The sequence below is a fragment of the Ambystoma mexicanum genome, chromosome 7q (assembly GCF_040938575.1).
Source record: "Ambystoma mexicanum isolate Mex_15411 chromosome 7q, UKY_AmexF1_1, whole genome shotgun sequence".
In the NCBI taxonomy this organism is placed as follows: domain Eukaryota; kingdom Metazoa; phylum Chordata; class Amphibia; order Caudata; family Ambystomatidae; genus Ambystoma; species Ambystoma mexicanum.
Window position 1 is genome coordinate 209,311,677 of NC_090941.1, and position 144,179 is coordinate 209,455,855.

Below are 144,179 nucleotides of genomic sequence, written 5' to 3' on the forward strand. Positions count from 1 at the left end.
AACAGTTTTACGGCAGAGTTTGTGTCCTAATGTTTTAAAAATAGGCTCAGCTTTTACTGGTGTCAATTGAAGAAGGTCTCCGAAAACAATAATGTGTTTTCCTGCAAAGAGCTCTTCATAGTTTGTTTTGAGTACTTCTTGTAATCTGAACTGAATCAAAGCCAACATTACGTTGGACACCATGCTCACTTCATCTATTAGTAGCATTTTCATTTGTTTCAATACTCTGCGTAGTTCCATTGCAGCTTCTGCAGAAAGTTTGTAATAATCTAATTTGTTTTGGTGTTCTACTGGCAGGAGTAGTAATCGGTGTAAAGTGACACCACCTGTGTTGTAGGCAACTAAACCTCTGGGGGCAGTGACAACAGCTGACAGTTTGTTGTTTGTCAATTGTTGAAGGAACTTACTGATGATTTTGATTAGGAATGTTTTGCCAGAACCAGCTTCACCACTGACATACAATATTATAGGTTTGTAATTTTGACAGGTGCATTCTTTGTTTTCATGTTGTACAGCATGTGCAATTTATTTTGTTACTTCTTGAAAAATGTTACGTTGCTCATTGTTTAGCTTTGATTGTAGTATAGTTAAGTCTTCTTTTTCTTCATACTGACACATGGTGTTTTCTACTTCTATCATAGCTAATTCTGCCTGTGACAGAAGGTTGACTACTGTCAGAGTGTCCGTATCTAGTTGGGCCTGGAGTTCTTCTTCGTGTTGCTGTTCATTGTGCAACATTGTTTTGTACTGTGCAAATTTTACATCAGTTATACTGCTTTCATTTGCTTTGAAAGCGTCTTCATATCAGTCATAGTTATCTAGTATTTCTTCTTCTTTTCTCCATGGTTTAAAGAGTTGTAGCAGGGACATGTAATATACTTCTTTATGTTGAGGAGTCTTTAATGATAATTTGATATGATTAATTAAATTTGGTTTGGTGAGTTTTACTAAGCTGCCTTCACAGTTTGTCACAGTGTTGTGCTGAATCCTACAGGACCGCTTTGCCAGAGGAATGTTTGTTTGTTTTTTGGTGATACTTACTTAACCGGCACTGCGATCCGTGCGCGCTCTTGACGCATCTTACTAACGCTTCCTGGAGGAGGCGGGCATTGTCACGATCACCTGACTCATCACGTGACCTATCCACCGGCACTTAAACGAGGCATAACCACCCTTGCGGCATTAAGCCCTGGAGGCAGTAGGGGCTGGAGCCGCTGTTGTGCTGTTAGGCTGTGACCTGTGTACATGTACCGATCCCGTGAGTAATCCAGACGGCGGATTTAAGCTGCTGTGTTACCTACCTTATTATTACCAGTTATCAGGGTAAGGGGTGGAGAGTCGGACTCTGGCAGCTCCACAAGCTGTCGGCCGTTCCCTACCCTGATACTGAGCGTTTCCTCTGGTCCACATGTTTAATGGGAGTGGGACTATTTATTTTTTTCCTTTATGGAACCAATGACATATTTAATATAATATACGGACGTATATTACTTTGATTGTTTGGACAGCGATTCATATCCATTTGTATTTTATCCAAGAGTGCTTTTTAGGCTCTGAATTGCTTTCTATGTCCAGTGCATTTTATAATTTTATGTTTGTTGTATTATAGACTGCGTTTTATGTCATTTGGATAGGATACGATCCTATTCAATTGTGACGGAGGGGTGAATTCCCTCTGAGCAGTTGATTTTTACTCGTATAGTGATCTTGCGCATCTATTTTTGTATTGTGCAGACACTAAGGCCAAGCCCCCAGTGGTTCTAGGGGCACCTTTGTGTGTGTTTTTGCTGCTTACACTGGAGGTGTAACCCTTCAACCCTCTTTTAACATTTTTTGTCTCCGACCTGCCCTGATTGGCCGCGCTTTTTCCCCTAGATAGTGCCTTAGACTGGTGAATAGGGGCACCCGGCCTAAGCACAGTATTGTCTTGCTTGTTTTCACTGCAATATGAAACGTGGTATTAATTCACTTAAAACAGGGATGGGATGCCGTCAATAACCGATATGCACTGTATCAATGCTGCACCCTCTCTTTCTATTATAACGAAAAAACCTCACTTGAGCTCCGCTCCAAGTTCGAGCCTTACAAAACCAAAAATCAAATCTAAACTGATCAATTGTCACGCATGGACATTCGTCCTTTTCTTCATGAAACAAGCTTGGTGGGTAATACAGCCTTGACTAGCGGATTATCTGCTACAACACTTACTTGCAGTGGGGACGCTGCAAAGGTTGCAGGCCCTGATGGTGTCTCACTTGTTCAATGCATTAAGCATGTTGTGGTGGTCGAAGATAAAATTGATCAGATTGTAAAACATGCGCCAGTGTCTTGTGCAATGGTTACGTTTGCAAAGAAAAATGTATCTTTAACGGATAGCTTTATCGTTAATAATGCACTTACTGGGACTGTCGCCCTACCTGTAAATGAATCAGGCACGCCCATTTCTATTTCAAATGAGCCTGAGATTTTGAATGGGCATTTGTTTTCTTCTGTTGGGGACTTGGCGGTCATTGATCTTGACTCAAATGCATCCTGTTTTTCTTCGCACACTATGTCTGATCATTTATCTAAGTCACCTATCTTATTTACAAATTTCAGTGCAGCTTGAAAAATTATAATTTATTGCTCCAACCCCTAGAAAAATGAGGGCTCCTTGCTCTTCGGTCAAAGATTTACCTGATTCTCAAAATGTACATACTGGCATTGCTCTAACATCGATGAGCACTGCAATTTTAGCTTTTTGAGGTTTTAGTTAGCAAGACTGATGTACATTCTAATCATCTTAACCATATTCTATCTGGCCAACTGAATTTGTCTAATAAGCTTGATAGCTTGAGAAATCTAACCTGTCCCTTCATCACTAAAAATTCAGTTGCATCTCAAACCTCTTGTCAAATTGACGCTGCCTCACAGCGCTATCAGTCAATTTCGTTGATTGTTAAACCCATCATTGACTTACCAACTATTGTAAATGTAGTCTCTGACAAACAGCAAAAAAAGCAAAATTATGCACTATTTGGTTGCACAAATGCAAGTGTCCCTGATGTATCAGCTCAATCGAGGCCAAATAAAGGTCTCGCTTCTAAAAATTCAGAAAATATAAAATCTGTTAGTAGACGGGTGGCCAACATTAAGTCTTTTGTAAATAATATATCCATTCCAGCAAGTACTACCGTCATGGCCTCTAAAGCAATAGCAAAAAAATACCTGCTTCAGTCGCAAGCTAAGAAGGCTAAGTCTGCAATTGTAGCTGCTTCTGCTGTCCCAGTTCATAGTCCTTTAAATGACTTAATAAATGTTGCTGCCGATATGTCTCGACAGCATGTAAATAAACAGTTAGATAACAGTTTTTCCTCATCTATTGATACAGGAACATTGACCACCGCAGAGCGGCGCAAAGAAATAAGGCAAGCTGTGGATGAGTACATGGCATCCAAAGCTATACCTAAGAAGTTGTCTTGTGCGCCATCTGAAATGGTCAAAACTTACAAACCAGCTGCTGTCATTGCTCAGCAGGTCCATTTAGCACCTTTACATACTGATACATCTAGTACCTTATCTGAAGGCGTGTCACAGGTTCACTTGCATAATAAGACACATGTGCCAACTTTAGCTCCTGTGGCTGTGATCGACATGGAACAATTAATTCAATCTTCATTATTAAACTTTTTTGCAACTGCTAATTCCGTTCAAGGAAAGGACCACAGTATGAATCACATAATTTCAAAATCATTGCCTCATTCTTCATCCCAAAAACTGCAGATGGCAGTCACCAAACGATCTGCGATACACTCCATGTCTCTTAGTTCTAAGCCTTCTCCAGCAACTCAATATAATTTGAATCGTGCATCCGTTTTGGCCATTTTTAGCGAACTGCCCGAGCTGGATGATATCGGAACCATTGATATTGAGCAGGTAGAATTTCGGGATCACTCAAACCGTTCCTCTGTTATCCTCTGGTTAAACTCGAGGGTAGTGATAAATGCTATTTAGGCGGTTAAGTCCCAGCTTTTTGACCTTGGCTTCATTCTTGCTACTAATACTGATGTCCTTGATCTCCATCTAGAGAAACATCTTGATATACAAACAACGCAATATGTGAATAAAAAACAACCGACTGTTTTATTTCCAGGAAATGGCATTCTTAAACACACTCAAGGCTAGCATACTGGCTCCTTAGCCTTGTCTCTGTCATTTCTTAGTTGGATTTCTAGAGGCCATAGACATCTTTTGAATAACCAAGCCTTGTATTTGTTAGATTTTGATATTATTCTGTTACAGGAATCTTGGCTTACTTCCACGCCATCGTGGGATAACCCCGATCTGGTCCTGTCCCCTGCATTTAAGGGTTTGATGGGGCGCCCCTCTTCCGGATTATTAACTGCTGTTAAACAATCTTCTACCTTAAAGGATAAACCTTGGTTTTCGCCACATCCTTTTCTGCAAATGACTAGAATTGTTGGTCCAAACTTCTCATGTGCTGCTATTAACCTATATTGGAACCCCGTTGGCATTTCTGAGGATAGGTTTCTGGAATCGGTGAACGAAGCCTTTAATATTATAATGTTGGATGGACAGTCAGATGCTGTTATTTTGGCAGGTGATTTGAATCTGCATTGTTTGGGCCCTTTTGGTAAAGCTGAAAATCAGCGACTTGCAAAGTGGACAAGCCTTGTTCATTCTAAAAACATGTTTATGTTAAATGGTTCGTTTGCTCAGGATATTCCTCCGAGATCCACCTGGCATCGTGCTCATAGTCAGGGAGTCATTGATTTCATTTATGTTAACGCAGGCATGTTAAATAAGGTCAAATCATTCCAAGTAATTCACACTGATGTCAGTGATCACAATGCGTTAAATGCCACTTGGTCACTTGATGCTAGCACTCCCCAGATACATCCTTTGAAACTTATGGGCGTATATAAAGTGAATACAGCTAGAAATCATCTCGTTTGGACACAGTCATCCTTAGAAGCTTTTAAATCTTGTTATGTCAACGAGACGAAGTCTACATCTTACTGGGCTCACAATCAAGAGGTAGTGTATTCTGATTTAATGCAGTTATTTCAGCCCTCTTCAATTTTATGTAAACAAAAGCAGCCTCCTCACTTGCACTGCTTTGATCATGAACTTAGAGCTAGGAAAGCTGTGGTACGTGCAGAAAAAAGGGCAGTTGCTCACCTCCCTGATGACATACGATTTGCAGCTCTTATCCGCATTAAAACTAGATATAGGAATTGGGTTAGAGGTAAACAAGCCACATTATATCAAATTGATGGATGTACCATGCTTAAAGCTCTAGCTGACAAAAACTCAGCACAATCTTGGAATATCATCAATCGGGCAGTTGCGGGTACACAGGTTGCAGCTCAACTAAATGATGTATCTGAGGAGGCTTGGGTTCTGTATTATTCTAGGCTTTTTGTCCGTCCGAGCGATCTGGTAAATACACTTGCGCTGGAGCCTCTGCCTAAGTTTCATCTAACTTTTGATAAACATGACATCTTATACTTTATCAACAAGGCAAGTCACTCAAGAGCACCAGGTCTGGATGGGCTTTCAAATGCTCATATGAAGAAATTTCCGGAAATTTGGGCAGACATATTATATCTCCTCTTTCGTAATATCATTGCATCTCAGAAAATTCCTTCATCCTGGAGACAATCCATTTTAATCCCCATTTACAAGAAGGGCGACCGGGCAAATCCAGCTAGTAATAGGCCCATATCGCTACTGGATGTCCCGGGTAAAATCTATTGTCGCCTTATTCTTAGAGAGCTGAATATTTGGTCCAAAAATTGTTTTAAGCACGATCCATTTCAATCTGGTTTTGTCAGTGGCCTTGGGACTCTTCCAAACATCATCACCATCAACATGTTGAAGGCTCAGTATCTTACCCGGAATCAGTCTTTATATTTTGCTTTTATTGATTTCCGGTCAGCTTTTGACTCAATAAACCGTAACCTTCTGTTTCAAAAGCTAATATTGTTAGACTGCCTTCCGTCTTTGCTTGCATTAATTATTCAATTGCATACAGAGACTACCATGCGAGTTAGATTATCCATAGACGGTCTTCTATCTTCTGTAATTTCTACTTTTGTGGGCCTTAAGCAAGGATGCATTGTGGCGTCAATATTGTTTAATTTGTTTATTTTGGATATGGGGTTCTCTTTTTTGAGCATTAAATCTGATGCCCCAGAATTAGGAGGTCAGCGCATACCATGGTTATTATACGCTGATGACTTAGTTCTAATCTCTCAAACTCCCAAGGGCCTTCAAATTCTGTTATCAGCACTCTCGGTATATGTAGAAAAAAAACAGCTTATAGTAAACCTGGAGAAATCACAGATTATGGTATGTAAGCCGCAAAGAATATCTAAATGTATCACTCGCAATTGGTTTATTTGTCAACAATCTATGGAATCTGTGCAAGAATATAAATACTTAGGCCTTCTCTTGCAAGATACTGCCATTGATGGTAAATATGCTGCCACCTTACAACAGAAACTCATGATGCTTATTTCACAGGCTAAATTGCTGCATTATAAATATGGGAAGTTTACATTAAAACATGTCCTATTATTTTATGAGCAGAAAATAATCCTGATTGTTCTATATGGAGCAGAATCCAAACTATATGCTCATGATAAAATGTGGGACAAAATGGAGGCTGCTTTTTGGAAAAAGGTTTTACACCTACCAAATTGTTCATCTATGCCCATTTTACGATTTGAATTAGGACTCACTTTACTATCCAGTAGAGTAAAATGCAGAATGTGCATGTTTTTTCGGAAATGTCTCTGTGGCATTGAAAATAACAATATTTTGAGCATTGTAGCACAGCATTTGTCTTGTGCAAATCATGTTTTCCCATTGAAATGGCGGAACTTAGTTCTTGACACGTTGGTTGAGGCTGACATTCCTTTACAGCTGCTGCTTGAAAACCCAGCTCGTGCCAAGACCAAGTATAATTATTGGGTATGGATACAGAATTACACCTCCTGTTTAAAATATAAAGATTTTGACAGCAATAACTTTGTAAATAGGCATATTGGTCAAGTGGCAGGTTATTTACTGAAATGCCCGTCTCGGAATGTACATAGCCAATTTTTGCGCCTGAGGCTAAATCTATGGGCCACTCGAGAAATTTTGGTGAGGCGCAAAATCATTACTGTTGTTTTTGTAAATTACGTACTGAGAGGGAAACTTTACAGCATTTGATCATATCATGTTCAAATTTGAAGCTAATTCGAGACACATTTTTTAGTGACTTGTTAAATCTGCATGTGGGTCGGGATGAAAATCAGGTATGGAGCATGTTATTCAATAGCTCAAGATTTGCAGTGATTAAGGCTCTTGAGCACTTTTTGGAACTGCTCCTGCCTGCTGATAATAATTAAGGTGCAGGAATAGGTTGCACTAAAGTTCTAGTATGTTTTATGTCTGCATATTTCTATATTGTCTTGGCTCTTTGCTTAGAAATGGAACTATGTTTTACTGCTTATATTATTTTAAAGGTTGACATTTGTAATTATGATTTGTTGGAAAATTTGAAAAGTTGACTTGTTCAGCTATATCAAATTAAATAAATAATAATAAAAAGTGTGTCACTTTGTATTTACGGTTTTGTTCATCAGGTTTTATATTATTTTTGTATGTGTAGTTTTGGGCTATGTGGTATAGACACATGGTTTCCAAAGTGGTACGCCTGTTTGGGTAGTATGTGTCCAATAAATTGTTTTTTAAAATGTCTTGGCTGGTGGGATCATGTTTGGCTATTGTTTCTATATCTTCATATGATTTTAGAACTCTTTTTCTAGATTTAGCTGGACCAAGACTTAGTCATACTATATTTTCAGATTTACCATACAATGCAGTACCAGTTAATCGATCAGCTGCTTCATGGGATCCACATTCTCTATGGGACAGCATTTTTATGCCCAAGCTGTATAATTTCTGAGACACTGTTTTATCTGATGACAGGTCATTCCAGAGGTCTTGGAGCTCTGCTTTTCTGATTTGGTTAAGTATGCTGTGACATATCGTGCAACTGCAGTAGAATTGTCTGCAATGTACTGCACATCTATGTTTGCATTCCATAAGTGGGCAATGATTGCATTATAATCATTGATATATTTTTCTTCTTCTTTTTTCTTTTTATGCAATATGTATTTTTAGGTGACTTACCTTTAACGCTATGTCTAACTGAAGACATGAGGTTGTTCACTTAACCTGTATTTGTAACTGGTCTAGGGAAACCAAATCGGCATTTGGTGTAGTATTTCCCTTTGTTTTTGTATTTGCGATGACAGTATTTGCCACATTTGTGTCTTTGGAATTGTAAAATGTTTATATGAAGATCACTATTTGTGGATTCTGATGGAATTTCACAAGTGACATATTTTTCAATAAACTGTAAAACAGTGGCATCACTGTCTTCACCACATTTAGGAGCATCTTTAATCCATAAAAGCATGTGGACATGTGGTGCTCCTCTGGCTTGGTATTCTTTTCTCCAAAAGAAGTGTTGCACTTCTCCAAGGGGAGGAACAGTTTTATTACAAATAAAATGTAGCATAGCAATGAAGCAAAGGTGAACATATCTTGAAACTTTAACAGGATCCTGAGAACAAAGTTCTCCAGGTGTTAGTGTATCTATGTTTGTTTTGTTTTCGTTTGATATGCATAGGAAAGCATGTACATCTTCACATGCATATTCTGCACAACTTAATGTAACAAACCAAGTGGGTGGGCCAAGGTTTCTGATCATAAAACCTGCATCTCCATGATGTTGAAACCAGTACTCTTTAGTACCACGCATATTTGCTAATTGATTTGTAAGATTTGCTTGTAAAACCTCATCTTTTTGTTGAACTTTTTGTAATAATTGTGTAGCTGTCATATTTTGAAAGTGTGATCCTGATTTTAATATGTGTGCAACTCCGTAACATAAAGTTGCTAGTTCACTTTCAAAGAGTAGGTGGAATATGTATTCCACATTTTGTCGAAATCTGGGATTTTCAGAATACATTCGTAATGAGCGATATTATGATGCTGATATTTGAATAGGTCTATCATCGTATCTTCCTCCTTTGCCAGTAGGAAAGGGTAGAGGAAAAGCACGTGCTTCTATACTTTTTTCCCATATGCTGATTGGTGATCCTTTTGTTTGACGCATTTGGTACGTTTCCAGTGCATCTTATATGGTATCATTAGAGTGCAATGGATGAATTGTATAATGGTCTAAAGTGTTTGATATTGTAGCAGGATCTAGGAGCTCAAATTGACCAGCTTCTTGTGTCTCTTGAATTATTTCAGTTGTATCTTTCACGTTTTCTTCAATATTAATTTCTTTGTAATATTCATTATTCTCTTTAAGATATTGCAGGGCTTCTCTAACTTTATGTAAATCTACCAGTTGTTGCCAAATTTGTTTGTCTTTTGTAGGTACTCCATTTACCAAGATAATCAAAGATTGTTGCATTGGACGTTGCACTCCTAGAGTGTGCACATTTTCTTTTAGATCTAATGGTAAATATACTACTTTTCCACTAATACCTTTCACTAATTCAGAGGGAGGTCATTTTGCAGTTTTTGGTTGAAGGCGTATTATTGCTTGAAACGGGTGCACTGTTTGAATTATGATGCTCTCATATAAATTAAGTTGTTGAAGGGGTTTTGGTAGTGGATATAATTCCAAGTTATTTGTGATAGCACGTGAAGGTGTTTGGTTGTTGTCAAGCTTTGTAGTGCAGTAACTGCAAAGTATTACGGGGTCAGTTATTTCGTATTCTTTTTCTGCTATAAGGTAGAGAGCTAATTCAAACCATTTAGAATCTTCATTGTCTTCTATTTTGTATGATAGGTCTACAGTTTTTGTGTTACTTTTATAAAAAGTTCTGCGGCAACATACACACACGTGGTTTGGTACTTCAGCTGAAGTACTTTCAAATTTTAGTATTTCTTTTTTGTATGTGTGTAGAGAAAGGTTGCCATGTGCAGAATTGTTACGAAGTTGGTTTACAGCTAAATCATCTTGTAAGTGGGTTTCACTTCCAAAAATATTTTGTCTGGATATAGTCGATTTCTTCTAGTAGGTCTTTTGCTGTACCATGTAGAAGAATGTTATTTGAATTGGCTAGTGCTAAAGCAGGACTTATAGCATAGTACAGTTTATAAACTAGATTTCTTATCATTGCTTGATGTGTTGATATCCTTTTGATATCATGGAAGGTTGTTTTGCAAGTAGGTCCTGTAATGCAGGCCAATGAATGTCCTTGTAGTCCTGTGTACTTGCGTACTGGACAAGCATCAATATTTTGCAGTAGTTTAATTTTGATTTGGCTTTGCTTTTCGCATATTGATTGAGGAATTGGCGTAAAGACTTGAACATTTTTTTTGGAATGTTACACATTGACGTGCATGGCCATTTGTACACTAAATGTTCTGATTCAGTTGAATGGAGGGGTAAATCTACGTTTTCAGGGCATATTTTTGTAAGGAGTACTTCTTGTTCCATTATGGTATTATTAACGTTTTCATAACCTCGACCACTGCTATATATGGCAATTGTATTTGTTTGCTTTTGTTTGTACGCTTCTTCATTAAAGTATGGTTCTGTGCTTGTAGTGTGACTCCATTCACCTCCACAGATATTTAAGAAGTTATTTCTGTTGACATTTTGTTTATTGAGAAGTCTTTTTTGTAATTTAGTTATTAGTTTTGTTAGTGGTTTCATTCTGATTAACACTAAAATAAATAACTTTCTTTTGAGAAGAATTGCACTGTCTATCAACGCTTCTAAGATTACTTTCCTACGATCGGTTTGAAGTGTTGAACCTGGTTTCTCTCCTGTTTTTATAAGATTTTGAAGGACTTTGTGACGGAACATTTTGTCTAAAATACTTTTCTTGGTATGCTTACTTTGTACTATATCAATATTTATAGAAGAAGTTTTATTTGTAGTGATAGTTGATTTTCTGTTAATTGTTTTTTGGGTTGTTTTACTTTTTGATAGAGGAGGCAAAGTTTTTGTACTAGAAACGTCTTCTGTTTCACTACATGACTGTATTAGCTGTTGTGTTTCAACTTTTTTTTTACAAATTCTGCTGTAGATGGATGTTTATGTTGAAAAAAAATACAGAAGGTATGGGTTGGGGTGTTCTGCAATGCATGTGTGTTGTGTGCATGAGTGTTTGAGTAAGATGTATGTAATGGTGTGTGATTGTGCATTGGGAAGTACAACTACTAGGGATGGGTATTCTTGAATTAATGTGTTACTAAACTGGGGTTCAGATGACAGAAAAAGGTAAGCCAGTGGTGTGGAGAAGTATATGTAGTATATCTAAAGCTATACAATTAAAACAGTTGTTTGTTCTACAACATCTAAATTCTAGCGGCTGAGTTGGGTAATTTGTGTGTCGAAAAATAGGAATTTGTGGGCCATTCTGCCAGTAAATCACTGTTTAAGATGGGGGATTTTTGGTCAGAATGGTGCAGAATCTCTATTTTTAGGCACAGAAATAGCATGAATTAACCTTACAGTGTGTTTGAGTAATAATTCAAATATTATGGTAACATTCTACTTACTTTTTTTCAAAAATGAACAGTTTGCTTCTTAGTTGTTCTTTGTACTTCAAATTCGGCTGCTTCTTTTCAGGAGAATGCTCTTCACTGCAATTGTAAAAGAAAGAAATGAGTAATTTGGTTTGTATATAGCACTGTTTTTAATTTAGACATAGATTTTTTAAATTGAAATGCTCAGCGCATTCCTCAAAACCATTAAAACTATTTTATGACTAACTGTAGGAAAGAAAATATCTTTACTATGGCTTGTGAAATTCATAATGTACCACTGTATACCACTATTCCTGTAACTAAGCTTTTCCACGTAATAGTGAGTCAATGTCATAGCCTGCTTTTCCATGTAATAGTGAGTCAATGTCATAGCCTGCTTGTCCTATATAAATGTAAGTAATTATATAAATTAAAAAAATAAAACCAATTATTTGTTTGTACAAATATTATTGTTTGAGATGTGATCATAGAGTGTGCATGTAATTTTGTTTGATTATATGTAGTCTATATATTTTATTTCAAAAATGTTAGTTTAACATTATTTGCGTGTGTGTATGAAGAAATTAAACGGTATAAAGGTTTGTAAGTCACAGTTCATTTTAGGACAAAGAAACATGATCGTAGATTCATTTTACAGATTATACAAGGTAAAAGTCGGTTAGAAAATGTGTTCATGTACTGTATAGAAAATATGCATACCTGTACTTTGTGTTCATGCATATGGATATGGACAAAGCTGCAAGTAGAAATCTTGGAGACTTATATAGTATTTCTCGTAGATCGTGCTTGCCAATGGTATGAGACTTGTACTTCGAGAGATTCACCGTACATTTGCAGTGCTGATCTATGATGATGTAGTTACATGTAGAGGTCTTGGATTTGATTGGTGGATGGTCATGTGATTTCTTAGCTTCATCCAATGAGGGAATGGCACAGAGAGTGAAGTGGAAATGGTAGAAGGGCTGTCCATGTTACGATATGTTCACGGACATGGCGGTAGTTCTAGGACACCGCGTATTACATCCGGGGAATTTGGGGTGGGGAGGCATGCAAATGAGATTGAATGTAGCAAGGGATTGGTCAGTAAAGTTTAGTGAGTGTGTTGTGCTAGGAGAGGTTTTCTCAGATATTCTTTTTGCTGAGAGAAGAACAGATAGCTATGGCTGAGTGTTTCAAAAAACAGATTGTGTGGATTTTGGGAGACTCGTGGATACACTGGTTGAAGGTGCATGCAGAAAGCTGTGGAGTATCTATATATCTTGGATTCGCACATGTGGAAGTGCACTGGCATGGAGTGCGTGGAATGAAGTGGTTGGACTTGCTACCTCTCTGTGCAACTTTGAAGATAGAGGAACATCCAGACATAATTGTAATTCATTGTGTAGGGAACAGTTTAGGACATGTGTCTGGAATTTCTTTGCAATTTGCAATGAAAGAAGGTCTTCAGAAGATCATGGACATGTTTCCAAACTCCAAAGTAATTTTTTCACGGATTGTGCAGAGACAAATGTGGCTTTGTTCTTTCTCATGTGGTCCACAAATGGAGAAAGTTTGTGCCTTCCTAAGAGATTTTGGCATGTCCTCTTTTCACAATGAAAATATTATGTTTCGTAGTACATACATTTTTCGCAGAGATGGAGTCCATCTTACTTATACTGGCAATCAGGTTTTTCTGAGAAATGTACAAAATGCATTGCGACCTTTTTTAGAAATACAGCATCCATTTTGAAGTAGGTGTTAAGTATTTATAATATTTGACATAGAAACACCTCCCAAAGGCTCTTTTCAGAGCCACCACTTCCTCCCAGAGAAAAATGCAATGGTTACAATAGGGTAGTACCCCAATTTTATTTTATGTTTGCGAAGTGTTCGCTAGCAAGTTGAGACTGTTCTAAGAACACAAGCGGTGTCCTGAAATGTTCGTAATTAAACGAAAATGGACGTGTCCTAAAGAACACTATACCTGTCCGTACTGTTCGCTAGCAAGTTCAAACTGTTCTAAGAACCCAGTTGGTGTCCTGAAATGTTCGTAATTAAATGAAAATTATTGGAAGACATACTTGAAGGATAAGTCTACAAATATACTACTTTTTCCAATTTTAATTACTGACTGTTACTGAAGAAAACCATGTGGCCTGGATATGTCAGTAAAGGAAAAAAGGGGGAGCCAGACATGTGATGTCATCAGTGATATCATCAATGACATTTGTGAAATCATCTTTGATGTCCTGGGTGTTAGTCTTAGCAGTGCACGGTGGTGGCGCGAGTTATGGTTGCTTAACTTACCATAACTGGGGAATTTCAAGGGTTTTTCGGTTTTACTTGGAACCATAACGTCCCTTTAACAAAGTTCTTTCACTGAATTTCATAGGTTTTTAGTAGCAAAACTTAACCATAATGTCCCTTTAACAAAGTTTTTTCACTGATATATATATAAATGTCAAACGAAATGAAGTTCACACAGCTCAACAAAAAAGAACATCCACAGACAAACACATAACATTGCATAAATGTGCATGTATAGTCAGATGGAAAAACTGAATTAAATATGCCAGCTGACATTGAAATCAAACGCAAACAGCACACCCAAGATCAAATAAGAAAATTAAGCATATACTAAACAAAAGTGTGGGAGCCTTTCTACTGAGAGGGAACATCGTTCAAATACCCTGTTCTATAACATGTCTTGCACTCAGGTGGGTCTACAACCACGTTTTAGTTCACTGCACCCTTCACAGAGAAGAAATATCCATTTGCATATTACCCTGGTCCCACCCGTAAGGGCAGTTCAGCTCCAAATAGCTCAGCAATTCTCCTCTGAACAAGAGTACCATCAGCAACGCAACCCCAGACACATATTTCGGTCCTGTTGGGCCTCCTCATTGAGGTGAAGGTGAGCCTCTCTAAAGCACAGTGAGCAAGTAGACCACATCTGGATTACCTTGGGCTTAGAGAGGCAAAGCTTCACCTCACTGATGAGGCCCAACAAGGGTGAAATAGGTGTCTGGGGTAGCTGTTCGAACTCGTGTTCCGAAGAGAGTTGCCTTGCACTTCAGGACCGGACTTCCCATGTAAGTGGGACCCGGCTGATATACAAATGGATATCTCTTTCCTATGAAAGGTACAGTGAGCCAAAACATGTTTGCAGAACCTGCTCAGTGGGCACCTACCGATAGAAGAGGTTATTTGGCTGCATTCGTTCTCAGTAGAAGGGCTCCCACATCTCCTCTAACATAAGTATATACTGTATACATTAATTGAAAATGGGGGATAATCGGTTGCGCTCAATCACTTATTATGTTTGGTATAGAATTTCAAATGAGAGTGCAAAAATAATTGCCATGAAAAACAGTTTTATTTTAATCAAAGTAAAGGATATCCGACAATTGTTTCAACACTATGGTCGTTCTCAAGGCTGTATGACATGCACAACATGTTAAAACCATCACAGAAGAACATGCAATCATTGAGCAAGTGTTGTAAATAAATGAGATACAAGGAATCAGAAAACAAATATAACCAATGTGATCATAAAATTATCAATAATTGTCAATAAATTCATTGGTGAACCAGAACAGTAAGGTTGGGAAATCCCCACAAACACAGATAATATAAAAAGAACAAAACAACACCAAAAAACAACCATACCAGAGATTTGATTGGAGCACACATTGATTGTGATTCTATTCAGGACAATGTTGCATGAAAAAGAAAGCAATTATTTAGAAAAAAATGATGGTGAAATTATGATACTGCAAAGTCAAGGTCAAATATATGGGTAATCATATCAATCAGAGAGAGGGGTAGAAGATTGCTGAAAGAACACCCTGTTATCCAACAGAGTACACCCAGGTACTGCGAGATGCAACATCGAATTGTGGTAAATTAAGTAACCATAAGGAAGAAGAAAAGATCATGTAAAAAGTTAAAGTATGACACCCAACATGATTAGCAGATTGGAGCTAGTGATGAGCTCAACACATTTAAGTGATGAGGTGATAAAGAAAAAAGAAGGGAAGATAGCTTGTCTTACTATGGCAAGTAATCCCTAGAATGGGGTGATAGACTGGAAGATAATACAAACAGAAATCGGTCATGAGTTATTGTTTAGCTAATATTCTTTCACAAGTAAAAAGAAAACATCCATCATTGTAAGATAAGGAAAGAGAAGTGTATTGACAAGATAGGTACCTGGGTGTTCTGGACTTATACTTGACAAGTAAATTGCTGAATTGCAAAGGGCGAAGTCAACTTATTCCTAAGATCACAGGCAATTCTGTACCGAAAATTTTTAAAATTATAAGACTAGAGTGAGTAGGACTGGTTAGTAAATATGAGAGTAACCCCCAAATATGGAAATGAAAGGTGGATAAAGTATCTTATGCCCTGTGGTGGAGAATGAGGGATTCCCAGAACGGTATTGTAGCAGATTGTTTTCCGTAATGAGCACTGGACTTCAGTTAAATATAGAACAAGTCAATTACCTGAAAGGAAATCGGAATATAAATGGGCCAATCCCCGAAGCCTCATGTGAGAGAATGCTGATTACAGTATTAAGAATTGGGACTTACCCTTAATGGGTTGAAGGAAGTTTCAATGGGGAAAATCCCAGCACCAATAGATGGTCGCAAAACTCGTCCGCGCACAAATAGTACATTTCAGAGGGACCGTGTGTCACAGAAGTGACATTGGTGACGTGATATTGTCATTCGTACTATGAGTAATGCGTCATGTCAACAATGCAGAGTTTATGTTACCGCTGTTGCGATTGAAATAAATGCAATGAACTAAATACTATTGCGTGATGTTAATCCATAATGGCAGACGGAAAGTTAAAAGTACTCATTGTACCAATAATAATAATCCAATAATTCGAATGCACACTGATCAAAATACAGGTCTATGAGAAAGATGCTGCCATAAATAGAAATAGAGTGTGGAACATATTCTATATGTACTTGTATCGTCAAAATAATTACATAAAGAGTGTCCTGAACAAGAAATGCTGAGTGACACAATTGGAATTGCGTTTGTCAAATCCACAATGTCCATTGATTGATATGCTCACCCATATATTTGACCTTGACATTGCAGTATCATAATTTTTCCATAGTTTTTTCTAAATAATTGCTTTCATGCAACATTGTCCTGAATCGAATCACAATCAATTTGTGTTCCAATCAAATCTCTGGTATGGTGGTTTTTTGGTTTTTTGGTGTTGTTTTGTTGTTTTGTTGTTTTTATATTATCTGCATTTGTGGGGATTTCCCCACCTTATTGTTGTGATTCACCAATGAATTTATTGACAATTATTGATATGTTTGATCACATTGGTTGTATTTGTTTTCTGATTCCTTGTATCTCGTTTATTTACAACACTTGCTCAATGATTGCATGTTCTTCTGTGATGGTTTTAACATGTTGTGCATGACATACAGCCTTGAGAATGACAATAGTGTTGAAACACGTGTCGGCTGTCCTTTACTTTGATTAAAAAAAACTGTTTTTCATGGCAATTAATTTTGTACTGTCATTTGAAATTCTATACCAAACATAATAAGTGATTGAAAATGGGGGATGATTTGCTCAATTTACAGTTCCAAATTATCCAACCCAGGTGGATGGGCTGGATTGATTGGTCAGGTCGCTGCCATCAAAAACTTTTTTTAAAAAATTCTTCTGCTATTTCTTTACATACTCATGAATATTTACTAGCGCACATGAACCTATTATCGAATCCACCAATTCTGCCTTCTGTTTTTCATTCGATTCTCTCTGTGCTTGCTGAACATACTCACTTAAGATGACTGATTACATGTCCAACAGAGACAAAGACAGGGCTGCACTTTTTGCCCCCAGGGGTAGCACAGCTCATGCTTTTACAAATAGTTATTCTCCAGCAGAAGCTCTCGAACAAACATGTATAAGATTAGAAAAACTTTCCAAGAAGGAAATTCATAAATATTGGGAGCAAGCCTCCCTCACCAATTATCTCGAAAACAACATTATTCCCAGAGGATTATGTATATTAACATTCCCCAATTTTGAGAATGAAGAAGATGCTGATTTAACGGAATAGTGGGTGAACAACCTCAATCAAAGTTCGAAACATATGTTAGAATTATTAATTCTTCATGTGACTAGGGAACACAAAATAGTAATCACTCAGATCAATGCTCTCAAGAAAGATATCAAGAATATGCCTAATGCCGAAGAAACCAAACAGAAACATTTTGAGAAAATGCATGACATTTTGATTGAGTATCAAGATTAAATCAAAATGCGCAAGCATGGAAAGTTTTTTCTTGATGATAAAGATTATCGACAAGATTGAGTATATACATTTCAGCCTAAATACGACACTATTAATCCCAGATCCAAATCAACTTCCTCCAATACTACTCCAGCTAGTTCAGACCCAGACTCGGGTAGTGATTCAAATGAACATGAAGCTGTAGATACCTCTGATCTAGAACCTCCCAATTCCACAGGCTCTAATTTTTTAGAACAGATTCAACGATACAAGAAGGGCAATATCAGATTTCTAAACACCAAACAGGTGATATTTAAAAAAACTCCAACTGTATTTACTCCAACACAGAACACCACCACACAAGGGGCAGGAGGGGGGGCAAGCGGAAGCAGCAGCGGAAGCTCGGAGGAAGATATCACTTGCCCAGGAATTTTGACTCACTCCAAGAAACGGCTTCACAAATAATTACCTCCAACTTGGTTATTAATCTCTCTAATTGTCATCAGACCAAACTTGTATACTGACTAACAGATTATCTTTTGCTCATAGTATTTGTACTGATTTTGTTAAATTTCTCCGACAACTCAAATTAAAAACATTCTTTGCTACTGCAGTGAAAACGTATACACCCAAGCCCATATTGGACCCTTTGAGTACATACACAATTTGGGATATTACCAATATTTAGACTTTGGTTTCTTTAAACCAGTAGACTGATTCAACTCTAGAGGACATTTCTAAAGATTTAAAAATTAATCCCAGACATCTTGATATTCTTGAACTGAAACCCAGTTCCAAGTTTACACCACAATTAACCACAGATAAGGTCATTGATACCTTCCACAAAGCCCTAACCAATAATCTTTCCAAGAGAGAATCCCTCGCCTTAGAGGATTTAGCTAATGATAGTAACATTATTATCAAAGAAGGTGATAAGAAGGGCAATATTTTGATTCTTAATACAAGAGATTACATCAACATGGGTTTAAAACATCTTAATACCCCAGGATGTTACACAGTAATCAAAACTAATCCCACCAAACATGTAGTGGAAGATCTGCAAATTCTGGTTGATGAATGGTATACCAGGGGCTACTTAACAGATGATGAGAAAATATTTTTACTTCTAACCAAACCAACAATGCCAACTCTATATTTTTTGCCAAAAGTACACAAACCATATTCAGCATTACCAGATGTAAAACCCATCATGAGTGGCATCAATTGGGCAATTGAGGGACTGTCAAAGTATGTGGATGAGGATTTGAAGCCTTTTGTTCTTAAAATGAAATTGTCTATAAGAGATAGTACCCATGTACATCAGTTTCTTAAAACAATATTGTGGCACTCAGACTATCTTTTAGCTACCATTGATGTAGTTTCTTTATACACCAGCATCGACCATGATCTTGCAGTACAGACTTAAGATTACACTTTTCGCAATATGTCAGCCTCCTACTTACAACATGTGGAAATGCTTAAGAGTTTCTTGCGATTTGCTCTTGCCAACAATGTTTGTATTTTCAATGGAGTATACCATCTGCAACTTAAAGGTGGTGGCAATGGGGGCAAAATGTGGCCTGCCATTGGCCAACCTCTTCATGGCTCAATTTGAAGAATCTCATGTATTGGCTTGTGAATTCTCTGTAACACTTTTAATTGCTTGGCTACGCTTCATTTATTATGTGCTCATCATTTGGAAAGGCCCACCTGATTCCATCTCAACATTTTTGGTTCATATTAATCAGAATAATTTTGGAATACAATTAACTGGTAACTCAAATTCTTCCGGGATCGATTTTTTGGATTTACACATCCTTATTCAAGATGGATCCTTACATATTAGAACCTTTTGTAAACCGACGGAAGTGATTTCGGATCTTTCTGCTGAGAGTAGTCATCAACGAGCAACCATCAACAATATTCCTGCTGGGGAAATCCATACGAAGGTAATGTAGTCGCACAATCAACTTCAACATAGAATGTACCATCTTATCATAAAGGTTTCGGGATAGAGGCTATAGAGCAGAAATCATCAATAAAGCGCACGCAAAATTCATCGACAAAAACAAATCGATCTCCTGGCTGATCAAACTAAATCAAAGGATTTACCACAACACATGTCAATCATTACTCAATTTTCCAATGATTCTTCTATGTTATACAAAATGGTACAGAAGCACTGGTACCTTTTAAGGCTGTACAAAGATATTCTACCTTATTTGACTCCAAAACCTAAATTCACTTTCACCAAAGCCCCATCCATTAAACAATGGGTTAGTCCATCTTTGTTAGAGACTGCAGATAAAAATACTAGAACTTCCTGGCTCGCATATCAGAAAAGTTTCTTCAAATGTGGTCACTGTAATTTTTACCAATTTGCACATGCAAATTGTTCCTCATTTACTGATTCTTTTGGTACAATGATTCAAATCCGGGACTTCATCAATTGCAAGACAAGTCATGTTGTTTATGCAGTCATTTGTACCTGTGGTAAACTATATGTTGGAAGCACCATCTGTCAATTGAGGATCAGAATTAGGGAACATCTTGCCAGCCTTAGAATGACCGAGCCCAAATCACCATTGGGTCTCCATTGGCAACTTGAACACTAACTTGATAATAAATCAGACTTACGATTAATTGGGCTTATGAAAGCCTCCAGAGGCACTAGAGGAGGCAATTTGCAATTAAGACTCAGACAAATGGAAGCTAAACTCATATGCCTCCTTCGATGTACAACACAGGGTATCAATACGGATCATGAGATGCATGTGTTTCTTTAATACAAATTTGTGGACATTGCAGATTTGATCACCCTGTTTTCTCACATGGAACAAACGCAATTCCAATTGTGTCACTCGGCATTTCTTGTTCAGGACACTCTTTATGTAATTATTTTGAGGATACAAGTACATATAGATTATGTTCCGCTCTACATTTCTATTTATGGCAGCATCTGCCTGATTACATTCATGAATATCATTCCTTCTATCCATCTCTTAAAGACCTGTATTTCAATCAGTCTGCATTCCAATTATTGGATTATTATTATTGGTACCATGAGTACTTTAACTTTCAGTCTACAAGTATGGCTTCACATCACACAGTATTAATTAGTTTATTGCATTTATTTCAATTGCAACAGCGGTAACATAAACTTTGCATTGTTGACATGACGCGTTACGTGCAGTACGCTTGATGTCATCACGTCACCAACGTCACTTCCTTGATGCACGGTCCATCTGAAATTGACTATTCATGCACGGACGAGTTTGGCGAGCATCTTTTGGTGTTGGGATTTACCCCATTGAAACTTCCTTCACCCCATTAAGGGTATGTCCCAATTCTTAATACTATAATCAGCATCCTCTCACATGAGGCTTCGGGGATTGGCCCATTTACATTCCGATTTCCTTTCAGGTAATCGACTTGTTCTATATTTAACTGAAGTCCAGTGCTCATTACGGAAAACAATCTGCTACTATACCGTTCTGGGAATCCCTCATTCTCCACCACAGGGCATAAGTTACTTCACACATCTTTCATTTTCGTATTCGGGGGTTACTCTCATATTTACTAACTAGTCCTACTCACTCTAGTCTTTTAATTTTTTTATTTTTCGGTACAGAATTGCCTGTGATCTTAGGAATACATTGACTTTGCCCCTTCCAATTCAGCAATTTACTTATCAAGTATACATCCAAAACACCCAGTTACCTATCTGTTCAACACTCTTCTCTTTCCTTATCTTACACTGATGGATTCATGACCGATTTCTTTTTGTATTATCTTCCAGTCTATCACCCCATTCTAGGTATTATTTGCCATGGTAAGACAGGCTATCTTCTCTTCTTTTTTCTTTATCACCCAATCACTAAAATGTGTTGAGCTCATCACTTGCTCCAATCCGCAAATCACGTTGGGCGGCATACTTTAACTTTTTACATGATCTTTTCTTCTTCCTTATGGTTACTTAATTTACCACAATTTGATGTTGCATCTCACAGTACCTGGGTGTACTCTGTGAGATAACAGGGTGTTCTTTTCAGCAATCTTCTACCCATCTATCTGATTGATATGCTCACCCATATATTTGACCTTGACATTGCAGTATCATAATTTTGCCATCATTTTTTCTAAATAATTGCTTTCTTTTTTATGCAACCTTGTCCTGAATCGAATCACAATCAATTTGTGCTCCAATCTAATCTCTGGTATGGCTGTTTTTTGTGTTGTTTTGTTCTTTTTACATTATCTGCATTAGTGGGGATTTCCCCATCTTACTGTTGTGATTGAACAATTAATTTATTGACAATTATTGATAATTTTAGATCACATAGGTTATATTTGTTTTCTGAATCCTTGTATCACGTCTATTTACAACACTTGCTCAATGATTGCATGTTCTTCTGTGATAGTTTTAACATGCTGTGCATGACATACAGCCTTGAGAACGACCATAGTGTCGAAACATGTGTCGGCTGTCCTTTACTTTGATTAAAAAAAACTGTTTTTCATGGTAATTCATTTTGTACTCTCATTTGAAAATCTATACCAAACATAATAAATGATTGAGCACAACCGATCATCCCCTATTTTCAATTTACAGTTCCAAATCATCCAACCCAGGTGGATGGGCTGGAGGGATTGGTCAGGTTGCTGCCATCAAAAACTTTTTGAAAAATGTCTCTGCTATTTCTTTACATACTCATAAATATTTACTAACACACAGGAACCTATTATCGAATCCATCAATTCTGCCTTCTATATACTGTATACTGTTCAACAAGCAAACATCTGACGCTCACCCTACCTGCAATTCATGCTCATGACTGTCAGAGGTACAAAAGGAAATATGGTATATGCCGTAGAGGGTAAACAATCAAACTCAGGATCAAACCCACTACCCCTCTCGCCTCACCATTAGTTAACTTTAAAATGGGCATCAAGCAATGGTCTTAAAGAACATGTTTTGGAGGTATATGTATTAGCAAAATGCACCAAAATTGTAATAAATGATCCAGAAAAATTAAAATCAATGCTCTTTTATTTCGATTGCTTTTTCAGGAAAGATGTGCATTATGGGCGGCATACAGTTTCACTGTAAAGACTGGGAAAAAAGTCAATGCTACAAATGTAGCCCTTTACACAGGTTTTATGTAATGGATGCTGCTCTATGAATTGTGTTATAATTTGAAGAATAGGTTATATCTTTTTAATGTGTTTGTTACCATAACCATTTATTCATAGTGAATTGCATGTTTTCATATGTGGATTCTTGCACTGTTATTTTATATTCTTTGATGATTTTATTGGGATTTGTACCTGAAATAAAGTGTTTCTTTACTTAGCTTGACTTGGGTGCACTTGAATATACTATTGAACAGCAATGTGGAGGATAAGCAGATCAGAAACACCATTGTGTTCAGCTAAACGAGACATCAAATAGACCATTTCATCAGCCCATTTTGCAGCACATTGTTATTGGATCCTGTTGCCAAAATGTTGACCCAGTTTCAATCGTATATTCACCAATGTTCACTGTGCCCGTGGCTACACAAGTATTCAACGATCTGCATATTTTGTGACTTGCCAACAACCTAAAAAACAACACTGCAACACCAAAACATATATGAAGATATCTTTTAAAACCATTTGTGAAGATCAACACCCCAAAACAGGAGTAACTACATATAGCACACTAACACAAAGTTACTTACAAACAAACACACATCTTGACTGCACATTGAAAGTTACCCATAATGTTATGTAAAGTAGTATGCACATCACTGCACTTGCTAAATTAAAGGCAATACATATTACATGTAGCACAAACACAAAGTGTCAACAACTGATGTCTCATTCAGACAGGGGCACTAGAGTAACAATGCACATTTGAGAGCCATAGACACTCCCAAACACATGCTCTTTTGGGCACCTCTTCATGCTCACCAAACTACTGTAAAAAGCTTCAATTGACTCTTGAATGTTACTATGTCATACTAACTACACACTTATTCATTTATTCACACACTATAGACTGGAACACATTAACAACATTTGTTACTGATTTCTCCTTTTCTGTCACACCATGTCTATGACATTGAGGCTGCTCCAAGTTTCCAACTATGACATTCAGACATTATAGGTCAATCAGATAAAGCAAACATCTTTCAAGTAACAAACACGCTCACGATAACAAATGAGCCTGCACCACTATACATTGAAATACACATTCCCTGCCTCATACACAAACATTCCAAATACAAAGCATTTGTTTAAAACCATTTGCAACTCGTCACAAACAAACAATGTGACCCAATATGTTACACCTCTTTCGCTAATGGCAGGGAATCCCCATAACCACCCACAGCACTCTGTCAGGCCCACATCCCTTGCTCACACCCCAGGCAAATACAGCGCATAACCAAATTGCATTCACAAGCATGCAATAATAAACAAAGATATCACAAAGTTGGAGTGGATGGATGGAACGATCAAATCGAGATGGCAGAACGGATGGAGTGGATAGAACAGATGGAGATGGCCAAACAGCTTATGTGGATGAACGATCGAATGATAGAATGAATGGAATGACTAATAAACCAAATAAAGAACCAGGCGAAATGTGAACAGACGAAGCTGATTGAACAGACGAAGTGAATAAAACAGACTGAATAAATGGTTCAGATGCACACTCGATCTCAAGAACCTACTGAAAACCACCATATCACATCACCACCCTTACTCTCTTCTATACACCACCACTCAACTAGAACACAGCGATACTATGACACATTCGGTATAGCTGTTCACATACCAACACCTGCCACATACTCCCCATCATCCTAACTAAACACAGCTGGCTGTACACCCGCCAGCCTAGGCGTTCTCCTAAGGCCTAACACAGCCAGAATCGGTCTGGGTAACACCCTGCCAGAACTAACACATACTCCTGATCTCCCAACTACCACACCTACTGCTAAGAAGCAGCTATCATAGGAATGCTACACCTGCTGCACACATATCCGGTGCTCACACGCACCTTATGACTCTCTCTCTCTCTCTCTCTCTCTCTACTGATTTGAACTTTGGTTCCCGAGGGCATTCAACCTACCAGCGCCTTGAGATCCTACAAATGGTACATAAGGCACTATATAAATGCAAAGTAACATAACATATCATTAAAAGGATAACTCCAAACACTACAGAAAAATCCACACACATTACCTCAGAAGATTAAATGTTAAAAACATCTTACAATGACCCCCTTGAATACTGTACAATCAGCAAACGTCCATCCACAATTTCTTGAAGACATTGTGCACAAGTGTCTTCTATTATACTGTTAGTAAACAACCCGATACATTAAATGGTTGGAACATCTAGAATGTGTATAAATAGTACATTTTAAATATTAATATGTTGCTGGTCTGAAGAAATTGAAACACACCTTCCCGTTTATATATAAAATAAATGTCAATGATTGCAGAAATATTTTCCTAGCCAATATCAATATTTACAGCGTGATTCAAGGAATTATTTGCGTAAAACATGCAGATTTGCGTGCCTTTCTGCCCGAAAATCGCTGTTTGAAGTATGGGGATTTTTCAGGCAGAAAGGTGCGCAAATCTGCATTTTTCACACAAATAATTCCATGAATCAGGCAGTTGAAATATTATTAATATTATTATTATTATTATTATTATTATTATTATTATTATTATTATTATTATTAGTATTATTATCAGTTGTTACAAGTTTATGATTTTTGATACTTATTGTAAAAGTTTAACAGCACTTTACTATTCTTTTAATACTTTGAATTTTACATTATCACTAACCCTTTCAATGTTTTGTTTATTTCAATGCTTTGAAAATGTGTGGTATATATTGAACTCAATTAATTTTTTTCTTGTATGCATGTGATAAAAAAGATGTTGACACATCCATGTTCATCATAGTCTGTTAACTGTTTGTATTCTGGCTGAAGCTACAAAGCTTATGCTATCTGCAAATATTTTTGACTCAATATCTACGAATGCAGTGTCTAAATATAAGCCTTGTGATTTATGTATTTTAAATGCAAATCCTGCTGTTGCTGGAAATTGTTTGCCCAGAACATGATTGCCTTTAAAAAATATATATATACATGAATGTCTTTAACGTTATCAAGCTTTATCCGGATATATTCAATACATGTTGGTGTCATTATGTTTTTTAAAACAATCTAGGTAACCCATTGCTCTACTAACTAATCCTTCAGCAATAGTTATTTCCTTTTAAAAGTATTCTTGTTTTAACACAAATAACTAGCTACGAGCACCCACAATTTATGATATTCTGGAGTTGATTGTCAATGCTGTGGAGTACAAAATGTTAGGTGTAAAAGCAAGGTGTCAGAGATTATGTCTTACTTTTACACTCCAGGACATGTTTGTGTCCTTCCAAAGCATAGGTAGAAGGGGCACAAAGCAGAGTTTGCATCTCTGCTTTGTTTTTTCTCCTCCGTCTTGGAAGAGCACCCGTGTTTACACCTGCACAACATTTTGATGCAGGCATAAAAAAAAGTGTATTTCAATGGAATACTCCTCACATTTGGGGCTGGTATATATCAGGCATATTCCATAGGAATTCATTACAAAACGGAGCCTGCAAAGCATAATTTGCAGACAATGTTTTATTTTTAACAACATTTTGTATAAAAGTGAATAATAATGATCATTTTTGGCTTGATATATTTTTACAATTACACTCTGCTTTGGGAATGATGAAAACTGCATTCAATGGACGCAACAGCACTTAAATGCTAATATTGCTGGGCCAATGCATGCTATGAATACTTCTTTCAAAGTGACCAGGTAAGGAATCAAAGCATAATATTAGCCATGTATGACTTACATTTACACTTCCACATATTTGTGTGCCTTTGCAAGGCAAAATGTGCATTTCTGCTATAATGTCCTCCTCCACAAGAAATCTAAGGTGTCTTCGCTGAGCAGACATGCTTAAATATTTACATCGCTTTCCAATGCATTGCACCAATGCATTAAGCTTAATCTAAACTCATGTAGTATGAAAAGAGAAATGTACATACATTTAACATGATTTTAAAGAATTCAAACCAGTTGTTTTTATTCATTGGGCCTCATTACGACCCTTGCGGTAATCCGCCGTCATTACCGCCATGGCGTAATGAACGTTAACGCCGTGGGACGATGGCGTAAAGTGCGCCACATTAGGACCCATCGCGCACGAGCATTACGCCATGGCGGTAATGTAAACAGCGCCATGGCGGTAATGCCCCCAAAACGGCACCTACCGGCATCGTATGCGGCGCAAGGTGCACCACCGCCACCGCCGTACATAGCGGTGACCGTAGTTAGCGGTCACCGCAATTAGCGGTGACCGTAGATAAGCGGAACCGGAAGTAGCGTCACCGCGGCGGAACGGGAAAGAGCACGGCGGCCATCTTTAAAAACACAATCCATTGCCATCCTCCGAAACCACTGGACATCCGAGCCTGAGACCCCGCCAATACCGTCTTCAACCTACTACCTGCAGGAAGATGCCTAAAGTTTTGAAAAAAGCCTGTGACCGCCAGCGGCAAGACCGCTTCTCCAGAGAGGAGCTTACCATTCTAGCGGAGACCCTCCAGGAGAACGCTGCAGTGGTATTCTCCAACCAACTGACAAGACCGGCCATATCCAAGAAGAAGGCCATATGGGCACTGGTAGCTCAGCGGGTCAGTGCCGTGGGAACAACACCCCGCAATGTCAAACAGTGCCGCAAGCGGTGGGACGATCTCCGGCTCAGAGTCAGGAGCATACTATCAGCCAACATGAACCTGGCAATGGCAACTGGGGGAGGATCGGAGTCCCCTATAAAATTGCAGCCATGGGAGGAAATCTGTGCCTCCACAATCGGAATGCAGAGCATTGAAGGAGTAGGAGGAATGGAGAGAGGAGCCCCGACATCGGGCGATGCAGGTAGGTGGCTCAAATCAAGGCATGCAAATCTCACCTAAGTCCATTCATGTGAAGTACAATGTTGGCCCATAGTGTGAATGCAACACATCAGCAGGAGACTGCCCACAGATACATCCGATCTGCACCCTGTACACATGCAGCACGCACACCCTAACTGCAGGCACCCACATACCTCCATGCTACTTCCACACAAAAGGGAGACAACTTTTTTCCCCTGCATGAAATGTGCCACATGTACTAACTGATGAGATGCCAGTCGCCACAATGCCCGGCCAATGTCCGCAGACCCATCAATAACACTCTCCCTCCTCTGTCCCACCACAGGCTCAAATTCCGACCTTGAGGAAGAGGACACCACAGCCTCCACACCCACCAAGAGGGCCAGGCCAACTGTGCCAACGCCACAACCCTCCACCTCTGTCGTCCCGAGGAAAACACCACAGCAGGCAAAATCCCTGCAAGGGAAACAGGACAGGGCACAGACAGCCACCCCAGCAGGCAGTACAGCAGCAGCAGCAGCAGCAGACATCACACCAATCATGCCCACAGAAGCCACAGCCTCTGCTGCAAGCAGCACAATTGGGGAGAATGCTGCCATTGCTGCCTCCTCCGATAGCGAAGCAGGGATCTTTGAGGAGAGTGATGTCAGAAGCCCCACAGGCCACCCTCATTCCCCCTACCTGTCCCTAAGCAGCCCGCATGCGGATGCCACACAGGGTCAGCCAGAGGATGACGATTGGCCAGCCACTCCATCCCCGCTGCAGGGGCAGATCAGCCCAATGGGAATACCACTGCCATTAGCCATGGGCCAGAATTCCAACCATTCTCTGGAGGCGATTGCCACCCGGCAGCAGCAACTTTCCTCGCTGCTCGAAGAACATGTTGCTGAATGTGGGGGGTCAAGTGCAGCAATGGAGAAATGTGCTGAGACTGTGAAGGCAGCTATAGAGTCGTCCACAAAGGACATCTGCGCGGAACTAGCTGCTGTGCGGCACGCCATCACTGACCTTGTGCAGACAATACGGGCCATGCGTCCAAATGAGCAGGCAGGATCCTCCTCGGTTGCCAGCTCGACACCGAGCAGCCCCATCCGCCGATCGGGGAGGAACCTCCGCAGCACAGGCAGGGGTGCCCCGGGGGCCAGTGGAGGGGGCTGCCAATAGTGGCCGGACAGTGTAGGAATCCTACTACTGACACTGCTGCACAGACCAACTCACACCTTTGTTGGGATTCCAGGGGGGGGGGGAGGGTGGAGGGGGGAGTGGGTGTGTTGGGGTGTGCAGGGGGGTGGCGGGGTGGTGTGTTGGGGAGTTAAGGGGGGAGTTTGGGGGGGTGTGTGTGCAGGGGGGAGGTGGGAGGTGGGAGGGGGTGTGTTGGGGTGTGCAGGGGGGAGGTGGGAGGTGGGAGGGGGTGTGACACGACAGTTCATAGTTCAAATACACTTTTTCGTTTCAAAAAAGGAAATGTGTGGACATTTTCATTGCGTATGTGTGCTTTATTGGTGTCCAGTCCTCAGTGTGCATGCCCCAGAGTCACACAGTGCCCCAAGTGCAGTCTCCATGCGATGAACACCAGCCGTGTGTGCTAGAAGCAGTGGTTGATGATACTTTGGCGCATGGCACGCCCCTCCTGTGCATCGCCTCCTCCATGTGGTGGCGCCCCTTCTGCACCCTCCTCATCCTCATCCTCATCGTCAGGTGGTTGCAGTTCTGCGTCAGGGGGCAGGGGCACATTCCGTCTGACGCACATATTGTGCAGCATGACACATGCCATGACGATCTTTGCCACCTTCTCATGGCCATACAGGAGTGCCCCACCAGACCTGCTGAGGCTTCGGAATCGTGCCTTCAGGAGGCCGAATGTCTGCTCTATGACCACACGAGTACGTGTATGTGCACGGTTGTAGTCCTCCTCGTGCTGGTTCTGCGGGTTCCGGACTGGCGTGAGGAGCCACCTCTTCAGGGGGTAGGCTGCATCACCTGTATGTAGGCGAGAATGTATGTGTCAGTCATGTTGTCTGATCAGGAACATGATGTCCCACCATGGCTGGCATGGAACTGTTACCTTGGCTCACTTCTACATGCACTAATTGATTCACACTATGCAACCAGTATATGCTCATTGCTGCCATGGCCTGTTTTGCATGCCATCACCCTATGTATGCAGAGGGGTTTTGTGCATTGTGAGTGGCCTTCCTCTGTATCCGTTCTCTGTGTTACTCACAGCCAGGTGGAGTATGCATCATCCCCCCCCCCTTTCAGCCAGGTGGAGTATGCATCATCCCCCCCCCCTTTCAGCCAGGTGGAGTATGCATCATCCCCCCCCCCCCTTTCAGCCAGGTGGAGTATGCATCATCCCCCCCCCCCTTTCAGCCAGGTGGAGTATGCATCATCCCCCCCCCCCTTTCAGCCAGGTGGAGTATGCACTGGTACGTCATTCCCATGCCCACTTCCATGACATCGCACTCACCGAGTAGCCAGGATCTTGGGCCTGCATGTCGCTCCATGTAGCGTGGTATTGTGGAGTTCCTCAGGACCATGGAATCATGGGTTGATCCGGGGAATCGGGCACAACAATGTGTGATGATCTTGTTGGAGTCACAGACCATTTGCACGTTGACAGAGTGGAACTGTTTCCGGTTGCGGTACGGTACCTCCATGGCACGTGGAACCACCAATTCCACATGGGTGCAGTCGATGGCACCAATGCAACCGGGTATGCTGGCTAGTGCATGGAAACCCACTTTGGTGTTTGCAATCTCCTGGGCAGTCCGTGGTAATGAGATGTGGTCGTCTGTGTGCTTGAGGAGGGCATCGAGCACTTGGATGAGTGTTCGTGAGAATAATGGTTGTGAAATGCCATGCAGGTGCCCCACTGTGTGCTGGTAGGTGCCTGTGGCCAGGAAGTGGAGTACAGCCACTACCTTCAGTAGGGGGGGGATGGCGGTTGGACTTTCTATCATGCTGACGATGTCGTTGTGTGTCATGTCTACGATGGCGGTGATGGTGTCCCTGTCCAAACGGTACAGGGTGTGGATCTGCTCAGCAGTGAGGTTGTTTGGATTGGCTCTGATGCGTGGGATTGGGGGCTGCCTGCGTGGTGGCACTGGCTGTGCTGGTGGGGCTTGCTGGGCCTGCCTTGCCCTCCTTCTCCTCCTGCGTCTCCTCTGTGCTGCCTGTTGTTGTTGTTGTTGCTGTTGCTGTTGTAGTAGCACATGCATTGCTATCAGGTCCTCCAGCCCCAACATTGCTAGTCGTATTGGCATCATTGTGGAGTGTGACTGGGTGTGGGTAGGGGTGGGGTGTGCTCTTTTTATACTCCCCTGAGTCTGTATTGCCTTCACCTGTGCTGTTTCTGTGCACCTGTGGCAGCTGCATTCACTTGAATTGGCCCTTTACGGTTGGTTCGCGATGGCGTTATTTGCACCATGGCGGTAAGGTACTTAGCGGCCTCATTGATGGCGTTAGGTGCATGTCCGCTTGGGTCGGCATTTGCGTGCCTTTCCGCCATGGCGCTAAGTACGGTGTGGGCGGTCGCGTGCACGCACCCTTAGCGCTGTTTGCGGCAGCGTTAACTACGATGCCGCTATTGGCATCGTAGTTAACGGTCACGGGTCATGATCGTACCTGGCGGAAAACGATGGCGGTAAGCATTTACCGCCATCGTTTTTCGCTTAGCGCCAGGGTCGTAATGAGGCCCAATTGTTTGACAATGCTTTACAATACAAAGTGATAAACTTACATTCATATACAGTTGAAGTAATTCTCAAGCTTATTCCAAAAAAAAGATATGTGAAAATATATTAACAGAAAAAGTAGAGAAAAAAAGAACAGAATGTCTGTGCCTAAAAGCAGCTTACAAACCCCAAATGCATCAAGTGTTTATTGAGTCATAGAAATCATGTGTACAATTTCACCAAGAAAAACGTTTTGTCTGTTCAGAAAACCGTTAACACTCTAAATGGGATAGATTCAAAATGTGTATCAATGCCTTAACTCCCACTTTGACAAGGTTACAGTGCTAAGAGGTAATTGTTCCGTGATTCAGCAACTGAGTCCTAAATATCAATTATTGCACAATAACTCATGGACCAGTCATTTCAAAGCATAAATAACAGTTGTAGCAAACACCTTCCTCAGGATCAAAACATCTGTAGCATGTAGTGCTAGTGGAAAGTGGAGTTTATATGATATCTCATCAGTCACTTTCTTCTTCTTGCTTGTACCAATGGTTTATAATTTTCCATAAATTACTTGCCACTCATCTTCATCTAGTCTGCAACATTTGTAGTGAGGGTTTTGTATTATAATCACACGTTATTACTATATGCACTTGAGAAGTATATTACAGCACCACTTGACTTGGCCACTTACTAATTATGATCGTCCTTTCATTGCAAGGTACTCCTTCCACCAGGAATTGTCATGGTGGTTGTCTTGTTACTTTGTAGACCTTTGATGTATAAAGGCTGTAAGAGTAAAAAGAGTAGGAAGAGGTCCTACTATATGTGATCTTGTTAGTACACATGCATTCAGTCTATTCAATGATCATTTAAATAGTTTTCTGCATCATGAATTGTGTGGGTATAAGCTTTATTATGGTCTGTATCCCGCTGTGTTCAGTCAGGTATGGACTGTGTAGGGCTTTCTTATATGTAAACATAAGAAAGGAGGGCCGATATAGATAATCTTCGGAATGTGTGGAATTCACCTTGTCCCAAATTCTTCTGTCCCTGTAGCTAATGGGTTTATAATATGCGTATTGCGATTTCTCCTTGTCGGGTTCTCTTGCATTATCATAGTTTGGAACACTCATGATGAGGTGTATGTGGTATGCAGTATTGCGTGGTCTTAATCATGAAAATAAAAGACATCTCCCACATCTTGCTGGCAAGTATAACAAAACCTGGTGGCCACCTTAGCCTAGTGTTATATACCAACAAGTCCTTTAGATCTGAAGTTGATAAAACTGCTAAACAGCTAATGTTAGTTTTCTGAGTGAAAAACATCTCTATTAATCAGTCTGTGCATTGTTTCAGGTGACCTAAATCATGTAATCATATCAGACCAGCTTACATATTCATTCAGCCTGTGTTATTGTTGTTCTTTATCATAAGATTGTGTTTGGCATCTTCTACTGTGCTATCTATTCTGACTACTTCGATGGCCCACCACTTAATTTTATTCTCATTGTGACCTTTCTCTATGTATCATGGGACCATATGGGAGTTTATGTTGTGTGTTCTAATTCGGGACCTATGTTCCAAAATCCTCTTCTTAACCAGACAAGCATTTTGGACAACATATGAAGAGCACATGGGCATTTGTCATTTTCGTATTCCAATTTGTAAAAACGCAGACTTCTCAGCTTTAATTAGTTACCATGAAAGATGTGGTAGGTTTAGCAAAGGGGCATGCGGAGCAATTTCCTCAAGGGTAGTGGCCCTTTACCAGTTCCATATTATTTGTACATGGTGGATCCATGGCTTAATGTATGTTCGTGAATTTAGCATGTACCAATTAATCACGTAGATGTCTTCCTCTTTTATATGCAAAAAGTACTTGGTCTATGTGGGGTAACACAAGTTTCACTAAGGCCCATTGTTCCTGGATGAACTTCATGATTTCTATGGTTTCAGTATTGAAAGTAGTTGCACACGCTAATTTAAAGGAAGTTGTTAAGGTCAAGTTTATCACTGATGCCAACAGTGTCTCACAATGGTTGTTTCTCACTCTCTTGTTGGATCCCTGTAACAATTATTTAGGGTACCCTCTCTCTTGTATGTCCATGCAGTTCCTTTGTAGACAGAGGTTTTAACCAAATGGTAAGTGTAAAATTGTGTTTCTGTACAATGGTTTTCTAAAGAGTGAGCATGTTAGTATACCTTATTTATTAGTTATTCATGTGTCAGGAAAATCAATGCTATTGTCAGATACAGTAATAGTGAACTGGATATTAAGGTTGATTGTATTGCACCAAAAGTGACACACACCCCATCTAAATTCCATCACTGGTACTTGGTGCCACCTTGGACCACTGCACCTCGCTCTCACATGCCAATCATGCACAGGGACCAACACCTCTCTCACCCACCAGCACTAAGAGCCATGAACTGGCAACACAACTCACGCTATGCACACCGACCAACACAGGACGGTGTGCATGGACAACCCCACCAGCAATTGAAAATGACAAGCAGCACTAACCTGCAAACATGTTACTATTTCTAAAAATTATATATGGCACCTTACTCAATAGGACCAGCTCATCCCCAAGGGAGACCCCATCCGGTACCACATACCCTAACCCCTCGAATTGGGGTAGGAACCACCAATATACCAAGATCCTAATCCCCAAAAACATAAGGAAATACTGAACTAAAGTGCCTCTGTTGTCTTTTCTCCTCCACTTTTTCCTCCCTATTTGGCACTGTCCTAAACTAATGTAACAATATTAAATGTATATATCATGCACTACCAATTACTGTGTAATTTACACTGCAAATGTAAACTGTGTATGCACAAATGGATGTACAAAATGATTCACCTACTCACGCTCTGCCACACACATGTCATTTATTTCACACCTGTCACCAATATCGAATAATTGCTCGATGTGTGTACTTTTAATGTCAGCCTGATAAAGACCTGGGAGGTCGAAACACGTGTTGACTGACCACCACTAAGACTAAGAGTCTTCACTGAAATAAACATACACCGTATTGTCAGGATTCGACCATGGTGCCTATGGACAAGGTGGCGCCGCCATTGAAAGTGCCGTAACGTTGATAGTTGCGTCCACGTCAGCGGTCTAGTTTATTTCCAAGATGGGCACCACCATATGAAAACATCCTCTGCAGAAGGTTCCGAGCATTGCAACCATGCTCTTTGCCGGAACGCTCGCTCGTGTGTATTTCTCCACTTACCTATCAGGTATTCTTCCTCCGGTTCCTTCTCCTGCTTATGCTTTGTCCCTCGCTTTCCCTCCCTCTTATGTGTTATTCTGCTACTGCCTCCTCGACGTTCTGCATTTCACCAGCATTCTACAAGGCACCGGAGCTGGAGCTCCTGGACCTGATCCCGACCTGCAGGAGCAGCGGGAACCCAGCACCAAGGCTTCTTCCCTAAATGCCGTAATTTAGGTAAGCGCTGAGACCGAGCGCCACCTCGACCGTTTTTTCTTAATTTCTTTCTGCATTTTCATCAGCAGCCGATGCGCTTCATTGCCCAAGCAAGGGCAGGGCAGTCCGCTGCCTATTTACAGCTCCACACTGCCTAAATACGAAATTCGCCATTGAAGTACATGAGGTACTTCTTTACTTAAAAATGGCCGACCGATTCCTGATGCCTGCCTGCATCACCCACTGAGACCTCAGCCAGCCCGCCTGATTGGCTGCCCCTGCCTACTTGTCCTCTGATTGGGCGCCGGCAGGCGAAGCCGGCCCACTTCATCCAAGGCCCACTGCTAACAAGGCCATCTCCTGTTTCCATGCCTGTTACCTGCCTACTCTGCCCTCGGCCAGAAGCTCTGGCTCTCCCACACACGACTGCCAAGGTAACTCTGCTTTACAGCTTACTGTACCACATTGACATTATCTGCTTAGTCCCTGTTACAAATTTACATGAACTTCGCTGCAAATGACTCCTGGCACCAAGCTATCTCAACTCTGCAGTGTACTCTAAACCCACTCATGTACTGCCACCTTTCTGGTGCCCCACCTGAGTACTTCAGCCCACCTTTGTTACCTAAACCTAGATGGGTACCTATGCACTCTAGTCCCACTGTTATACCTTGTGATACTACCTTGTGCCTATTAGCCTAATTGTGCTGCTCTGTGATGCCCTGTGATAATTCAAATCTAGGTGCTGCCATGTGTATTGTAGCCTGCCTCTTGCCTGTATTGTAGATGCCTATACTCAGATGTCGCCTGTGCCCTCCAGCTTAATTGTGCCTTATGACGCCCCTCTGAAGTATATAGACACACTAGCCCTGACTAAAACGGTCAAACCGTGGTGCTAAAGCATCAGCATAATTGTACCTCAGGCCCTACTGGGTCAACCCAATATACTTGTCACTGTGTACTATTACCAAACATGCGTACCATCCAGACTTGCCTTCTATTTACATCCTGGTCCTTAGCCTGGACTATTCTAACCGTCACAACGATAATGGTCCTCACCAACCTCACCCCCTGCAACTTGCAAGAGAGAAACTTGCGACTTAGAGCTAGGCTACCACGACTTTATGACATTAAAAATAAAAGGACTACTCCACCTGTACATACACGCACCTCTACCGCCATTAAGCCCAACCTCCTAGCCTCAGCGATGATAAATCACCCCGAACCACAAGATGATCTATACTACAAACAGAGGAGACCCAACCACCTTAATCCTGGATCTGCTAAAGATACCTTCACTACTCCTACATTATCAGGAGCCCTTATTAATGCTAGGTCTCTTATAGCACACAATACTGAAATAGCTGATATACTGGCTATGGATAACTTAGATATCCTTGCTGTTTCTGAAACCTGGCTCCATGATGCAGCCGGCCCGGCCCTCATGACTGCCATACCGGACAATTACAACATCTTAAGAGTCGACCGGCCTAACACTAGAGGAGGCGGCCTGGCCCTCATAACCAAAACACAGCTAGCTGCTAGACTCACCCCTCACCCAGCAATCACATCGTGCAAACTTCTCTCAGCTAAAATACCCATCTCAAACAATAGCACACTAACAATACTTCTAGTGTACAGACCACCAGGCCCACTAGGCAATTTTGAGGAAGACCTATCTAGTCTCCTCACGAATACCATTAAAGACACCAGCCAGCTCCTCTTACTAGGTGACTTTAACCTGGGCGTTAACGACGTTGAAGACAAACAAGCCCAATCTATCCAATCCATCTTAGTCAATCATGACATTACCCAAAATGTCTTAGCTCCTACACACACAAAAGGTCGCACACTAGACTGGATAGCTAACCATAATTGTGACATTACCATCTCTAATATTCTGCCTCAAATATGGACGGACCACTATCTCATATGTTTTACAGCCAGCATCGAGCCTCCCAAACCCAACAAGAATAAAATAACACCCTCCATTCCAACGAGAAACAAAAAAGAAATCACGGCTGAAAAACTACTCCCACTACTCCTACCAGCTCTCACCGCCAGCTCCATTGAATCCAACCCTAGCGACTTAGTTGAGTCATTTAACATTTCTATGGCCAAAGCGCTAGACCTGATTGCCCCTATCAAACTTCATAAAAGTAAACGTGAAGCTCACCTTAACTCCTGGTTCACTCCCCAACTCAAAAAAATGCGCATTCAAAAACGCAAACTTCAAGCTATCTGGAGACATACCCCTTCTGCTGACAATAAAACTACACTTGCCAACTTTGCCAGAAGCTACAGGAAGGAAATAATTCAAACTAAAAAAGATTCATTTAATGATAGAATCTGTAAAGCCAATTCGAACTCCAAAGAGCTTTTCACTATTCTCCGAGAATTGGAAAATCCAATTGCCCCTACAGATAATGTCCCTAAGGACAAATCCTGGTGCACTAGCATCCAAAATGCCCTAGCAAATAAAATCACAACCCTTCAATCTAAAATTGCTAAGAAAAAAGCCTCCTTGAGCCCCAGCGAAATTCACACCACCCCACGGAAAGAAATACCGAGCACATCCATCCAAACTAACTGTAAACCCTTCAGATTCACTAATATCTCCATATTGGAAACTGAAAAGGTCATTCTATCCCTTAAACCATCGAACTGCCAAGGCGACAGCTGCCCTGCGCAAATCATCAAGGACGCAGTTAGAGATTTAGCACCCTTCATCTCGAAACTTATTAACGCCTCTTTCAATACAAGTACTGTACCTTCCAACCTTAAAGAATCCTGGGTACTGCCCCTACTCAAAAAACAGACACTTGACCCAGCAATACCCACTAATTATAGGCCCATTACTACGGTCCCTTTTCTCCTTAAAATCATCGATAGAGTAGCCTACCTCCAAATCCAAAACTACTTGGAGACAGACCAACTATTAGGCTCACAGCAATCTGGCTTCAGACCACTTCACGGCACTGAAACGGCCCTTATTGACCTCAAGACACAAATCGACGAGTTGAAGGATAAAGGTACTACAGCTATGCTCCTCCTCCTTGACCTATCAGCGGCCTTTGACCTGGTGGATCTTGCAGTATTATGCAACCACTTAGAATCTGCCGCCCATTTCTCAAGTGAAGCTATAGCGTGGGTACAACCACCTCATGCTTGAAACCCCTAGATTTAGACGATCCAAAGCGGACGGAGCCAGCTTCCCGGTCAGAGCTGCCCAGGCGTGGAACGCATTGCCTACTGCACTAAGGGCTAACCTACCCTATACCAACTTCCGATGCAAGGTAAAAAACTGGCTCTGGTCTAACGACAACTAATACGACCATGATACTCCTGAAACCTAGTCCATGACTTTTCTGCACTTACCCTTCTACCTCTTCGTATACTCCGTCAACACTGTAACATGTTAGCTATTCATCTCCAATTGTTTGTATTGACATGTATGTACTGTATTGACATGCTTCTTCTCCCTGTATGCAACCCAAGCTTAAGTAACCTTGTACCTGCTGCGCCCGGCTACCCCTGGGTTTTTTGTGCGCATTATCAAATAATAAACATAAACATTACTACCGCTTCACACTTCCTCCCTCCTCGTAAGATCTACGCCAGTGAATTGTCTCATCAGAAGGCGTTCAGCTTTCTGCCCTACGGTCCTCCTCATACTTACAGCAGCAAACAAGGACTTGAAGCGGTTACAGGGTTTTTTAGCCCAAAAAGCTTTTTTCCCTTACTATAAGGAGGTTGGCTCCCCGGAGTTCCCCCTTTGCCTTCAGTGTTGTATTCACTAAGGCAAGGTGGCCTCCGCGGGAGTCTGTCCATATCTTCACAACCGGAAAGGGAGGAGGAAGAAGACTGCTGAGAAAGGAAAGAAGAAGAACGGGGAGGATCCCTCAGAAGACCCCTCTTCAGATCCAGGTGAGGAGGGGATACAAGAAGGGGATTCGAGTCATAACAGCTTGCAACACCCAAAACCACCCATGGCATCACTTGAGCAATATCAGGAGTTAGTAGCAGCCCTACAGGGATAACTACTGAAGTGCAGGCATTGTGGGCCGAAAATAAAGTACTCAAGCAACAGATGGCAAACCGTGAAGAGAACAGAGGGGAACTCCCCCCTCTGCCATTTACATTTGGCAAATATAGTGGAGAACCACAGAACCTAAAAGAATTCTTGAAAGCCTGTCTCGTGTATTTCACGTTTCGCCCCAAGACTTATGAGACTGATAAGGCAAAGGTTGTTTTTTTGGTTTCGAATCTTGGGGGTAACGCCTTGGCCTCAGCTACCCCTCTAATCGTTCAGGCTGACCCTGCTGTGAATGATTATGAACTCTTTGTCTGGATCCTCAAAGAACCTTTTGAAAGACCTGAAGTAAGCTATTCAGCCTGCGAACCATTGGTGGATATCAACCAAGCACTCAGAACGTACAGTCCTATGCAGCCACTTTCACCAGGCTGGCCGTAGAGGCCGGATGGCCTGACTCGGCATAACGAACATTGTTCAGAAGAGGTCTTCACGAAGACCTTAAGGATGAGCTTGCCAGAGTAGCGAGGCCCACAACATTCCAGGAACTGGTAATCTTGTCCTTACAATTAGAGTACCGAATATCCGAGAGACGACAGGAAAAGCACAGGAATCAAACACTACCACCTTCTACGATGCCTACTCCTTCCGTTTCTAAGAAGGAAGCATTGGATGAACCTATGCAGATCGAAACTGCGCGGGGTCCTCTGACTATTGCAGAAAGAAATCGACGTTGAGAACTAGGATTGTGTATGTATTGTGGCTCATCCTCTCATCTTTTACGCCATTGCCCTGAAGTCCCTCCACGTCAGAAGTGAACAAACCACCCCGGCCTTAATCATGGACAGGGTCGGGGTACAGAATAGAAATCCCTGCATTCAGACTCAGCCAACCAAGACATCTTGGGATTGTCGACTATGGTATTGAGTATTAAGATCCAGACCGGCGCTTCACCTTCCATAGAGACACTTGCCATGGTGGATTGCGGAGCAGCAGGTAATTTTATAGATGAGACCTGGACCAAGGAAAAAGGCATACCCATGCTCTCAAAATCTGATCCCATTCCAGTGGAAGGGGTTGACGGGACCCCTTTGTCTTCAGGACCCATTGTATTGGAAACCTGCCCACTTGTGGTCTCATTCTTTCAACATCAGGAAATGATGTGTTTTGATCTAATAAAGGCAGATCATTTTCCAATAATACTGGGAATTCCCTGGCTACAACAGCATAACCCCTGGATTGATTGGACCCAGAATACCATCAACTTCCAGTTGGCATACTGCTTACAGAACTGTGTCTCATCTCAGACTGATACACCAACGGAAGTGGGTAACCCCATTGCAGTTTCGGTAGTCCAGCCCATTCCCAGTCCATATCAAGAATATGCGGATGTGTTTGAAGAGATCACTCCCCGATTGTTACCACCACACAAAACGGAGGACTTTGCAATCGATCTGCTACCTGGAGCCCACATACCAGTGGGTAGGATGTTCCCTTTGTCCTTACCTGAAAAAGACGCACTGAGAGAGTATTTGGACATCAATCTCGCAAATGGTTTGATACAAGAACCAAGGTCCCCTTTGGGAGTTTCTTTGTTCTTCATACCAAAGAAAGGGACAAGTGAATTACGACCATGTATTGACTATCGCAGCCTAAATAGCCAGACAATCAGGGATCGCTATCCCATGCCTCTTATCAAGGACATGTTAGAGGCAGTAAGAGGAGCACAAGTGTTCACGAAACATGACCTGAGGGGAGCTTACCATTTGCTGCGAATTAAGGCGGGAGATGAATGGAAAACATCCTTCAGTACCCCGCTAGGGCATTTCGAGTACAAGGTAATGCCTTTTGGTTTAGTGAACGTGCCCTCCATATTTCAGCGATTTGTGGACGAAGTATTCACTGAGCTCCTATTTACCTCAGTAGTGGTCCATTTGGATGACATCCTTGTATTCTCACCCAGTCTTGAGACCCACCGGCAACATGTTCATGAAGTGCTAAGAAGATTAAGACAACACATATTGTCAGCAAAACCTGAGAAGTGCATTTTCGAGGCATCATCCGTTTCCTATCTGGGATTTATCCTGTCACCAGGAGGCATACACATGGATCCAGCAATTCTTGGGCTTGTCCAACTTTTATTGGAGATTTATTGCACATTTCTCAGAGGTAGTGTTGCCCATTACAGCCCTATTAAAGAAAGGAGTCAAGTTTGAATGGAACAAACAAGCAGACCACGCCTTTCACACCCTTAATGAACTGTTTGTGACTGCTCCCATTCTGGCTCAACCCAACCAAGCAAGACGGTTCATTGTTGAGACCGATGCTTCTGGAGGAGCCCTAGGGGCTGCCCTCTTACAGGAGGGACCAGATGGCAAGGAACATCCGTTGGCCTATTACTCTCAGACACTAACGTCCAGTGAAAGGAACTGTGCCATCATAGAGCTAGAACTTTTAGCGATTAAACAAGCATGTGAAGAATGGCGCCATCTCCTGCAAGACGCTGCTTTCCCCTTCCTAATCAGAACAGATCATCGCAACCTCAAAGTACTTCGCCAAATGGAGTGCAGGAATTCCAGACACGCCAGATGGGCATACTTTTTTGCCCAGTACGACTTTGAGATCTCACATATTCCAGGCAAAGAAAACATCCTTGCCGATGCACTTTCGCGTAGCCTTGAAGACGAGCATGCCGTACCCACTAATCCAGAAACGTTACTTGCCGGGAAGTGGATTCTGGGAACTGTAAGAGTCTTTCTCCAACAAGTACAAGAGGCCTCAGTACCTCCGGCCATTCCACGGCTTCCCAGTCATCCCCTATGTGAAAAGGAGCCAGGAATGTATTACCATGGACAAACTCTGTTTGTACCTACCAAGGAGCTACAAACCAAAGCCATGTCCTGGTGTCATGAAGGACCCACAGCCGGACATAAGGGAGTCAACTAGAAACAAGGACATAAATACATACGTGACCACATGCCCTGTCTGTGCCAGCAACAAATACACTACCTCCAAACCTACAGGTTTACTGCAGCAGGATTCAACACCTCTAGGGCCATGGCAGCATCTATCCATGGACTTTGTGGTGGATCTACCTCCCTCCATGAATAAGACAACCATCATGGTGTTTTTAGACTCTTTCAGTAAACTAGCTCACTTCATCGCTATGAAAGGACCTCCTTCCGCCCCAGCGACCGCTAAAGCTTTTCTAAAGTAAGTTGTCCGACTGCATGGTGTGCCTTTAACTATAGTGTCTGACAGAGGCACCCAGTTCACTTCAACGTTTTGGACCACTTTGTGCAAGGGACTGGGTGTACACCGAGCCCCATCATCAGGGTATCATCCACAAAGCAATGGTCAAAACTAACGTTTAAACACCAATCTCGAACAATACATTAGATGCTTTTGTAATCAGAAACAAGATGATTGGGTAAACCTGTTACCACTGGCTGAATTCACATACAATAACACCAAGCACTCCTCTTTGGGAATGAGTCCTTTTTTTTTGCACATATGGGTACCACCTAAGACACCATCCTGATAAGAGCATAACACCTTAAAAGATACCATCAGTGGACAGACTTCTCGAGATCCTAAAGGATACCCACAAAGAAGCAGCGAAGAATCTAGATTTCAGCAAAGAAACAAGCAAAAGGTATGTGGATCGGAGGAGAAACCCAAATCCTTCCTATAGTAAGGGAACCAAGGTATGGCTCTCTACACGTTTTCTTCCTAGATGGGCACATGCGGGCAAGTTCGCTGCGAGATATATCAGACAATATCCCATTGAAGCTCGCATTAACCCAGTTGCTTTTCGCTTGAAGTTGTCTTATGCTTTAAGAAGAATACATCCTGTGTTCCACACATCTTTACTAAAAGAATACCTGCCAGACCCATACAAGCGGAACCAAAAAAGACAAGCCTTACCTGAGGATACTGCACCTGATGAATACGAAGTGTCACGGTTGATCGACTCCCGCTACAGAAAAGGCACATTACAGTATCTACTTCATTGGAAAGGATATACTGCAGCGGAGAGAACATGGGAACCAGTCAAGAATATACATGCACCCCTTTTGATTCAACAATTCCATCGACTACATCCAAATAAACCTGGGGGAACCCCGATGAGACGGGTCATACTGTCAGGATTTGACTGTGGTGCCTACGGACAAGGTAGCGATGCCATTGAAAGTGCCGTAACGTTCATAGTTACGTCCACGTCGGTGGTCTAGTTTATTTCCAAGATGGCTGCCGCCCTATGAAAACATCCTCTGCAGAAGGTTCCGAGCGTTGCAACTGTGCTCTCTGCCGGAACGCTCGCTTGTGTGTATTTCTCTGCTTTCCTATCAGGTATTCCTCCTCTGGTTCCTTCTCCTGCTTATGCTTTGTTCCTCGCTTTCCCTCCCTCTTATGTGTTATTCTGCTACTGCCTCCTTGACGTTCTGCATTTCACCAGCATTACTACCGCTTCAGACTTCCTCCCTCCTCATACGATCGACACCAGTGAATTGTCTCATCAGAAGGCATTAAGCTTTCTGCCCTATGGTCCTCCTCATACTTACAGCAGCAAACAAGGAATTGAAGCGGTTACAGGGTGTTTTAGCCCACAATACTTTTTTCCCTGACTATAAGGAGGCTGGCTCCCCGGAGTTCCCCCTTTGCCTTCAGTGTTGTATTCACTAAGGCAGGGTGGCCTCCGGGGGAGTCCGTCCATATCTTCACGACCGGAAAGGGAGGAAGAAGAAGACTGCTGAGAAAGGAAAGAAGAAGAACTGGTAGGATCCCTCAGAAGACACCTCTTCAGATCCAGGTGAGGAGGGGATACATGAAGGGGATTCGAGTCATAACACATATTAACCACAATGAGCGCGGAACTTAATTTCATCCAAAAATACCAGTGCAAGGTAGTCAGGATTCTCTCTCCCCCCTTATAGTAGGGGTATGGGCTTCACCTCCACCAACTTGTGACCTTGCATAGATAACTACGAGAATACCAAGAACTTGGAGTTTAGCGCAGGAGGTTCGGAAACTAGGGCACGCTCCTTTTCCCTCAAATTAATAGATGAGTAAGTATCTTTCAAATAGGAGGAGGTTACACTACTCAGCGGTTGTAAAAATGTGTTGATACATTTACACACAAGTTCCAAAATGGAGCCACATCCCAATACAATGGGACATCGGGGGGGGGGCTTAAAAGTCCTTTAATTTTGGGCAATACATGCCATTGTGGGATATGCAGATTTGTATAATTCAAAAATGTGTGTTCATGTTGTGAGATTCAACCTCATTCTAGGGCTACCATGGTTGTATCATGTAGCAAGAGTCCAATTTCTTTAATTGTTTCCCTTCATATGGAGTGATAGTGATCTCGTTCATACAGTAGGTCAAAAACCATAGTTTGGTATTTTTCAGAAGATATTAAAACAATACCTACGGCCTCGTCCACATTTGTATGACATGGTTGTGGTCCCTCTGTGGGTTTTATATGGCTTGACATTTCATTCTGCCCATGTTCACACAAGGGATATTTTACTCCTCCCTATTGGAAGAGGACATGGGTTTATGCCTGACAAAGATTTTCACACAGGTGTACAAACAGTGGATTCCTTTGGAATATGCCTCACATTTGAATCTGGTAAATAGAAGGTGATGAAAATTCCATGCAGGTAACTCAAACGCACATAAGTGTTAACATTAGCAGTCCCCAGTATGCAATTTGCATTTCTTTTAAACTTACCACCCTAATATTTTATATAATTCTGTTGTTTTTACTTTATCTCCTTTCAACAACCTAATTAGCCTTTTAGTGGTGACATTGCCAATTCATATTTCTTGAAGTATGTTAGCGTAATGAAATCTTAAGTTTGGGCCTGATTCACAGAATCCTTTCATAATTGTGCAATCCATTGACAAACTATGTGAATCAGGCCCTCTGTCTAATATTTCAAGTTAATTCCAAGCATGAGTAATACATCTATTAATGTATATTACCAATGCTTCGTAATGTTTTTACACAATATTGTGTTCTAAAAACTGGGTTGCCATTAACTGGTGTTAATTGATATATATATATATATATTGACAAATACAACAATGTACTTACCACCTAAAATGTCATTATCATAACATTTTAAAGTGTCTTGCATTTGAAGACACTCTATTTGATGGTAAGGTTTTAATTCTTTACATTTTTTTTTGGAGTATCCTTGAATCATTTTCTTTTTATCTTGGGATGGCAAGGGTAGTGCTATCTGCAGAACAGAGGGTACATGAGTGATGTTTTCACGATATGCTTTTGTTTAGATAGGTGGGTGCCAGGTTATGGATGCAGCGATGTGCTAGAGTCAAAGTTTTATACACAATGCAGGCTTTAATGGGAAGCCAGTGGGCCTCTCACCTGGCAGCCGAGATAGGATCCGAGCAACGCAGCCCTAGGGCCGAACAAAGAGTTTTGTACTGGAGGAGTTGCAACTTAGATAGGTTGGCAGCTAATGTGCCCATGATGGGAATATTGCAATAGTCAAGTTTGCTGATGATGTTGGCTCTAGCTAGGGAAAGATAGTTTGAGGTGGTGAGGAATTGTCTATTCAGGGAGAGGAGTCTTGAGGTGTAGGCCGTAGATGAGGCCAGAACATTAATGTGCATGGTCATGTTAGATTCAGAGTCCAGATAGACCAACAGCATCTTGACTTGTTTGAGGACATTGAGGGAATGTGGGGCAGAGCCCCTCCTTAACTTAGTTCCCCGCAATAACAAGCCACCACTGTATTTGCTGGCTACCTTCAGTACATGCCAGCAGCCAGCATGCAAAGCAATGCAGTCCAATTGGTTTCTGACTGTACATGAGGGGTTGGAAGGGTGCTTTTCGGTGCAGCCCCCTTCCGCCCCACATGCACAAATCAGAAGGCCCAGAGAGATGTGCAAAATCACATCATAGTGGCCCTGACATGTTAATTGCAATGGGAGTCTGAATGCAATGAACACAACAGGGGCAAGGCCTTAGGAGTCATGGCCCACCCTCTATACATGCCTATCATTTGCTGGCATCAGGTCAGGAGCTGCTGATCCCATCCCAGCATGTGAGGGGTAATAATAGAGGGCAGGGCAACCCACAGCACGAGGCAGCTTCTGGAATTCTCTACTTGAAGACTTGAAGACTCGAAGACATGACACCTGGAGCTGAGCAACGATTTGACCTGTGGCTGCTGCAGGTAAGTCTATTCCTTTTAGCCTCCAGCTCCAGGCCTTCTCCAAGGTATATGGGCTCCCTCAAGCCAGGAGATCCCGGGAATTTATAAACTTAAAAAGAAATTCTGGTAATCATATTTGTCATTTTATATGAAAATGTCAATTATGATTACCATGAGATTTCATTTTAAGTTTAATAATTCCAGGATCCCCCGGCCCGAAAGAGCCCATATAACCTGGAGAGGGCTGCCCCCTCTAAGTTTTATGGGCTCCCGCAGGCTGAGGGCTTTAAGTTTCCTAGTGGTAGCCTGTGGCGTGCCCTGGGTTCCACCCGGCTGGGGGAGCCCAGGACTCTTAAAACGAAATTCATGCCAATCATGAATATATACTCAGTCGAGCAGTATATTCATAATTGCCATGATTTTCGTTTTAGTTTCCTCCTGCTCCCCCACCAAGGGGGAGAGCAGGAAACTTAAAACAAAAACCATGCCAATTATGAACATACTCCATTGAGGAGTATATGCATAACCTAAAATGAAGAACATGCTAATTATGATATATACTCTGCCGCAGAGTATTCATCATTGGCATGATTTTCATTTTAGTTTAAAACAAAAACCATGCTGGTTTTCATTTTAGATTAAAATAAAAACCATGGCAATTATCAGCATTTTCATTCATTTTGTTTTTGTTCCCTGTACTCTTGAGCCCCCAGGAAAAGTGACTAAACAAAACACATGTTTAAATTAGTTTTATTTAAGTTTCCTGTGCTCCAGAGTCCAGAGAACAAAAAACTCTGGTTGAAGTGAACGGGAACGGTCGGGAGCGGCGTTCCACTACTTATATTTTTTTCTGTTAACAGTTCCACTATTTTTTGCAAACATTTTTACCATTCTGGAACTGTTCTTTGTGAAGTTAACACACACTTCCCCACTTTACCACCCAATAGCTGTTACAGCTACACTGAAATCGGTTTCAACTCAATTGGCAGTCAACCAGCACAACTTCAAACCTTGAAAAACGTGTTGCACGTTCCTCCGTTCCTGCCTACCTTTTCTCCCGCTTGGGTCACAATTGCACTACTTTTTTTGGCACACTTCTAACACTGATGAAAATGAAACAAATGAAAATGCTGGTGTGTCCCTGTGGCCTCCAGCATGAAGACATCATCAGACAGCTCACTGACCCTTGTGGTGGGCTGGGGTTGTGAGCAGCCAGGGTTCATGAGCAAGGAAGAGGACATTCTTCCATTTGGTGGCTGCTTCTGGGTTTGGCATTTCTCTGCACTCCTGAGATAGGTCCGTGCAGGGGTGCAAATTTTAGGGTGGAGGGGGGGAGGGGGTTTGAAACTTTAAAATGTTGGGCGAGTGGTTAACTTTGGAGACTGTGGGGGGAAGCGTACTTGTGTGGGGACATCTAACTTATTTTACACATTCTAATGAGACTATTTTGGTGCAACTTGAATGTTACACGCGGGTACAGATAGTAACATTTTCATTCCCTGAGTACAGGGATTCAGGGAACAAAAACAGAATTTAAGAAAATGCAGCTCACTGGCCCTCATGGTGTGCAGCGGTTGTGAGCAGCCAGGGTTCATGAGCAAGGAAGAGGACATTCTTCCATTTGGTTGCTGCTTCTGGGTTTGACATTTCTCTGCACTCCTGAGATAGGTCTGTGGAGGGGTGTGAATTTCGGGAGGGTGGATCTAACCCTTCAAATGTTGGGAGAGTGGTTAACTTCATTGACTGTGGGGGGATGTACTTGTGTGGGGGCATCTTACTTCTTTTACACATTCTAATGAGACCCTTCTAGTGCAACTCGAATGCTACAAGCGGGTACAGCTCATCCTCGCAGTAGTCCTTAATTGTCTGGTTTCAGACGTGAAGACGATATTTAACGGTTAATTATCTCCTTCACATCTGAAACCAGACACTTAAGGACTACTGTGAGAATGTGTTGTACCCGCTATACACTTGCAATCACCCCATCGACATGCAAGTGCTAACACCTCTTTACGATTTCAATTGCCTAAAAATGTATGCAGGCGAACACAGGGGCTAACAATGAGCTGCTTTACATTAGTAATGTCCAGCCCTAGTATCCTCTCTACTCTCCTCCTCCTCGCATCTCCTCCTGAAGGGTGACCTCAACATCCACCTGGACTCTCCTGACTCAAGACTTTTCTGCGACCTATGCGCCTCTCTCTCCCTCTCTATGCTACCCTCAGGCTCCACGCACACTGCAGGACACCCTTTGGATGCTCTCATCTCCACTGAAATCCCTCTCTCTATCCCTCTCATGACCTCTCTCTCTTGGACTGACCACTCTCTCCTCTCAATACACATGATGCTTTCCTCTCCTCTCGCAGCAACACACCCGACACGGCCATTCAGGTTCAAAGTCACCAGACCCATGCAAAAAGTGACAGTGGCTACCTTTTCCTCCACCTACTCTCCTCCTCCCATTTCTGCGGCTGACTCCCACCGTGACACAGCCCTCCCTAACCTCAATATCTATCTACAACACTCTTGACACACTTGCCCTTGTCATGAGGGTCCGACTGAAGCCTTCCAAAAGGTCCAACCCTTGGTACGACTCTGATCTAGCTGCCCTAATATGCAAGTGCAAGGCAGCTGAGCGGAAATGGACCTCGACAGGTGGACCATCAACAAACTGGGCTGCTGCCTCCTTCAAAGGCAATATCGACTCTACATCCACTCCAAAAAAGAGTCTTTATTCAAGCCTGTATCTCCGTGGCATCACACAACATGGCCAAACTCTTCAAAGTCTGCAAGGAACTGGCCAATCCTGCAGCTGCTTCTGTTTTATGTCACAACCATCCAGGACCTTTGCTCTGCCCTGGCTGCACAATTCATCACTAAAACCCAAGACATCCTTTCCTCCCTCTCTTCCACACCAACACCAGAGCCTCCTTTGCCCCCCCTTCACTTACCCTCTCCTCTCTATCACCTGTCACCCCTGATGAGGTCACCAGACAGGTCTGGTCTATGAAGGCTGAATCCAAACAGGTGGACACCTGCCCTTCTAAAACCATTAAGGACAATATTGACTCTCTCGCCTCAGCCTTGGCTGACCTCTGCTTTCTCTCCTTTTACACTGGAGTTTTCCCAACTGCACTTAAGCACTCCCTTGTGCACCCTCTGCTCATGAAACCCTCTGCCGGTCCCTCCATTCTGGCAGTCTAGAGACCTATTTCTATCACTCCTTTCCTCTGTAAACTCCTGGAGAAGTTGGCTATCTTTCAGCTGACCCTCCACACTTAATCTATTGGTTGCTTCTGTGACCATCAATCTGGCTTTAGAGCATCCACAGGCATGGAAACTGTTCTTCTGAACACCAATGAAGATCGGCTCTCAAACCTTTACACTAACACTCCATCGGTCCTCATTCTCCTTGACCTCTCTTCTGCCTTTGACACGGTCAACCATAACATCCTGATTGGACGTCTGCGTGACACCCTGAGAATCACAAGTCAGGCTCTGGCTTGGTTAACCTCCTACCTCTCCAACTGCCCATCCCAGTTGGAGCCCGGAACCTTTCTCTAGACTATAGCTCTTTCAATCTGTGGCATTCCCGAAGGATCTAATCTAACCCCCTGGTTCTTCAATGTCTATATGGCTGCCCTAGCACGTGCGATTGCCACTTTCACATCTAACTTCCAGTGTTAAGGGGATGACACACAACTATCCTTCAGCTTACCCTCAGCCTCCTCCTTGCTCATTTCCGACTATCTGTCCGCTATTCAGTCAGTCATGATGTGCTGGAAACAACCTCTGCCTCAATGCCAGTAAGACTGTGATTGTTCTCATTGGGACCTCTGCTCCAGCTTTGCCACTATCACCCTGGCCGGCCTCCCTTGGCCCTGCGCCCACACCCAACAGCGAGGCTAAAAACCTTGGGGTCATCTTTGCCTCCACCTTCTCCTCCTACATCTCTGACATCTTTAAAAGGTCTAACTATCAACTACACCCCCTTAGAGGTACTCTACCTTTTCTCACTTTCCCTTAGCAGCTCACTGTCTCCAGAGCCCTGGTTCTCTCTAGGTTGAACTATTGCAACAGCCTCTTCCTCAACCTCCCTTCTTCTGTCCTGCACCCTCTGCAACTTATCCAGAACAGAACCGTGAGACTCGTCTTTGGCCTCAAGCCCAGGGACAGCATCTCTCTGGTGCTGAAATCCCTTCACTGGCTCCCAGTGGTTGCAGGGATCAAGTTCTAGACCCTTTGCATTGTCCACAAGGCTTCAGGGGCCAACCTACCTACCTGCAACGTTGCCTACTTAAATACTTTCCATGACAAGCCCTCTGCTCATCTACCTCCAACCGTCTGCAAGTGAGACACTTCTCCAAGCAGAGATTTGGAGGTAGATCTTATCCTCGGCAAGTGGCTCCATTTAGAATAGCCTCCCTCCCACCCTCCGTCTTGCCTGATCTTCTTAAATTTCGGAAAACCTCAAGACTTCGAGAAATTAAAAGACAGCAAGAACACCAGACTTTCGGATAGATACCACAACCTTACCAGGGCTGAAAAACAAGCACTCCTGGAACAAGTACATTATTATCAATCCAGCGGATAAAGGGGGCGGGATAGCAATTATGTCAACAATGCAATATAAGAACATGGTATTAGCCATTCTAGGAGATCGTGAATGTTATACCCCTCTCCGCAAAGACCTGACGAATGCCCTAGGTCTGGAAATATCGCAAGCAGTGAATTATGCACTGGAACGGAATTGGATTTCCCCCAAAGAAGCAGATTTTCCTACAACACCGGGAGGTAGGACTCCATGCTTTTACGCCCTACCAAAGATACACAAGGACTCAATCAACCCACCAGGGAGACCGATAGTCTCATGGTGTGGATCGATATTATAACCATTGAGCACGTTTGTGGATAAATTCCTGCAACCACTTAGCATCCAAACAAATACATACCTGAGGGACACCGCACATACCATCAGCATATTCGAGAACTTACCCATCGATCCTGACACCCAATACCTGGTTACGATGGATATAAAAGCACTTTACTCCAACATCCCACAAGAAGAGGCTATAGAGTGCATGAGGGAGTGGCTTACCAGCAAACCTACCCAAGACAGGGTCCCAACAAACTTTATTATTGAACTGATGTCTTTGGCCCTCCAGCGCAACTTTTTTACATTTGACAAACAAATATATCTTCAAGCTAAGGGCACGGCAATGGGGGCAGCACTTGCCCCCAGTCTGGCCATTTTGTACATGGCGAAGTACGAAGAACAACATGTATTCTCCCAACAGAACCAATGGAAAGAACAGATACACCATTGGTATAGATACATCGACGATGTGATCTTTATTTGGACAGGGCCTTTGGACCAACTTTTACAATTCTGGGAATGGTTGAACTCGTGTAACAGCGACATACAGTTCACCATAGAACACAATAAATCCCAGATAACTTTCCTTGACCTCACGATCCAACACCACGTTGGCAGACTGATTTGCAATCTACACCAGAAAAGCACAGAGAGGAATACTCTTCTCCACCACATGAGCAACCACCCGATGCACATTAAACAAAATTTGCCCTACGGTCAATTCTTAAGGATACGCAGAAACTGCACAGACTTTTAAAATCAATCCATGAAGAGAGCCTTGAACATGAATAGAGAACAGCTCATTCAAATACGAGAGGAAGAACTCAACAAAAGAGAGGACCGGCTCACATGTGCCGTGACACATGGCAAACACACTGCAGCAATCAAAAGAATAGTGCAGAAACACTGGCACATTGCCAAACTAAACCTGCCGGAGGAAGAACCTCCCAGATGTGCCTATAAGAGGGCTAAAAACCTGAAAGAACACCTTACACACTCACTATTTCAGGCCGAACCATCACGCACAGGACAGAGAACACTAGGACCCATACAGGGACATTATCCATGTGGTAATTGTGTGGCTTGTCGTTTTACCATGAAAATGAGATCTTTCAAGATTGGACAAAGGAACTGGATTCTAAAGGACTTCACGAACTGCAAAAGTGCCCAAGTGATTTACTGTATTGAATGTCCATGTGGTCTTAAATATGTCGGACAGACAATGAGATCTGTCCATTTGAGAATCTCTGAGCACAGATCTAAGATCAGGTGCAAAACACTGACAGCACCACTGGTCCCACACTTCTTAGAGGCTAGACATACGCCCAATGATATTAAGTGGTGGGTTCTAGAAAAAATCAAAGGAGGACCGGATCTTACACATAGCCTACTGCATAAGGAATCGCGGTGGATACACCGTTTAAAATCATACCACCAAGGACTCAAAGAAATCTTCCACCCAGTCACTTAGCTAATAGCCACAGAGTACACAGGGAAATTTTTCTCCCACACACAAATTCTTGCACACAAAGGCACGAGTTACTTGCCCACCTTTAATAGGAGAGGACACATATACCAGCCCCTCCCTTTCTCCCCGTAACCGTAGGTTCCACATTCAGTCTCTTTACAGCTAGTCAATAGAGCTCTAACGTGTCACGCTCACCGGTACACTTGCATCTACCGTTATTGCTTCCCTCAGGTAACCTGCGACTTCGGATAAGCAGGATGTGAGTCAACCACGACGCTTTGGCAACCACAATAATCAAAGCTACCACTTAGCTCCCAGGCAGCAATCACAGTGCCATAGGCTCTCACAATGCCCATCTGTGAGTTGCACACACCCGCAGCGCCCAGCAACAAGTGTTCACCGCCCTGGACTACAACTCCCAATGAGTATTGTAGTCCTTTCGCCACCAGGACCCTCTGGAACACGTGCCCCAATCAGACACGCGTTCCCAGTTTGCATGGCAACGAACGCCGCGTACGCGTACGCGGCTTTCGTTTACATGACAACACAAGCCGCTCAGCAACACCATAGCTGTAGTAGACAGAGACACGGAAAGGCTTAGTTCCCCTCGTGAACAAGTTACTGCCACGGACAAACAAGTAAGTGATATGCCAGCGCAAGTCTCTATGCGCACGAACACACAGAGGCAACATGCAACGAAGCACTCTCATGGGACTAACACTTCCACGCTGAGTTCTGTGTTGTCCTTCTGCTGCAATAAGCGATGCACACACTCACGGGGCAGATGTACGTGTCCTCCTGGTCACCTCGCCATTTTACTATGCCCGGTCACAACTTGTAATTAGCTGAATACGCTCCGTAGTAGTATACGCCAAGGAGACACACACTCCCGCAGTTAAGCACTGCCGCCAGCTACTATATTATTTGCCAGATAACCACCGGCTGACAAACTTTTTTATATATATTCATATACATACATACCTTTCTCTCAGGCCTATGCAGATGCGAGTATCAGTCCCGGGAAAATCAAGAACCCCCACACAAGACGCATACACAGCGCCAGAGCCACTTGTCGGACCTTAACGGCCAGCATATCGGAACAACCCCCCCAACAAGGGCACAATTGTTGACTTGGGAACAGGTATGTCCTTTATGTGCACAATGGATTCCAGTTACCTACACGCAGAAATCAGTGTTACACTAGGCGTTGACCAGCATTCCTCTTTCATTGTTCTTTTTTTTCTCTTTCTTCTTCTTTCTTGCTACCCCCTTGGTCCCCTACAGATCCACACCAATCTGAACCAGAACCAAGGAAGGGATTACTGACATCTCACTCCAGACCACTAGTGCCTACATTAGGCATAGCAGTAACTCCACAGGAAGAAAAGGGGTGTCTCGCCTCTCCAGTCCACTCTACAACCCAGACCTTGGGATTAGCTCAAAGGCAGGTAAAACTACTGTCATTAGAGCGGAGAAATATTTGTTTAAGTGTCAGTATTATTCTGATAGGTAATATGAGGGATTACCTCAACCTTATTTTTTGTTTTTTCCACACCTACACAGGGTCCCGAAATAATACGCCCTGACGAAGGCGGACGCATGCGTGAGCTGCAAGACGAAACGTGAATAGCTGGGACATTCCCACCAAGCACCACGTTGGCAAATAATTCTTTTACCGCACAAAGACCCACAGGTTGGGCAAAACTGAAGCCCAAAGAAAATAAATGTAGCCAACCCTATGGACAAAGGATCAGTTTAGTCATACCTATCCATACAGGCATTCAAGGGAATCCAACTAGAGAAGAATTTCCCATACACCCGGGGCAACTACCGTTTGAGTTTCCCCCTAGTTTTGTTGTGTGTTTGTCGTCCCACCGTATTTTTCGTTGGATTATATTTAGACGCACACTTGTTGTAATTTTAACTTTTGTTGGTCAAGTTGTTCTAATGTTTTGAAACAATTTCATTATGTTTCTCCTATTTTTCTTGCACAATGAATCATGAAATTGAATGATCTCTGTTATGTGTATTCATGTACTATACTTTGAAGCAATCAATATAAAGTTTTTTAGAAAATGTACAAATGTGTTGAACTAAATTACTTCTCCGAATGAGTACTTTAGTTATGATTTTGAATCCTTCAATGATTATAGGTCAAATACAGGATTGTGGTTTTCTCCCTCAAACCAGCTCAATCTCACTAAAACGAGAACAAATGCCAGCATTAGTGAATTGGGACAATTTATAGCACTCTCGCAAAAAAAATGTCGTTTGTTTGCTCCCCCAGAATTTACTTTAAATCAGATTGAACCAAGGGGGTAGGGTACACTTATGGTTTATCGGAAAACCTCAAGACCTTCCTTTTCTCCTCTTCCTTCTTTCTCCCTCTGCCCTGCTAACCTAGCATCTACTCTTTCCCTCCCTCCCCCTAGCAGCTTGCTCACTGGCCACCTGGTGTAACTCAGTCTCACCAGTCCTGTGCACCCCCGCAAGTACTCTCTACACACTTGCCTCAGGGCCCTACACCCCACCCTTCACAGCACTTGAGAAACTAACCCATGAGAGTGACTCTCTCTGCACTTACCCCAGTCTTCACTGACCGGGTGCACTTGGACCGCCTCTTCCCTGTCACTGTCTTTGCACTTGCACAATCCAAATGCACCGTGCCCGAAGATTGTCTGTCTATTCTCCCTTGTCTTCACCCCTAAGGGTACTGTTAAAACTGCAGAATCGACGTCAGGCCTTTTTGCTGTTCCGAACTTGTTAAATTTATTTTACGCACCATTATCGTCTCATAATTTCAAGGACTCTGAGCAACTATTGTTTTTCCCCATGTTCTCACAATCCTTGAGCACTTTGAAACACTTGCCTGTGTTTAGGTACTATATAAATAAGCAATACCATACCATACAATGGCATGTTCTAATTTGCATTTTTATTTGAATTGCATTGTGTTCTGTTTGGGCTGCAGCTTCTGGCATTTAGATAGTTAATTTCTTCCTTTCTTCCATCTTGCAGTAACGTCACTTTAGTGGGCTTTTCAAATGGACAGCTGTGTTAGCTGCAGCGGGGAAGCATGCTGCGTGCTGTAGTATTCTGCAACCTAGAAGGGCCTTCAAGGTAAGAATAACCATAAGAAGCAGTATTTAGATTCACTCTTCCATTTGCAAATGGGAGTGAACTTTTCTTTGGTAGAGCACTTTAGCTCTATGATTGTGATTGCACTGGCAGGAGTAGATTATTTGTAATTGGGCAGGAAAAAGACTGTCATTGCCTCTAGTCATTTAGTGCCAGAATATGATAGGAAATGTGATTCAGCTACCTAGAGTTCTGCACTGAAACTGCTTCATCAGGGTCTTTGCTACGATCGAAGGAATTCAATCAAGCCAAGGTAAGACATAAATGCAGATGCTGACACTGCCCTGAAGAGAACTTGTCTTTGGTTGGGTGCAACATTTCTCTATAAGAAATGAGCCAGAGTGACTCCTAACTGACAGTGCATTTTCAATTGTATTGAAGATTTGTTGGATGGCCCATAAGTTCTTCATTGTGCTTCTGTACATGTGAAATCTGCATTTGGCTTTTTACAGAGCAAATCCCTTTGAAAAAAGATTCTCCTTTATATATTTTTTCTTAATGTTGCTGACATACATTTACTGCACTTAAAGTTAATTTTTTGTACATGTTAGTTTGGTCAGGGACTTTTGTATTGTTTTCTCTTTTGAATATGGGTGTGTTTGTGTGTTATATTTATGCCTACATGATGCGTATGTATATGTCAATAAAAAGGTTGAATTGCTTTCAATAGCTATACTCTTTGGACTAAATACTAAGGTGTTTTTTCATGAGATAATTGTACCAGTGCTGGCATTTAATGTTAGCTTCCAGAAAATGCATGTTCAGTATTTATTCAGACATACCATGGCCTCAGGATTTATTTGCATCAGATGAAAGATAAAAGAACCAGATCTACTTTACAGGTAAGAAAACCAATTTAGTTGTGGTTCTTCGTGTGACATAAAGGCATGTTTGTGATTGCTTGTGGCATTTTACCAAATAAAAGTATTGTAATACTTCATTCTTCTCAAGAAATGCCCCTTAAACCAAAACATGTTTAGCCTTTTCGTTTGAAAACGGTACTGTACAATGCATACTTTTAACCATTTATTTACGCGGCGGTGGAAACCCCCAACCATACTTGATTGGTTTGGGCTCCCTTGATACACGTGGCATATCGGGAATAAATATTTACACCCCTCCAATTAAGAAATACACCAGCTGCCAATGTTGAGTACATCAGTCTTATCATCATTTAGACACAGGTTGTGGTGGGCCATCCAGTTTTGAATAGCAGCGTAGATCTTGTTGATGGTAATGATATAATCAGCATGATTGCCAGAGATGGGGATGAGAATCTGCATATCTTTGGCAAAGTTAGTATAGGAGATGTCGAGTGCAACAAGGATGGCAAAGAGTGGCTTGCTATAGGTGTTATACAAAGTGGGAGACAAGCATGAGCCTTGGAAGACACCCAATGGTGCAATGATGGGGTCTGCTGATGCATTCCCGATGCAGATTCCGGAGTTCGGATCTCCCAGGAAGGATTTGACCCAGGCAGTGGCACCCGGGGAGAAGAGGAGGGAGAAGTGGAAGTTTGATACAAGGTGTTGGCAAAGGGTATCATGGTCAACCAAGTCAAAAGCAGCAGATATGTCAGGAGGAGAATGGCCAGGTTACCTAATGCTGTGAAGTTGAATTGTGAGGTCCAACAGTGCAGTTTCTGTACTATGCTGGGGCTGGAAGCCAGATTGCCCGGTACCCAAGAGATGATTGGACTCAAGGAAGGGTTGGACTTCTGAATATCAATGCGATCAAGAATTTTAAGCAGGAAGGGACACTAGTGATGGGGCGGTAGTTGATGGGGGAGGTGGGATCTAGAAAGGGCTTTTTGAGGCATGGGGTGATCCAGGCAGATTGTTTGCAATTGAAAACAAGGCTGGTTTGACACAAGGCATTCACAAAGTCAGTGATGATGGATTCTTACAAAGAGACACAGCGTTTTACAATGTGGGGTGGACAGGACTCTCCCTCACAATTGAAAGGTATAAGGGACTACATGGTGTCTTGGACCAATGATACCGACAATGGAGAGAAGAAGAGTGAGGAGTCTGAAGCATTGGGGTAGCTAGGGTAGTGTCATGAGTAGAGGAATTGGAGGAGAGTTGTGTAATTTTGGTGTTGATTTCGTTCTGAAGAAGTACAATATTGTTAGCAAGGGTGTTTTGAATGATAGTGCACCATTCTTTGTCGGCTCTGGCATGGGAGTTGGGGGTAACAGGCTTCTCTAGTTCTCATAGTATGGAGAAGAGTTCTTTGGAATACATACTGGCATTAGAGATCCTCATGTTGTAAGAGTTAGCTTTGTGGGAGATCACTGCTTTCTTGTAGGTATTTTCCGCAGTGGCAAGATTGTCGCAGTTGGTTTGGCAGTTATTTCTTTGGAAGAGGTGTTCTAGAGATCTCTTGATTCTGCAAAGGGAAACTACTGCATCCACAAACCAGGGATTGGTGTGCTTGTAAGGTTTGAATATCTTGGAAGTGAGAGGGGCATGTTGGTCAAGCATGAGTAGGAAATACTGGTGATAGCAGTGGGCTAGGTCTTCCAGGCAGGAACTGAGCAAGCAGGTTGGGGGAGCAGGGAGGCTAGGATGTGGATAAGCATGTTGTGCTTGAGTTTGCAGGTGTGGGGTACCAAGAGCGGTTGGAAGAAGGCCTGGTGGATAATTGGCACTTGATGTGGAGAAAGGACAATTCAATGAGGCAATGATCCGAACAGGCGAAATGGTGGTGATTTCCACAGCAAGATTGTTCATCGGAATCCAGTCTAGGATGCACCTCTTAAAGTGGGTGGTGGAGCTGACTAGTTGAGTGAAGTTCATTTTAATCATAGATTGGGTGAGCAAGGCAGCGTTAGCACTGCTTGGATTGTTAAAACCCAGGTTGAGATCACCATCGATGATAAACTTGGTAGTTGGTTTGACCATTGGAGTGATCATGAGGGGGATGTCAGGCTCTGGGTGGCTTCGGGCATTGGGCTGCCGGTAGAGGAGTAGGATGTTGTATGTGGTCTTGGTGCTGATGGTTAGTTTCAGGAGGAGGGAGTCATAGCCTAGTACTTGGGGTGAGTCCATGATTCGGAGGAGTAGAGAGGTTGTAGCTATGAAAGCCAAGCTGCCTCCAGGGTTTATGGAGCGTTACATCCTGAAGATGGTTTAATTGGAAAGGATAGCAATGGATAACAAAGGCCCTGAGGTGTCATGCAGCCAAGATTCAGTAATGGCCATGGTATCTAGTTCTAGGTCTGTGATGAGGTTGAGGATATCAATGGCGTGGGCACCAATGAAACAGGCATTGATGAGGGCGCATTTGAGGCAGGAGTCATCAGAACTCAGGGGTCGGCCGGGAGGTTGGATGGCCAGGACAGGCAAGAGAGGGATGAATGGATGGTTATTGCAAGAGGATAGCCTGGCATTTCTAGTGTTTCCCACCGATCTCTCAGGTCGCATCCCAACTCACCGGCTGTGTGCGTTTCTTTCTTGGTTTTACGATTTACAATTCACAAGTCAAGGTTAGTACCACAGGCTTGGCCTCATTTCCCCAACTCTGCTGTTCACCCGGGATGGTCGCTGGCGTCTTTTAAACACAATGCAGCCTTTGGGTGTGGGATCTGGTCTTCTCCACATGTCTTTCGCAGCCTGGTTTTCGACACGCTGCTCTCGTCCCTTGGTCCGTGGCTCTGCTCCAGTAGGTTTGCCTTTGTTCTGGCAGTTCTGCTTGTACTCGTGTTCTGCCTTGCTCAAAGTGTCTCTCAAGGTTCTGCCTTTTATTCTTGTGAGGAGACCTAATGGGTAAAAGGTGTATGCACTGAAAGTCAAGTGCCTGACTTTGCCTGTCCCAATTAGCGGGACCAGTCCAGTATGATGTGTGAGTGTTTGCGTTGTTACTCTCAGTCACACTCTTCCTTGGCCCAGTGTTTCTGTAAAAAGTGGAGGGGTCGGGACCTCAGAGAATCCTAAAAAATAGGATGGGTTAGATGAAAAAAAAGGGCGGAATGCTGCATTTCACCCTCGGATGCCTCACCCCCACTCCCTGAAGACCCCTCACCAAGGGGATCCTACTGCACTGGTCCGCCCCCAGTGTCTGCATCCAAAGGCGATGGCCCTGCCCTGGTCACCTGAGAGAGAGATCCTCAGGGACTAATGGGGAGACACCCTCTGGTTTCTCACAGTAGCATGGAACAGGTGTGGGCGTGGAGGTCTGAAAAGTTCTTGAGCTCAATCTAAGGCAGCCTGTGATACTGACGCAATGTCAACATGGTGATGAATATGAGGTAGGCAGCTGACATGACAGTTCCTAATGAGGAATACTGTTGGTAATGGTTGGAGTTGTAGTAGGGGTTATAAAATAGGGTCTCGGTAAAGCTTGTGACAGAGGTGTATTGGCCATCCGGTATCCTTGAACAAGGTAGGGGGAGAGTTGTGGTGCTGTAGCTGCGAAGAGGGTCAGCATTGGTGGAGCAGGGCGGTAGGCCACTTGAGCGTGACTGGTAGTGTGGCTTTAGGGGGGGAGTTGGAGGGGTAGCACTGTGAAGGTAGTGGTGGTAGTAGAACGAGACATGATGAGGGTGACAGGTTTTTTTCACAGCCAAGAGTAGTTAGCAAGTCTGAGCTGGGATTTCCAATTTATGGAAATGGACCTCGACAGGTGGACCATCAACAACCTGGGCTGCTGCCTCCTTCAAAGGCAATATCGACTCTACATCCACTCCAAAAAAGAGTCTTTATTCAAGCTTGTATCTCCGTGGCATCACACAACATGGCCAAACTCTTCAAAGTCTGCAAGGAACTGGCCAATCCTGTAGCTGCTTCTGTTTTATGTCACAACCATCCAGGACCCTTGCTCTGCCCTGGCTGCACAATTCATCACTAAAACCCAAGACATCCTTTCCTCCCTCTCTTCCACACCATGACATACACCAACACCGGAGCCTCCTTTGCCCCCCCTTCACTTACCGTCTCCTCTCTATCACCTGTCACCCTTGATGAGGTCACCAGACAAGTCTGGTCTATGAAGGATGAATCCAAACAGGTGGACACCTGCCCTTCTAAAACCATTAAGGACAATATTGACTCTCTCGCCTCAGCCTCGGCTGACCTCTGCTTTCTCTCCTTTTACACTGGAGTTTTCCCAACTGCCCTTAAGCACTCCCTCTTGCCCCCTTTGCTCATGAAACCCTCTGCCGGTCCCTCCATTCTGGCAATCTAGAGACCTATTTCTATCACTCCTTTCCTCTGTAAACTCCTGGAGAAGTTGGCTATCTCTCAGCTGACCCTCCACACTTAATCTATTGGTTGCTTCTGTGACCATCAATCTGGCTTTAGGGCATCCACAGGCATGGAAACTGTTCTTCTGAACAACAATGAAGATCGGCTCTCAAACCTTGACACTAACACTCCATCGGTCCTCATTCTCCTTGACCTCTCTTCTGCCTTTGACACGGTCAACCATAACCTCCTGATTGCACGTCTGCGTGACACCCTGAGAATCACACGTCAGGCTCTGGCTTGGTTAACCTCCTACCTCTCCAACTGCCCATCCCAGTTGGAGCTCGGAACCTTTCTCTAGACTATAGCTCTTTCAATCTGTGGCATTCCCGAAGGATCTAATCTAACCCCCTGGTTCTTCAATGTCTATATGGCTGCCCTAGCACGTGCGATTGCCACTTTCACATTTAACTTCCAGTGTTAAGGGGATGACACACAACTATCCTTCAGCTTACCCTCAGCCTCCTCCTTGCTCATTTCCAACTATCTGTCCGCTATTCAGTCATGATGTGCTGGAAACAACCTCTGCCTCAATGCCAGTAAGACTGTGATTGTTCTCATTGGGACCCCTGCTCCAGCTTTGCCACTATCACCCTGGCCGGCCTCCCTTGGCCCTGCGCCCGCACCCAACAGTGAGGCTATAAAAACCTTGGGGTCATCTTTGCCTCCACCTTCGCCTCCTACATCTCTGACATCTTTAAAAGGTCTAACTATCAACTACACCTCCTTAGAGGTACTCTACCTTTCCTCACTTTCCCTCAGCAGCTCACTGTCTCCAGAGCCCTGGATCTCTGTAGGTTGAACTATTGCAACAGCCTCTTCCTCAACCTCCCTTCTTCTGTCCTGCACCCTCTGCAACTTATCCAGAACAGAACCGTGAGACTCGTCTTTAGCCTCAAGCCCAGGGACAGCATTCTCTGGTGCTGAAATCCCTTCACTGGCTCCCAGTGGTTGCAAGGATCAAGTTCTAGACCCTTTGCATTGTCCACAAGGCTTCAGGGGCAGACCTACCTAACTACAACGTTGCCTACTTAAATACTTTCCATGACGAGCCCTCTGCTCATCTACCTCCAACCGTCTGCAAGTGAGACACTTCTCCAAGCAGAGATTTGGAGGTAGATCTTATCCTCGGCAAGTTGCTCAATTTAGAATAGCCTCCCTGCCACCCTCCATCTTGCCTGATCTTCTTAAGTTTCAGAAAACCTCAAGACCTTCCTTTTCTCCTCTTCCTTCTTTCTCCCTCTGCCCTGCTAACCTAGCATCTACTCTTTCCCTGCCTCCCCCTAGCAGCTTGCTCACTGGCCACCTGGTGTACCTCAGAGTCTCACCAGTCCTGTGCAACCCCGGAAGTACTCTCTACACACTTGCCTCAGGGCCCTACACCCCACCCTTCACAGCACTTGAGAAACTAACCCATGAGAGTGACTCTTTCTGCACTTACCCCAGACTTCACTGACCGGGTGCACTTGGACCCCCTCTTCACTGTCACTGTCTTTGCACTTGCACAATCCAAATGCACCGTGCCCGAAGATTGTCTGTCTATTCTCCCTTGTCGTCACCCCTAAAGGTACTTTTAAAACTGCAGAATCGACGTCAGGCCTTTTTGCTGTTCCGAACTTGTTAAATTTATTTTACGCACCATTATCGTCTCATAATTTCAAGGACTCTGAGCAACTATTGTTTTTCCCCATGTTCTCACTATCCTTGAGCACTTTGAAACACTTGCCTGTGTTTAGGTACTATATAAATATGCAATACCATACCATACAATGGCATGTTCTAATTTGCATTTTTATTTGAATTGCATTGTGTTCTGTTTGGGCTGCAGCTTCTGGCATTTAGATAGTTAATTTCTTCCTTTCTTCCATCTTGCAGTAACATCACTTTAGTGGGCTTTTCAAATGGACAGCTGTGTTAGCTGCAGCGGGGAAGCATGCTGTGTGCTGTAGTATTCTGCAACCTAGAATGGCCTTCAAGGTAACAATAACCATAAGGAGCAGTATTAAGATGCACTCTTCCATTTGCAAATGGGAGAGAACTTTTCTTTGGTAGAGCACTTTAGCTCTATGATTGTGATCGCACTGGCAGAAGTAGATTATTTGTAATTGGGCAAGAAAAAGACTGTCATTGCCTCTAGTCATCTAGTGCCAGAATATGATAGGAAATGTGATTCAACTACCTAGAGTTCTGCACTGAAGCTGCTTCATCAGGGTCTTTGCTACGATCGAGGGAATTCAATCAAACCAAGGTAAGACATAAATGCAGATGCTGACACTGCCCTGAAGAGAACTTGTCTTTGGTTGGCTGCAAAATGTCTCTATAAGAAATGAGCCAGAGTGACTCCTAACTGACAGTGCATTTTCAATTGTATTGAAGATTTGCTGGATGGCCCATAAGTTCTTCATTATGCCTCTCTACATGGGAAATCTGCCTTTTGCTTTGTATACAGCAAATCCCTTTGAAAAAAGATTCTCCTTTATATATTTTTTCTTAATGTTGCTGACATACATTTACTGCACTTAAAGTTAATTTTTTGTACATGTTAGTTTGGTCAGGGACTTTTGTATTGTTTTCTCTTTTGAAGATGGGTGTGTTTGTGTGTTATATTTATGCCTACATGATGCGTCTGTATATGACAATAAAAAGGTTGAATTGCTTTCAATAGCTAAACTCTTTGGACTAAATACTAAGGTATTTTTTCATGAGATAATTGTACCAGTGCTGGCATTTAATGTTAGCTTCCAGAACATGCATGTTCAGTATTTATTCAGACATACCATGGCCTCAGGATTTATTTGCATCAGATGAAAGATAAAAGAACCAGATCTACTTTACAGGTAAGAAAACCAATTTAGTTGTGGTTCTTCGTGTGACATAAAGGCATGTTTGTGATTGCTTGTGGCATTTTACCAAATAAAAGTATTGTAATACTTCATTCTTCTCAAGAAATGCTTCTTAAACCAAAACATGTTTAGCCTTTTCGTTTGAAAACGGTACTGTACAATGCATACTTTTAACCATTTATTTACGCGGCGCTGGAACCCCCCAACCATACTTGATTGGTTTTGGCTCCCTTGATACACGCGGAATATCGGGAATAAATATTTACACCCCTCCAGTTAAGAAATACACCAGCTGCCAATGTTGAGGTGGGTGAGGGAGCCAACCATGAGTACATCGGTTTTATCATCATTTAGACACAGGTTGTGGTGGGCCATCCAGTTTTGAATAGCAGTGTAGATCCTGTTGATGGTAATGATATAATCAGCATGATTGCCAGAGATGGGGATGAGAATCTGCATATCTTTGGCAAAGTTAGTATAGGTGATCTCGAGTGCAACAAGGATGTCAAAGAGTGGCTTGCTATAGGTGTCATACAGAGTGGGAGACAAGCATGAGCCTTGGAAGACACCCAGTGGTGCAGCGATGGGGTCTGCTGATGCATTCCCGATGCAGATTCCAGAGTTCGGATCTCCCAGGAAGGATTTGACCCAGGCAGTGGCACCCGGGGAGAAGTGGAGGGAGAAGTGGAAATTTGATACAAGGTGTTGGCAAATGGTATCATGGTCAACCAAGTCAAAAGCAGCAGATATGTCAGGAGGAGAATGGCCAGGTTATCTAATGCTGTCAAGTTGAATTGTGAGGTCCAACAGTGCAGTTTCTGTACTATGCTAGGGCCGGAAGCCAGATTGCCCGGTACCCAAGAGATGATTGGACTCAAGGAAGGGTTGGACTTCTGAATATCAATGCGGTGAAGAATTTTAAGCAGGAAGGGACAGTAGTGATGGGGCAGTAGTTGATGGGGGAAGTGGGATCTAGAAAGGGCTTTTTGAGGCATGGGGTGATCCAGGCAGATTGTTTGCAATTGAAAACAAGGCTGGTTTGACACAAGGAATTCACAAAGTCAGTGATGATGGATGCTACGGAAGAGACACAGCGTTTTACAATGTGGGGTGGACAGGACTCTCCCTCGCAATTGGAAGGTACAATGGACTGCATGGTGTCTTGGACCAATGATACCGACAATGGAGAGAAGAAGAGTGAGGAGTCTGGAGCATTGGGGTAGCTAGGGTAGTGTCATGAGTAGAGGAATTGGAGGAGAGTTGTGTAATTTTGGTGTTGATTTTGTTCTGAAGTAGTACGATATTGTTAGCAAGGGTGTTTTGAATGATAGTGCACCATTCTCTGCCGGCTCTGGCATGGGAGTTGGGGGCAAAAGGCTTCTCTAGTTCTCATAGTATGGAGAAGATTTCTTTGGAATACATATTGGCATTAGAGATCCTCATGTTGTAAGAGTTAGCTTTGTGGGAGAACACTGCTTTCTTGTAGGTATTTTCCGCAGTGGCAAGATTGTCGCAGTTGGTTTGTCCGTGATTTTTTTGGAAGAGGTGTTCTAGAGATCTCTTGATTCTGCAAAGGGAAACTACTGCATCCACAAACCAAGGATAGGTGTGCTTGTAAGGTTTGAATATCTCGGAAGTGAGAGGCGCATGTTGGTCAAGCATGAGTAGGAAATACTGGTGATAGCAGTGGGCTAGGTCTTCCAGGCAGGGACTGAGCAAGCAGGTTGGGCGAGCAGGGAGGCTGGAAGAAGGCCTGGTGGATAATTGGCACTTGATGTGGAGAAAGGACAATTCAATGAGGCAATGATCCGAACAGGCGAAATGGTGGTGTTTTCCACAGCAAGATTGTTAATCGGAATCCAGTCTAGGATGCACCCCTTAAAGTGCGTGGTGAAGCTGACTAGTTGAGTGAAGTTCATTTTAATCATAGATTGGGTGAGCAAGGCAGCATTAGCACTGCTTGGATTGTTAAAACCCAGGTTGAGATCACCATCGATGATAAACTTGGTAGTTTCTTTGACCATTGGAGTGATCATGAGGGGGATGTCAGACTCTGGGTGGCTTCAGGCATTGGGCTGCCGGTAGAGGAGTAGGATGTTGGATGTGTTCTTGGTGCTGATGGTTAGTTTCAGGAGGAGGGAGTCATAGCCTAGAACTTGGGGTGAGTCGATGATTCGGAGGAGTAGAGAGGTTGTAGCTATGAAAGCCAAGCTGTCTCCAGGGTTTATGGAGCGTTACATCTGAAGATGGTTTAATTGGTAAGGATAGCAATGGATAACAAAGGCCGTGAGGTGTCATGCAGCCAAGATTCATTAATGGCCATGATATCTAGTTCTAGGTCTGTGATGAGGTTGAGGATATCAATGGCGTGGGCACCAATGAAACAGGCATTGATGAGGGCGCATTTGAGGCAGGAGTCGTCAGAACTCAGGGGTCGGCCGGGAGTTTGGATGGCCAGGACAGGCAAGAGAGGGATGAATGGATGGTTATTGCAAGAGGATAGCCTGGCATTTCTAGCATTTCCCACCGATCTCTCAGGTCCCATCCCAACTCACCGGCTGTGTGCGTTTCTTTCTTGGTTTTACGATTTACAATTCACAAGTCATGGTTAGTACCACAGGCTTGGCCTCATTTCCCCAACTCTGCTATTCACCCGGGATGGTCGCTGGCGTCCTTTAAACACAATGCAGCCTCTGGGTGTGGGATCTGGTCTTCTCCACATGTCTTTCGCAGCCTGGCTTTCGACACGCTGCTCTCGTCCCTTGGTCCGTGGCTCTGCTCCAGTAGGTTTGCCTTTGTTCTGGCAGTTTTGCTTGTACTCGTGTTCTGACTTGCTCAAAGTGTGTCTCAAGGTTCTGCCTTTTATTCGTGTGAGGAGACCTAATGGGTAAAAGGTGTATGCACTGAAAGTCAAATGCCTGACTTTGCCTGTCCCAATTAGCGGGACCAGTCCAGTATGATGTGTGAGTGTTTGCGTTGTTACTCTCAGTCACACTCTTCCTTGGCCCAGTGTTTGTGTAAAAAGTGGAGGGGTCGGGACCTCAGAGAATCCTAAAAAATAGGATGGGTTAGATGAAAAAAAAGGGCGGAATGCTGCATTTCACCCTCGGATGCCTCACCCCCACTCCCTGAAGACCCCTCACCAAGGGGATCCTCCCGCACTGGTCCGCCCCCAGTGTCTGCATCCAAAGGCGATGGCCGTGCCCTGGTCACCTGAGAGAGAGATCCTCAGGGACTAATGGGTGAGACACCCTCTGGTTTCTCACAGTAGCATGGAACAGGTGTGGGCGTGGAGGTCTGAAAAGTTCTTGAGCTCAATCTAACGCAGCCTGTGATACTGACGCAATGTCGACATGGTGATGAATATGAGGTAGGCAGCTGACATGACAGTTCCTGATGAGGAATACTGTTGGTAATGGCTGGAGTTTTAGTAGGGGTTATAAAATAGGGTCTCGGTAAAGCTTGTGACAGAGGTGTATTGGCCATCCCATATCCTTGAACAAGGTAGGGGGAGAGTTGTGGTGCTGTAGCTGCGAAGAGGGTCAGCATTGGTGGAGCAGGGCGGTAGGCCACTTGAGCGTGACTGGTAGTGTGGCTTTAGGGGGGGAGTTGGAGGGGTAGCACTGTGAAGGTAGTGGTGGTAGTAGAACGAGACATGATGAGGGTGACAGGTTTTTTTCACAGCCAAGAGTAGTTAGCAAGTCTGAGCTGGGATTTCCAATTTATGGTTTAGCGAGTGAAAGAGAGTGGAGGTGCCTAAGGGAGGCAGCGGAGGGATGGAAAAAGTCTTGTAAAGTAAAGGTGAGGTTTGGTGAGGGTTGAGGAAATGAAAGTGGCAGTGGGGATAAGTCTCTTTGCAGTTGCTTTGTACTCAAAGAGCGAGCCCCGCAAACGTTTTGCTTTTGTTTGCCTTACCTAACCAGACTTTTTCCAGTGGAACCCAGCCTTCAGTTGCACTCCTATGGGCTTTCACTCATTTCTTATGGGTAAACGGACATGTCCTGCAGGCTGAGAAGAGGTGGGTGTGCACAACCTCTATGTTGTATGATTTTAAACCTGCTTATATTTAGTTTATTTCCTCTGCATGTGGTGCAAACCCACTGTAAATGTGCCTCAGTGAAATGGCACAGTGGAACAATGGAAACAAAGACCTTGGCTGTATAGCCAGAGGTGTGGGCTGAACACCCAAAAACCACAATGGTGTGGTAAATTTATATTTTCTTGCTAAAGTCAATCACACGATTTCAATGTTCTGATTCAGAATATACATTCTTGATTTAATTTCCTTCAATCAGTATTAAACAGTAAATTCCATATAGTTGCAGATACATCCATGTAATGGCCTATTCATTTCGGACGTGAAGGTCCTTCTTCAGGGCCTGTATTTTATGTACCAACATTTTAAAGATCCATAGTCACACAAAAAAAACACTGTATTAATTCATCACGGAATCAACACATACAGCATAAATACAGAGCATATGTGCCAATGTTGGCATTGTTCATATTCACATAGAAATAAAAAGATGTGTGCAATTCCCCATCATGTACATTAAAATCATGCAAATATGAAGATGAGCCGCAAAATGTATACCAACCACATTGAACCCATGTACCCAATGTTGTCATACATACGTGATCATTTTATTAAACCCATCGTTGTCATGCCATGGTCCAGAGGACAGTCAAATGGTGGAAAAAATAATGGAAAAATAAACCATAAAGAATATCAGAAATGAAAATTAATTCGGTAACCCTCAATAGCCTCTAAATCATGGCCACCTCCGTGACTTTTAAAACATGTTATCAAGCAACTGACCTGATGCCGTTTCTCTGCTATCTATTCTGTAAAAAGTAATCAAAACAGCCAATGCTCCGCTGTCCTACTGAGCAGAGCTAAGATTTATCACCTTCAAAAGCTGCTTACCTCTTTGTTACACAATCGGTGTATATATGTATGCACCTACGCGTATAAACTTCACAAAGGCGTGTCATACACTCGATTTTATTTTTCAATAGTGGACCAGTAGTGTGCCTGTAACCACAATAATGCATTTTGTTCAAAATGCATTTCTACTTATTCCGACATTTCTGCCTAGTAATGCTCGGTAACATCGTTCACAACTCACCTCAGCTGGATCCGAATTGGAAATGACACGGCGCCGCAAGAGCGCGCATATTCATGTTGCTCAAGTATTTGTTAGATGGTTGCCATAGTTACCCAGGAGAGTAGCCGGCCTGCCATCTTGAAATGGTGTAACTTCAATTATGCAAGAGTGTTGCCAAAGTGCATCAAACGCCTGCTTCCCAGTCCTTCCCCGACCATTATCTCGGTAATGCAACATCATTAAACGTATTAATGAGAAACCTGTTGCATCCTAATACTTTGAACATTTCTGAGAATCTGAAAGGAGTGATGTAAGGTATGTCACGAAATGCAGCTCATTAGTCTGTCCTCCTTGGAAAAGTGCATTTGCACTCGATCACAACTGTGCTCACCATATGAGAATCATTATTACATTTGAACCACTATTAGTCACAAACTACAACAAATCTCTGTGGTTAGAGACCTATAGAAGTCGATGCCATCTCCTCCTTTTTTGTACGTATGCTGTAACGATTACATTGTAAGAAGTGCAAAGTTGACGGAAATGGTAACTAGATGCAGGTGTCATTATAAAACCAAAATATTGGCTAAAACTACTCATACTTATATCAATGACTGTAACAGTTGACATGCGTTTGGCTTATGACAAAAGGATTAAATCAATCGCTATGCACATAAAGAAAAAGAAAAAGAAAGCGTAGTGCTGCACCAGTGCGGAATAGACGTTTGTACTTCCTGACTCTTAAAAGGAAAGAAAAATAATAAGCAAAAATGAGTAAGCCACAGACAAATGTTCAGTGAACAGTGTGTGTCCCACATGCCGCTGGACCGAGGGGCATAAATGTACCAATGCTGTGAATTTATAAAAAAAACTACTTAAATCCAGCTCCTCATTCATACCCCCTGGGGATAGTGCATTAAGCTTTTCTATCCAAAAGACTTCTTGCTGTGCTCTATTTTTTAATTTTTTTTTTTGCATTCTTGCTATACCCTTTGGTTTGCATCACTTCAGGACTTCGTGTGCTTCAGGCTGTCAGTACTGGGAAACTATGTTTCCCTTAGTCTTCGACTATGGTGCCATTTCTTGGTACATTTTTATCTATGTGACAAGTATCTTCCAGTACCGTGCATAGGGGTCCTTTCATTTTATGGCCCTAGCCACCCCCTAAGGATTTTCTAGTGTTTGTACAAGTGTGCCTAGGACAAACTTGCCGCAGCAGTTTACTTTTAAAGTATGTTTACTTCATTTTTATGCAACATACTGCATTTACTGCATTTGGCCCAAGACTGTGGCCAGTGCTGACAAAGTTGTGTATTCTGTCCTTTGGCCATTTTGTCCCTTTGCTTTCCCCCAGGTCAAAAGACCCAGGTATTCCTTATTTGGGCATGCAGCCTCCTGTGAAAACTGCATCTTTCACGGACTCCTGCATGTCAACTGTGCTAGTGCCCAGGAAAAGGGTTGGGACTGTCTGGTTCCAATCCACTCTACTGGTGCCACTGTTTCTGGTAGTCCTGTCTGACTGGAACCACCATGGCCCACGGTTGAACCACACCTGGCATGCATGCAAGTGAGCAGATTTTCCATTGTCTATCTGAGATTTGAGCGCAAACCAAATCTTGGATAAGAGAAGGGGCTCTACATCCATTGCAGGTCAATCTACTGAAGTTCACACCGAACTTCATAAGGAGGCAAGTATCCTTAATAAGAAAGCAGACTTGAGGAACTGCCAGTGAGTGTCTAGGAAGGTTTGGCATCCTAACCCCGATGTTGTCCCGTAAGACCACAGCTTTTTCATCAAACCGAAAAGGCCTGCAAGGGTGCTTTGCCCCTTTAAAGTTTTGGAAACAACTACTCTCTGCATCTCCTATTTACCCTTGCAAAGAGCCGTTTCAGAAGGGTTCCTGGGCCATCCACTGAACTGTGCAACTCAAAAACAGGGTATCACTCAGGAACCTTGACGTCCTGAGTTGAGACTCAAAACTTTGGGAATCGCTAGCTTGTGGACCTGGACCCTCTCCCACCAAACCTCATTGTCCTAGCTCCTCTGTGTCGCAATTTATGAGAGTGCACCTTGCTGTGAGCATTTGCGGTACCCTTGTCGCCCTGCTGTGGTAACCATCGCTGAAATTGGCTGCAGCTTTGCCCTACCATATCCTGAGGCGTGATGCACTGGAGCTATTCTTCTCTTTTTTACGAGAGCTGAGTAAAGGCTACTATCCTGCCATGGACAATTGTACCATCCTGTGGCCGCTGAGAGCCAGAGTGTCCTGTAACTGCAGGGTTAAGAACAAGGAGCAAAGTGCCAAAGCTTGGTCTGGATTGGGTCGAGGGTTGGTGAGTATTTTCATCACATACTGGTGTTCCCCCTGGCACATAAATCCCTTTTTACGCACAAGAACTCCCTAAAAGATACTCACCTTGGCTGCGCTAGCCTGCACCCCAGCTATTCCCGAACTCTGAAAGTTGCTTTGTCCGCAAGGGTAGACCCTCCTCTCGGAATAGGAATGTATTTTTCTACACCTCAAGCCCCATTCTGAACAGCTATAGCCTCCTGAAGAGAACCCACTTTTCGTTTTACGCACAACCGTGCGTTGTTAATGCACAACTGTGCTTTGAGCGCTAGGCTCCTCACTTCATAGGGCTGGACTACATAAATTAGCGATTGACTCTGAAGAACGTCCTAATTTGATATATGCGTTGAACTGATCCCTTTCTGTTGCATTTTTTGGTTATTTTCTTCCCTACCATCAAAATTAGGCTAATCGCATTATTGTATGTATGTTAGTGAATAATTATGTGTGGTAATTGTTTTCATGATAACTGTGGTTTGTCGTTTTGTTGTAAAGGCCTATAATAATTAGATTTTTGATATATATCTGTCTAAGGGTAATCTGTGGAGTTTTACTGTGTGTAGTTATTGTGGGCTTCCAATCACTCTCAGCACTCCTGAGACTTAGTCTTGTCCACCTGCCAAGCTATCGTAGATTGGTCTGGTTTGTACAGAAGGTTCCCATGTTCCACTAAACTAGGGTGGCCTCCTAAACTTCTCCCCACCAGGTCACAGTTTAGAAATCTATCTTAACATAGGGTGAAAGGATGGAAGGCAGGGTGGTGAGCCAGATTGGAAGTGGGGAGAGATTCAGGGGTTTTGGTAGCCGTTGTGGTGGTGCAAGTGCGACAACGGGTGCTCAGGGCAGATCATGGCCAGAGAGGACCAGCGAGGGATTGCCTCTGTCCTTGTAGTGGGTCCTTGGTGTGGGGCCAGCATTGCCTGCCTGCTCCAATGGACTTGGTGATTTAATCAGAAGTCATCCAATCAGGATGCGGTGTAGGCGGATGTGGTGTAGGTGGATGCGGTGTAGGCGAGCTGCCAACCGCTGTTAACTGCAGATCAATGAAAATTCTAAAGGTCACATATCAAATGAGATACTGTCATATCAACTCTGTCTTACCCATAAACGGTGGATTATCCCATGTGTAATGGTCGTAAATTGACACACGCATGGTTGTTAAAGTTTTTCTTATCCAATGTCGTGTAATTTATTGTGCATTCCTTGGGAACCTAAAGAGAGAACATAATATCTCTAAATTCCCAGTGAAAGTATTTCTGGAAGACATGCCATGCCATACCGGCACGTAACATCAATTTGCAATAAATTAAATAACAATAGCTGGGTATTTTTCCAAAAAAGGTCCACTCAGTAACAAGTTTGGCCTTCTAATACGCATCATAAATGTGGGGACTCCAAAAGCCACCCTTAACACAGTGCCGATCGCCTTCCACTCTATACTACCAAAATCCACTTTAAACTTTAAAGTTTAAAAAGTCCACTCAGATCCGTTTTTGTCCCGCCCTGTCTAGACACTCTAATGTCCTCCATACTCTAGTTCAAGGGAGATTTATGAACCGGGACAAAAGGCAGTTTTAGAGCATGATGTTAATTAAACAGTCCGGTAATGACAATGTACTCTTAGTAATACCTAGTGTTAGGAAATGGTGACTGCCAGAGTGGAGATAGCTCAGTTACTCAAGAGATTACAGAAATGATGCCTACTAGGGTTTACCAGGGAATCTGTGGTGTGGAGTAATTCCTGAAGTTATTGAAATTTGGGATGGTTAAGATGCACAGGTAGCAATTTTTGGCGATTTTTTTGGGTGATTTTTGATATGTGGAGCAATTGACACTGAACATACTTCAGACTACTGGAATACAAACACACGAGGAAGATACATTCCAACATAAACATGTGACCAATACATTTACAGGGTTGCAAGCGTTTGCCAACACATAGATTCATTCAGGCCTTTAACATCTGTTTTGAGTCTATATATCCACAGCTGTTCATGTCTGAATAGCACATTTTGGAGATTACCTCCTCTTGCTGGAATCTTCATCTTCTCGATGATGGTCCACTGGAATTCTCTTGGGTTGTGTTTCTTTTATAAGAAATGTTTGACCATAGGTGCTGAGACTTTTTTGGTGCGTATGCATGAGCGGTGCTCAGCTAACATTGTTCTAATGGGGCGGGTGGTCATCCCCACATTTCTTAAAGTGCATGGACACGTAATAAGATAAATTACATTCCTGGTATTACAGTTAGTCTTATCTTTTTGCGTCCATGGGTAATGCCATCCAATGTCTATGGTTTTGGTTCTTGTAGTTCATGGACAGGTGCTGCATGACCCACATGGGGCATGTCCTGTTGGTTTCACCTGGCTCCACAGTGTCTCAGACGGAGGGTCTTTGGTACCTTGTAGGTGTGTATGAGGGAGATCCCTCAAATTCTTGCCCCCCTCATCGCAAATCTCGGGGTGGCCAAATTAATTTCCCCATCATTCAAAATTGGCCAAAGTTTAAGAAATTCTTTTTTTATTTTGTTGGTGAGGGAAGAGTAGGTAAAGACTGCTATTATCTTACCTTCTAGTTTGTCTTGTTTTTCATGCTTTTCCAGTGTGTTTTCGCATGGGATATTACGTGCTCTCTTTCTGGCCTGCTTGATGGTCCGTCTCGGGTACCTTCTCTTTTTGAGTTTATTGGCAAGATGTTCTGACTGTCTTTCATAGTCCAATGTGTTTGAGCAGTTTCCCCTGTACCTCAAGAATTGACCAAAGGGTAGATTGCTCTTCAGACTCACTGGATGGAAGCTCGAGAAAGTTAACAAAAAGTTCCTATCTGTTGGTTTATTAAATACAAGTGTTGTTATCATATTGTTTCGTACTTCAAGTTGGAGATCTAAGAAATGTAACTGTGATGTACTATGAGTTTCGGTGAAGGTCAGGTGACTATTCTGTTCATTCAACCAGGCCATAAACATTGTCAATTCTAATTCTGTTCCCTTGAAGATCACAAGTACATCATCGCTGTATTGTGTCCAGAGTTCTATTTGGAGTTTCCAGGGATTTGTATCAGAATAGAAGATGTATTCTTCGAAAGCAGCTACATATAAATTAGCCAACTGGGTGCAAAAGTCGCGCACATGGCGGTACCTGATATTTGCTCAAAGTACGTTTGATCGTACAGAAAATAATTTTTGGTCAAGGCTATCTCTGCCAGCTGCAGGATTAAGTTGACTGGAGTTTCCAATTTTGGATCCAAGTTTCTCACAGTCTTCTCTACTACTTGTAGAGTGGCCATCTGAGGAATTTGCGTGTACAGCAATTCAATGTCCAAGGTTACTACTAGATGGGTTCCTGGATTGAAACACCAGTTCTTCAAAAGTAGGAATGCTGCAGTCGTATCTTTTAGATAGGATCGCATTTTACATTTACTTGGTCTTAAAAAGTAGTCTACGAATTCCGAAAGGTGTTCCTGACGAATTCAATGCCTGATACAATTGGTCTTCCCGGGATAGGTGTTCTCCCTTTATGAACTTTGGGCAATGCATAAAAAGCTGGTCTCCTCTGTGTTTTAGGGGTTAGGAACTCATATGCCTTCAGACTAATATGGCCTTCAGATATTGCCTCTTCAAGAACTGGTAAGATCAACTTCTGGATTTCCTCGGTTGGGTCTTTTCCCTGCTGTATATAGCTGGTTCGGTCTTCAAGGAGGGTTAAGACCATTCTGTTGTAGTCGTCTAAGTCTTGTATGACAGTGGCTCCACCCTTGTCTGCTGGTTTGTTAATCATTTGGTCATTCTCTGCCAGGGCCCTAAGGGCTATTTTTTCTTTTTTAGAAAAATTATGGAAAGTGTGTTGTTGCTCATTTCGAGTTTGTCAATGCTTTTGAAGATAGCTTTTTCAAATGTATTAGATTCAGGGAGTATCCCATTGGGGGTGGGCAAAATGTAGATCTTTTATTTCTCACATTCGTTGCACTTTTCTCAGTTTCCGAAATTGCAAGGGTACCAAAGTACTGTTTTAGTCTTATCTTGTGGATCAGTTGGGCTGCCTCGATCCGAGTTTGAAAAGGATTCTGTTGTGAAGTTGGTACAAAGGTGCCTGCTGTTCCTGTGTTAGACCATATGTACTCAGGAGATCCCCGGCCAGCCAATAGAGCCGAGGTTTGCTCTGAAGTACTTTAAGACAAGATAGCTGCACCTTGAGATGAATGGGGGTGCAGATTTATTACTCCAACACCAATCAATAAGGACAACTCAATGGTTTGGCAAAGGGAGTCCGTTTAATGACAAGTACAAAAAACGGTGAGTCATGGCAATCAGCAGTGATGCGATAGTCCGTCTCGCTTCAACTCCAATAAACTTCATTCAAGCAGTGACATTTATATTCAAAACTCGTCATAATTGACATGTTACACTTAAAAGTTAACATGCAATGCTATTGGCTAGGAAAAGGTAACTTTAATATAGGTACTATATCTGTATATGGTAACAGAGTGAGGGGATTGGGTAAACACTGTCAGGTTGGCTTCTAAGCCCTTCCTTCAAAAATGACTACTGTAGACATCACTAAAACTACGACGTCCCATTGGTTCTACTACTATAGGACCCAAGATTATTTGGTACATTGGGATTGGGTTGGCACCAACCCCATGCATACATTTCCACTTTACTTAGAAGCACCAGAACGCCAGCCAGGTGCAGGGTGCCCCCTCAGCTACCCGGCCTTTCTCCAATTAAGGTTACAATCAATCATCACTTCAACAACTATGTGTCAATTATGTTACTGTGGTTAGCCTTGAAACTGCATCTTCTGTCTGGGAAAGTTTCGATATCTCTTCCTGGGTGGATGCCAAGCGTAGGTGTGAACTCGTGCTTGTCCTCGCTCGGATGGTCACGTGATGCATACACCGGGAATTTGCCTAGTTTCTCTCAATTTGTGCATTTAGTTCTTATTCGGCATGCCACCTGCCTACGCCTCCTTATCTCTGCCTTTCAAAGACAGGATGTTCTGTTCTTAAGTTTCAATTAGATGTAGTAACTGTTTGTTCCTTCTATTGGTATGACCTTGGCTCTCCTGGCATGAGTTGCATCTGCTTAGTTTCTATTCAGCCGTCTCTTCTCATTTTGCTAGAATATGAATCTTGTTTTGTTTGGCCTCTAGTAAACTGAGTTGATTCGGCTTTTCGTGCAAAGTGGAATCACACTTATAATAATGTGCTTCGTTTTGAGGTAGATTATGTATAATGGCGCTTGCCGCGCTATTCTTCTACTTAGCATAGCAAGCTGCACTGTTTTCTTAGCTTTCTTGCGGTTCCAAGCATATGTAAAGGCGTTAGCTGTTTGAATATTTTCATCCTGCTTACAGCTTAAGCTTCTTTGTGTTTCAACATCATTCTCTTCCTTTGGGTTCACAATATCTTTATTCATGTTGTTTCGTCTCTCTGTGTGTCATTTTTTGGTTGTCATTTCTTCTATCTGTGAGTCTGTCCAGCCTTCGTGACATCACCATTCGTCTTCCATTAAGGCCTTTTTGGTTTCTTCCGGGACGGTAATTAGGCAATCTTCATTTCGTCTCATTTGCTGGTAGGTTTTTCTAAATGGATACCTTACTGTCCATGGTTGTCTGGGAATTGGTACTTCAATAGGTGTTACTCTTCTAATGGGTATTGGGGAGAGCCCTACTGCGGCTCTCTGCTGGTTTATTTGCTCATCATACGTCACATATTTTGGTGTGAACGTTCCTGGTACTTCAAAATGGGTGATTGGAGTGCAGGCTTTATTTGGGACTTCCCCTACACATATTTTGAGAGATTCATTACTAGGGAATTTTGGCTAGGGAGGAACTGTGCAGTGTGTGGTTGCGTCGCACAATCGTTTCTACATCCAGAAGTGTTCCTATTTGGTTGTCCACTACTTGGTATGTTACTGTCCACATGCCAGGGCACTGTTTTTCTTCTTATCGAGGTTCACCTGGCCATCCCCATCCCCTGCTGCGTGTGACTTGTCGTGACTGGTTCTGCCATTGGGTGTTCCATTGCCCTCTCCCCTTGTTTCTTATTTTGCCTTGGCCCCGGTGAAAAAACTGTGGGGCTATGGGGCCATTGCTGTTCGGCATATTGTTCGAAGGGCCACCAGGAGTTGTCAGGCTTTGGTTGCTTCCACTTGAACTGCCACTCGAAAAGGTCCAGTTAGATGGTCTTAGGCGGGACTGGATTTGTTTTCTGTTATATTGATTGTACTGTTGGCCAGTTAGCGTAGATGTTTGGCTCTGGTCCTCATGGTAGGCATATGTTATGTAGGGGTATATTTTCTCTTGTGTGAAACTTGCAAGATCCTTTCTTAGTTTTACCTCTTTTTTTGTTAAGGTTAAACTCTTTGACATCTTTCATTGTGGCATCGAGTTCTTCAATGCTCTTTTGATAGCTAGCAATGACAGTGGATGCTTTTAGGGTGTCCTGTTTTTCTTGGATTTCCTTCATCATTTTTTCTGATACTGTCTTTGCTGTATTTATAATGAGCACAAGCCAGTCTCTCGTACACTTATTTGATATATATGACCAATCCTTCCTGAATTGTAACTGTTCCAAAATGATTCAAGGTTCAATTCTGATTATTAGGCCATAGGGGACGCGTGTGCACCAAGGTATTCGGTCATTATTGTCCAAAGTAGTTCCGTTCGAATCAGTTGTTTCTTCAAAATCCCGAGTTCATTCCGCTCATTGCCACTGCTTCCGACTTCAAGTATACCCTCTGTGCCTAAAATTGAGGGGTTTGCCAAGATGTTGTCTACCAAGTCCTCTGCAAACGCCAGGTATCTAGCCTCTGCCATCTCTGTAGATACCAGTGGATATTCGTAGTTTCAACCCGTTATCGGGATGTGTTTAGGAGGTCCCAAATGTCTGATGTGTTGTCATTAGCTAACGACAGACAGCTGGGAAAAGACCCTACTGAGAAATCCAGAAGTTGATCTTACCAGTTCTTGAAGAGGCAATATCTGAAGGCCATATTAGTCTGAAGGAATATGAGTTCTTAACCCCTAAAACACAGAGGAGACCGGCTTTTTATGCATAGCCCATAGTTCATAAAGGGAGAACACCTATCCCGGAACACCAATTTTATCAGGCATAGGATTTGTCCTGGAACCCCTTTCGGAATTCGTAGACTACTTTTTAAGACCAAGTAAATGTAAAATGCGATCCTATCTAAAAAAGATATGACTGCGGCACTACTTTTGAAGGACCAGCGTTTCAATCCAGAAACCCACCTACTAGTAACCTTGGACGTTTAATCGCTGTACATGGAAATTCCTCAGATATCCACTCTGCAAGTAGTAGAGAAGACTTTGGATCCACCATTGGAAACTCCAGTCAACTTAATCATGCAGCTGGGGGGGCGTGGCTATCCAGCCATGGAGTAGGACGTGCTTTCCTGGGAATCTCCTGCCGATCCGGAATTTATCCATACAAAAGTATGCTAAAAGCTAGCTGTGGCCTCTGAAACTGAAGGGAGGTGTGTCAGAAGAAGTGTTGCACATAAGCTGAAGGTTACGCGTGCATCGGATCTTGGGTTCATGTGATATTGAGATTTTTGAGATGCGGACGCTCGCATACAATGAAAACAAGATAGCGGACCCGAACAACAAAGGGACTGCATAATACAATGCAGACACAGAAGACTTGTGCTGGGGTCCGCGCGGCAGGAGAACTGTAAGAGAGGCCAGCGCATAATGCACATGGAGAGCACTGACCTCGGTTCCGCCTAACCGTTACAGAGCAGAGGTCTGCCGCATGCGACTGCAGCTGCGGCATCCGAAGATGAAGGAGCGCTTGCCTGGATAGCGGAAGGGTCGGATCAGGAACCCATCAATAAGGACACACAAGACTGCGGCCTGCATGCGCATCTGTGTGCAGAAGCTGAGTGTGCACACTGGAGAGGGGCACAAGAGATGGGAGAAGCAGACCGGGGAAAATACAAATAAAAAAAAAAATACAAAAGGGGAGCTGCGGAGGGGAGCAAGGTGTGAAGATGTGAATGCACGTCGCCCACTTGCCACTGAACGAAACGTCGCCTGCTTGCCACTGAACGAAACGCACATAGAGGAGCACACCGGGGAGATTGTGTGCGTGGAACCGAACGGCCAGAACTAAGTTCCTCAAATGTAATCGACACCAGCCGCGGAATCTGGGAAACCAAATTGACTAGAGGCCGAGCAGGATACATAGTAGCAGCCATGCGAGCGAGGCGAAAGAGCTGAAAAAGAGACAGGCGTGCTCAAATAAGGTACAACGTGGGCCGGCAAGATCAGGAACATCTGTGTGTGTAAGCTGCGCTCCATGGATGCTATTGGAGGCAGATAAAAAGAAACAAAATAAACGGACACTCTGCCAGATACATTGCAGCAGACAAGGCAATGCGGCAAAATGTGAGCTGATGATTAACGGTGACACCAAAGGCATGTGCAGGCCTGCAGGGAGAGAGGACACAGGGGTGGCAACAGGCAAAATGGAGGTGGAGTGGGAGCATGACAGTGGCCCACTGGAAGTGGTGTCCTGCAGGTGGTGAGATCATAGTCTTTAGGCATTAAGATACCTGATGATAAATGTGCACAACAGGGCACAATGTGAGCTGATGAGAACAGGAGACACCAAAGGCATGTGCAGGCCTGCAGGGCTGGAGGACACAGAAGCAGCCACATGCACTACAAAGGTGGAGCGCGAGTGTGGCAGTGGCACACTGGAAGTGGTGTATTGCTGGTAGTGAGTCATATGCTATAGGCATTAAGATACCTCAACACCCTGGGGGAGACCTGGTGGACCTTACAGAAAAAACATCGAACACTCATAAACTCCCCACTCAGTGGATTAGAATATTAAGCATTCACACGGCTGGCAGCGCAATAAGAAGCCCTGCTGCTATGACGAAGAGGCTGAGGGGTGGCACAAGAACCCAAACACCACCGTGGAATGTAGCCTGGAGCAGAGACCGGGTGGTGCAATGTCTTTAAAGGGGGGAAAAGCTAAGGCCAAACAACCAACAATGGACATATTCACCAAGTCGCAGCAGACCCCGACCACCCCAGTGCAAGCCTTGGCTATTACACCCGCAGATGTTGCCCTGCCGAGAGATGACCAGATGATCCTCGCAGCCATCACGGAACTAAAATCCTCGTGGGGAATAGCAATGGCGGATCTGAAAGCGGCACTTGAAACTGAAATTGACGCTGTGGGGATAGAGGTCAAGCTATTGAGACAGGATGTGAGAGCGCTTGCAGAAAGGATGAGTGGCCTAGAGAGCGCTGTGAAAAGCAACACGGACACCAGCACCAATAATACCAAGGAGGTCAACATACTAAAACAACAGGTTTCCAACCTGGAGAATCGAGCAGAGGAGGCCGAAGGGCGAGCAAGACGCAATAACATACGCGTGGTCGGCCTACCAGAGGGAGAAGAAGGCCAAGATCCTACGGACTATGTGGAGAACATGTTTATCCAGGAAATAAGAGCCGGCAGGCTCTCCCAATGGTTTGCGATCGAACTCGCACACAGGGCCCTGACGAAAAGGCTGCAACCCGGGGCCCCTTCCCGTGCAATCATAGCGAAGATCACAAACTATAGCGATAGGGAGAAGATCCTGGAATTTTTCAGTAAAGTAGGAACGATAACAAGGCCATCGGCAACCATCACTGCATAGCGCGATTACACTATGCTGGTGCAGAGACAACACTACGGATATGCAGCGATAAAAAGAAGACTGCGCACAGCTGGATTCAAATATTTGCTCTTGTATCCCGCTCAAGATTTTACACAGAGGCAAAGCATACTTCTTTGACACCCCGGAAGACGGGGCGAACTGGCTGGACGCCCAGGGCTGTCCAGAGCATGAAGATGAGCAGGAGCGATACAAACACGATAAGTGATATAATGCTATGCCAGATACAGTTGGGTGTGAGGGTATATGGGGCGGAGACATTGGACAGAGATAATAATGGGCGCAGATAAACATGATAGTACTGATTGATTACAATGTGCAATATATGGACTTGTTGGACTGGAATATAAACTGCACAAATCAGAGGTTAGCGATTAGCACTCTTAGTTTGATGGTTAATGTAGTAGACACAGGAGGGAGACGACCTACCCCCAGTAGATAGAGTAAGGAGAAGAGCCACTAGGGCGATATCTCCCAGCTGAGCCCTGAGTACAGGCAATTGCTGAGAAAAGGGCTTGATGAGGGGGTGCCTGAGATCCAGGGATGGAGCTGGGCGACAGTTGGGAGGGGGGAGGAGCAGTAGCGGGTTGAAGACTAAGTTGGGGCAGGGAAGGGAGGGGGGCGGGAAGGGAGTTGGGGAGTTAGGTGTGACAATGTTAGTCGGAGACCGAGCCTATATCTATATATCAATATGCCAGATGAAGGTAGAGGGGAGGAGGAGCGGGAAGTTATTGAATCATGGGGGACCTTAAAGTAATTACTTGGAATGTTAGGGGGCTCAATAGCTACCTAAAAAGGAATAAGGTAATGATGTATCTGCGCAGACAGAAAATAGACATAACCCTGATACAAGAGACTCACCTCACAAAAGAAAGATTAGAGGTGATCCAGAAAAAGTGGAGGGGGACCTTTGTCGGTGCAACATATTCAGCTTACGCAAGAGGGGTGATCACCTGGGTAGCACTGCATGTCCCATTCCATTTACTACAGTACACAGTGGAAGCAGATGGGAGGATTGTTGCAATAAGGGGGCTGGTGGAAAAAAAAGAAATATGCATCATAAACACATATGATCCAAACCAGGACACAGCGGCATATTTCAAGGCTCTGTACAGCAAAATGAGCATGTACGTGGGGGGGCGGTGATGTGGGGAGGTGACTTTAACTGTACACTAAACCCGAAAATAGACAGATCGGATAACAAAATAGACAGACCCTCCCCGGCTGCCAGGGTGTTGCAGGCATTGTTGACGGACTTTAGGTTTGAGGATGCATGGAGGGCACACCACCCGCAGGACAGATAGTATTCTCATCACTCGGCCCCACAAAATTTGCACACCAGGCTAGATTATATGTTTGTCACACAGGAGCTAATGGCAGAAACAGTACAGACAGAATACAAAGCGAGGGTCCTATCAGACCACTCGCCATTGGTCCTAATATGGCAATGCCAACCCCCAAGAGCAAGAATACCAACGTGGCGCCTCAGAGCTGTGGCACTAAAAGATACAATGTTCAGGGAGGATTTAAGAGAAGAAATAACAAGTTACTTTGAGATCAATACTGGTAGTGTTGAGTCAGCTGGCACGCTATGGGAAGCCTTCAAAGTGGTAATGAGGAGGATAGCCACAGCTAAGTCCAAGGCACTACAAAGAGGGTTATTAATAGAATCACAGGAGGCGGAAAAAGAGCTAGAATCAGCGTTGAGCAGAGAAGGTAACACCAAGGAAAATACAGAAACCATACTCAGGCTGCAACAGAAATGTGCAGAACACTGGGAGAGACTGTGCAATCTAAACTATAAAAAGTATGTAGAGAGACAACATGCGGAGGAGATAAAACAAGGAGGATGCTGGCATGGTTATATAAAAGCAAGACCCCAGACCAACAATCAGAGCAATAATGAATAAGGATTGATGTATAGTGGACACCCAAGAGGGTTTGAATCAGGAATTTCTAAGGAACTATCAACAACTGTATGGGGATGAAGGAGGAAGTGACTGCAGGGAAATAAAGGAAACTCTGGAAGACATAGGCCTGCCGCAAATTAGCACAGAGGAGCGAGAGGATTTAGATGCCCCGATTACCTTGGAGGAATTAGAAAAGGTGCTATTACAGCTACCCACCAGCAAGACTCCGGGGGGCGATGGACTCCCTAGTGAATTCTATAAAATTTATAGAAAGGAGGTGCTTCCCCCGCTTTTAGCAATGCTAAATGAGGCATACGAAACAGGTAGGTTGCCAGAGTCCCTGAGAGAAGCGATTATCATACCGCTCCCTAGACCCAATAAGACTGGCAAAGATTGCGGATCTTTCAGACCGCTGTCAATGCTTGATCAAGATAGCAAAATGCTCACGGCAGTTCTAGCAAACAGAATGAGACGGATCATTAACAAACTAATACACCCCAATCAGACCGGATATGTGCCACGTAGGAATATATCCAATAACCTCAGGCGACTCCACCGAGTGATAGAGCACATGAAAGGGGATGCAGGAAAAATTGCAATCATATCGTTGGATGAAATAAAAGCCTTTGATTCAGTAAAATGGCCTTGGCTGATTGCAGCCCTGTCCAGTTATGGAATAGGGCCTGGGTATCTTAAATGGGTCAAACTGTTATATAGCACACCGCTGGCCAGGGTCAAAACGGGAGCAATAATATCGGAGAGGTGGCAACTTAGTAGGGGTACTAGACAGGGATGCCTGTGGTCCCCTATGCTGTATATCTTAGCACTAAAGCCCCAGGCAATATATCTGAGGGAGCAGTATGACATAATAGGGATTAACATAAAATGGTCGCCACACTTAGTCTACTTGTACGCAGACGATATGCTGTTGTATTTACGATACCCTGAAGAAAACCTCCAATATGTTTTGGAAGTGATGGATCGATTTGCGTCGCTATCAGGTATAGCGGTTAACCCCAAAAATCATGTATATTTACACTGGGGAGGCATGAAGGGATACCGCAAGATCAACTACCAATTCTACAAATACCATGGGAGGTCAGCACGTTCAGATATTTGGGGATACACATTTACCATAGGGTGGAGGCAGAGCACCAACATAACACAGAGAAAGCGGTCAGGAGTATCGAAAATAGCATGAAGTTCTGAGCAAATCTCCCCTTGGCGATGATGGGAAGAGGGGCAATGCTGAAAGTGGTAGTTCTGCTGAGATTGTTGCATTGTTTCGGGAACATACCATATATGATACCAAAGCAATATTTTGCTAGGATACATAGCATATGTAGGGAATTTCACAGACGAGGAACAGAATTGCCCTTTGGAAGTTACAAAATGTGTATGATAAAGGGGGTATACAACTGCCAAACTATGAGATTTACTATCTAACGAGCCAACTACAATATGTGGCAAAGTGGCTATCAGAGGAACCAACCTCAAAATCTAGGTTGTTTAGACTGGAATGTGCCCCATTCTTCCTGAAATAAATGAAATGAATGCCCAAATCAAATATGAAATAGCACCCAGAGATGATGATATTGGGATGGAAATAGGGCCTGTCAGGTAATGGAGAACCCAATCCTGTGTTCCCCGCAAGTGCCACTTGTCACATTGACGGGAAAAAAGAAGACCAATTGATGAAGATGATCAGGAAGCACTGGGAACCGGTAGGTTTTTGAACAGTGGGAGACATAGGGCAAGAAGGGAGGATAAAAGAATGTGGGATGTTGGTGGAGGAAACGGGGTTGCATACGGGGCGATATATTACATACCATAGGATGGTGAGGCGAATCCAAGGGACATGGTCCAAAATAGTACTAGAGAACAACCGTACGCCGCCATAGAAATGATCTACGATATAGTAGAAGGAGGGCACGAGATATCCAGCATATATGAGCTGGTGATGTCCAAAGTGGGGAAGGAAGTGGTACAACTGAGACAGGACTTGGAGGAAGAAGTGGGCGCCCCTATGATTTATGGGATGTGGGAGCAGGCACAAGGTTACCACAAGAAAGTGTCAAGGAATGCGAGGCTACAGCAAATACAATTGTATATAACCCACAGGACTTACATGACACCCCAGAGAATAGCTAAATTTAAAAAAAGCAAAACGACAAACATGCCCCAAATGCGGTGAGGAAAACACCAGGATGACGCATATGTTCTGGGCGTGCCCAGAAATTGACAAGTTTTGGGGAGAAGTAGCCCACAAATTAGAAGAAAAAGGGATTAAGATAACTGTTGAAATAGCATGAGCATGTCTGTTTGGGGGGTTTCCCAGACCACGTAAACTTAAACATGTAAGTAAATTAAAGAATTTGGCATATATACTTGCAAAGCGTAGAATTGCTATGGGATGGAAGGCATGCCACAGACCAAGGATAGAAATATGGTAGAAAGACCTTCAGAAATGGGCGGAAGCCGAAACTGCAGTATGGCATGAAGCTAGCAACACTGGAGGGGATGAAGAAGCAGAAACCCTGACAGCCTGGAAACATGTAATAGCCACTCTGTTTGGGCCCACTCAGGACTGGTCGAGCGACCAGGACCCAACAGAGAATACAGGAGAGGGAACCCCTCTGCAAGATGAAGAAGCAGATCGCAAAGTACTGTAGGCTCGAATGGGGGGGAGGGAACGGGAGACGCAGTAGTCATTGTCTGAGTTGCACAAAATTGAAATACTGTAATATGTACTGCAAGTTTGGTTGTTTGTTGTTTGTTGAAATAAAATCAATAAAATGGATTAAAAAAAAATTACAAACAACTTAATCATGCAGCTATCGAAGATGGCCTTGACCAAAAATTATTTTCTGTATGAACAAACGTACTTTGAGCAAACATCAGGTACCGCCATGGGCGCAACTTTTGCGGCCAGTATGGCTAATTTATATACAGCTGCTTTCGAAGAAGACACCATCTATTCTGATACAAATCCCTGGAAACTCCAAATAGAACCCTGGACACAATACATCAACGATGTACTTGTGATCTTCAAGGGAATAGAATTAGAATTGACAACGTTCATGGCCTGGTTGAATGAACAGAATAGTCACCTGACCTTCAGCGAAACTCATAGTACATCACAGTTACATTTCTTAGATATCTAACTTGAAGTACGAAACAATATGATAACTACACTTATATTTAATAAACAGATAGGAACTCTTTGTTAACCTTCTCGAGCTTCCATCCAGCAAGTCTGAAGAACAATTACACTGGAGAAAATGCTCAAACACATTGGACTACACTTATATTTAATAAACAGATAGGAACTCTTTGTTAACCTTCTCGAGCTTCCATCCAGCAAGTCTGAAGAACAATTACACAGGAGAAAATGCTCAAACACATTGGACTATGAAAGACAGTCAGAACATCTTGCCAATAAACTCAAACAGAGAGGGTGCCCGAGATGGACCATCAAGCAGTCCAGAAAGAGAGCACGTAATATCCCATGCGAAAACACACTGGAACAGCATGAAACAAAAGACAAACTAGAAGATAAGATAACAGCAGTCTTTACGTATTCCCTCTCACCAACAAAATAAAAAAAGAAGTTCTTAAACTTTGGGCAATTTTGAATGTAGGGAAAATTAATTTGGCTACCCTGAGATTTGTGATGAAGAGGGGCAAGAATCTGAGGGATTCCCTCATACACACCTACAAGGCACCAAAAGACCCTCCATCTCACTGTGGAGCCAGGCGAAACCAACAGGACATGCCCATGTGGGTCATGCAGCACATGTCCTGGAACTACAAGAACCAAAACCATAAACATTGGATGGAGTTACCCATGGACGCAAAAAAGATATGACTAACTGTAATACCAGAAACATAATTTATCTTATTACATGTCCATGCGCTTTAAGATATGTGGGGATGACCACCTGCCCCATTACAACAAGGTAAGCAGAGCACCGCTCATGCATACGCACCCAAATAGTCTCAGCACCTATGGTCGAACATTTCTTAGAAAAGAAACACAACCCGACAGAATTCCAGTGGACCATCATCGAGAAGGTGAAGATTCCAGCAAGAGGAGGGAATCTCCAAAATGTGCTATTCAGACGTGAACAGCTGTGGATATATAGATTCAAAACAGATGTTAAAGGCCTGAATTAATCTATGTGTTGGCAAACGCTTGCAACCCTGTACATTTATTGGTTCCATGTTTATGTTGGAATGTATCTTTCTCTTGTATTTGTATCCCAGTAGTCTGAAGTATGTTCAGTGTCAATTGCTCCACATATCAAAAATCACCCAAAAAATCGCAAAATATTGCTACCCGTGTATCTTAAGCATCCCAAATTTCAATAACTTCAGGAATGACTCCACACAACAGATCCCCTGGTAAACCCTAGTAGTCATCATTTCTGTAATCTCTTGAATAACTGAGCTTTCTCCACTCTGGCAGTCACCATTTTCTAACACTAGGTATTACTAAGAGTACATTGGCATTACCGGAATGTTAATTAACATCATGCTCCAAAACTGCCTTTTGTTCTGGTTTATAAATCACCCTAGAACTCACACTTATACAGCCTAACACTACAACTGTACACGGCAAGTCTTTGACATTTTTGACAGTCTAATGAAATAGTATGTGCACGCCCATACTTCGATGCCCCAATTGCCAATCTCAATATGAACCAGTATATTCACCCGATTTACCCCATACCAATATGGCTGCTTTCTTCTCATTGTAAACAAACCCAACCGCTCCCCCTTTTAACTGTCGATGACTTTTTGCACTGCAGTTCACACGTCACCCAACACGTGACCGCGAGAAAATTGATACGTGTTCCTTTAAGGTAATTCCACACTTCAGCGTAGGAAACTCTGGATGGCAGCTAGACGAAACAAGGTGTTTTCTGAAGAAATTTAGAGGTGAGCGAAGAGCGTATGTGACCGCCCATGTTTTGGGGTTTAGATAACTGACTGGCTAGACGGTGAGAGTATGGAGGACATTAGAGTGTCTAGACAATGCGAGACAAAAATTGATCTAAGTGGACTTTTTAAAGTTTAAAGTTAAAAGTGTATTTTGGTAGTATAGAGTCGAAGGCGACCTGCACCGTGTTAAGGGTGGTTTTTGGAGTCCCCCCACATTTATGATGTGTATCAGAAGGCCAAAATCGTTACCGAGTTGACATTTCTTTTAAAAAATACCCATCTAGCGTTATTTTAATCATTGCAAACGGATGTCATGTGCCGCTAGGCACCGAATGTCTTCCTGAAATACTTTCCCTGGGAATTTAGAGATAGTATGTTCTCTCTTTAGGTTCCCAAGAAATGCACATTAAATTACACGACATTGGAGAAGAAAAACTCTAACAACCATGCGTGTGTCAAATTAGGACCATTACACATGGGAGAATCCACTGTTTATGGGCAAGACAGAGATGATATGACGGTATTCCATTTGATATGGGACCATTAGAATTGGTCTAGTATTTTCTAACAGAGATTCTATGTCTTCCCCTCCTTTACTCCATGTCTCGCTCTCTCCTCTGTACAGGGTGGGCCTCCTATTGACAACCAAGATTCATCTCAATTACAAAAAGGAATTAGATCACACACCAACAAGTGTTAATCTACATTAGCCCTGATAAAAGTGGTACCAATATCTCTTTTCCACTGAAACCGGTAGGCTTTTTCTTGTGCCCTGACATTTGAGAACGGACAAATGAGGTCCACAAGCCTGGTCACAAACTGATCCCTTTCCTAAAAACCACAAGGAGGGACCATGTATTAACTCTGAGGAACAGAGCTAAAACAAGATATAGATCTCCGAACCCCAAAGAATAGGAGTTTTCCTTGATCAACTTTGGTCCAGTACTCCAGTTTTCTTTAAAACTTTTTTAAGCACTCCATGTATAGAGATACACGCAAACTTTCTTTCTCAACCTATTTGTTCTAGCCGAGAAACATTCCTTTTAAAATTAGTTGCATTCCACAAAACCAAATAAAACTGATGTTTACTTGGAAAACAACACAAACAAATCATCTGTGTGAAGAATATTTGAGGAAAAGGACAACAGGAATACAAAAATAAGGATTGATTTCTGAAGAAAAGCAATATTCAAATAGAATGTACTTGAATCAAGTTGTGGTATGATGACTATTAAGGGAAGATTTGAGTATTAGATCCCTTAACTTGGTTCTATTTTTGTGATACCCACAGGAAGGACACCCCATACATGCACAGAGACCTTCTCATACGAGGACCAGAGAGGGACTGCCTCTATCCTTGTAGTGGGTCCTTAGTGTGGGGCCGACATCACAGGCTGGCTCCAGTGGGCTTTGGTGATTTCATCAGCAGGCATTCAATCAGGATGCAACGTAGGGGGTCTGCCAGAGGCTGTTGACTGCAGATCAAAGAACTGCTCGAGATTGGCCGATATATTAGCACATTTTATTGGGTAAGCAGGCAAAGGCACTCGTCCAGATTGGCCTACCTGAATGGAAGCTTCAGGTACACAGAAGGAGGCAGGCAGGGGACCCCATAAATGCACAGCTTTCTTCTTGTGTGAGGGCCAGAGAGGGACTGCCTCTATCCTTGTAGTGGGTCCTTGGAATTATCCTGCTCAGCTTTTACCATGAATTTAGCTTCTAAATATGTTAGTGCAATTGCTTTCTCTGGCCTCTGGAGACTTGTGCGACATACTTTTCATGTGTTTTTAAGCTTTTGATGAACAGGCACCCAGTGTCTGAAGGTTGTTTTTTCTTCCATCTAATCTTTGAGAACTATGCCTTGCGCCTTGGAACTGTATCTTTTATTTTACTTCATAGCTGTCTGGGCCTCACTCTCCTGCACTAGCCTTGGGCGAAGTGCTGAGTAGCTCTTGTCTGGTTCATGCAAATCTGTATTACAACTAGTTCAGCAAACTGGCTTTTTCTGCAGTGTTAGGGCATCCTTGAATTCTCCATTCACTCTTGCATGGATGCATCCGTTACTGTTACATTTCTGTGTTGAGCAAGCATTATGTGTCTTTTTAGGAGTCTCGCGTTTGTTGGGATCCACGTTCAGATGCCAGCCCCTCCCAAAAGATTCTGATTGCGGAAAATATATTAATATACAGGAAATGCATATGGGTGGGCACAGGTGGGAAGGGGAGCTTGTGAGATATGGTTAAATGGCACAGGGCCTCTTATTATAGGAGTTTACATACATCTAGGGTAGACTAATGACCAGCTTTATTGAATGATAGGTGAATATATTGCATATGCATAACGCTCTACACAAAGCATGAATCCCAATGACAAGAAGTGATGCTATATTTGAAGGTAGACCTGAATCATCAGAGGCTGTGTTGGAAACACAAAATAATGAACCCATGTGGGTGCATACTCAATTCCCACTCCAGGCGAGGTAGGGAACACATTCACACACAGACATATCTTGTTATTGCTTTGTGAAATTAGAAACAAATCGGAATGGCCCAAAATGAGTAAGGGCTGCGGCCAGTTGTGAAGGACAAACCGTTGGGACCCAGGGCAGAGGTCTTGGACTGCCAAAATGCAAGCTGAGAGTTAGGACACTACCGACCCTGGGGTATGGGCACTGTACTCCACTTTGGAGCAACTGGTCTGCATGGCCACAGGGCATAAAGCACCTTTTGCAGCAGGCTCACAGGGGACTGGCCTGCCCACAAACTGCCAGTCAGCGGATCACCAGCTTTGCTTAATCTCTGTGTGGAGCGACCAAGTAGGTCGGAGACTGTGTTTTCTCCGCTGTAAAGTTACTCGACCATAACTTCATTTTTATTCGGCCCGGAACCCCGAAATTCAAACTGAGTTTGCCTCGGAGTCTCAGGTTCCAGGTGGGATCACACAATTAGTAGCTTGGTGGCTTTCAGGAAGTGCGGGGGTTTATGGCCGTTCTATGCCAACAGTGACAGAGGTACACAGAAAGCTACAGCATCTGTGTGCCCTCTGGTAGCCACCTATTCAATTCTATTAACAACATGATGGTGAATAGCTTACTAGGAACGTCTAATATGGCCAACAGGAGATAATTTAATGGATCTAAATGTAAACCTTTTTCTAAATATCGGCACTAATATAGGATCTATCCCTGTGGTAGCTATTTCAAAAATGTCTGTGATTTTCTTGAAATAAAGTTGTAATATGCTTGCCCAATATTACGGGTTATTTAAAGCACAGGCACATAGTGTGAAAACAGCACATAGCTTTGATGAAGAGTCACCTTTGTGGATTTTATTAAAATTGAGGATGACTTCTTGATGGGAGGAGGGGTTTTGACACTATTCAATTCTTTAGAGTGAAGTAGACCTGGGCAAACTTCTTTGAAAATGAGCAGTGGGTATTTTGAATAGTTTTAGTGTGGTTCCTCCTATAAACTAAGAATAGGATAGGATTTGGAAAGATAAAAAAACTAATAAAATCTCCCATGGATCACCAGGTCTTTCACAATGATTTTACTTCCAATTGCAAACCTCAGATCTCACATTGAAGCGTAGGTTTATTTGTCAGGTTTGATCAGTCAATCAGAGTCCTCTCAGCTGACTTTTCCAGTTTGTTCATACAATGAGAGCCCTTCCTGTAGTTTTACAGCTCATTTCCTGTTTTTTTTATTTTCTACACTGTCTGTGACTTTGTGTCAGTGTTTGTTCAGTGTGTTATTGGTGTGTTATTTGAACTAGGGGTGACCAAACTTCAGTATAGTGTAAGTATTCAGCCAAATTCCAGCTGAAAAAAGCTATTCAGACCCTGATGGATAGTTTCTTGATATTTGGCTTCTGCCCTATACATTGTCTTCTCATTTCAGTGCAACATAACTACTCATGGAGCCATAAATACAGTGAAGATTGCCAAAGAATTGGGATTAAACATTGTCTCACTACATTACTGATTAAATATCAGACTAACATGTACATGTTTGTGGCTCTGAGTCATTACATCTCTAGAAAAAAACATAGTTAGGACCAACAATATTTATCTTGCTACTTATTAGCAATCTTAAATTATTCTAGGACTGGCACAGTTATATAAACAAACTCCAGTCCTAGTATATGTGGGGAAAGTGCTGGATAGCAGGAGAAAATAACATTTTGTTTTCCCATCAATGTTCTTTCCTTTAGATATAATGACTGCATGCCCATGTTTCTGTATTGAAGAGACGTGTGAGGATGACTGAGAGGTGAGCATGGTGGAGATCTGAATGGCTGAGGTGGTCAGTTATATATCAGGTGGAGTGGCACGCACCTGCCAAGGATAACTCTCAGAGGAAATGTATGTTGGGTAATCTGTTCAGTTTACCAGCAGGAGTACTGAGTTTTGGCATGTTAGAGGACTATTTTTGTGTGGGACATAGGCAGCTTTGCATGGTTGATACATTTTGTAGCAGTAGAGGATGTTTGGAAATCAAAAGACTTCTCAAAGGTGCACAACCTCGTCTCGGTCATAAAGGCTGGTGGACGAGCCAGTTGCATCTCGGACAGTGAAAAATGTGGCTAAATGTCTCAGCTCATATAGGCATCTTGGGAGAACTTGCTTATTGGACCATCTCTCAGATATGATTGCATGCCAATCTGTCCGAAAAACCCAGTGTGAGAGTATTATATGGGGACAGAAGGAGATAGATGGCACTGTTCCTGCTAGTATTCTGGGATGGAGAGGAGAAGAGAGATAGATATAGGAAAAAGCCATAGAGCCTTGCATCCTGTTGTATGGTAGGAAGGAGGTGTTGTAAGTGGACATGCATTGAGATTTGGTGGAATTCAGTAAAAAAAAGTTGTTAAAAGGACATTGTGGTTACAAGTAAAATTGAAAAAACCCTGAAATTCGCTAGTAATGGTAAGCTAAACAACCATAACTCGCACCACCACCGTGCACTGCTAAGACTAACACCCAGGACATCAAAGATGACATCACAAATATCATTTATGACATCACTGATGACATCACATGTGCATTTAATTTTCATACAAGGGGTTGTGAATATAACGTTGGCAAAAACGTATCAGGGATTATCAGCAGATGCGTAATAAACTAGATAATTCATTACGCCATGTATTCTTCTAAAGAACATTCCATTGCATTATTCTTTCTAGTACATGAACCTACTCGTACAGAAATGTTGGTATTGGCTGCAGCATACAACATATAGGTGCAATATTTGTAATTTTCCGAAGTTATATAATAAAACGGTGAATGCTTCTGTATCAGACTTTTCCGTACTGTGAAACATGTACTAAGTAGCTAATAATGCATCACTTACTACATATTTTGTCTAATACACATAAAACATAAATAGACTACAATGCATACAAATATGGGGCTTATATATGGAGAGTAAAGTCAGCAAACAAGAAGCAGTATCATTAGCAACTGTGTATAACCTACATGATTGTATTCACGCACAAAAATGATTGCTGTGTTTCAGGCCTGCTTCTTCCCCTATATATGTACATCATAAGATGCGATTAAATTCTTAAGGAAAGTAGAGTAAGAACATGTGAGAATAGCAACATCTATAAATATAATACCTTTTGAATGTTAAATTTCTGACTGTCACTAAATAAACCCTCTTGGCCTAAATATGTCAGTGAACAAAAAAGAAGGGGCTAGACATGTGATGTCATCATTGATGTCATCAATGATATTTGTGATGTCATCTTTGATGTCCTGGGTGTTAGTTTTAGCAGTGCACGGTGGTGGAGCGAGTTATAGTTGCTTAGCTTACCATAACTGGCGAATTTCAGGGGTTTTTTCGATTTTACTTGTAACCATAACGTCCTTTTAACAAAGTTTTTTCGTTGAATTTCATAGGTTTTTATTAGTGCAACTTAACCATAATGTGCCTTTAACAAAGGTTTTTCATTTAATTTCATAGGTCTTTATTAGTGCTACTTAACCATAACATCCCTTTAACAAAGTTTTTTCATTGAATTTCATAGGTTTTTATTAGTATAACTTAACCATAATGTCTCGTTAACAGAGTTTTTCAGTAGATTTTATAGGTTTTATTGGTGAAACTTAGCCATAATGTTTATCAAAACAATTTCATAGATTTTTATCAGTGCAACTTAACCATAACATACATTTAACGGAATTTGTATTGAATTGCATAGGTTTTAATAAGTGCAACTTAACCATAACCATCCTATTAAAAGCCCTCTCCATTACACACGCCTGTCTAGCAAACACAGCACCTCCCTACCTCTCAGAAACCATTCACTGCGCCACTTCAGAAAGACCTAAACACACCAAACACAGCAAACTGCTTGCCATCCCAACCGTCAAAAGAACTAAAGCTGCAGGCTCTAGCTTTGCAGTCCTTGCACCAAGAAACTGGAACGCACTAACATCTACACTCAGGAAAGAGATCTCCCGCTCAGTCTTCCGCACGATGTTGAAAACGCAACTATTCCACTAATAGCCTACTCAGCAACACCTTTCAAAAAGTGTCACCTCCCCCATCTGCACCTGTCCAGTAGGGTTAGGTATGCCTATAACATAACTGAAATGTATGTCTTCACTGCTAAACCATAACTGAAATGTATGTCTACACTGCTGTATGCTTATGTAATTTTACAAGTCATCATGTTTATGATATGATATGATATGATATGATATGATATGATATGATATGGCATTTGTAACGCGCCTATAGACAAGCGTTTCAAGTGTTTCAATGCGCGACGAGGCAGGGAGGGGGAAACGGGGGAAGACAGACAACGATCCATCTAGGCCAGGTGTCATTCAGATAGCGCAAGTGCAGGGGAAGGGGGAAGGGAGAAAGCGCAAGGGGAGGGGAGGGGCAAGTGCAGTACAAGGTAAGTATATATAATAAAATGAATAGGGCCAGCTGGTGGCAAGTGCAAGGCAAGTGCAGACAAGTGCTGGGAACGGGGGCTGTAGGGATACAGAGACAGTCCCGCAGTGCAGGGGTTGCCAGCGAGGCAGTGCAAGAGGACCGAAGTCGGGGAGAGTGCCCCAGTTGCAGATTCGGTGCAGATTCAGTGAAGAATTAGCAGGGGAGAGGGAGAGAGAAAGCAGAAGCAAAGAGGAAGGTTTTGAGGTGCTTAGATGGTTCTCCTCAACCGTACCGAACCGTAGATGGTTCTCCTCAAGTTTCAGGGAGGCAGGAAGGCTGTTCCAGAGGGAGGCCCCTGCCGCGGAGAGCGATATAAGCAAGTATCCTTAACAGCGCCACAATGCCCAAGGGCCGTTGTGCGCTATACAAATGCAAATTAATAAAATAAAATAAATAAATAATGTCCCTTCAAAAAAGTTTTGTCAGTGAATTTGATAGATTTTTATTGGGGCAACTTAACCATAACTTCTCTTTAACAAAGTTTTTTTCATGCTATTTTTATACTTTTTCCACTGTTTTTGCTTCCGTCGACGTCCGCGTCTGTCTGAGGTCATCGTGGACCTTCCAGACAGTGCCACTTGACCATGCGCTCACCCGTGGCATGATGACATGTCCATGAACGCGTTTGCATTCCGTGTTCGGGTCATTTTTTCGAACACATTTTGGAACAGCATGTTCTACTGATCTAGGAACTTTCAAGCTCAAAATGTACCCTTGCACAGCTCCTAGACCTATTCTTACTCATTATCCATTAGAAATCTAGTACAAACCACACACTTGGAAGAATAGTAGCAAAACTGCTATTTATCTTATAAATGGAATCAGCTATTGCCATCCCTCCTCCCCAAGAGCAAACACCACCAGCTGGAGGACACACACAACAAAAAAAGTGTGGTATTTCCATAGACAATGAAGAGAACCAAGAAGATGAGGTTCCTACCTCTTGCAATCAGAAAGAATCATTGGTGTACCATTCTTTACCACTGTTGGGAATGTACCAAAGGCTAAAGCTACAAAAGTGAAAAGCACTGAGTGCAACTTTGTACTCAGTCGCGGACTACTTTGACATTACTCCTATGGGACCGCCTCAATGCACAGCCACACCAAATCCAACCACCACAATGCTCTCAGAAAGATTGTTCCTTTCTTGCAAGTAGTAGGCTGTCTTCCTCCACATCATCTTCCTCAACCAATACTTAACCACACAACCTACTTCTGTGGGACACAAAATCCCACCATCTACCTTGCATGCTATGAAAGAGGCTGTTGATCCATATCTTAAGACAAAAGTACTCTGTATATACTGCAACACATCACTCTGCAGTGGGAAGCAATTTTGAAGTGCTTTTGAAGCTGTAATCAAGGAGCATGAGAAACACTGCCTACTACCTTAGAAGTAACACACATGCAACATCTTCCCCTGTCCTCCTGCCCCTCCATATTAGTGCTTGGTGCCTCTTCCCTCATTTCCCTCCACACCTTAAGTTCTAACCTCTCCTGCAACATTTCTTTTTTAAAACAACAAAAGGAAGGTTCCTTTAGGAACCACCTTTCACAGTTCAAAAATAGAACTAAAAAAAATCTTATAGACTCCGTCTACTTTACAAGTCTCAGTAAAGTACAGAGACTCAATATGTATTTCCAACATTTACGTTAGCGTTTTGTGTTATGCTAATTGGAATAATGTGGCGTTCATCCCCTGTTCCAGGGACTGGAACGGGGGATAACGGCCTAGCAGCCCAAGTTATCGGCCCAAGCGAAGTGTGTCTGTGTGTGCCCATTTGCCTGCGGGCTTTAGCGCGTTATAAATAAAGAAATAAATAACAATGGCTCCGGACCATTATCCTCCATTCCAGGACCTGCGATGGGGGATAAAGGCCATTAGCACCCCTGGTTCCCAAAGCGGGAAACCGAGGTGCTAAAAAATAGATTTTTCTTCCTACAAATCCTTTTCTAAGATGGCCACCACGAAAAGGGAAGGTGGGGTTTATACAGAGCCCCTCTTCCCTTTCTGTGGCAGCCTGCAGAAGGCAAAGACAGAAACCTATGACCATATTACCACAAGCACATTTTATTCCCTCTTCCCTTTACATGGCAGCCTGCAGAAGGCAAAGACAGAACCCTACGACCATATCACCAGAATCACATTTTTTCCCTTTCAAACCTATCCTACTTTTGAATAACTCTACCACATTGCCGGCCTCAGGTGCACATGGTCCCTTAAACCCCTTCTTTGTTCCTTCTGGTCATGGCCAGTAGCCAGATTGTGGGGGTCATGTCCTTATACCATGACCTGGACAATCTGGCCACTGCCCATGGCCACAGGCTATACCTCGGTCATTAAAGCTATATCACAATTCTTTGTACCTACATTATGGCACTTGTCAAAAAATAAAACACGGCACATTTGCAAAACCATGCTTTCAGGTCCTTGCCAATGCTCCTTACACACGTTGGCTTGAAATCCACCTATGTTTTATTTTTTCAAAAGTGTCAAAAAGTATGTACATACAACAGTCATATAACGTAGCCCCCAACTTGACAAAATCAATTCAGACTTTACACAAACATTCTAGGTTGGGTCTATAATCTTTCTGAAAACACATTCGTCAAATGGCAACAAAGTTATAAGCCATCTAAAAATGTGGAAACCCCCCTCTAATTTAGCCCCCTCTTGAGAAAATCCCACCAAACTTTACAAAACCATGTATATATAGATTTAAAATTGTTTTGCAAACGTTTGTGCAGATTTATCAAATTGTATCACATTTATAAGCCTTTACGTTATTTGGGACCCCCCTCTAATTTTGCTCGCCTTTTGACAGAATCCCACCGAACTTTGCAAAAACATTTACATCTGGATTTAAAATGGTTTTGCAAACATTTGTGCAGATTCATCAAATGGCACCACATTTGTGAGCCTTTACAAGATTTTGGGACCCCCCCTTCTAATTTTGCCCCCTGTTTACAGAATCCCACCAAACTTTGCAAAACCTTTCAGAATCAGGTATAGAATAGAATTCCCCAAATTTCATGAAGTTTCATTGAGTGGTTGCCAAAGTTATAAGCCATCCAAGAACTGCTTTTCACCAACCCTGCAATGCAGAAATAGGCATAGATGCCCCCGAACATCTGAAGTGTTTGTGAACATCACAGGACTGTCCCTGAACATCCAGGCTGTTTGCAGACTTCGGAGGTGAAAAACACCTGTTTTTTGGCTTCTTATGGCCATATCCAATCTCACCCTCATCACCCCTTCCTGCCCCACAGATTTTTTGATAAGTTTGACAGGTGCAATGTTTTGTTTTTTTATATGTTTTTAAGGCAATGTCTGCGGACCCTAGCCGATGTCCGTAAATCCAACATGGCCTGACCACAAATCCAACATGGCGGGCGTTTCCAAAAATCTGATGCACTTCACGCTTTTTACCATCCAATCAGTGGGCGCGTCCATGGACATCACATCAGCTTCTAGGCCAATCGGGTGCAGTCCGCGGACCGAACAGGGAAATGGGTCTGCTGACCGAACCTAGATATGACAAATTTTTTAGGACCTACTTTTTGGTCGCTTTCACAAAAAATAATGGACAGATTTCCACCAAATGTACAAAAGCACACTTTCAGCACCATGCCATTTTTGGTGAAAATCCGTCGAGCGGTTTGGGCTGTAGGCATGAGCTATTTCTTTTTCCCTTCAGTCTATCTATGGAAAAAAAAGAAATTGGGACCACCCTATAACTTTGCCCCACCTTGAGAGACCCTCACCAAACTATCCAAAAAGAATTCAGAACGGGCCATGAACTTCTTTTGCAAAGTTTGGTGAGGAATCGTATGGGGGGAGTGAAGTTATAAACCACACAAAAAGTGCTCTTCCTATGAGTTGAGCAACTTAACCATAACTACACAGCCGCTACCACATGCCGTGTAATATAAACTAATACAATTATATTGTTAATTCCATCTCGGGAAGGGGAACATGCAAATTAGATTTCCCTTTCATAAGCTCCGTAACAAAAGCATAGTGTACACATGTGCCCTTCTGGATTAGTATCCTGATCAGCAGCACTTGCTCCCCAGTGGCACCAATCAAGTTCAAGGGACACAGGTGCCCATTTGGAAGCTGCTGTGACCACTAAGCCACCACAATGCAGGGGCTGCCTATAGGACATCCATCACTGTTCTAAAAATGCCATACCTATGAGAATGATGCCCTGGCGGCATAATAACCTTTCAATATAAGCCATAACGGTTCTGAGGTGTGGTGGCCAGCATCTCTCATAATTATCCAAGCTATACCAATTTAATATCACATGTGTCAATCCCGGGAGCCCAGTGCAGTAGTGGAAGGTTTCTGTGTATTGTCCACAGCCAAGTTGTGTTTTATGCTCCCAGAAAGACTTTAGCCCTGGGGCTTGACTCTCTTTGCTCCTTTGTATGGGCGGGTAGCAACGCCCAAAGACAGACAGTCAGTCCACATGAAGCTGTCCTGGGAACAGGCATCAAAGGGCAGCACACATTCACAAAAGAAGTAGCCTCACACCAGGGTGCTAAATACCAAAAAAGCTTTTGATTCTATAGAGAAGGGAAGGGACAGGGAGGTCTAGTGTAGACAGAGGAAGCTCTTTACTGCTGGAGGAAGGTTCCACTATATTGTTTCTCTATGCCTCAAACTTTCCTTCCTGTCCCCTCCACTTCCTGTAGCACAAAGCACTTGTGTGATGTCAGAAGTCAAATTTCACGTGTCCCAATGACAGGGATTGGTCCCTTAAAGTTGGCTGGCTATATTTCAATCGAAGGCTTTTGCCTTTAAAGGAAGGGGTTTACCACTTTTTCTTGGAATCATCGCTGATCTTCGAACCTTCAAGAAGATTTCTTTGTAGCCTTGTGTGAGAGCAGTCCGTTTCAAAGTCATCAAGATGTGAGGTTAAGACAGGTAGTTCAAGAGAGGGACAAACTCTGTCCCCTAAAAAACCCCAGGGCACATCGGGGCAGACCTGCACCTCTGCCACACTGCTTCCCAGGACCTTACCATGCTGAAGGACCTCAGTCATGTTTGGAAGCCCAGAAATATGACAACTCTTGCCCCTGAGACCCTGGAGTGGGACACACAGATTCTGAAAGCCAAAGCATCCTTGATTCCAGCTCTTTCATCATCAAAACACAGCAAGTCATGATTCAAGCTAGTTTAAAACTTCTAAACCAACAGGACCCTCCAGAGCTACCTTTGGCACTCACCAACATTTGAACCACAGTTCATCCATTCTAACCCGTTCACCAACGGTGCATGCCAGCTGAAGTTCATTGCTGCCAAGGCTCACATAAAGAGGCATTGCTGCACTTGCATTGTTTAAACTACCTGTCTCTTCATCTCCAATCCACTTGATGGTTGAATCAACCCCAGTGCTCTAATGAGCGTCATCCTTCAAGTACTACATCAAAGTGACTCATCTTGTGCATCCTGACTTCAGCCTGGCCACCATCGAGCCTCAACTGTCGAAGCAAACCTGGTAGGCTCCACTATCCATATCACTCTAGTAACTCTTCAAACTGTAGCATCCTTCAATTCGACCCAGCCTCGACATCTGCTTGCCGCTGGACTACCACACCTATCACAGTCAAAGACATTTTTATATGTGGGCAAATGGGGCACATGCCATACTGGGGTGCCCACATGCTGCCCAAAGTAGCATGGGACCAGAACTGAGGGGGGGGGGTTTGTGAAGCCCACCTTGGGGGTAGGGAGGTGCTGGCCAGGTGGGTAAATATGAAGAAAACATGCCTTTGTGTATTAAAAAAATTAAAAAAGAAACACATGTGTTTTATATTTGCAAATGTCACATTTGAAATTATAAGACATTTCTTTTTGTGCAAGGCTGCTTGGGCAGGCCTGGAAAGATGCAAACGACCATCAACCTCTGTTGGTGCCTGCAGGCACACATTAAAAAAAATAAGACAGACTGACACCACTACTCCCCCTCCCTGCAGCCTCCACACCTTAGATGGTATTGCAACCAATCGGAGTGTTCTGTGGGGGCAGGGGTACAATTTCACTGTTGTTGGTGTGGCACACTGGCACCAGTGCAGTGATGGGATGGTGATAATAACAGCAATGATTGATGGAGGGGACGAAGAAGGGGGGGGGGGGTGGCTAGCCAGCTCGTGTTGTATGTGGCTCAGCTCAGCCACTGCTGAACTTCTGCTGCCCTGCCTCCTTGCAGAGCAATCAATCATGGCGCACCTTTTAACCTACAGTAAACCATTCAGACCTTGGTTTCTAGTCTCTACCAGTCTGCCTGAATCCCATTGAGAGGAGACTGGGTGAAGTGGTGCGTGCCATTGAATTTCAGGAGGGAATAATAATTGGTTCCCGAAATAAAAACGCAGACTTACTTGGCTGGGTCCATCCTCCTTAATGTCTGTTCAGGACCACGTCATGGTCTGCCCTACATAAGGTATGTATGTGTGGATTTTATACAAGTCTTCTGCCAGGTTCTGTCGTCAGAAAGGAGTGCTCTTCCACGTAAAGGTAAATAGACTTTGTTGAAGCAATCAAACACCGCCGATTGTTGGTTGTTTTAACACAGCTATGTTCAACAGAATTGCTTCTGCAGTAAAAACATTGATGTCAAACAATACAAATGTGTTGGCAGAGTTGGAGTTCTCTTGTTAAAGGTAGAATGTATATTACAGTTGTCTATTTAATCTGAGTGAACATTTGGGAAACCATTGATTTAAATAATCTGTTTGTGGCAGGATTAATATATATATATGCAGGGGAGTTGCTAGGTCTGGAAAAGACCCGGGGCTAAGCTGATGTCGGCATTGTTGGGACTGGGGGCTAGCTAGTCTTTTGGCTGTAGCTCCTGAGATTCTATGGGGCTACAACCAAAAGATCAGGGGCTACAGCCCCCTTAGCCCCCCCTAGCAACGCCCCTGTATATATGTACGTTATTAGGGCAAGGCAGAATGTGTCTGAACTATTTAAAGTCGCATTTCACTACAACCCTACTTTGAATGTCACATTTAGTAAAATGATGCTTGTTAGAATACAATGGGCCTCATTACAACCCAGGCGCTGGACCATGGAGCTATTAGCACCATGGTCCATGCCGGTCTCCGGCATGGTGGATGGCGGAATTACCGCCCCCATCACAAGGTTGGCGGGGGCGGTAATTCCCCATTCACCATTTGCCCTTCCCCATTCCCATTTTGCCCCATAGGGCATAATGGGGATGGGGAAGGCGCTAATTACGGCACCGTAAATTACGGTTGCCGTAATTAGCTCCAAAAAGCAGGCGTTAAAGCCTCCAACCCGCTAATGGACCTTGTAATCAGGCGCTAATGGTTTAACGGCGCCAACGCTCTTTACGGCGCTGTTAAACCATTAGCGCCAGGGTCGTAATGAGGCCCAATTTCTCTTTACGATTCCCTTTAAAGCTCTTTACATGCAATTCTAGTGCAGCGACATTGGGCCTCATTACGACCCAGGCGGTAAGTTACCGCCTGGGTCGTACCTTTACCACCATGGCGTAAACTACGTTTACGCCATGGTGGTTGGCGGACTTACCGCCCCATTCCGAGGTAGGCGGGGCGGTAAGTCCCCAATCCCCATTTACCCTTCCCCATTCCCATTTTTGCCCCATAGGGCATAATGGGAGTGGGGAAGGCGTTAATTACGCCACCGTAAATTACGGTGGCGTAATTAACAACAAGGTCCCTTAGCGCCATGGATTTTAACACCTGCTAAAAGCAGGTGTTAAATCCTCCATGGCGCTAAGGGACCTCGGAATCAGGCGGTAAGGGTCGGCGCTGTTTACGCTGCCGTAAACCCCTTACCGCCTGGGTCGTAATGAGGCCCATTCTTTGCATTCGATACCCCATGAGAAACTTTCCAGTGTGAACATAGTTTATATCATAGACATATTCTGTCCCAGCACAGCAATTTATCAAGGAATAACGTGGTATTGCATTTTACAATGCCATCCTGGTGAATAACATTTCATTTAACTGAGTATGTCACAGAAACTGCAACATGTGTTTAAGGCCGTTCGCATTTATGTTGTGCGGAAAGATTTCAAAGGCAGACTGGGCCTGCTGGGGTGGTGGGGGCACAAGACACAGGCCGACTTGTGGTCAAACGTGCAAAAAGCAGAAAACACCTTAATTACCTTCGAAAGGCAGCTGCAGCACATCATGGTTAGAGGGGAACAGAAGCACACGCTGTTTTCTCTGGTGGTGTTTTTGTCCTCCTGCTACACTTGGCTAGTCAATTAAAGCAGAGAATGTAGGGTGCTCTAGAGAGGAAAAATCAGGGAGGATAAGTGGTGCAGGCTCTGCTGTGACATGCTTAACCTGATTGATGGCTCCCATCCATCCATGCCTGGTGCAGTTCACCATATTTGTTGTTGAATGCTTGAATTGGGGGATGTACACGGTTTGGCCATGGCACAATTGTCTGCTGCCGAATTGACTGTGGTCAATTCGACCTTGTAACCAATTTTGAGGCGGCCAAATCCGCCAAAACTAAAACCCACAACCCACCCCTCTACACTCTTCCACCCTCCCCTACTTACCTTTTCGCCGTCTGCTCATCTTGTAATCTTGCAGTGTCGGATCCGTCCCTCCTACGTGTGTCAGATCCGACTTCACAGGGTCCGCTTCTCTTTTTTTTTTACTTTCCCATCCCCCGCCTCCAAACCTCTGGTAGTGGGTGACACCCATGCTACCCGCAAAGGCCATCACTATCAAACATGGGGGGCGGGGACAACCCCGCAAACCCCGCTCCCCATGTTTGCTAGTGATTACCCAAATTAATCGTTTCCAAACGATCGAATGGTACTGGCCGAATACGCACAGATTTACCATACAGTCAGTTACAAACGATCAATTTGAGTAATAGCTGATGGGGAACCAAATGGGGTGAGTGGTTAATATGCAGTATCTAACGGTGTTGTCCTTCGGAAATTATCTGTGATGCTCAAAAAACGTTGCAATTTAAATGAGCAAACAGAATATTGGACTCAGTTTGTGTGGGGTCATTGCACGGTGGCACTGCTTTCACTGTTGACTCCCTGCAACGCAAGCCCTTTTTGTTAATGCAAGCCACATGAGAAACATTTCATGTGCTCATAGTACTTATTTCTGAGCATGTCGTGACAGCCTCCATGCTGTGTTTGGGGGTTGGGTAGCGGGTTTACTCACTTTATGACTGTTCAGTAAGGAAGATCAGGAATCAGTTTATATGCTAGGTCTGCATTCAGGCACTGTTTGAGAGCCGTTTGCTGCACAATCCCCAAATGAAAAAGCGCACAGCCCACTTTGCTGTTAAAATTGACCACCTGATTAAAGGGGAAAAACAACAAATACAATGGTTTAGTTGTATTTTACATTTCACACATGCTATTTGTTTGACACATAACTTGATGGGATCTTAATACTAAAAATGCGTGAATTTTGGAGATCTCCATTGTCCCTTGTCAGGTCCAAGTTTGTTCATCCATTGTTGGCTTTTAAGATCTCTTTGCATTCTGGTACCTGTAGTCCTGTATGCAAATATAACACACAAGTGCAGTTACAGGAATTCAAAAACATGTGAACTAAAAGCCAACACTTCCAGAACATAACTTGTTTTTTTTGTATATTATAAACAAGCATTGGCAATGCCAGCAGTTTGGGCTTTTGTGTAGGCATAGGAAGGTTTCTGGCCAGACACTGCTGTAGTGGTATTAACTGGCCATTGATGGTAGCAGGTTCAACATGGTGTGAATACCTGGGCCTCTAATAGCAGTAACTGGCAAATGTCTGATACACACAAGCCACAATGAGTGCAAAGTTGTGATGGTGAGCAAGCTCAATGGGTTCCCATTAAGGAGTTGTTTGGGGCAGGCAGGAACTGGGTGGGAATGGCCATAGGAATTACCGTGGCCATGGGCAGTCAATGGGAGGGCAAATAACCAAACAGCACCTACAAGCTTTGTGTCCCTCCTCATAAACAGTTTCTCACTAGTTGTACTCTAATCTAATAGTTTTGGCTTATAGTTGGCACAAGCACCACCTAATAACTCAAACTAAAAATGTGAATGCAAAGGGTTTTAGATGTGAAAAGTAGGCATGTTAGGTTATTGGGGCACATTACCAGGGTTATTGGAAGTTACTCTTCATCAGTTTCTTTACATGTTCATTACGGTGCATCAGACGAGATGGTATCTACTGCCAATTAAGGGAATGTATCTCCTTGTGCTGTCATTGCCTTGCACTATCACTTCATGTCCTCTGGAGTTGCTTGCTGTAGATATGCACATTCCATGATATTAGTCCCTGTATTTGTTTGTTTTGGACTTGTCTGCCACGGTTATTTCCCCATATCCTCAATAAGGAGCCCATGATAAGGTAAGACTACACTGTGTTAGCATGGCTCTAGTATATTGGTACTATACTGGTAGTGGGATGATCCTGGGTATTGAAACATCTGGTTGGATTCTGCTAGAATCCTAGCACATCCTTTTCTTATTATGGCTTAATGTACCTCTTTGTGGCCATTGGGTGACAGCTTGGTTTTGGTTCCCTTTGGGAAATGAGGTACTTGAGATGATATGTCTTGCAGCACCCTGGCACAGACTGGCATCTCCAGCAGTGGACAGTGCACAGCGAATGGTCCTGAATTAGAGTGGGGGACACAAGGTGGAGTGGATGACACAGGCACCAGGAAGCAGTGTGTGCCAAGTAAAGAGTGTGCTACACTATTTCTCAATGAGTGTTCTAGTTTAATGGGGTGGATTCTGGGTTACACAGAGATGTGTAATGTTTACAAATTATCAACAACGAGATAATCCATGTAAAGCCTAGATGAGTTTCTGTTGAATTTGATTCAAGGAATGTAACCCCTTCATTTAGCAGATATGGAGGGTGGCATGGGTTTCTGTGAGGGGGCATGAGTTTTTGGGGGTGGGCTGGGCCAGGCTGTTTGGGCCCTGGCCCCAAAAACTGTTACAATGTCCCTGGTCACATTTCAAAGACAATAGAGTCCACACTGCTATAAAATTAATTCGAGAGAAGTTTTGGTAGTAATTTAGTTAATAAGTGTATCAACCTGATATCATAAAACAGCAAATTAGTGGCTGTAGCATACTCTGGAAGCAATCAATATAATCTCATGGTAAAAAAGAAGAAGAAATGTATTACTTGTGTTTCAAAGCACATAATGATGAATGGATGAAACAGTCTTGTAGATAATTTAACAAGTCTGAAGTAAAACAATTAAACAGAAAACCAGAAAACAATAAGTTTAAACAATCACTTTGCTCATCACAATGAAGTAACAAACAGAAACACGAACAATAAATAAATAAATGCCAACTCCAGATATTGACTTAAATTCAGTCAATACTCTAATCATTGGATTGATGAATTTTTCAAATTTTCAGTTAACAAAGTTTTCCTTGTTAGTTTAATTGACAGGTCTGCCTACGTGTGAGTGTCATATCATAACTCAATTGAAAAACAAAAAACAAAACAAAACTGACAAGACATCTACAACACGTTTTGGCAAAAGAGCCACCTGTCCGGCAAATAATTCTAGACAAATATAGTTTTCTTCCTCAGGGCGAAAAGAGCACACAACAACTGGACCCTGTGGAGAAGCAGACAAAAACATAATAAATAATGTGAAGAAAAATAAAGATTTGTTTTAAAAAGAAATGAGAAAATCTTATTATTACATTTTGCCAAGATTTCTTGCAGGGTAAGTTGAAAGCCAAAAGAAGGAGAATAGCCAATAAAGTTGTGACTGTAACTATTTGGGAAAGACCAGACGCGGTGCTTACCGGCAGCCGGGGAAAGGCGTCTGGGCAATAGGGCCAGGGATGGCCTCACCAGAGCGGCATCATCACAGGGAATTGCGGCAGAGAAACAGCCTCTGTAAAAAGTAGTTGAAGGCCATTTCATAATGTGTTTGAAGATCTGATTGTAGTGAAAGTACTGTGCACATTAAGGGCGCTATTTAATTCCTCTTGCATGCTGGCAAAATGAAGGAAAATTGGAGCCCAAAGCTACCTGGCAGTTTGTGTTGCTTTTCATTTAAAGAATGGGCCATTTACTGCCGATGCAAATGTCATTGCTCAGCGTTCTGCAGAATGGATCGGTAGCTTTATGGTTTCCTCTTCTAAATCCCACTTTGTCAAACCTATGGGTAAGATAAATAAGTACATGTGTGACTGACTACTAACCGGTACACTGACTGACTAATAACAAAATAAATTAGAGTACTGACGCCAAAATGCATTTGTATTTGGAAAGAATTATTATATATTTGAAAAAACAGCTGGCAGGTCAGAATACTACATTTGTAAACAGAGAGAGCAAGGTTGACTGTGAAGTCAATGCATTTGAAAACGCCTACCTGAAATGTAGGACAGTTGCTTTCAATTTTGACAGTGCCTGAAATAGCGGGCAGCAAGCCTCATGTTTTCTCATGAGCAAAGGAAACCATGTATGAAAAAATGTAAAATGAGCGCGTACAAAAAACACCTCGAATTAGAAAAGATTTCGGGTAGTGTAATTAGAGAAAATATAGTTAGAGAAAATGTAGGTTAGTGTTTAAAAAGGGAGATCAAACGCCCTTAGAGAATCGTTCTTACCACGGGTTTGCAAAAGCGGTAAGAATCGGCAGAGTCAATCCATCTGCAAGAGGGAGTTCCGACGCATGTACGGCGTACTGGAGGAATGGAGCCTAGGGGACAGAAAGGGAGGGTTGAGGTTGCAGAAACGCTTGCCATTGGACAACGTAATCTGCTTGCTGAGATTGGCTAGCAAACAGCGTGCCTCTCCACGCTAGTGCTGTGATTGGCTGGAAGTGCCAGGCCTCTCGCGTGCGTGTTGGTCTGAGAAGATGGCTTTTCCAGCGAAAGAGGCTGGAATGTTGTGGCGCCAAAGTGAAAACCTAGCTGCGGATTTGGCTCCAGGAAAAAGAGAGCTTGAAGGTGCTACAAAGGGATGCAGGCTTGAAAAGGTAATGAGTAACACATTGGTTTCCCATTTTGAAGGGCTTTTGAAGAGGATGCCAGGCTCTAGAGGCCCGAGTCCTGACTCCACCTGGCCAATGGGTTTGCCAGAGGGAGTTTTGGGCAAGGGTCGTGACAGTTACTTCATTGTGATGAGCAAAGTGATTGTTCAAACTTATTGTTTTCTGGTTTTCTATTTTATTGTTTGACTTCAGACTTGTTTAATTATCTACAAGACTGTTTTATCCATTCATCATTATGTTATTTGAAACACAAGCAGTACATGTCTTCTTCTTTCTTACCATGAGATTATCTTGATTGCTTCCAGAGTTTGCTACAGCCACTAATTTGTTATTTTAGTGATATCAGGTTGATACACTTATTAACTAAATTACTACCAAAACTTCTCTCAAATTAATTTTATAGCAGTGTGGGCTCTATTGTCTTTGTCTAGTTGTAGTCCCATTCCAATACTGCTTTTGGGACACTCCCCCCTATTTTGCTTCCTGGTCACATTTCAATCTGAACCGAACCACCTAAGAGGACAGAGAAGCCTGGTTTGTGGTGTGTGAACCACCAATACACTGCAAAGGTAGTATTGCATGATAACTGCCCCTTGTTTCGTTTTGGACCATAGGGACTGGCTAGGTCACATGCATCCCTTTTTGAAACTCAGTAACACATCTTTTTTTAACACTGTGTTACTTGTTGGCTTGTCTACATCTTTCTCATTACCCAGATTGCTGCATCTTGCTGCCCTGCATATTCTGGGTTCTTTCGACAGGGGTGGGTTTTGGTAGTGTTTTCTATTAAGTTATTATTGCATGTCATATAAATATATCCAAACAGCATAAAACACAACAATTGCAAATTTAAATGTTCCCATAAGTTCAACGTTAAATTTGATTTAAAAACATTCTTGTGGCCTTGCATCGATCTGAACAACTGAAAAGTGGCATAACATAATTTTCTCAACATCAATCCAACATACATTGCTCATTAGCAGTTCCCCATGTCAAATCCTTTAAGATCAATTGATGTACAGTATGGCTAATCTGATGCCCTAAATACATCATCAAAGAAATTGGACCAATGTCATTACCATTTTTAAGTTTTCCCACAGTTAAAACATAATCCACCAGTCATTTATGCTATTAGTTTTAAAGTTTTCAAAAATGTTGTCCACATATTGTGTTCTCTTGCCAGTCTGCCCCTTTCAAGTCAAGAGCAACTGGTGCAATATTTTGTTAGTGCTTCAGTATTGCAATACCTACAGGTCGAGGCAGCTCTGTAACATTGTCTCCTAAAGATCAAAACCTCATTTGTCAAATAAAAGTTCATACAAAAGCGTAAGAACTGTGCAATCTGAAGGAGCCTCACAGAAAGACACTGAGGTATTTTGGCAGCCTGATGTATGCTCTATTCTCCATCAGAGAATTGTTGTTAGACTTCAACTGCGATCTTTGTTTCAATGTGTCCTGCCAATCTCTCCTCCAAAGTTTAATTTCTACTGCATTTGTGTTTTTACGCAAAAATGTCCTCAGTTAGCCTCAAGTCTTTCAGTAATTTTTTAGATGCAACTCATCATTCATGTAATATTGGTTCAGTGTGGGTCACAAAGGTATCTTTTATAACTTCAAAGCCCTTGCTGTAGAATTCTGTAGACATTTCCTGTACAGGGAAAAGATTCCAGGCCACCCTAGTATGTAGCGATATGAGGCCTAGCTCATATGTTATGGTGTGATTCGAAGTCCCTTGTGGTAAATGCAAAAGTCTCTTCCAAAATAGAACTTCTAATTTTGTCCACACTGAATAAGCTGTTGAAAAGAAAACCTCCAACCCATAGGTCAAGATAGCCACTGTTTTCATTTTATAGAAGGTCTCTAATGGCTGCAAGGAAACATATAAATACCCCTTGCATATGATAGATCCTTGGGCAGCCACATTTTTGGCTTAACCCTCAGCTGTGCAATTCTAGCCCTGTCATTCACACCTTCACTTAACAATATGCCCAGGTGATTAAATGAATGTAGAGTGGCAATTTGACCTCCTCTGATAGAACAAGTAGGGAGTTTAAAGCTCTTTCCCATAGCCTGTTGTGTTATCATGATCTTTGTCTTAGAGACATTGATCTTCAATCGATTTTGACACAAATACATTTGAAGGGCTTCCAACATACACTGTAGACCAATTGGAATCTGGTCAACCACGATCAGGTCATCTGCCATAAGCAGATGGCTAACTGTTTGCCCATTCAACCTTGGGGAAACGGATCTTGGCTGCCCTAAGGCAACTGCAATGGCTGTTTTAAACACATTGAAAAGGGCAGGGGCAGTGGACATCCTTGTTTCCGGCCCCGTTTTGTAAATGATATGTTTTGACAGCCGAACCCCATTGTCTGGCCTTACTCTCAGGGAAGTGTCTGCATAGAAGGCCTGAATTGCTTGTAATAGATCCTGCGGGCATCCCCAATTTGTTAGTTAAAAGCCACAGCAGCTCCCTGTCTACAGAGTCTAAGGCCTGTTCAAGGTCCAAAAATGCAAAGTATATCTTACCCTTTCCTGTAAGCTAACGCTTCTTCAAAATATTTAATATAGATGCTTCAAACTAGTGCCTATGTCCCTGACGAATTCAGATTGGAAGAAGTCATAACACCCGACACGTATAACTCAATCTATCAATCGTATCAAAAGCAAAGTGGAAAAAATCTTTCCTATCACGCCAAGAAGGGTGATGGGGGGGTAATTCTTTGGTTCTTTGGTTCCTATGTAGCGCCCTTCTTGAAGATTGGGACCACAATCGAGGTCTTCCATGATGCTGATATGGATCTCAGTCTCACAATCTCTGAAAACAACACCATTAGGAATTCCACCCATTACTTAATTTCAGTTTTTAACTTTATGTTGGATATTCCAAAGGATATACTGAAAAAGTGGAATGTGGATGAATCTGATAATTTTTCTAAATAATTCTTTATTCAATTATTCATTATTCATCTGAAATGTTGGACATACAAATAGGAAAACACACAATTAAGACAATTTCATCAGTTTAAAATTCATCATAATGTTCATACAGGTAACTAATCATAAAGTGCAATGTGAAAATGTGCAATAATACTAATCATGTATTCGACCCTGCGTATGTGTGATGAAATTCAATGCTAATACATACAATTATTCAAAAACATTTTATAGAAACCTTAAGGTATACAACATTTCTCATTGATGGCAAAAAAAAATCATCACAAATGGAACACAAACAAAAGTCTACTAGGCGAGACAGCTGAAACACTTGGGCTTTTCTGAAGGGTAGAAAGATATTCCTTCGTCCTAGTTTCAACAGCTGTTGCTTTCTTCATGACAGCTGCATCCATTTCTAAACAGAAAGGAAGTATAGAAAATTGAAAAGAACTGTTATACTCTTCAAAAATCATTTTGCACAAAGCATGTACACCAACATAATACTTCATTACTAAACTTACACTTGACCAGATTTCAAGGCAAGTATAAGTGTTGGTTCTTTGTCCCATGATCCACCAACACCCAAAACAAACCAAAAAGCAGGACACACAGCCATTAGTCGTGTAGTCTCAAACTTCCTGGTACAAACATCAAACTGTGGTATTTAATTAATAGCAAAAAATACTAGGGGAAACTTACAGTATTCCCAAAACATCAAATGGAACATGTTCTCCTCCTGGATATTCAGATGTGGGGGGCAAACAATACCTCCACAAATACTCCCAACCGCGTGATCACAACAGGTGCGGTCTCAGTGTGTTGTACCGGACAATAAAGATACAGAGCTGTCAGAAAAGAAAAACAGAGAGGAAAATACCAATCATCCATAATAAAAAAAAATGCCCAATGCCTAAGTTCATTTAAATTGGATTTCTTGAAAAGAAAGGGCTGTGCCCATCATGACAAATTGTAGCCTCATGTGTCTAATGTATCGCCCAATAAAAGGTGATATACCATTTAACATTTCAGTGGGCCTGAGTGGTCCCGGACATCAGCCAAGATCAACGCGCCAAAGTAACTGCCTAATCTAGTGACATGCCACACACAGTCTGTACGGCGGCGTGAGGCATACGTCCCCAGTCTCAGCCCGTTGAGATGCAGCGTTCGTTTAAATGTGTCATGGTCAAAAATGCACAAAACCTGACACACACATAAGTTTACCTGCCTTCCCTAAATTGAGTGCGTGGGCCGTTAGTTTCTCCCAGCCTCACATCAAAGCCTCAAAGAATCACTGCAAAAAGCAATGGCACTGCTCCACAAGAGCATGCAGGCTGATGGCCTGAGTCAGGAAGTACCGCTCCACCCAAATCATTTTCTAATGTTGCCATAGGCAACCACAACTCACATGATAGCCCCCACCTGACAACCATGTCAGGTGCTGGTGGCGTGTGGTCCTGCAGGTACTTACCCAAGCTGCAATTGAACAACTCTGCTTAAATAACATGACTAGAGTTACAACAGTCATACAAGACCAAGAAAGACACAGTCCAAAAACATCACAGGGTGCAGATCAGGGGGGCAACAACCAACAGGTGAAAAAACAAGCTGTGACATGCAGGGCCCATAAATTGGGACAAGCCAATCAATGACCGGGTTGATGTATCACAAACATTATCATGCACCGGTCATCCATCTGCACAAAAACAAGTCTTCCTGGATGTGTAGAACACAAAATGGTTATGAACCAAATGCACAAGACTTCACCCTATATTAGCCCCGTGAGGCTCCATTCATCTGGCTGGTTGAGTCTAGATCTATAAATATTTTTCCAAAGTATAAACCCAATGTTGTTCCCTAAGTGCTAGCTTGTGATCAGGACTATACTGATTCATGCCAACAACTTTGTCGATAACCCACCACTTGATATCATTTTCATTATGGCCATTCATCAAAAAGGTCTCTACTGAGGTGCTGTCACAATTTTGGTATGAGTTTTGGAGCGATGGTCCATGATTCTGATTCTAGAAGTTTTTCCCACATATTTCTTCAAACAGGGGCATTCAATTATATATATATATGACATTAGTACTTATGCGAGTACTGTGAACATTAAGAAACCAATCCTTGACTTTAATCTTAAAGTTTATAGTAATCTCAGAGAATTTGCAGGCAACACACAATCCACAGGGTTAGTGTCCATTGAGGGCTTGGAGTCCCAAAAAGGATCTCAAATTGTTCAATGGTTTATTGATAGTCCTGCCTGCCAATGTTAAATGCTGCTTTAGATTTTGCCTTTCTTAAAAGCAACGGGGGTTCCAACTCTGAGTGGACCAATTGAAGTGCATGGCAATGTTTAAAAAACTCATTTCTTAAACATATTGATATGTTGGCTAAAGGATGTCACACAGGGCATCCTGGTCGATGTGACTTTCGCATCCGAAGTATGCAAAAGGGAAGATCTGTCCAGATTTCTGGCTCTTTTGTTGCTTTGCCTCAACATGTGAACCTATCTGCCTCACATTTGAAGTCCTTGATAGAAGTACAGTTTCTCCTAATTCAGAGAAACTGTCCAAGGAGCACATTATCCCTCAGAGATTTGGCATGATCACTATCATAATGTAAGATGGTATTCTGATCTTTAGATTTACGACACAAACCTACCCCTAGTTTTCCCTCACAAGCCCTGATGTCCAAATCCAGAAAAGGAATATGGTCCGCGCTCTTTTCAATGGTAAACTTGAGGTTGGAGTTTAAGCCATTCATCCATTCAAAAAACTCTGCAATACATCACTGTGTTGTGTCCCATACCATGAGAATGTCATTGAGGTACCTTTCGTATAGGCGTATCGCAGGGAGAAAAGGATAGGTACCATTGAGGATCATCAGCTCTTCAAATTTGGCCATATACAGGATAGCAAGATTAGAAGAAAAAGATGCCTCCATGGCCATACCTTTTCTTTGAATGTAAAAGAGACTTTTAAATCGGAAATAGTTGTTATTTAATGAGATTTCCAGTAGCTCTAATATGAACTCCTTCGATACAACATAGGGTTGAATTCTGCTGTTAACATAGTCCCTGCATTTGCAAACCGCCTCCTGTTGTGGTATATTTGAATACAAGGATTCAACATCCAAAGTGATCAACAAGTCTCTGGTGGGATCAAAGGACAGTTCCTCCACAATGATGATGATATCCCTAGAGTCAGCCAAGAATGTCATGGTGTTACTAGCAAAGTGCTTCAAGAAAAAATCAACATACTTCCCAACAGGTTCTAGAATGGCAAATGGCACTGCATGAAGAATCAATGGGCATTCCAGAGGGCGTTGTGGCATTCTTATGGATTTTAGGGAGGATGTAAAACAGAGGTATCCTCGGGTTCAAAGGGTTCAAAAAGTAAAATTCCTTTTCTGACAGAAACTCTGCCTCAACTCCCGCTAGTAATCTATGTGGATTGAATTCCTAGCCCTTCTTATTAAATCATACAAACGTTCTCTATTGAATTTCATGTGCCATTCTCCAAGGCCTCAGCGTCCGAGTCCCTGATGCTTACTTCAAGGCAATCGAACAATGTCAAAAAATTACTCACCTCAGTTCTTCTGAAACAGTATTAAAAAGTAAAGATTCTTTTGGCATTCCAGTAGAATGTAACAGCTTCCAAGTTTCACCCATGTTTTTACCACTTATTTTGGACAGCATATTCTGTTCATCTTTTAGCACAATAGCCCGGTTCTGCACCTTTAGCCAGTTTTTGTAATTCTGACACCTCTTTATTAATAGTCAACATATTACAACCTCCTGCTTGTTTATTTATATTTTTAAATCAGCCCAGAGCCGCCTCCTTTCGTGGACGACTTCAGGGTTGTAAATATGCTTATAGGCATACTCTCTATGATGGCCCCACCCCTTCACAGAAACGAAATTGGATAGTAACAGGTGGTAATCAACAGAAGAGGTGATTTTATTCTGCATATGGCCTTCGGAATTTCTCATTAGTTGTTGCCATCATTTTGATGTATTTTTTGCAGGCAGTCGTGCACGGTGATGCTCTTAAAGGATGTCAAATTGTTTTTTATAAGCCACTTTCGGAAGAATACTGGTTGTCGACCATGCCATTTGCAAAATGGCATGGTCACTGGTACATGAGGGCAAGACCTCAAATCGATTAACTCGGGCCAGAAACTTACCACTAACAAAAATGTAGTCTAAGACTGCACTCTAGTTGCCAGATTTCCATGTCGGGCACCCCAGTCACACTCTCTTTGCCCATTGAACATATTCAAGTTCTTGTTGGTCACCTCTTGTAATCAGAGTGTTTTTCTTTTATTCAGGGCTCTCTGTCTAGCGGTCCCCTCCTCATTGGAGTTGGTTGTCCCGCCCAAACCCGAAATATTTAGATCACCACATACTATTACAAAAAAATCCTGCAAAGGCTTGCAACAATCATTTAAATTGTCAATAAAGACATTAATGAACGCCTGCTCTTTAACCCCCGGGTTACAATACAGATTGCACAGGACAAACCATTCTGGAGCACTTTGCCCCATCAAACATTTACGGATGCCCAATATTTGAACAAAGGGGTTTGGAAATGTTTCCACTACTACCTGGAAATCCAGACCTCTTTTCAAAGCTATCATAAGGCCAGATGAAGGTCTCCCGCTTGTGCCCTTTACGACTTGTTAAAAAAATAGAGTACCTGTCCAATGATGGTGGAACCAGTGACAAGGTTTCCTGTACGCACACGACCCCAAAGGATTTAAAATGGAGTTCACCATTCGCAAAGCGGTGACGTGAACTTCTGCAGTTACACAACACCAAAATAATAGCCCTTTGATTAGGTGACTCCATCCATTAGTCCTCCCTCTTATTCAGGACCAGTGCCTCAGACAGCCATGCCCATGATCTCCTGTGCTCCTGTAGACCATGCTCATCGTCTGTGTACTCCACTCTTCTTCGAGTATTCTTTTGCCCAGCCACAGTTATTTTGTAGGATAAGCTTTTGCTGGTCGTACAACCCTTGTTACTTTTTTAGTCACCGTAGTCATCTCTTTGATCTGGTCATTGTGGGTCTATGACCACTTTATTTTACTTGAATATAAAGCCGATCCATACCTTAGTTACCAATCCTAATTGTGCTAAAACAAAACTTTACCAAAGGGATTGGATTTATACTAGAGACTTGTGTTTAAGTTATAAAGATTGGAATCCTGCTCAATATGGATATAAAAGGTATAGATCTCCTGAGTCTTATCTAATTAAATATCCTTCACACAAATTTATAGGAGATTATATGAGGTTTCGTCTTAATCTCTGGCCTACCAGGGAAATTCAATGCAGATGAAAGATCTTAGGATCTAAGGAGAATATGTGTAGAATTCTTAAATGTATTAACCATCCAGAAACCCTGAAGCATATTGTTGCATATTGTCCTGAACTGCATGCCAAACGCTGCAAATATTTTTTCCGATATTTCTAACAACTAAGATCTATTGACAATGAAGAATTTTGGGTGCTAGCATTTTGTGCTAAACACATGTCTATCAAATTATCTACTATTGGATATTTGAATGAATTGGAATTGTAGAATTTTAAAATAATAACTCGGTGAGGAAAGAGTTAATTCTCATGAGAAATTTTATTGTATTAACTGTGAATTGTTGTATCTCATTTTTTATGTATAATTGCTCTTGTTTTATATATTTGATCACAATTGTATTGATGGTATTTTTATAAATTGAAAGGTTGTTTATTCAGGCAAAACAATAAATATTAAAAAAATAAAGCCGATCCTATTTCACATAATTATCAGTCTGGGGTTTGTGGTGACTTCCTCCCCCATTAGATTTCATGTATGACTCTCTTAAATCAAAGCCCAGTGAAAGTAACCCCTCTGCTTCCTCTGACAATAATCAGCTTCATGATGAGGTCGGTGGTAAGGGGTTAACAGCGCCAATAAGGGTGCCGTTGCCATTAACCCCTAACTGCCGCATTTTGAGGTCCTTTAGTGGGTCCCTCTAAGGGCGCCTGGTTTTACCAGGTGCCCTTAGCAGGAGCCACTAAGGGACCAGGGAGCTAATAACGGGCCCGCTATTAGCGGCCTCGTTATTAGCTCCTTCCGCATTCCCATTGAGCCCTATGGGGGCTCGAATGGGAATGGGGAATGGTTTTCAGAAAGGGACTTACAGGGTCCTCCAAGGTTGGAATGACCCAGTAAGTACCCATTCCGCGAACCCGGACCTGGTATGCGGTAAGGGGGTAGCCATGGTGCTAATAGCACCATGGCTACCTCCAACGTCGTAATGAGGCCCATTGTCTTTACCAAATTAGACAACAAATGCAAGGTTACCCTATCCAGGCAATTTTATTTGGAAACTCCACCAAATCAATGTCCCCTGATCTTAATTTTGGGACATTGTGAAAAAGATGGTAGTTCCAGCCCGTTGGGCAGGTCCCCTCTGATGGTCAGGCAAATGCTGTTGTGTATCCCTTAAATTTTACAATTGATTCTCTCGGAGGGGTACCACTCTTATCATCACCAACCTTCTAGGTTCTAGTTTCTGGAGGGCTAGATTAGGTTTGATATTGCCCCCATCCTTTATGCTGCTGTCCTGGAGAGATCTACTCTCAGAATTGTAGACTGGCGTCTCCCTTGTTAAGGTTACATCTTCTGCTTTCATGACCCTGGATCTGGATGAATCTTTCCTAAGCCGACTTGAGAGCCTCTCACCTCTGCTCAAGGGAGGCTCTTGATGATCTTCAACTGAGTAAGCTGATAGAACCAGTAGGAACTTCACTGATGCCGGTGGAAAAGCCTCTCGTTGGATATCCTCGTCGGCAGCAGGATTTAGGGCTCCAATTGCAAGTTTCACCTGTCTCATGGCTCAATAAGCAATGAGGTTAGCTTCCTCCTAGTGCAGATTTACATGTCATTTGGGCTAGCTGGAGTTTTCAGGTTCCTTAGGGATTTCCTTGATTCATTTTATTTCGTTTATTTTCCATTGCCGATGTTTATTTTACTTTTTCCAATGTTAACTTTAATTGCTTCAGTCCGTGCTGCTTCTTTAACTTTTTCCTAGAAAATATCAGATAATCTCTGGCAATAGAAGTGCTCAACAAACCTCATGTATTGGAATAGGATTTTTTACTCAATTGGCACCTCTCCAGTCGGTTTGCCTACACTTAAACTAGGTAAAAAGTCCACAAGGACTGGTTGTATTGGCTCACTTGAAGACTGATGTTCAGTAATGGCACTTAAAAAGGAGCCTGGGTGTGGTTGCAATGGCTACACAGGAGAGTCTGGTGGATTAAGGGACTTTGCAGCCAATGTGTGATGTTCTTTGGGGTTGCCTAGAGACCCCAACAGAGCTGTTAGATCTACACAAGATGTCAACTCCACCCCCTTGGCATAATCCCTCATCATGTTCTCATATGCAGACAACATACACCTTTTATTTTTGTTTCGCACTTGTATTAAGGGCTCCAACAAGTTTCTTAATGAGTGGAGAGAGTGATCTGAGTTCTTTTCCAAATTTCCTTGAGTTGCCGTGACAAAGCCCTCGATGAAAATTAGCTTAAAGTGGAGCATTGCCAACTTAGTCGAATGATAAGCTGTCATTCAAAGATTCGTACAACTTAATGAATGGAGCCAGCGCGATGGTTAGTGCTGACATAGTGGCAACATCAATGCCATCCCTCCCTTCTCACTTGTCAATTTGGCTTTTTTGTCGATCTTGGCAGCTTCTCCAGTTAGTAAATCATAGGTGCAATGGAGTCCCTTCAGCTGAGGAGTCATAGGAGGTTGAGCTTCCTTAATGGAATTCCATTTTCCTCGGGCTACACAAGGCTCTTTCCTCAGTCTCATCTATGTGCATAGTCTTTCCAATTTGACCCTTTCTTCTCCCACATGAATCGAGCCTAAGATGTACCCAGATAGCTTGACCAATCGCTCAAGTTTAGAAGTATCATTTTCATTGTTTAAAGTAGGCTCAATGACAATGTTTGGCAATGGTTCTCCAGTCTCTGCTTGGACCCCATGTTTTAGAGAGGGTTCCGACACACTAATGATTTTCCACCTGGGAAGCTTATTGCTGGAAACCTTTGAAGCATTCTTTGTAGACTCCATTGTATGTCTAATAAAAGCAAAGCTAATTCATCCCTGAGTGTCACAGCTAAAGCACTGCTATCCAACCAGTGTCTTAACACAAAGGTATTCTAGATAGGCCACCACTATACAACGATGTATCTACCAGCCATCTACACAACCCTACTGAGGACTATCCTACACTTACTCATCATGCCGGAAGTATACGTACTTAATCCCTTGCCACCTTTGACGTCTTTAGTACACTTGAATGATAACTCCCCTGACCTATATTTATGTCCTAGCTATGAGCCCCTTGAGACAGCCACCGCGATATCTCACCCATGTGATACACCTAGTAGAAACCTTAGACTCCGTGCAAGACTATCTAAACTGCATGAACCCCTCCGCAGATCTCTGCACTCTACCAAAATTAAAATAAACCTCAAGCAGGTCTGTAAACCCAGCAATACTAGACGACCCTCACAACCTAATTCCTATATTTGCCTAACCCAGAACAATAAGTCAAAAACACCCAATATGTCCACTATTTTACCCCCTCAAGCCACAGAGGTCACTAAGACCCCAACGATTGTCGGAGCACTCCTTAACGTGAGATTGCTTGTCGCCCATGCCCTAGACATTGCCAACATAATTACCGAAGGCAACCGTGACTTTCTTGCTATCACAGAGACCTGGCTACACAATGCAGCAGGACCTTCACTCATGCTAGCTATCCCTGATGGCTGCACGATAGTTAGACACGACCGAGAAGGTGCTAGAGGTGGCGGCATCGCTATAATCTCTAAAACAAGCCTCTCACTCAGATTAGTACCCACCCAATCGATTCAATCTTGTGAGACCCTATCTGCCAAACTTCTACTAAATAATAATCAAACACTTATCATTCACCTTTTATATAGACCCCCTGGCCCTCTAGGCACCTTTGAAGAGGATCTCCATAACTTACTTACAAACAACCTCAAACCTTGCTCTCAATCGATCCTTCTTGGGGACTTTAACTTAGGTCTCCATGACACCACAGACACCAACGCTACATTGGTAGCCAACACCATTCACGCACTTGGCCTAACTCAAAGAGTTGACAAGCCTACGCACCTGAAGGGAAGAACATTAGACTGGATAGCTGACTGCAACTGTACAGCCACTATTTCATCTATAATGCCCTTACCCTGGACAGACCATTCCCTGGTGTACTTTAACCTAGCTACTGCCAGACCTAACCCTACGGCCCTTCCACTAGCGCCACCTTGCCTAACCAGAAATAAAAAATGTATCACTGTAGAGAAAGTGATCCCAGCTATATTACCGACCCTTAACGCTCTATCAGATAATCTAAACTCTAGCATCCTAGTGCAAGAATTGAATACTATCATGCTCACCACCCTAGATAAAGTGGCTCCTCTCAAACTTAGACCAAGCAAACCAAAAGCTCATCTAAACAAATGGTTTACTCCACAGCTAAGAGATTTATGCATTCTGAAAAGAAAGAGTGAAACCACATGGAGGCTCTGCCCATCAGTCGATAACAAAGCCAAACTATCCACACTTTCCTCACTTTACAAAAAAGAAGTTTGCCAGGCAAAATGTAACTCATATGATGACCATATAGCTAAATCTAATTCCAGCATGAAAGAGCTTTTTTCCATTTTAAAGTAACTTGAGTCTCCCATCGCCATTCAGGAAACTTGTACTAAGGACAAACCTTGGTGCACGGATATCCAGCAAGCCCTAGCAAATAAAATTATCACACTCCAAAATAAAATCCAGCAAAAAAAGAAGTACTTAAAATTCAGGATTCGCCTAAAATGCCTCACATCAATAACCCACTGGCACACAGCAATACCTTCCACTTCTCCAAAATGACCACCTTGGAAGTAGAAAAAGTTATCCTGTCGCTTAAACCATCAAACTGTAAAGGTGACATTTGCCCAGCACAGCTAATAAAAGACGCTGCCAGAGAATTATCTCCCTTTATCACCAAATTGATTAATGCCTCCTTCGCCTCAGGCACCATCCTTGCCAAACTTAAACAGTCCTGGGTACTCCCCCTCCTTAAAAAACAGACTTTGGATCCCCTCATCCCCACTAATTACCACCCTGTTACTACAGTACTGTTTCTTCTTAAGATTCTTGACAAAGCTGCATACAACCAAATTCAAAAGCACCTAGAATTACATAACCTATTAGGCGAAAGACAATCGGGCTTCCGTCCCCTACATGGAACAGAAACGGCCCTCATTGACTTAAAGTCTCAAATTGATGAGCTGAGAGACAAAGGGAGAACAGTACTCCTACTACTCCTGGACCTCTCAGCTGCCTTTGATTTGGTGGATCACAAAGTCCTCTGCAGTCACCTGGACTCCGCCGCCCATTTCTCCTCGGAAGCCATTGGATGGATCAAGTCATTCTTGAGCGAGAGAACGATGAGAGTCTTCTCCCCCTGGGCAGCGGCAGATCCCACCCCTATCTCATGTGGTGTACCCCAGGACTCTTGTGTATCCCCAATTCTATACAATATCTTCACCAAGCCCCTGTTTGATGATCTGGACCATCTTGGTATCACCTACACTAATTATGCAGATGATACACAGATCCTCCTCCCGCTTTCTGGGGATCATGCTAAAGACACGGAATTGGTGAACAAGGTATACCTTATCATCCAGGCATGGATGGCCACTCACGGCCTCTGTCTAAACGATGATAAGACAGAGTTGATTATCCTGGGTACCCAAGCCAATACCAAAAAACTAGGTCAGGAATTCTACTCATTCAACATAGACGGGAACATCATCCAAGTATCCAGGGATTCTATCTTGAATCTACACTATCACTTGACAAACAGCTAAAATCCCTTGCCTCCTCCACGGCCTACACATGCAAACTGCTAAGAGCCGGTAAACCATTCCTTTCCAATAAGAGTTGCCTAATCCTGGCCAGAGCCTTAATTCTCTCCAGAATTGATTATTGTAATGCTCTATACTCCGGAGCCAATAAAAAAATAACCCAAAGACTACAAACATTACAAAATAATGCCTTGACAGCAGCACTAGGCATTAATAAAAGATCCCATATCTTTTCCGCCAGATGCCATTACAACTGGTTGACCACAGAGAACAAAATAAAACTCAAGATGCTATCCCTGACCCATAAAGCCCTTAATAACTCTGCCCCTAGTTACCTGACTTACAAATTCCACAGGAGAACATCTCTTAGACCAACCAGAGTTGTCAATTCTAATTGCTTGACAATACCTAACTTTAGACTCACTACTATTGGAGGAAATAGCTTCCCGGTAAAGGCTGCTAAAACCTGGAACTCACTACCACAAGACCTTAGAGCTGATCTGCCCTACCTTTGTTTCAGGAAAAAAGTCATTCAATTCCTTACCTCGACTCAACTCAGTTGACCGGTGTTACCTACCTCCTACTGTTATTAACCACTAGACCCTCACTATATACAGCTTTAACTCTGATTGACCTACTCGAACCTGTATATTCGAACTTGTATATTCTGTAAGTATTTGTGTGACCTTATTGTATTTTCTAATGTACACTGTGCTATGATGTAACCTTGTAAGTTTCGCACTTTCTTGCCATTGCGCCCTGCTGCCCCTGGGTCTGGCGCGCACAAAAAATTAATAAAACAAACAAACAAACAAACCTGGACACTGCCCATCTTGTAGCAGGGTTACAGTTCCCAAATGGGGAATCAAAAAAGAAGAAATGTTGCACGCCTTTGAAGGAGTTCTTGGGGGCGTCTCTTCATCGGCATCAAATGCTGACTCCAAATGTTGTGCCCTCTGTTTTTACATTTTCCAGTGTTTTTTTTTGTATTTTTATGATTCCCACTGTTGAAAAAAAAACAATGCTTACACAAATCTTTTTTGAAGGTGGTTAAGGGCGTCAAACTTTTCATTACCGATGGAGATTGTACAGAGTTTGGAGTCCACAAAAGGCAAGCTGAAAGATGCATAAGCCCTTCAGCTCTATCCAACATTCTGTCTTTATCCCTCTTAATATCCCCTTCTGGATCATAACATCTCCTGGCCAGAGAATTCAAAGTAGAAGCATTGGGACAACAGACAGTCCAGGGCCTGTATCAGGTGAGGATCCTGGTAGCTACTCGCAGATAGAGATATACACCCCTGTCCTCCCCTCCCTTCGATGGAGGAGTTTAAGATGGAGCTAATTCCTGGATCTCCATGCAGTTAGCAAGTGCACCCAACCACCTTGTTTCATTAGAAGAGAGCACCAGAGTTCTTTGCAGATTGTTACTATCTGCCAGGGTTTGTTCTTTTAGCACACTTGAATCGAAGAATACATTTGCCGTGTTGTTCTTCTGGTGTTCACACTCCACCTGTGTGGACAAAGGAGAATCTTCACTTGCTGCTATTTCTTGCTTGCACCCAGGTTCATAATGAGTCCATCACTCAGCTGAGCGTGCAAAAGACAATTGTTTTTATATAATAACGGGTCACTATACAGGCTTGACTTACCCATATTGTCAGGGAGGTTCCCATCCTCCATTATCCTTCGATCAGCTGGCAGGCTGCAATTGAAGGAATCAACGAATTCATGGATCTTCAGTGAATTTGAGACACAGTTCCTGGTATCTTCACACAGCAAGCACACCTCACTTGCTGCCCCTTCCGGTCCCTGCGTGGGCCAGTATGGACCACACTCTACCCACACTCCAACAGTTGAGGTAATTAAGGTAATTATGGTAGTCCGCAATTGGACCAGGTTCGAAGTTATTTTTTCTTGATTTGTTTTTAATTTTTTTTTTAATTTTGGCTTCTACTGCAGAGCTGTCACATTCCTTTGTGACGCCTCTTTGTTTGGTTTATTTTGTATTACCTCAAACAAGGTAGAGCAGACCGGTCCTATAAAACTTCTGACAGACTGAACAAAAGCCCCTGTAGACACTAGTGGAATTGTCAGTCTACTGCGACAAGTGTCCAGTAATGTGTGACCACCCACATTAATATTTGGAATGTTGCAAGTGGCAACAATACACAACCATGGACAATGGTGCAATAAGGATCAAGCATTGTACGAGTTCTGAAAAAAGTCAGTCGCTGCAGTAGATTACTGTCAAAACAGTGTTTCACATTAAGTCAATGAATTTTGCTACAATGAGATTGGGAAGATCAATGAGATTAGTCAGCAAGTGCTGAGTGCGGATGCCGAACACTTACTTGGCACTTGCTCTTGCTCAGCTCTTGCTCATCTCCCTGTTTCAACAGCAGCAGCAGTGGCAGCGGCAATGGAAACCATGAGCCTTTTTCTCCACAGGGCCTAGAATTTTTAAACCAGGAATCATGGGCGTAAACAGGTGTAAACGGACAAACAGCTGAGCCATTCCCAAGCCCACAGTCATGCGAAACAGTGAATATATCAGGACCTAGCAGACAATGGCTCACTGCTCCTTCTGCACTTTGGAGCCGTGGAGCCACTGGAACACTGAAACTCTCCAGCCACACTCTGTCACGCTCCGCTGTGTGGGGAGTTTTTATTACTTAGGTTCCGCCTCCAACTCCAACTGCAATGGTGAAAAAAGTGAAAAGACTGCTCTGCATCACCACTTCACTGCTTTTACTGAAACACTGCAGCCACAATCCCTGTTTTATCAAAGTATATATATTTATTCATAGATCCTTAATTGGACATTCTTTTATTTTGGACTGCTATACTTTGCTGTTTGGATTGCTACTGTTTCACATTCGAACCACTCTTGAGAGTATAACCTCACCTCTGCCCACATTACATCAAAAGGCAAAGGATGTACATCTCTTAACTGTGCCTGTTTTCATTTCATCATTGGGTTGGCTCTTTGTTTATTGAAGTTGGAGGGCTGAGTATGCTCTTTATCCTCTACTTACCCTTGTTCTCCTGAAGGGCAGAAGTCAATAAGGGGCACTGCTAGCCAGTCAGACCACTGGCTCGAACCGTAGAGCACTATATCATCATTCCTTCCCATAGGCAAAGTGTCCGGTAGTTAGGTACCAAGCATATGTGCACCTGATTGTCCATTATATTTTCTTTTTGATAACCCATCTGTATTCAAGAGACCTGAGTCACTGGGCAGGTGTCCCACAGCATCTCCTCTGTGTTGGCTGCACTTGCACTGCTCACAAACCTTCAACAGCTGTCAATGATATGCTAGCCTTTTATGAAGTCAAACTGTATACTCTTGTCGTTGCCAGGGTAGTTGGCATAACTTGTGCTGGCTGGTGTTTTTTACTGATGTCTGCATTTCTTTCTCCAATTGATGCAAGCCCTTTAGCAAAGATTCCTAAACATGTTCACTGTTTATCATCCTTGTTCTCTGCAAATAATCCTCACCTGGCACATGCAGATGAAACATGTCCACTTGGGTCATAACACTTATATAAAAGAAACCAACATATAATGAATTATACATTTAAGTGCAACTAGCCATAGACCATGGCACAAGCTTGAAAGGTAAATCCATAATTAGACCACATCAGCATTACGTGCTCAGCCCCTTGCCATGTTTGTTGGATATAGCTCAAGCAGATACTGCAAATGGAAACTATCTCTGAGAGTCACATAGTGATGGTAAACTTTCTGGCTGGCCTCCTTGAAATCTGAGGCAGAAATGCTATTGCAGCTGAATCTGACACTGTGTCAAAACTCCGCTAGTTAGACCTCTGTTGGGAGTGTCTGAGTAATCTTTGATGGCAGCATGCTGTTTTTGCAGCAGGTAGAATATGTGAAATGTAGAGTTCCAACAGATGGCCACTGAGATCTTCATGCTGTGAGCGGAAAAACTGGTACACCTGCATTTGGCATGGTGGACATTTCTTTACATGCTCACAATTTTTGATAAAGTGTGTGATCGCAAGTTGAATGACGTGCAAAGCTGGAGAGATGCATGTTCTTGCCAAAACATAACCCAGTAAGCACATTAGCTTCGACAAACCCTATTGCCTTAGCCCCCCACTTCCTCCACAATCTTCCAGATGTGGCTTCTACTTTGAAATTAGTTTATTCAAAACATTGCCTAGTGCTGACGTACATACAACTGCTGCCCGCCTGCATTACTTCAGGAACCGTTTTGCTGGACCAGAAAGCAAAGATCACCCAGGTTGCTGTTACAACAATGCAGTAAAGGATTTGACAATGTTTCCACATGTTTAGGGTGAAGTGGATTTTTGTCTCATGGACTGATGTATTACTGTTATGGAGAATTTTACTTCGTAAGAGTGTGAGCCTTTTTTCCCCACTCTTACATGTGTTTTGCTGTGTGTTGTACATGTTATGCTCATGGGCTATGGAGTCTCACCCACCCCAAAGGCATCATTTTTTCACTGTGTGACATAGGGTTGTCTTTTCAGACTTCCCACTTTAAACTCCATTTTCTGGAACTGACTACTGTCTATCAGAACATGTAAAGTTGTCATTGACTTTACTAGTCTTTTTAAATTTACAGACCCAGTACAAACTATCTTCCAATAGAGTACTGGAAGGGTTAATAGTTATCACTTTTTGTCTTATTCTCATGGAACATTATTATGTTCCCCTTTCTCTAAGATTTGGTTGGTGGCAGTGATATCTACTATTTTTATTCTACCGTGAGCTGTGAAAATAGCCTCAGTATCGTTAGAGGCCGTGGTGGTAGCCTCAAACTCTAACCCGCTGGACCCCTTTTATATTATTTTGGTTCCGGTCGGGTTTATTCGCATTTCTTTTTGTAAAGGTCTTTCTCGTGTTTTACTCTGCGCGCCAAACCAGGTTTGGTTCCTTTGTTCGTCGTCCTTTGGTGAGCTTCTGCACAGAAGCCCTCCTTAGGCGCCTGAGTGTCTGTGTGAACAGGATGTGAGGGAAGGGTTTGAGGCCCCCTGCACAGGGTCTCCTTGGAGACCCAAGTCGCACTCTAGTTTGATTGACTAGGTGGCTGTCCTGCCAGAACAGCCACCCTGCTGTGTGATTGACAGCCAGGCTGTGTTAATGGGGGATTTGGTGCATAAAAAGCCAGCCTCTGGGACTGGAAGGCATCGTCGCCACTGGATCGAGAGAACCGAAGAGAAGCTGAAGGAAGGCGACTGCTGCAACTACTGGACGTCCCGGTGAAGCCCTGCTGCAGGTCCAAATCACCCGAAACTTTGATGACAGAGAAGATCTGCAAGGAATCTTCTTCCCTTGAGCTTGGTGGGACCAACCAGCTCGCCAAACACCAAACACCGGCCTCCCTCTCCTGGTCGAATTTGCTGTGCATAGCTGCAGTGAACCGGATAGCCAGGAGGAACGGAACCTGTTTGGGTTTTAAGGAGCTCACCTTTTATTCAACATTTTGCTCCGCTTCTGGCTTCTTCCCTGGGCAGTGTAGGCCCCTCATCCATCCTCCTTCTTGTCACCACGACTGAAGCTTCAGGAACCCTGAGCCTGCATGAACTGCCAGGAACAACTGCCTCAGCTACAGCATTCTTCTTCATTTAAGGCACTATGCAAATCCGGTCGTTCGTTCCGTCCGACTGCGGTGAAAGTGCCTGAAATCTTTCGCCTCTCCAAAGGCTTGTCCTTCTCTTCTACTTTGAATAACTTTTCCTCCGCCCAACTTAATTTTGAACTCTTGGCAAAGACTTAACCGCAAACTTTATTGAACTGTGTGATCCTCTGTGAAGACTATGAACCATTAACATTGGCCCAGGCCTATTGACTTGAATCCTAGTTGTAGTAGCCTTTTCTAGATTGCCCTGCCTATAACTTGTTGGTGTTGTTGATTTTGAATAACCTTGTCTTTCCTCCCCGTTTAAATTATTGGAGTGCCATTTTGCTCACACTTCATTTTGAGCTTAACTTGTCCAGAATTGATTGGGTGTTGTTGTAGTGTATTAAGACTGTGATGTTATGCTGCTTTATAATAGTGAACTGTTTTATAACTGATGTTGTAAATAAATGTATATTCTTTTACTCAGAAATCTTGAATCCGTGTTTGTTTGAACCACAGTACTTGTTGTCCTTTGTGTACCCTCTTGTACTGCTCACTTTACTCTTGAGATAAGTCTGGCTGATCAGCCTTCGCTACGACTTTACTGTGTAGTACAGGCTTGTACCAAAGGTGAAATTGTACTTACACTTGTGGTCTTAATTGTGTGTGGTGTTCCCAAAGGATACTGCATATGATTCAATTACCAACCCCATTTGGCAATAACCTCATTGCACAATTCTGATAGCACCTTGCAAAAGAAGACCTTCCCAGAGCTAATCAACTTTTTCTCTTCCTGCAGGGTGTTCCACAAAGAGTAGGTAAAGAGATCTACTGACAAAATTATAGACAGGTAACCATAGAAAAAGGCACTGTGTGTCATTAAAGTCGTGATATTTTGGCAACACCAGAATGCTTCCACAACATTGGCCTGGTGAAATGGTGCATCACCATTAGACATCACTGTGGTATAGGAGTAGAGCATTGTTTCCTGCTCAAAAACATATATACATCTGCAGTATTTTCAGCTTTAATTGTGTGGCCTGGTGGAGGTATTTTTGATTTCAGAAAGTATGGTGAGGGATGCTCTTTATACCAATGGACTTATTCAAATGCCTGTGCATGGTGCCTAATCACATGGGTGACATACTTCTAGGGTACCCAGGCCGGTCTCTGCCTCCTCTTGGCAGACTGTTTTCTACAGAGTGTGCAAGTGGCTAGAGTTTGTGTTTTTTTTATTCTGTGTGAAGTAATGTCATCATGTCTACTTTTGTATTGGGCTGGCAACTTAGTGGCTGGGTCCATCTTGTTGTGATAGTTCTGCTGGTGTTCATATTGATTGTGTTCTGAATGCATGTAATGATGTGATGAACTTTCTGATGTGTGACAGGAAGTTTTTTTTCTCATAGACACTGAACACAGGTGGTGGCCAGCTTCTATCACTGCTACTTTGTCTTGACCATCATTCATCTCATCATTATCTGTATTGTATAACGCGTAAGTGGATGGGTGTCGTAGAGATAGATATATGGAATTCCAACCTCTCCCACTGTTCTATCCCTGGTCTGTACACCTTCCTGTTTTCCACTGGAGATAGTGGAAAGAACTGGCAATGCAACCTTCTCTGGATATCCTGGTGTTTTTCATCATTGTGGAGCGATACCTGTGTATTTACTTATACAGGCACATGCACTCCAGAGTGAGGTAGACAGAGGTTTAGAATAAAAGTTAGATGATCTGTTCAACTGACCATGTGCAATTCTGGTATCTGCCGCACACTCAGCAAGTGCTGCTGAGGTAGTAAAATGATCGTGGGCAGCACATCTCCTCCTGTGTTAGGCTCCTTTAGGTGTTTACATGTTGTCCCTAATGTGATGTTTATTCATAGCGTGGTTTGCCACTCACCTTCAGGAATCTCTGCTGCTTTTTCCCACCAAAGTTACACAAGTGTAACTTTCCCACAAGCTGACTTCAAAGAAATTTCATGTAAAGAGTGTGTCTGTCTCTCCATTTTGCAAGCAGTACTCTCTCACAGGGATTCCCTCTCCTAAAACTCAAGCCATATGGCACTTGTGTTTACACACATTAGAAATAAATGAATGTGTCAAACAGCAATGGATAAGAAAAACCTACCCCAAATACAACTCTATGAGTGCTAAATCGCTTAGTTTGTTTGTTTGTTTGTTTGTTTTGTTTATTTATAAAGCGCATCCGAACCCTCAGGTAACTGGGCGCATAATCATGTGTACAGCAGGGTTACATATCGTTGCACGAACATCATATAACAACCGACAGAGCGTACATTAGTCCAGGCTCTGAGTGCTTACATACAAGAGTAGAATATACCAAGAAAAGAAAAGTATGTACAGAGAATATGGGATGAGGAATAAAAATTACAGTGGCTAATGCGGACCGGGTTACAGGTTGGTCCTGACTATGCTGTAGGTAGAATAAACATTACTACAGGTGGAGAGTGGCGTTGGCATGTTTCTCTCCATCATTCTTACTATTCAACTGCTTTAACTCCACTCAAATTATGACACCTAGCATTCAAGTTCCTAAGCCTGCCTAAAACAACAAACACCTGACCCTATAAAAACTGCCTAGGACTGAAAAGGAGATCCATCAATATGCCTGTCTTTAAGCCATGTCGTCCACCTTTGGATGACCTTAATGCAATGTTGCACTGAGGTTTCACCTGTTCAAATCACCTTAAATTCAGATGATTCAAGGTCCTACCAGTGAAGTTCATCCAGGCTTAGAGTGGAGTTCCAGCAGACGGATGGAGGAGAGGAGATGCCCAAGATGCTCAGTAAATCAGGCAATGGGAAATATTCCATCATATCTGGCAGCAGAGAGAACAGGGAAAACATACCCGAAATATTGATGTCTTCAAAAAGTGTGGCAGCATGTCAGTTCACATGGAACCAATGGCTGGGAAGAATTTAAGTGAATTGGACAGTTCTGAGGCAAACTAGTCTAAACATGGAATATATGCAGCATAATGCAACTACTACACAAGACACAAAATCTATGGACCAATGGAAAAAAAGAACTTAATCAACTCACGCATTTTGGCCCTCATTACAACACCGGCGCTAAACCATGGCGCTATTAGCACCGGTTGGTGCCTGTATTTTAACGAGTCTGCCAATGTTCAATGGGGAATTACCACCTCATTCCAAGGTTGGCGGGGCAGTAATTCCCCATTGAACATTGGCCCTTCCCCATTCCCATTTTTGCCCCATAGGGCTCAATGGGACTGGGGAAGGTGGTAAGTACGGTACCGCAAATTGCGGTACTGTACTTACCCCGAGAGTCCCTTTGCGGGTCCCTACATTCAGGTCGGGTCCCGCAAAGGGACCTCGTAGTAAGGCGCTAAGTGGTTAACAGTGCCGCAGCCTTTTACGGCACTGTTAACCACTTAGTGCCAGGGTCATAATGAGGCCCTTTGTCTCTATGGCGAATGTAACATGAGCAGAAGACACAGTTTATGAAGGATGAAAGGCCACTAAGAATCTCTTTATTTCCCATATTGTCCTCTGTCATCAAAAACATGATGGCACTGAGACAGACATAGCTGTACTTTCAGATTGAGCGTTACATGTTTCTTGTCGCCTCACATAAATAAACAAGGACATTGAGACACATTACTGCTGGGAGGGAAACATTGGATCTCTTGGACTGTCAATAAAGAGGCTGCAAACGTGAAATCACATATTGAGTGACATAGAGGGAAATACTAACATCCATGATGCTGTGCGGTTTAGTTGCAGATGGTAGTGACTCATAAAGCTGGATCAGGTTCTGTGGAAACCATTATCAAAATAAGAAGATATATGCATGGAGCAGATGTGTGATGTATGACACATTTCTAGAAGATCATCTCTTATATTATTCTCTACACTATTGATATATACATTCGTTTTACTTCTGGGTCATATACATGTGAGCCCAAATGAATGCTATAGATACCTATTATTTCATACTGTGATTGTTTTTAGTTTTGGCTTATATAAATGTGTGCTAACATTAATGCTATAGATATGAAGAGTTGAGGTTTGGCTTCTCCATGTCCTGGTTGCTGTTTACTTGTGCTGTCTTGATCCTCGGTACACAGCAAGTTGAAGTTAATACATTTTATAGTATTCGTATTGCCAAAGGTTTTTATATGGCCTGGAAGAAGACATGCACTCCCCCAGACTCCTTTGCCAAATTGATAATTCCCAGAAAATTGTCAGCCATCACCAACCATGTTAACCATTGTTGACCATCACCATCAATGGTTTACTGTCACGCATTCTGCCTCACACACCTCTGACAACAGCCCTAGGGTTCCCTTGGCTGCCCTTGTCCATCAACCTCTCCCCATTCCCCTCATAAGGTTCGGGACTCACATCTGCAGCAAGTTGTCTCTCGAGTACGAGCGTGGATTGCCACCAGCATTGCGCAATCCCGATTGCGCCCGTTCCGTCATTGGCAATTGCCTTGGTGCTTGGGAGACGGGAGAATCAGATGTGCACTTCCACGTCGCGTGACCGCCGACTCCCGCTCACGTGATTTGGGATCCCGTCCACATGATGCGGTTACGCTTTGCGTGACCAGGAAGTAGCGAGTATTTAAACGCTGCATTTCCTTACGGTCACCGCTTCACAGCTGTTCTCCGCAACTCTGTTTGGCATCACGTACCTGTTTTTGGATCTTTCGAATACTCGACCTTGGATTTGAACTTACGGACTTCTTTGGATTACGCTTATTGGCTGTTGGTACTTTAATGCTCCACTGATGAATGACCTCGGACTGCCTTCTGGACTTCTTTGGACTCCCCTCTTGTTTGGCACCTTGTTATCCTGAATTCCTTGGAACTGCTCCACAGATACTTGGCTTTTGGTTGTCCAGTCAGGTAGGCCTTATCACCACAACACCTCAGTGGGCCTTTTCCACCACTGAACATCAGAATTGGGACTGCTGCCCACGTGAGTCCCGGAAACTCGATCCTAAAGGGTTAGCAGTAACCTCCCTGCCCTTCCTTGGTAAGCCATTTTTCTGCTTCTTTCTGCACTAGTATCAACTGTTATTGCCTGGTACTTAATTGCTGTTCCCTTTGCAGCAGTTTCGGGGTCTCCAGAGGTCCGTGGTTCCGGAGTTAAACATCTCCACCTTTGGACTCAAGGGTTGCGCAGAGTGGCTTTGGTTTCTCTCTGTGCGCACTTGGGGACGGAGGTCTCTTCTATCTACACGACACTCAAGTCACGACATTTACCATACCTATGCAGGTCATCTCTGAAAGTGAGAGACCCCCGATACTGCTAGCAAATCACCCAACAGAGTCAATAAAGGTACATCCCAGGAGGGAATAAGACCAAGACCAAGTGAGAGTACGATTAAAGGCTTTATCTAAAATGAGGGCAAACAGAATCTACTCTGCTCACGCCGAGAGGGCTCTGCAGGAAACATGTTACAACTAATTTCTATACAGGTTTTGTATCCAAGAGAGGGGTGGCCTAAGGGGCAGAGTCAATCAGGATTGGACACTAAGAGTAGGCACCTATAGGTGCTATAGGGTCGGAGATGGCTGATTGGTCCACGGGCACGTGACAAGATGACATGGTGCTTGGGGTCAAACGTTCAGCTGGGCTCATCTGCCTGGCATGCCATGTTGACTCTTTGACATCCTATCTTTGCAACATTTTGCCCTTGTGGCCACACACTCTCATCCATTCAGAACTCTGACCTATACGTCCGGCGGCAAGGCCTGTATCTTAACACTTGTGAAAGCAGGGTTCTAAGGCAGGCTTATGTATTACTGGACATTAATTATTTGCCCCTATCAAAGGTATTACTCCCCTGTCCAAACATATTCAGAATATACTAGGCAAAGGGTAGAGATTAAGGGGTCAATGTATGGTCGGGGGTGTCCATTCAGCATCGACAAGGGGAATTTCAGAATTTATGGCTAGGATGACCGGGTTACAAAAGGTACATATCATGATAAACATACACTTCATTGAAGGGGGCTCAGGGTCTGAATGTCCAAACATCACTAACTCTCTGTTGATGCCAAGGTGATCTGGGGCGAGCTGAGGCCCCATTTGCAGTTGGTCCCACACTACACAATGGCTCAAGGCCTTTCAGAATACAATGAACATATGACTTTTTAACACGTGGCTCGCTGTTTTACATTTAAGTCACATGGGCTTGGAACATACTTTTATCTCTATACAACTAAGCAATTTTACTACAAAAGAGAGATAGAGAATTTGTCGATGAATAACCAAATAATAAAACATTTCTTTGACTCGAGATTCACTTATTCATAGACGTGCAGGTTGTGGCTAAAGATCTATGAGGGTACCAGCTAGGAGCGACGAACTTCTGTATTATACCTATCTGACATTATACATGTAGTTACATTCAGCTTTGTCAAGAATGGGGTAGCATTGTGCGAGTACGTACAGATCTATATTTTGTTAACCATTGTAATATTGCAATTAGTAATATGAGCATTTCAGAATTGTAGGTCGACATATATTATGCTTTGAACATAGCAGGTTAGCCTAGGAACTTCCAGTTACACACGTATATGTATTTAAATTGTTTACTCATAGGTCTTCTTAGCTTATCAGCAGGTTTGTATAATTTTGCACAAGACGAGAAAGCATGCTTACTTTTATCCATGTCAAGGGAAAAAATAGGTTCACTGGTTTAAGGGTCTTCTTCAACTGTTGACTTTGCCCTAGAGTGCACAGGGATTATATTATTATGGCCAGGAGCTGTGGGGTGTGGGGCAGGTTTATAGAGACAGATAGCCCTTGCTCTGGCCCTTGTTCTGGGTTGTATCTGAGTCAGTGAAGGGAATCGGAAGGCAAGTGATACAGTGTGGATTTTGTTGCATTCTCGCAGCCAGCCTTCTCATGGGAACCAAGCAGTTGTTATGTTATGTTACTTTGCATTTATATAGCGCCTTATGTACCATTGGTATGGTCTGAAGGCGCTGGTAGGTTGAACGCCCTTGGGAACTGGAGTTCAGGTCAGTAGAGAGAGTAGAGAGAGTCAAAGGTGCGTGTGAGCACCGGATATGTGTGCAGCTGGTGTGGCATTCGTGTAATAGCTGCTTCTTAGCGGTAGGTGTGGTGGTTGAGAGATCAGGGGTATGTGTTCGTTCTGGCAGGATTTATCCAGACCGAATGTGGCTGTGTTAGGCCTGAGGAGAACGCCTGGCTGGGGGGTGTGTAACCAGCAGTGTTTACTTAGAGTGATGGAGAGTATGCGGCAGATGTTAGTATGAGAACAGTTATACTGAATGGTGTCATAGTATCTCTATGTTCTAGTTGAATGGTGGTGTAAAGAGGAGAGTAAGTGTGGTGATGTGATATGATGGGTTACATGCTCTTTCAAACGTTCCATGCACTCCAAAATGTTCCATGTATGTCACGCACTCCAATCCTCTCCACGCACTCCAATCCGCTCCACACACTCCAATCTGTACTATTTACTCCGATCCGTATTCTAGGTTGTTTTATGCACTTCATCCACATATTTCACCCATACCATCTAGATACTTCACCCGTTTCATCCATATACGTCACCCGTTCCATCCACATATGTCGTCCGTTCCATCTACATACGTCACCCGTTCCGTCCGCTCTATGCATTCAGCGGCTATACGTACTCATCCGCTTTACGCAATCACCCGCACTATGCATTCTTACGCTCTAGGCACTCATCTGCTCTACATGCACTCCGCACTCATCCATTCTAGGCACTCATCCGTTGTAGGCAACTCGTCCGCTCTAGGCAACTCGTCCGCTCTAGGCAACTACTCCGCTCTAGGCAACTTGTCCGCTTTATGCCCTTGAATGATCTACATATTCACCCGCTCTACATACTCACCTGCTCTACGCACTCACCCGCTCTACGCACTCAACCGCTCTAATGGACTCACCATCTCTAACGCAATCACCTGCTCTATCGCACCCCTCCTTTCTTATGCACTCACCCGCTCTAACGCACCCCTCTTTTCTTACGCACTCCTTTCTTACGCACTCATATGCACTCGTCTACTCCATACATTCGTCGGCTCTACCCACTAGTCTGTTCTACGCAATCATCCGCTGCACACACTTCTCCATTCTTACACACTCCTTCTCTCTGTGCACTCTTCTGCTCGGCGCACTCTTCCGCTCTGCTCACCCATCACGCTCTGCTCACCCATTCGCTCCTTGCACTCATCCACTCCTCGCACTCATCTGCTCCACACAGTTGTTGGCTTATACGCAGTCATCCGCTCGGTACACTCATCCGCTCTGTAAACTCATCCGTTCTATACACTCATCCGCTCTATACACTCATCCAGTCTGCACATTCATCTGCTCCAGCGTTCTACACATTCTTCCGCACTTCCGCACTCATCCGCTCTACACCCTCATCCGCTCTACATATTCATCTGCTCAACATACTCATCCGTTCTATATACTCATCCATTCTATATACTCATCCGATCTATACACTCATCCGATCTACACACTCATCTGCTCAACGCATTTATCCGCTCAGCGCATTCATCCGTTCCACACGTTTCATCCATTCTAACGATTTCATCTACTCCATTCACTTTGTTCATTCATCGTTGCATTTCATTAATTTAAATCTCATTGCTGTTTTTGTACGATTTATTCTCATTATCCACTTCACTGGTTTGGTCTACTTTACTTGTTCTATTCTGTTAATCCATTTATTTTATATTAGTGGTTATTGGATGTTAATTTCTCGCAACTAGTAGATTGGTGTCATTTGAGATGCTGTTTTTCTGTTTTTGGGTTAGTTTGCGTACGGGTTGGTTTTAGGGGAAGAACCAGGTTTTCAGTAGTTTGCGGAAAGACATTAGATCTTCAGTTAGGCGGATGTGAAGTGGGAGTCCGCCTAACCTGACTGAGTTTGTCTTAGGTATCACTAGGAGGCTGACTGAGCTTGATCTTAGAGTGCGTGCAGGGTGGTGGGGTTTTAGCTTGTCTTGAAGATATTGAGGTCCGGTTTTATGCAATGCTCGATGGGAGATGCATAAGGTTTTGAAAGTCACCCTTCGGGCCTCTGGAAGCCATTGCAGAGTCTTAAGGGCTGGAGGGTTGTGGTCTCTTGGGCCGAGTGCAAGTAGCAGTTTGGCTGCGGCGTTTTGTGCCCTTTGAAGTTTATTCAGTTGGTAAGCATGGACTCCGAGGTAGAGGGGGCTTGCATAGTCCAGTTTGATATAACTATTGATTGGACCGCGGAAAGTCTGTTGGGAAAGGAGAGATATGGAAAGATGCGCCTAAGGTTTTTAAGGTGGTAGTGGCAGGACTTTGAGACGTTGTTGACTTGGCGCGAGAGTGTTAGGTCAGAGTCAAGGGTGCATGCAAGGTTTTTCACTGAGTTAGAGGGGGTCGGTGAGTTGCCCATGGCGGGTGGCCAGGGTAGTGAGTGTGGAAGAAGTTCGGAGTTTCCACATACCATGATTTCAGTTTTGGAGGAGTTTAACAGGTGGTGGCTTCGGGTCATCCAGATATCTATGTCAAGGAGGCAGGAGGTGAGGTCAGGTCTGCAGTTGGGTTTTGAGTTCAGGAGTTTTAGAATTAGTTGGGTGTCATCAGTGTAGTTGTAACACATGATGCTGTGTGAATGAATTATTGGTGGGAGGGTGATCAAGTAGAGATTGAACAGGAGGGCAGATAGGCATGCTCCTTGTGGGACTCCTGTGTCGACTGGTCAGGCTTGGAAGGTGGAGAGTATTGTTATTTGGTACCTATCTTTGAGGAATGAAGCTATACATTTAAGAGCGGTTCCACAAATTCCTAGGGAGTGGAGGAGGTCAAGGAGGATTGAGTGATTGATTGTGTCGAAGGCGGCGGATAGGTCAAGATGGATTAATGCAGTGCAAATAACGCAGAGTCTGCTGTCATTTTAAGGTCATCCCAGATTGAGGTTAGGGTGGTTTCAGTTCCGTGACGGGCTCTGAAACCTGATTGTGCGGAGTCTAGGAGATTGTTGGCTTTGACAAACGCATTTAGTTGGGAGTAGGCAGTTCGGTCAATGAGTTTGGTAAAGAACCTGTTGTTTGAGATGGGGCGGTAGTTTTTGGGCTCGAGCGGGTCGAGGGAAGATTTTTTTATTCGAGGTTTGACATGAACCGTTTTGAATGCGTCCGAAAGATACCCGAGGAAAGGGAGTCATTTATGATAGATCTTGCATGATTTCCTGCGCAGGTGGAAGCGAAAATTTCTTTGAGGGTTGTGGCCGGGCAAGGGTCTAGTGGAGAGCCAGATGGTTTACTGGCAGATAGAAGTTTTAGAAATTGGTCTGGTGATATTGGACTAAAGGATTCAAACGTTGATTGCGTAGTGGTCGCAGGCAGTGGGTTGGCCGGTATGGCGGGGAGGGTTGCCTGGTGGATGTAAGAGCGCCAGTTTGGTGGTTAGAGCATTTGCTCTTTTGAGAGCTGTGGTGTAAAAGTGGAGAGAGAGAGAGAGTCGCACAGTGATTGTGAGGGGGTCAAGATGGTCGTAGTGCATGCCGGTTTGGTGAATTTGGAGATGATTTTGTGAAGTTCTTTGTTGGGGTTTTTGCAGTTTAGGATTCCGGAGTTGTACTGGGCTTTTTTTTGCTTTCTGGATTTCGGCCTTGTACTGATAAAGGTGTCGGGCCAAGGTGGCTCTACTCTCCTGGGTTTTGTCTTTCTGCCATTTGCATTCTAGGTATTTATATAGTTGTTTAGTGGTCTTCAACTCAGGTGTGAACCATCTAGGGAACAGGCCACGGCGGGCTGATGGTTTTCAAGAGGGTGTGAGCCGCATTAGTGAGGTGTTGAGCCATGAGTCAAAGGCATCGGGGCTTAGTTGTTTATTGAGTTGGCAGGTAGGTGGTGGAGACTGGAGGAGTGCGTCAGCTAGGTTAGGAACGATTATTAGTTTTTTCCAGCATTTGCGTAGCTTTGGAGGTTCAGGTTCGAGTACGGGAAGGGGGTCAGGTGAGCGAATGGCGAAAGAAACAATGAAGTGATTGGACCAGATGATAGGGGTGGGGGGGTTAAGATGTATCCGGTTGTGTGAGCTAAAAATGGCATCAAGAGAGTGTCCTTTATAGTGAGTCAGGCCGTTTATGTGGGGTTGGAGGTTTATTGCGTCCAGACCGTCAATCAGAGAGTGTGTCATAGGGTTGGTGGGGATGTCGAGCCATATGTTGAAGTCTACAAGAAGGGTGAGGTTGGGATTGTTTGGTTGAAGGGTGGCAATAGAGTTGCAGAGGTTGTTTGAGAATTGTCTATCGTAGCCAGAGGGTCTGTAGATTATTAGGAAGCTGTGTGAGAACGATGGGGAGAGGGATAGTTTAACGAGGAGTGTTTCGCAGGAAGGAATGGAAGGTTGGTTGTCGATGATTGAGGCGTGGAAGTGAGACTTGAAGACGAATGCTATTCTCCCACCTCTAGAGGGAAGGTTGTGTGGATGGCAGAGGGGAGGAGGTGAGTGGAGAGTCTTGCTTGCTGTGTGCGCTCGACGGGGAGGGCTGCAGGCTGGAGTGAAACCTTATTAGCCATTTACTATTGCAAAATGGAGTCTGTGATTTTCAAAATGGAGTCTTAATGACACCTGGTTTTGCTATACAAGGGTGTGTGCGAGGGTATCGCAGCATCCAGAGATATTCCCGTACGAAAGGGTTCACGGTTCCTGGAGGTGTTCCCGCACGAGTGCCCCGGGGCCGGGGCCCTGGACCCAAAGCAGCCATGGCTGGGCCTACCCAGGAAGCGTAGGAATAAGGGAGGGGGATCTCAAGTGCCCCCTCCTTCCACTCATCTCCCCTGTCCCTGTGCCTGTAATCTATGAGGTGACCTGTCTCTCTTTCTTCCTGTCTTAGTCTATCACATATATATGTTGTGTACTGTGTACAGTAATAATCTGCACACTCGCAGATGAGAAGAGGGGCAGTCTTGTTCCGCCACTTATGACTATAAGCACAGTACTAAGGGCTATCAGAGGCACAATCTTTAGACCCAGGGAAGCCTGATCCAATGTCTCCAAATTTGCTCAGTCCCATCTCCCACTGCACAAGCCTCCAGAGGGCAAAACATTATCCCTGCAACCACCCACCTACCTACCCAACCAACCCCCTGTTGTGGAGGCAGCTAAATAATGCCAGTTTCAGAATAATGTTGAAATCTGCAAGCACGTCTTCAAGGAAAGGAGTGTGGATTCCTCAAAGTACCCACAAAGTTGAGCACATTAACCCTTCACTCATAGTTGGTGCAGGGGCTGTTTGGTTGAGCTAGAATGGTAATCCCACAACTCAGCATTCTCGTATTTTCAGAACTTGTGACCCCACAATAGATACAGACATCTGAAATATCAAATTGGACATTTTTGTGCATGGGCTAAAACATGGACAATGGCAAAACACAATAGGACAAAGGGCTCGATCATAAAGTAGAACAGGATGTTTTACCCCAGGGGCAAGGAATGTGAAGTCCGTCCACATAATGTGTCAGATTATAGCTGGAGCTATGACAGGTGTGTCATTAATATGTCCCATGGATCAGGGTGCCTTTCCCCTTGGCAAAGTGTTCACCCGTTTTCGAAAGAAAGATGGATTCTCAAGCAGGTATGCCGTATATATCTACTTTCAGATGGCTGTCCTTCCAGAACTAGGGAGGGGCTGTCAGGTATACTCCTCTGCACAAGGTGTACACTGTCCCCACAGGGGTTGCCCTGGACTCAGCAAGGAGCAATCAAACATATCAACAGCTATTTGCACTGCAATAAAGGGGAGGAAAATGCTGCTTTTCTGGGATAAGGGGTGTCCTGTTTGTAATTTCTACCTAAATGTGCAAACATTGACATCATGTGGTGTGCTTTCTAGAAGGAGTGTCGAACATGCATTTGCATCGTTGAAATCCGTTCTGAAAGTTATGAAATAACATATGTTTTAGTCATCGGACTAATTTGGTTGTCTCATGATTTTCAATAATTCAAGAACAGCTTAACTTATGAATTTGTCTACGACGATCATTTAAACTTAAACATTTACATAAGTAACATTAATAGGTGAGATCGCAGACGCCCTTGTTGTAAATAGAATATGTAATATCAATAGTATTTTTACCTAGGATGCTCATTGTTAACAAGAGCACATTAATAAACATGGCATACTAGTCAGTTTTGATGTGCCAGTTGTAGCATGTTATGGAACCAGTAATAGGGTGGCTGTAAAAGGGGATGATAGTGTCCCCGGCATTTCTGCTTTGCAGAATATCTCCAGGCCCTATCTCCATCGGATGGAAAAGCTTAATATAGCTCCCTCCAATATGGCAGATACTTATCATCACTGGCAAAGCCTTTACTCTGCAGATTATTGTATGATCGCTAACCTCATGAATCCTGAAGAGATATGAAAGACAAGGAATTTCGACACATGAGTTCTTCCCTCACCCACGCCAATCTCTAAAGGGCTCAAAGGAATGTCCCATGTGGTTGGGAGATGCTTGGAAACACATGGAGGCTTAGTCGCGGAGCAAGATTTTCAAATACGGTTTTGTACTTGACTAAAACAAGTAGTGGGCCAGAAAATTACATTCATACAATGATGCCAGTTGTCTGCCATTTCATAAGTTAACTCCATATATGGAATAGACTTTATCATCATCATATGACTAATTTCTTGATTATTTTCTGCTTCTTTCAGGAACTTTTAACTGTAGATCCACTTAATCAGTTGTTATGGATGAGAGATCTTATGAGTTTGCTGGATCCCTTAACCAGTTTTCTTGATGACGAAGCTCAACAATAAGGAAATTATAAGGTACAACACTGGGACATATATGGTTGCATTGGAACATACCAGGCTTTGCAAAGAAGCATTTAATTATGGCACACTATTGAACCATACATGATGTCCACGGTGACAGAAAATTACAGAATTCCTGCAAATTCTTTCCGGCTAAGACTACCGTTATGGATATGTTTTATTTAAATTCCTTTTTTAAATATGACAGAGGCTTGTTTGCACCACTGTTTGTATCTAAAGTTAAACCAGCTACACTGCTCTATGTATATTCTTGAAAACAGTTGAAATTGAGGACATTATTTCAAAATGTAATTTTAGTACTTTGCCAAGAACAACATTCTAAGGGTACAGGATACATATATATTTTTTTTTAAAAATTTGTATTGGATAATAAAATCGTCCTTTCAAATTTCACAACATATTACATTTCATCTCATCCATCTATTAAATCAATCAATTCAATAAACAACAAATTAATAAATGAACATCTATACATAAAATGACTTTTGCCTTTCATTCATATCAGGATATATGGCAAACAAGAATTGCACAATCGCTATACAAACTGTTCATTTAGTATTGTTAAATGGATGTTGCCATAACACACTTGTTTCCATATTATGGTACAACACTGCCCATTCTTTTTTAAGATAAGTTTTCCTAAAATAATATAAACTAGGACAAACTGTTAAGCAGTGCTCTAGTGTTTGTTTTGTGGCCTTATTTTCACAGAATCGGAAATGAATTAATTCTTTTGGTATTCATTTTCTTCTCACCAAGATCTCCCTAGTCGGCCATAGATTCAGCCTAAACCTGAGATATTGGTTACGCAGACAAGGCACAGGACATTTAATAAGATAATTTGCCATTGTATGGAATTGCTTGTGCATGAATGGGTTCGACCTAAGGCACAAATTACAGTTCACTATCCAGTCATTCTGGTACAGTTTAACTTTGGCGCAATCAGGATTGGTCAGAAGTAAATCAAAAGATATTGACGCATCAGCTAATGCATGTAGTGTGTAATCACACCACAATTTGGTAAATGTCTGATCCTGTGCCAAGAGATGTTCAGCCATAATTCCCAGTAAGTTACCTGAGGATAAACCTAGAATGCAACCATTCTCCATTTAACGTGTACTTCAAATGATAACAAACCCAATTCATGCCTCGTTAATGGTAATGGCACAGATTCGGGTATGTTAAGTAGTTGTTTCCAAAAGCGAGATTCCAGTTTTGGGCAATTAATGTTTTGAGGCAAAAGGGAGTTAAGCCCATACAATAAACTAGGAATCACCTTTTGTTGATAGAATGTCATAATGTGAGTTAAGGTAAACTTCCCAAATTTGCCCTTTACTACTTTTGCTTGGTATATTAGAGTTTGAAGTTTATTACACATGTCAAGTTCGATAACTTTGTTGGGCAGGGAGTCCACAATACTCACTCCCAGATATTTGTAAAGGTGAACTTTGGCGAGACATTCTTTTTGAAGATATCAATTGTAAACTTTTATTTTGGTATTTGTGTGACGTTGACACACCATAATCTGCGTTTTTTGCAGGTTGATGATTAAGTTGTTGCTGGACACATACTGATCCAGTTTATTAAGCAAAAGTTGCAAACCCGTTGGAGTTTGAGATAAGAGAATGAGATCATCAACATAAAGTAGATGTGAAATACTGTGTTTTCCCAATTTAGGGGGGGTCACAATGACCAGACCGCAATTCTTCACCAAGGTCAAGCAGAAAAAAGTTGAAAATTGATGATGCTATTATGCATTCTTGCTTCATGCCTCGATGCGTATGAAGATTTGCAGATAGCTTTCCTGCTAATGTTAGCCTAAAGTGTACTGATGTATTTGAGTGGAATCTCATAATCAAAGATAATATGGAGATAGGACAATTGAGCTGAGTGAGTTTACGATACATCATTTGATGATCGATTGAGTCAAAGGCAGAATGAAAATCTATTTATGCTATGTAGAGAACCTGGTTTTTGGTCGCATATTTCGATGTTAACATATTCAATACCATCAAATTTGGTCTAGTGCCCAAATCGGCAATAAAACCCGTTTGAAACGGGTCACACAGTTGATTTGCGAAGGTCCATTTATTAAAGTCCCTTAGGACCAATCTGGTAAAGAATTTTCTTGGAGCATCTAATAAAGCTATAGCTCTATAGCTGGATGGTAGAGTTTGGTCCCCCTTTTTATAAACTGGGACACTTATTGAATGTTTCCAAGATGCCGGGAGAGTTTGTGTTGCATTGATATGTTAAATAGTATATTAGACCATAGTTTTTTGAATTTCCTATTGTATAGACGTTGGGACCGCACGCTCCTGACTTACTGATATTGTTTATATAAAATCAAATGTCATCTATTTCAAATTTCTGGTGTTAAATGCCCCAAACATTGAATTGGGTTAACAACATTATTTGACGGTACCGCATAAAGTTCTAAAAAGTGAGTGCTCCAATCCTGTTCAGTGACATTGTTAGCTTGTACAATGGCTTGCAAATTGTGCATTGTCTGATTTAGAAGATACCAAGTCACAGCCATGCTTATGGATTGAATTGATGACAACATATTTTCTCCATCAAGCTGATATCTTTTGGCCCTAGTAGCTTTTAACCAGTATTTATATTTGGTCTTTATGTGGCCAAAAATGGAGCTCTCTCTATTGATGACATTTTAGAGGCTTCTCTTTTTTGCTGACAAAATTCTGCCTTTCTTGCTCGAGTGGCCGAGTCATGCACATGTAGTTTCGATCGCGACGTGTGGTTACTAAGCACACCTTTACTATTACTTGAGCTTTGGAAATGTTGTAACATATCTGAATAAACAGGCTGTGTTTCAACTGGGACCACTCAATGATTACAGCATTCTAAGGCTAGATGATCATTCAGAGAAGTTAAAGATTTAACAGACCATCATAGGTGATTGTCACAAGCGGTTTGTCTGAATAGCTGCAATGGAAATCTCACTTGGCCATTGAGTTACAAGTTGATTGTGATCACTATGCATGTTTTCCAGGATACAAAAATTGGATATGCTTTGGAACATTTGCGTATTCACATAGATGTAATCAATCGTTGAGCGGCTGCTACCATGCTGCCAAGTGGACCGTGGGGGAATATCAGTCAGAAATGCTCAATTT